General features: G+C 42.9%; 2 protein-coding genes across 2 annotated transcripts; one reads left to right on the forward strand and one right to left on the reverse strand.

Annotated features, from left to right (window-relative positions):
- The first annotated feature begins 38,175 nt into the window (after nt 1–38,175).
- AGA (aspartylglucosaminidase) lies at nt 38,176–81,362 on the forward strand. Its single transcript, XM_083170771.1, has 9 exons — nt 38,176–38,366; nt 43,184–43,337; nt 45,288–45,400; nt 48,317–48,429; nt 52,935–53,049; nt 53,400–53,475; nt 76,405–76,512; nt 77,651–77,784; nt 80,325–81,362. The coding sequence occupies exons 1-9, from the start codon at nt 38,237–38,239 to the stop codon at nt 80,423–80,425; spliced, it is 1,044 nt and encodes a 347-aa protein (XP_083026897.1). The 5' UTR covers nt 38,176–38,236; the 3' UTR covers nt 80,426–81,362.
- Nucleotides 81,363–88,714: 7,352 nt separating this feature from the next.
- Nucleotides 88,715–134,725, reverse strand: NEIL3 (nei like DNA glycosylase 3). The gene is given in 11 exon segments (XM_083170778.1): nt 88,715–88,969; nt 92,299–92,362; nt 92,364–92,471; nt 95,087–95,456; nt 97,065–97,228; nt 99,796–99,962; nt 100,047–100,121; nt 100,383–100,596; nt 105,872–106,006; nt 121,445–121,572; nt 134,476–134,725. Coding segments are annotated over 11 exon segments (1,689 nt in total). The 5' UTR covers nt 134,581–134,725; the 3' UTR covers nt 88,715–88,810.
- Nucleotides 134,726–144,179: the final 9,454 nt, after the last annotated feature.

Below are 144,179 nucleotides of genomic sequence, written 5' to 3' on the forward strand. Positions count from 1 at the left end.
TACCGCTCTGAGAACCGATCTCGATGAACTAGGAGACAGAACTGATCACCTAGAGACAAAAATGGACGAAGTGATCTCTTCCCACAACGAACAGGAAGAAGAGATACGCTCACTAAAACAAGAGGTCCAGTCACTTTTAGAATACCAAGAAGATCAGGACAACAGAGCGAGACGCAATAACCTCCGCATTAGAGGTATCCCTGAAGAAGTGGAGGCAACACAGCTTGATGACTACCTTAAAAAGCTATTCACGCATCTTTCCCCTTCCACTCCGGAGGACCACCTCCTACTCGACAGAGCGCACCGAGCCCTCCGTCCACGCTCTCAGGAGACCTCGCTGCCTAGAGACGTCATCCTTAGATGCCATTATTTCACAGCAAAAGAGGATATCCTCCGCGAGGCCAGAAAACTTCTATCAATCTCTTTCCAAGGACACTCCCTCCAAATATTCCAGGATGTCGCCCCTACCACTCTACTCAAAAGAAAGGACTTCAGACCTATCACATCTTTACTGAGAGAGAACAAAATTCGCTACAGATGGGGCCTCCCTTTCCGCATCTTGGTCTGGCACCAGAACCGCTTCCATGCGGCGAAAAACCTAGAAGAAGCTCATCGCCTCCTGGAGCTACTGGGCCTGAAAGCACCTCCCCCTCCTGATGACTCGATCGCTAGGTCCCAGGATACCTCCAACCCAGACCAACTACCAACACCAAGGCGTACCCTGAATCGTGACTGGTCTAAGGTACCCTCCGCTAGAAAGACGACCCCAGCCAAACCTCCACCCTGAGGACCCATTGAAGAACTGCCTCGACACTACTCCCCGATACCTAGGTGATATGTGGACTAGCTTATTTGCCCAATGTTTCTTTTTTGAACGTAGCTAACCCCACCTATGCTCACCAACGCTTAACTTTGTTCGGTTGAAGACATATTTTTCTTTATATATATATGTGTATTATCACTATTACATATATATATATATATATATATATATTTTTTTTTATTTTTTTTTTCTCTTTTTCTCATATATATACGCCCTGGACTCTTCCTCTCTTTGATTCTGGGGCGCCTATCCCCCCGTGTTCCCCTGTTCGGGAGGCGCGGGGAGGCCCGCCCATGCTCAAAGTTTTTTTTTTTTTTTTATTATTTAAAAGAGAGGAGGAGGTGGGCCTAGTTGTACCTATTGATCTTATGTAAGTTCGGATGTTTATATGTTCTTTTGTTTTTATGCTTATTGTTATCCTACAAAACTGGCAGGAAATAATACTTTCACTCCCTCTACACGTCTAGCACCTACACATAGATCTAGCTCCCCCCGTGGACGGGAACTATCTCCCTGACGCCATATGGCTACCCCAAACCCAGACCACGCTCCCTATCTTGGGTTTTATACCCAGGCCCGGTCATCGTCACGACGTGACGCTTCCCTACCCACCCCTGACCGGCAAACTCGACCAGACCCCACTCCCTCTGGTCTCCAACTCCCCTGTCCCTTCACTCTCCTTCTATCTCCCCGCTCCCTGCTCTTGCCCTTCCCTCTTCCCCAAGGTCGCTGTCTAATCTTTAAAAACCAAACAATCCTACTTCTGCCCTTTTTGCTTGAATTATGCTACCGCTCTCTCGGGGGGTCCCTCAGGGAGACCCATGAAGCGCTCCCTCACACTCTCCTCCATGGCCCTTAAGCTGTATTCCCAAAACGTAAAGGGACTGAACAGTCCTACGAAGCGCACTAAACTTTACCTTACACTTAAACAATCCAGAAGTGACATAGTCTTCCTCCAAGAGACCCACTTCAAGAACCCCTCCCACCCTGAACTAAAATCCAAGGCCTACCCTCTCTCATTCCACGCATGCGACTCTAAACAAAAAAAATGCGGTGTAGCCATACTTTTTGCCTCCCATCTAACATTTGACCTTTTAAACTCACACATGGATAAGAAAGGAAGATGGCTAATATTAGTAGGTAAACTCAATGGTGCGGAATGTACCTTAGTAAATGTATATGCCCCTAACCAACACCAAGCCTCTTTTTTCAAGAAAATCGACTCCCTTCTCTCCTCGTTTGCTAAAGGCTCAGTCATAGTAGCAGGAGACTTTGATGAAGTACTTGATAGAGTATTAGATCGCACCACCACCCTCTCATCTCCCGGCCCTAGATCTCCCTCTCCAGCAACCTTAGCTCTACAGTCCTTACTTAAACGCCATCTCCTATTTGACTCCTTCCATATACTAAACCCTACCACTAAGGACTACACATTCTTCTCCTCTGTACATAAAACCTACTCGCGTATTGACATGATCTTACTGAGCAGAGACCTGACCCCCAGAATCCAGGAGGCCCAAATTCACCCCATGATTTGGTCGGACCATTGCCCCATCTCCACAACAATTACCTCACTAACCTCCCGCTCGGCCCCATCTACCTGGAGGATGAATGACTCTGTCCTCCACAACACCGAGCTCTCCATCCAAATTAGGGACCAGTTACTTGAATATTTTAAACTTAATGACCTCCCAGATACATCCCCACTAACCCTATGGGAAGCCCATAAAGCAGTTTTAAGAGGTCACCTCATAAGTATGGCCTCCAGATACCGAAAATCAATAAGATCCCACCTCAATAGCCTAACGACCAGACTCCAAACTCTTGAACACCAACACAAACTCTCCCCTACTCAATCTAACTTTGATCTTCTCTCAGCAGCTAGAGCTGAGATATCGCTCCTTCTCTCGGAGCGTACAGCTAAAACACTCCAGAAGCTGAAACAAACGTTCTATGAGAAGGGAGATAAAGCAGATAAACTGCTCGCATCAAGACTTAGATCCCAACACTCGCGAAATAACATACTAGCAATAAAAACTAAAAACGGTAGCTTATCCCACTCGCCTCATACCATTAATCAAGAATTCCAAAACTTCTACCATAACCTATATAACCTGAAGAATGACTCAACAAGCCCAGCGCCCACCATTGAGGTGATATCTGAATTCCTCCAAAAAGCTAAGCTCCCTAAATTATCTGAGCAATCCTCAGCACAATTGAATCAGGACATCACAGACGAAGAAATACTGAGGACCCTGGGGGAACAAAAGCCATCTAAGGCACCCGGTCCGGATGGCTTTTCAGCTGCTTATTATAAGAAATACGCACATATTCTGACCCCCCATATTAAAAAAGCGTTTAATGCAGTCCTCCACGGATCTCACTTCCCTAAAACGATGCTGGAGGCCAGGATAATAGTAATCCACAAAGAGGGGAAAGACCCTGCTGACTGCGCCAGCTACAGACCCATCTCACTACTAAATATAGATATCAAGATATATGCTAGGATCCTGGCCTCTCGTCTCAGTGCCGTTCTCCCTGACCTGATCCACTACGATCAAGTGGGCTTCATCCCGGGCCGCCAGGCCCGGGACAACACAAGGAGGGCAATTGATCTCGTCCAGATCCTTAATAACAGACACACCCCTTCTCTTGTCCTCTCCCTAGACGCTGAGAAGGCGTTTGATCGCATCTCATGGCCCTTCCTATTCCAGACCCTCCGAGCTTTTGGATTGTCGGCGGAATACCTAACTGCGGTTTCTGCGCTATATACGGCCCCGTCCACCCGTATCCTCACTAACGGAACCCTCTCCGGCTCCTTCTCACTTACCAATGGAACCAGACAAGGATGCCCACTTTCACCCCTAGTTTTCGCCATGGTGATCGAATCTCTGGCAGCTAGGATCAGACTCTCCGAGATGGTTAAGGGGGTGGAGGTGGGCACCCATCAATATAAAATATCGCTATTCGCCGACGATGTACTACTATCCCTAACCCAGCCCAAGACTTCACTCCCAGCCCTCTACGAAATCATCGACGAATATGATACCCTTTCAGGATATAAAATAAACTTCATCAAATCCGAAGCCATGCTCTTACATACCCCCCTCTAATAAAAGCCTCCCTATTATCCTCCTACCGATTTAAATGGCAAACCGACAAAATTAAATATCTCGGCATATACATAACCTCTAAATATGAACTCTTATATAAAGAAAATTTCCCTCCCCTCCTGAACAAAATCAAACAGGAACTCAAAACTTGGAGATCATATATAATCTCATGGTTTGGGAGGATCTCAGCTACCAAGATGACTATCCTACCACAAATCCTCTATCTCTTCCAAACCCTTCCAATCAAAGTCCCCACCCAAACCCTTAAAAATATCCAAACTTCACTCACCAAATTCATATGGAACAATAAACCCCCAAGAATAGCTTTTAGCTCCCTCAAATTGCCCAGATCGAGAGGCGGCAGAGGCATCCCTGATGTTAAGTACTATTATTTGGTGTCACATCTAAGCCAAATTACCACTTCCTTTGCCCCAACGGGCTCAATAGCATGGATAGATTTAGAGTCACAATTTTTAGGCCTCCGATCCCTAGCCTCCCTCTGGAGTCTTAAGAAAACCCATAGACCCGCCCCTGTTGGCACTCTACCCTCGCTTAAATTCCACCTTTCACTGTGGGATAATGCCCTCTACAAACACAAACTATCCTCCTGCCCCTCTCCCCTTACCCCCATATGGGACAACCAGGCTTTCCCCCCTGGGACTTCCCCCTCTTCCTTTGCACAGTGGACTAAATCTAGAATTCGCTTAGTCTCTGACTTATCGACCCAAAATTCATGGCTATCCCTGACGGAAATAAAACACAAATTTCCCACGCTGGCGCCCCCTCTGTTTGAATTCTTTCAAATCCAACACATTCTTTCATCACTACCACAAACGGAGACGCTGCGAGACCTGACCCCCTTTGAGAGTCTGTGTGCAATGAATCCTCTCACCAAGGGCATGATATCTAAGATATATAACATACTAATCGACACATCTGCCCCTACACTCACACGCCACGAATCAGAATGGGAAAGAGACTTAGGTGCCCCACCAGACGAAAAGTGTTGGGAGGACGTCCGCGAGAGTATCGCAAAATGCTCAATAGCTACACGCATCAAGGAGACCACATATAAACTATATTATAGATGGTACCTCACCCCAGAAAAACTTTCCAAGATGTACCCCACAGTCACGCCGAACTGCTGGCGCAACTGCGGACAGAGGGGCTCGCTCCTCCATATCTGGTGGACATGTCTCCCTTCTGGGAAGAGGTTCATACTCTTATGAACTCTCTCTCAGGCCTCTCTCTCCCCCTGGACCCATGGTCCTTCTTACTAGCACGCCCATTCCAAGACATTGACCCTCCCCTAAATAAATTACTAGCTCATATTCTAGCTGCAGCAAAACTGGTCATTGCCAAGCAATGGAAATCCCCGGTTACCCCCCCACAGGCTCTACTAACTAACTATGTATGGTATATAGCCCACATGGAGAAGATAACCTATTTCCTTCATGAGTGTCCCCACAAGTTTGATGAGGTTTGGAACCCCTGGACAGCCAAGATGACCTCCCCCCCTACAACCTTCCCTACAGTCAGCAACTAGACCCCACATAAGTGACCTCTCTCCCGATCTCAAGAAACCTTGAGACCCCCCACCCCCCCTTCATCTGGGACTCATCTCTCTCCTCTTATTCCCTCTACCTTCTTTCATCCCCCATCCCCCCATCCCCCCCATCTCTCACTCGCTCACCCTCCTCCCCATCCCTCCCCCCTAAAAAAAAAATGTTAGTGAACCTACTGTTTGACCTATACGGCTTAAAAACAAAATCTGTGAAGGTACCCTTGTTTATGTTACATGTATGTTCAATCACTCATACTGTGTACTCTCACTGTGTTCAAAATAAAAAGTTTAAAAAAAAAAATGCTCCTTGCCCAGCGGGAGATAAATTCTCCTTGCCCAGAGGGAGGGAAATGCTCCTTACCCAGGGGGAGGTAAATGCTCATTGCCCAGGGGGAGGTAAATGCTCATTGCCCAGGGGAAGGTAAATGCTCATTGAGCATGGAGAGGTAAATGCTCATTGCCCAGGGGAAGGTAAATGTTTTATTATGGGGAGGAGCAGCGCTGCAGAGGTTCAGAGACTCTGACAGCATTAGAGACCCTGTGCCACTCCAAAAATGGCACAGGAGTACCTCTAGCATGTCTTCTCTGTGGCTGCGGTCATTTTGAAGCAGGGACGTGCAGTCAGGGGAGGCAGTCCCTATATATATATATATGTATATATATATATATATATATGGTATAACAGAGCCGAGTGGGTTAAGGTAGACAACTCCCCCTAGTGGGAGAGAAGGAGAGCCAGTTTTGTGCGGCCGTGTGGAGGTGGGGGCAAGTGTTGGGGACTGGTGGCAAGGCGATGGGAGCTCCATTGGAATGGGGCACACGAGCATCTCGTGCGTGTGTACCCCCTTCCGATGGCTGGCGGGAGTTGTTGATGGAATCACCAGCCCCTGCAAGCATGAGCCGCGCTCCATCTGTATATATAAATATATATATATAACCTTTTGACAACGGCCCCACAGGGTTGAAACGTCGACAAATATGATGTAATTCTTGGAGAATTAAACTTCATTTCTTCTTTATCAAATCAATGGTGAGTGCCCTCACAGGTTCATTACGGGAACGCTATACTATTAATGGAAATAAATGTCCCTAGTGGAGCACCCCCGGTACTTGTGTATTATCACGGCGCCCATCGCATACCACTAATTAAGGTATGCAATGGAATGCGATGGGACCCGATTTCAGACTTTCCCCGGGCTAAGTATACAATTTTAACATCGCATCGCATCACATGCCATTATAATGGCATGCGATGCGATGCGATGCGACGCGATCATGCCCGATTTGGGCTTATTCCCATGTTAAATGCCCACCCAGACCTGATTTTTAATTGTATCCCCATCCTGATGGGTAATGAGTATGTTAAAGGCCCCCCATTGTTAACGCCACCCCACTATCAACGCCAACCCGAAGCGTGGCGAGCGCAGCAAGCCCGCTAGGGTTGGCGGTACGCGTCCTCCGACCTTTTCATACCCCCACTATCCACGTCGGCATGGAGTTGATTTTATATAGTGTGGCGAGCGCAGCAAGCCACCGAGCCCGAAGCGCGGCGAGCGCAGCATACGAGCCCAAAGAGTGGCAAGCGCAGTGAGCCCCGCGAGGGGACGTGGATTACTTAACATGTATTCCGCGTCCGCTCGCCATGATGCTTCGGGCTCGTATTCTTCGCCCGCTCGCCACGCTTCGGGCTCGGTGGCTCGCCACACTATATAAAACCAACTCCACGCCGACGTGTATAGTGGGGGTATGAAAAGGTCAGAGGACGCGTACCGCTGTGCTCGCCACACTTCGGGTTGGTGTTGATAGTGGGGTGGCGTTAACAATGGGGGGCATTTAACATAGTCATTACCCATCAGGTTGGGTGTACAATCAAAAATCGGGTCTGGGTGCTTGTACAACTTAAAATCAGGTCCAATCGCGTTGCATCGCATGCGATATATATATATGCAATTTTTTGGTTGGATTATATATATATATATATATAATCCCAGCATGGGTGCTGCACTCCAAGAATACGTCTCTCAGTCGGGTAAACGAAGTTTAATGGGCAACGTTTCAATCTCTATGTGACATCGTCATCAGGCTTAAACCTGATGACGATGTCACATAGACATTGAAACGTTGCCCATTAAACTTTGTTTATCCGACTGAGAGACGTATTCTTGGAGTGCAGCACCCACGCTGGGATTGTGTACTATTTATATTGGTGCGGGCACCCAACCAGCAACATTTAAGGAGGTAGTGCCTGGCCACCCTGGGAATATATATATATATATATATATTTATACTATATACAAAACATTTTATGATATAATTTCCATGAAACCTAAAACCTATATAGAAAATACAATTATATGATCGTTTTTTGTTAAAACATTGGTTGTGCTCATTTACTTATTTCTAGAAGCTATTGATATATCAGTGAACAGCCATTTCACATAAAATACATTTGTGTTATCAATAGTCAACTATATTTCTATACTGAGATTAACAAATGCCATGTCTGAAAGCCTTTTGCAGTACTAATCTCTATTTGATTTACTGTAAAGGGTTACAGACTTCATACCAAACCATACTTTGTTTTACTGATCTTTGACAGTAGGGATCTTAATTGGTGATTTTAATCCCTTGAATATTGCTATTTCACCCAATGTGCCATCTTTTTGCTTTTACTTTGTTCTCTACAACCAGAGATAATCAAGGATTTCACCTACTGACTGTAATTTGCCAGCGAGGTTGGTGGAAATAGTGGGAAGCCAGAAATACACTGATAGAATAGTACATGCTAACTCCAGAAACAATGATTAATCTGAACAGGTCAATTATTTATTGCTTGGAAAAACATCAAAGAGACAGAAAACCATATGACATACTACCAGCTCCTAAATCAAAGTAAGATAAAGTCAGTTTTATTGAAGGGGTTGTATCAGTTATGAAATCACATTATTTCAAAATACTGGTTATGATTATCATAAAGTCATTCTAATTTCAAGGTACAAAACTCCAGTTTAAAAATTACATATAATGATATAGAATTTTCTAAAAATACAGGCAACAAAAATACAAGTGGATAAGTATATAAATATATATTTATATTATATTTTATTTTTAGAAATACTTTTCATTAAATATTTCCCAGGTTGGACTGGCTTATATTAGATGTCAAAGTCAACCAGAAATGGAGTAATAATAGTACATAAGAGTATTCTGCAGCTGAGCACTATATTCTGAATAGGAATTGTTGGGTCTTCGCGCTTCAAAAATAGGTGCAGCTAGTAACTTGTGATAGTCACCCACTACCACAAAAATAGAATACAAATAATGAAGTAATGGAACAAGCGCCTAATTGGGCTAACTAAAGCCACAATAATCATCCTTAAAGGTCAATCCTATTAACCCCGCGAGTGTGCGAGTTTCACGCTGAAAACAGCACCCAAATTAAGCCTATCTTGCACCCTTTGTGTTGCCGAATTTGCTGAAAATTGCTCGCACCCCTATGGAGGTGCGAGCAGTTTTCAGCAAATTCGGCCTGCTATAAAGTGTGCCCATTGTCATGATGATATGCACTCTGTGAATCATCCACACACATCGGGGTTAAGATCGACCCCTAAGTCTTTATAATGTTTTTACTCTCTCTTTATGTATTGACGTCAAGATTCACCCTGGTCCAGAGATGACCTCTCCTAGGAGTGGATCAATCCAGCGTCTGTGTGATGTGTTTCTAATCCAATGAATTTTCAGTACTTGTGTATTAGCACGGCGCCCAATTTTACTACGTACGCAAACGTAGTGAAATCGCATCGCATGCCGTTATGGTATGGCATGCGATGCAATGTGATTTTGACGCTTATAATGGCATTTAATGTACTATAGCATTAAATGACATATAGGGTGACATTCTATGGAATGCGATTTTCCTTTTTTTGCGTTAATTAGACAGCAAAATGGCGATATCGCATTTTTCCTTAAAATCGCAAATTTAATGGGATGCGCTAAGGGACTGAATTCGCATATTATGTGCGTTACGGTATGCGGACTAAAAGTGCGAGATTAATTCGCATTTTTATCGCATCCAGATGTTTACGTACAGAACAGTATACAACTCGCTTATTTAATGCAATGCGCATTTCCAAATCGCATTTTTTAGGTGTCTAATTAACGCACATATTTCAGACCAGGTTCTGTTTGGCGAAGTAGCCAGAACCCTGCACAGATCGCAATGTTCTGTGCAGGGTTCTGGTGTTAAAAATAAAAAAAACGGTTAAAATAAAAAAACGAGCGCGGGGTCCCCCGCCAGAGCATAACCAGCCCCGGACTCACTGAGCCGGTGCTGGTGACATAAAATCAGGGTCCCCTTGATTTCATGAAACCAGCACCAGGCTCAAGGTCCAGCGCTGGTTCCCAAAATACGGGGGACAAAATGACTAGGGGTCCCCCGTATTTTAAGAACTAGCACCGGACACAACCAGCCAGCAGGGTAATGCCACAGCCGGGGGAAACTTATTATATAAGCTCCCGCGGCCACAGCATTAACCCCCTGGCTGGTCAGCATGGGCAGGGGTCCTGGGGAAGTGGGGACCCCCCCAATGAAGGGGTCCCCCCCTCCAGGACTTACCAGCCCATGCTGATAGTCCGGGGCTGTCCCCGATGCCCCTGGGCGGTGGGCATCGGGCTGATGGATTGTGTAAAAAAAAGAATAAAAACTATTGTTTTTTACTGGCGAACTATGAGTCCCAGCAAGCCTACCCCGCATGCTGGGACTTGGAGAAGCACAAGTCCCAGCATGCGGGGCATTAAAGGGCCCGCTGGCACTTGTAGTTCAACAGTAGAAAAAATAGTTAACAAAAACACACTGACACACTGTAAAATAAAAGTTTAATACACACAGAACACACACACACTGATACTTACCTACCTTGAGCCGTAGGTCGGTCCCTGGATCCTGGGTCCGGGGCTCCAGGGCAGAAGAGTCCGGTTCCGGGGCCTTGGTCCTGGTTCCGGGGCTGGTCCTGGGGTTCCGGGGCTCCTGGGCTGAAGAATCCGGGGTCCAGGATCCGAGGTAGTCCCCAGGGGTACCTAAGGAAGCAAATCCTACTCACCTGGTCCCCGGCGACGACCTCGGCATCCTCTCCGGTGACAGCGCTGCTCCCATCTGGTACCCGGCTCGCAGGACTTTGACAGGCGCAGAGATGTTTCCTCCTCGGTGTCTCTGGACAGAATGATTTCTGGCCAATCAGGAGCCGAGAAAGTCGGCTCCTGATTGGCCAGAAATCATTCTGAATACAGACGCCGAGGAAGGAACATCTCTGCTCTAGATGCAAAGTGCGATTTCAAAAAGTGCGATTTGCGGCGATGCGGTGCGCTAAAAAAAGATGCGCATTTAGGTAAAACCATAGAATGTCACCCATAATATCATTTATTAAGGCCCCCCCAGTATCGACGTGATCCCGAAGCGTGGTGAGCGCAGCGAGCCCCGCGAGGGGCGGCGGTACACGTCCGACCGACCTTTTCATATACCTACTATCCATGTCGGTGCGGAGTTGAGGTTATATAGTGTGGCGAGCGCAGCGAGCCACCGAGCCCGAAGTGTGGTGAGCGCAGCGAGCCCCGCAAGGGGATGTGTATTATGTTATTTATTACGCGTCCGTTTGCCATGCTTCGGACTCGATGGCTCGCTGCACTCGCCACACTATGTAAAATCAACTCCACGCCGACGTGGATAGTGGGGTATGAAAAGGTCGGTCAGACACGTACCGCCGCCGATCACCACGCTTCGGGATCACGTCGAGACTGGGGGGGGGGGCAAAATAAATGGCATTATTCTATGTTCCATCTGAACCGATATCTCATCGCATCGCATGCCATACAATATGGCATGCAATGCAATGCAATGTGATTTCACTACTGTGAATAGCCCTCTACCCAAATGGAGTAGTGGGTGCCGTGATAATACACAAGTACCGAAATTTCTTTACGTTATCTCCTTATTCATGTACATTCAATGGTATATTTCTCATGAAAAATAAGATTAATAAACACTCATAGTGTATTACCAATGTATAATATTTTGTACATGGAATCAACCCAAATATGTGTAACCGCGTACCAGAAAGGGGGCATCTCTTAGGCCTGGCTTGGTCACGTTCTCTTTAGAGGAGAAACAGGCAAATACTCAGTCCTTATTTCTTGATTACCTCCGAAACAAAGGGGCGGGTGCAAATCTCATAGTGTAAAACCTTAAGTACTTTATTTAAAACAACAAGACAATACAAATAAAATAGAAAGAATTCTTAATACCGTACGGGGCCTTATATCATAAGGCATTTGCAATCGTAAATTGGCAGTGGATGTTTGCATTGCATTTTATTAACATTTTAAATATTGGGGCTATATATATATAGATATATCTATATATATATATAGAGATATATCTATATATATATATAGATATAGATAGATACAGATATATAGATATATATACATAAATACATACAGTGTATATATATACTGTATATATATATATATATATATATATATATATATATACACACACACACACACACACAATGTATTTTGTGTTTGTGTTGTAAGAACATACATTTTTTTATGCATTTTAAGTACTTAGTTAAATTGTGCAATGTTTCTTTGTATTTGTTATAAGTCTGTCCACTGCCTATTTGCTGAAGAAAAACAAAGGTAACTTTGCCCATGTTTTATGATTTTTAACTCAGTTGGGATGCTTCTCTAGTCAGTTTCAACTGCTGAGAAGTATTTGATGAAAATCTTAAAAGCAATTGAGTGGTCTAAACTATCAACTTTTATCCATTTTTATCAGCAACTATTTGCTCTTTGAAGATTTTTACCTGGGAGGCTTTAAATTGCCATTGCTATTCTATATTAAGATAAAATTTTAAGTTTTCAAGGACACAGTGTTTCAATGTTATTCTGTTAAAAAGTTACTGAGCAAGTTAGTTACAAAATACACCATAAATTCTCTGTGTCAATTACACTAATACACTACAAATAAAACACAGATCAATCTGTTATATTTAGTCTTCACCGGAGAAACATGCAGAACAACTTGTTGAGCTTTCTCAAAGACAAAATTCACCCCGTACAACATTAAACACATTTCTTTTAACAGCCAAAGCACATTTTGAAAAGATGTAGATAAATTAATCATGTAACAGTACTGTATATCCAGCATATAGATTAAAGGTTTGTGGTACGGAGCTTTTATGTTTTGGCTTTATACAGTATATTGATTTTTCGGTACTGCTTTACTAGCACGGCGCCTACGATAAGCATCGCATTAATCGCAAGCATCGCATGCATCTTATGTGTTTCTGCACCATAAGATGCATGCGATGCTTGCGATTAATGCGACTACAGTGATTTTTTCATCGTATCCATTTTTATCACATGCATCGCATCGGTCGTACTGTTTTAATGTCATAAGATGCATGCGATGCTTGCGATTGATGCAATGTATTTTTTTATCTTGGGCATTGTAAATCGCATGCATTGTATACTCTTAAACATACATACAATGTATGCGATGGACGCGGTTTACGCAATTTCATACATTTGGCTCTCACAGGCCCGTGCTTACAATGTTAAATGCACCCCCATGCCACCACCCCACTATAAACGTGAACCTGAAGCGTGGCGAGCGCAGCAAGCCCGCGAGGGGTGGCGGTACGCGTCCTACAACCTTTTCATACCCCCACTATCCACGTCGGCGTGGAGTTGAGAATAGAAAGTGTGACGAGCGCAGCGAGCCACCGAGCCCAAAGCGTGGCGAGCCCCGCGAGGGGACGCGGATACCTGTGAAGCACAAGAGGGGAAGCAGATACCTGTGAAGGTATCCGCGCTCGCCACGCTTCGGGCTCGGAGGCTCGCTGCGCTCGCCACACTTTATATTCTCAACTCCACGCCGACGTGGATAGTGGGGGTATGAAAAGGTCGTAGGAAGCGTACCGCTGCCGCTCGCTACGATTCGGGTTCACATTTATAGTGGGGGGTTGGCGTGGGGCTGCATTTAACATCGCAAGCACCTTTAGGGTGATTATACAATTTTTAATCGTATAGGGGGCATACATACACCATAGTATATGCACTTTAGTATTTTGCATCGCACCCATCGCATTCATTGTACATATAAAACTACATACAATCCATACAATTGACTCGACATACAATCATCGCACGCATCGCGTACATCGTACATCGCACATGAATAAAGTAAACGATGAGTGCGATGCATGCGATTTAAACGCATACATTGCAGTCATCACATCGCACGCATCGTAGCTTACTATACTACTGTTTTTCATACGATACATGCGATTTAAAAACCGAAATCGCTCGTATCGCACAGATTGTATGCCATATAAAAATGTACACGATTAATGCGATGGGCGCCGTGCTAGGAAAGCAGTACCGATTTTTCTTTCAATGTAAAATAATATTTAGGGGTAAATTTACTAAGATGTGTATTCTACTTCACATGGGATGTTGCTATGGGCAACCAATCAGAATCTACTTCTTATTTATTTAGCGCCCACTAGAAGATAGTAGACAGAGTCTGATTGGTTGCCTATAGCAACATCACATGTGAAGTAGAATACCCATCTTATTACATTTCCCACTTAATGTTCCATTATTTAATTTATTTTAGTATTATCCTTTATTTATTTATGTATTTATTATTTATTAACACCAACAGTGCTGTATCCGTGCACTTACAGTATGTGCCCTGCGCCTTTTACATGTTTTGTTATGACATCATGAAAAGTGAGATCTGTATGCAACCTATGGGTATGCTGAACAGTTCTTTGAGGGCTCTACAGTTCAAGGATCCATTACAGACCCCTTGCAATACATGTGTTAATTGGACTGTGATGGAACCACCCTTCACATATGTATTACTCGCACACCTCTAGTTTATTACTATAATAAACTACAACTACAGTTTAATACATATTATGATCTCACAGGGGGAGGGGGGGGGGGGGGGGGGTTGCCCAGAAACTCCTGGAACACTGGGCTTTGCTTATGATTGTACTATAAAAAAAATTATATATATAAAAAAACTTTCTGAGGGCCTTTTGGAAATCATAATAGACAGTAGATTCCAGAGTGGTTAAAGCAGGTTCATTGTTCTGAGTAAATTTACAGCACACCAATAGCAAAACAGTATAGATTTAAAGTATAAACATGTCCTTTTAGTATGTACGGTTATTGATAGGTATACTACCGTATGGCTACAATATGTAAATGTACTGTATAAAAAAAGAATTGTAATTTGACACAAAAAGCATTAATGATAAATGTAATACACTGTACAATACAACAAATAGCCTGTACCCTTTGGCTATAACAACTTGTTCTCAGTCCTAGGACTAAATTTAAAAAAAAGTTTTTTCAAGTCATAACATGTTGTTATAACTGAATGTTCTCTCTTTGCATGGATTATCTGTATGTAATCCTTGGCAACTGCTAAATGTGGCATGGCCAAATAATAATAGAGGTTGCACATCCCTTATCTGAAATGCTCAGGTCCACAAGCATTTTAAATAAGCGATTTTTGTGGATTTTGGAATATTTTTTTTTGTCATACTTACCTGGTTCCCTGATTGTGCCCCGATGGTCACCCAACATCAACGGTGTCCCCGAACATCCACGGAGGCCTTTACTCTCGTAATGCACCCCTGGGACAGGAGATGCCGCTGAAGAGGATCATGAAGGATGCCATGGATATCGGGGGAGGAGGTAAGTATGAAAAAATAGGGGTGGGGAAAAGAACAGAAAAATTCAGAAAAAACACAGTTTTTCTGAATATTTCGGGTTTTGAATACACGGATAAGGGAGACTCGACCTGTAATAAGAATAAGAATCATTTAAACCCCCTTTCCTAAAAGTGTTATCAATGCTGACAGCATATGCTGGCAGGGGCAAAAAAGCACCAATAATATAGTTTGCTAGCCTGGGCTGGTGGCACTATAGACAAAAAATCTACTGCATGAGGTCCGATCAGCATAGTGCCTTACCAGCTCATGGCCAGTCAATATGGGACTGTATTCTGTTGGGGAGCATATCAACAAAACACAACGTGCCATCTCTTCTCCCACATTAAAACAACCCCTTGTTGATGATATTAGGGTCCCTCCCACACTTAATTAGCACGTGGGGAGTAAAATAAATAAATTGTTTCATATTTGTATAGTTGTGAACTCTAGAAAGTTCTTCAATGCCCAATATTAATAGCTGAAAGGACCACCTGCTACTCATGCTATTATGCATCTAGGGGCCTTTGTCACCTGCATTTAACCTGTAAGAAAATATACTCACACAAAACAAGAGAAATACACAGTCAAAAATATATTGTTATGACATATGTAAGCCTTACTTGCGAACAACGGAAGACTCCATGGAGCCTGGGAAGAGTAGCCAAATACACTGGAATCTATGTCCTGTGGCCTACTCAGCTCACTTCCCATTGGAAACCGTACTTTAGAGAAGATTTAACAATAAGTGATACTCTTTTTATCACTCATTCCAAATGTTATATTGCTAGTTAGGAGCTGATTGGCTGGAGCACTAGATTCAGATAAACTGAAGGTAATTGTTAATTACGTTCCTGTTCCTTGTGGAAAAATATATCATAAATGCTCTGTAATCACCTAATTACAAGACTAGGGGATAGAAAAGAGTGTCTTGTGCTGGTGCACCTAAGAAGTAATTAACTCTTAATACGTAACATTTATTGAATTTCAATTTAAAATAGTTGCAAAATAAAACCACACCTACAAACAAATGACAACATAAATTAAAAGGGGGGGATGTTCCCCTCAATCAGTGTGACCCCCACGTCACCTAAACCCTCATTATTATACTGGTTATATCACGTACAGCGCACAATTTTGAATGAAGAAAAGAGAGTGGAATTTTCTCTATTGAAATGGGCTACCTGTTTTTTAATATTGTTTAATGGTCAGAGCAATAATAACAGGCATAAACGTAAGCCCAATGCCGTGTAATTCAGGGAAGCAGGGCTCAGCAGTGAGTCACGACATGCACCGTGCACGGGTAGCGGTCCCGCTACAGTGTAGCCGTCAGCCCCTGGAGCCGCCGATAACCCACTCTACAGAGCGCTGGTGAACTAGATGCAAGGTGTGCAGGCGTGCACTTGCCTCGTTCACTCTGCTGGCTCGTCCAAGGAAAACGCTGAATCAGGGGCCAGATTCGCGTCTCCTGCCCGTGGTCACGGAGTTAGCCGCTGACCAGTGTTTTGCGCAACAGTACAGATCAAAATATTACATAGGTATTTTGGGAAGGGAATGGGGGGTTTTAGAAACACTGAGTGTGTAGTCGGTCAGCGTACGCTTCGCAATGAACGCTTCCTCAGGACCTGACAAACATAGTTTTTACATTTTCTAATTTATATGAAATTATCTTTTAATGCAATTAAATAACATATGTTTAATTGTATTTAACCCCATGAATGCCTCTATACAGAATACTGTCTATTCTAGAATTTTTAGCATATTGGTTGATTCCTTTAAAAAAATTGATCGTTATATAATAATTTGTTAAATAAATAACACATTTGGAATTGATTTAAAGAATCAGTTGCCTGGTGCATATATGTACTATATGTATGGCCTGCATACATACAGTACATGCTGACTTGATAGCACTACTAAAATAGATCACAGATATAAATCTCAGAAAGCAGGTGCCATGTATCTTGCCATTAAGTGTCTGCATTTGTACTGCTTATTATAGTGTATTTTTGTTGTATTGTTGTAAATAAAAAATGTAAAACACTATTCATACAGTGACTTAGCATTTTTTCTATCTATAGGCCCATACACACTGGGTGACTTTGAGCTGGAAGCCACTCAAAACAGCAAGTTTGAGCAGCTTTCAGCTCAAAGCTGCCCAGTGTGTATGGCCCAGCGATGAGCATCATTGCCGGGAAAGCCGCTCATCTGCTGGTAATACCAGCAGATGAGCGGCTTTGAGGACGGCTTTGCATAGATCTTCGCTATGCAAAGCCGCCCGCCCCCTGCTGTCGGCGCCGGGCAGGGGAAAAGCTGCTCAGTGTGTATGCACTGAGCGGCTTTCCCCCCAGCGATGATAGCGATCATCGCTGTTCATACACGCTGGGCATAATTGCCCAGTGTGTATGGACCTTTACATTTTATAGTTATCTTTTATATGTATATGATCTATTGTTGTATAGTGTTAGCCTGTGTTGCCTATAAGCTACATTTATATAATTTTGTAACAGAAAGGGATCTGATGATTACTCGTATGCACTAAGCAAGCTTGATGTGAATTAAAAAGTAGGGCCAAATGTAATAGGGTATGAGAATCAGAAAGTGAGAGCTTTTTGGAGAGTTTTCTCATTTTTTTAAGCGGCAATAAATTACATGGAAAAATCAACCTGGTTTTCCAGTGTAAATGATTGCTGCTTTAAAAAAATTACATCACAAAATTACATTTGGCCCGTAAAGTGAAAACACTTTACCTTTTTTCTCTTTGCAGGTATTGGCTTTTACGGGCTCCTATTGTTACAATACCACAATAAATGATCTCTTATTACCGAGTCCTGTCCTTCCAAAAAAAACAGTTCTCTCACAGATGACAAAAAAATTAAATATGGATAATAAGTGTTTTTTTTTTATTCAAAAACATAGAAACAAAATGTATTGTGTTTTTCAACACAAAAATAGCAAACATTTGTTCAGCTATACGTTCCTGTAGGGATATGTCAATTTAATTTAAACAACTTTATTTTATTAATAATCATTATCAAATAGAACTGTTATTTATTATCTAGAGTTCTTATTAAATATTGGTTGTGCTGCTAGTTCAAAGTAGATACAGATATCAAGACAACTGCCAGGAGATCACATTCTCTTGAAATGCTGAAATGTGCCACTGGCATTATATGAAGAAGAGCTGTCAGCAAATGAATCACATAGTGAATTTTGTTGATGTGCTTTACCTTAACGCCATAGTTATGTAGCCAGGGGATTAGGATAGTGAATACTGCTTACATTAAGGCTTCATATTTATATGACTGAAATCAGTTTCTAGTGTAGTATATCAGTTGTGCTTCAATCTTTAAAGTAACCTTTTTTTCCGGACAGATTCCCTCAACTATTTTAGGCGCACTGACTTTATCCAATTACTAATATTTACTAAGTACAAAACATACGCTTTTCATTGTAAATATGCCATTTGTGCTTGCTATTGCCTATACAGCATATATGCAAAAAACATATCTTTTAGATTTCACGTAGGAAAATGGCACTGAGAGGTACAAACATTTCCATTTTGTTATGTGAGATTTGTTGCAGGCAAGTATGGATTGCTAATTAGAAAAATCGCAGTAGATTGCGAGCAGAAAGCCGCCCCCAGACAGAAAGGAAAAATATCCCCTTCAAAATAGTGAATGTATGGCAAATATCAATGTATTTGCAGATCCATTTGCAAAAAACGAACCATAGAACATTTTTTTTTCATCTGCGCCAGTCTAGGGCTTCCACTAATCTGCTGAAGAAACAGGCTGGAAGTGGTCATCGCTGATATCAGAGACCCACCTGAAAAATACCTGTGCATGCCTCTGTTTTCATAAAGACAACCAGAAAATGCCATGTTTCCGCCCCTAAATGCCATCTTCTTGTCAAATTGCATCTACTCTGCGACTTTTGTGTATGCATAAATGTTTTCGCTAATTGACCTCGCACATGCGCAGTTGTTCGATAATCACTTGATTTGCAAATTCTCTGATAGCCATCCATGTTGAATTAGCCCCTAGAAGCTGTTGACCTAAATTACTTTACCAAAAATCAAAATATGGAAATATTGACGGCTTTAATATCTACAGTAGAACCACAGAGTACTCCTCAACGTGCACAGAAAAACAAGAATCAATTGTATTGTATTGTTTTATTTTTGGGTGCTCTTTCCAAATGAACTCCAGTGTTTGAAGAATCTGTCACCATAGCCTCACAAAATGAAATGACTTATTGTAAGATACCCTATTCACATGCAAATCTGTATAAAATACGTGAATTTGATTCTTGCATGGATGATAAGATATCTGATTGAACAGAAATTGTAGATGGCTGAGAAGTGTGTGGATCATGGGGTCTACATTTACCCCAAATTATCGAAATGGGAAAATAAGTGGACACAAGCAAACGGTTGACACATGAAAAAGTCAAAAATTCAAAGTTAATCTTTTTTTTTGTCATTGTCGATAGTTGAGCACGTGAACCCCCAATTAATGTACCAGATCCCCTAGCATGGCTAACATCACTCATGATTTGGATTTAGGTGTGCCGCTACGCTAATGCTAAACTCAGCACAATTTACTGTTCCCAATCGTAGTCTACGTACTGTAGATGGTATTTAAAAACAACAAAAGATTTTTTACTAAATCTTAAAAATTCATGTCACCTTTCATGTGTTCATCATTGCCATATCGACCTTTTGCTTTTGTCTGTGTCGTCCTTTTACATATTGACCATATGGTGTTGACCTAATGACTGTCAAACTATCATCCGAATCCCGCTGACAGAACATGGCAGGGTGAACTGGACCTGGGATGTTGTAAATCAAAGGGAATCCACACGCAAACAAAAATACTGACAAAAAGGTGCAGAAATTTGTAAATATTTTATGTCTCCAGCACTGTACAGTAATATCCCTGTAGCCTATAATAAGTGAATGGGCATTTGTACAAGGAATGCAGTGACATTTTTATTTTTCAAAGTATATGGTATGAGACATAACATGCATGAGGATTGTGTCCTTAGCTTAGGTTTCGCTGGAACTATATTTTAAACTGAAACTTTGGGGGTAAATTTACTAAGATGGGAGTTGTATTGAAGATGGGATGTTGCCCATAGCAACCAATCAGAATCTATCTATTATCTTCTAGAAGGTGCTAAATAAAAAAGGAGTAGAATCTGATTCGATTCTACGGGCAACATCCCATCTTCAATAGAACCTCATCTAACTTACCCCATTGTGTCTCTAAATCTGGAAACTCACAATATACTGTACTATCTGAAGCTTTTTGTTCTGCATCCCATAGAACAATATAAATGGAGGATTGCTAATCTAATCAACAATGCTCCACTGATGTTCTCCGAAAAAGGCAGGCTGAAACAAATATTCCAGAAGGGCCACTTCAGCAGAATATGATTCGCCCATTCATCCCAATGGTGACGAAATAATGATTTAATAAAAATCCAGATGGAATTTACTGACATAGAACCAGGTAGCAGATGCCCATTTGCTCTACAGTCCAACAGCTGGGTCCACAACTGCACAGCTGGTCTTCCTATTTGAGTGATATTATTCAAGTTATAAACTATATAATGTAGTACAAATGAGTGCACAGAGGGTGATTAACTCTTCGTCCCACAGTTCTTTGCACGTAATGCACATATTATACACTGATGATTCATATTCTTAATACATTTTCCAGTCAATTGGACTTGGCTGCATGGGTTACTATATAGAGTGAAACCAACTGCATGTAAATCTGACATCTCTGTGGGCTAATGGTCCTTCTGGGTAATTATAGGTGTAGACTTGCTTTAAAACACAGAAATACAGTACGCTGGAGCTTCAGTTTTAAAACTTGATCATTTTTTAATTGGCGATTATGAATAGCAAGCTTTGAAAAGGTATTTAGCATGAACAATTCTAAAAATATGCTTGAAATTCTTTCTTCTTCCTTACCAACCATAACTATATACTTCCTAGAACAATGTTAAAAATGTGTATATGTGTGTGTGTCCATATAAACTGTGAATTCTAAATTTGATTAGAATTCACAGTTTAAATAAATACAAACACTGCATCATTCAAAGTAAAGTTTATTTTAAATAGTACATGAAACACTTACAACTAGGTAGCTCTTGTATCACCTGTACCCTGTGTTGCACGAACTAGCGGCCTGTGAGTATGCTCATGGAATTCTCGTCCTGCCCAGCAGTCCTTTAGCCTCCTGCAGCCAAATACTTCACCTACTGTATATCAGCCACCTTTTCAGGGGAGTTTAGGTCCGCCGCGTACTCAGATGCCCCCAGGTCTTCCGATAGACAAAGTGGCTATTGGTGGCTAGGCAGAAGAAATTGTACAAAGTAAGCAGTTCTCAGAGTCCTACGGTGTGGGAATGCAACCATGCACAAGATGTTATATGCAAAAATATCCCAGAACCTATTTGGGAGAAAGTGCAACAATGCATAGGATGAGCCCTTATCCATTGTCTATATTTACTTAGTATTACCTTTTATTTAGGGGAAAGCTGATGCCCTTTTAACCCCTTCCCGACATATGACGTACATTTACGTCATATGTCGGTTGCGGGGGAATCAAGCCAGCTCACGGAGTGAGCTGGCTTGAAAGAGAGCAGGTAATGGCTGTATATTACAGCCAGGTACCTGCTCTCACGGCCACGAGCGGCGAGTTCGCCGATCGTGGCCGTTTAACCCTTTAAGCACCGCGGGCAAAGCGCCCGCAGTGCTTAAATAGCTGATCGGAGGGGGGGCGCCCCCCTCCGGCGCCGATCGGGGCCCCCCGCGGCGAGATCGGAGGGTGCCGATCGGTTGCCATGGCAGCCAGGGGTCTAATGTAGACCCCTGTGCTGGCCGTGTCAGCATTCCTATTACATCCTGCCTGAGGCAGGATGTAATAGGAAGTGCTGAAAATCACTATGTTCAGCCATAGAGCTCTATGGCTGAACCTAGTACAGGCGATCGCGCCCCCTAGTGGTCAAGTACACTAGGGGGCCTTGTAGTAAAAGTAAAAAAAAAAAAAATAAGTTTAAAAATAAAAAAAAAAAAAAAAAATATTAAAAGTTCAAATCACCCCCCTTTCCCCATTTCACAAATAAAAATAAATAAAAAATAAAAAAAATAAACATATTTGGTATCGCCGCGTTCCTAAAAGTCCGATCTATTAAAATATAACATTAGTTATCCCGCACGGTTAAAGGCGTAAACGGAAAATAATTCCCAACGCCAAAACTACGTTTTTTGGTCGCATCGCCTACCCAAAAAAAAATAACTAAAAGAGATCAGAAAGTCGCCCATATTTTTTTTTTTAGTGGTAAAACATAACGAAAACTATATAAGTTTGGTATCACCGGAATCGTAACGACCCATAGAATAAAGATAACCCATCATTTTAAACGAACTATGAACTCCAAAAAAACCGTAACCAGCGCAAAATTGTGGAATTGCGTTTTTTTTCTTATTTACCCCACATTGAATTATTTCCTGATTCCCCAGAATATTATATGGTATAGTAAATGGTACCATTAAAAAGTACAACTTGTCCCGAAAAAAAAAGCCCTCATGTGTCTATATAGCCGGAAAATTAAAAAAGTTACGCTTATTTGAACGCGAGGAGGAAAAAAAAAAAAATTTTTGTGGGATTGTAATACATTGCATATAATTATTCTATCTATATATATACGGTATATAGATACTGGCTTGTGAAAAACTTTGTATTTATATGTTACGTACAAATGAAGCAGCTCTCATCCAGCGTTGCTCGATCGCAGATGTGCAATTTTGGCTAGACTAGGTGATCTGGTGCCTAGCACCACTATGGGAGTGTACAGAGATGCTCTCATTATTTTAAAAAGGGAGGTGCGCATCTCACACATGCATGTCCCATTCACAGCAACCACGGGGCATGCTGTGGTGCAGATGGAGCAATGATTAACATGGCATTAGCATTTGGGGTGTATAACCCATTTATCAATGTGTTTTGTTGTGGGCACTGGGGCAGTTGTGTAGTGTCAGTTGAGTGACGGACCCTTTACTAATCTATATGAACACAGCCAAACTCACTAACTGCAAACCTTTCTCCCTATTCACATATCAGACCAGTGTCTGTATCTTTCCCTCAGCCGGGATGGAAGTGCTCGGCACTCAGCACTCTCATTTGGCTGCCTGCTCTCCTAGCTCCCCACTCTTCCAGCTAAGTGGTCAGTGATATTGGCTCCATCTGGAGAAAGATGACAGCCCAGGGTGCCAACCACACCATCCCCCATGTACCTCACAGATATCACCACATCTCATGTCTGTACCGGTATTATTGGTACTATCATGCATAATAGTGGCTGCTGTGCACACAATGGAAAGTTTGGAAACTCCCCCCCCCCCCCCATACAATTCCTGTTTTTGCCACTGCCCCTTTCCCCCAACCAGCCAGGCCTGGCTGGGTTTCCTGAGAGAGTGGGGACTCCCCCCAGTGAAGTGGTCCCCCCTCCAGGACACCCAATGCCAGAGCTGAATCCCGGAGCTGAGTATGTTCGGCTTCCATGGCTCAGTGTTAAAAAAATAGAACATTGGGAAAGATGTATTACGCCTTAAAAAAAGAAAAGTTTTATTGTTCCTCAGTGAGAAAAACAAAATAGCAATCTAGCAAATATGATACCTTTTAATGGCTAACAAAAATAAATGTTGTTAAAATGCAAGCTTTCGAGACTTCTTAGGTCTCTTCCTCAGGCATGGTATAACAAGGTGTGTGAAGAACCACATATATATACACAGCAGAGTAGGAACAAGATGTGATAGATGGACATTCTTAAGATCAAAACAAAACAAAATAACAGAATGAGCTTGTAAATTGAGTCCTTAATTGGTTTGTAGATAAGTAGTGTGAAAGTTTTATTGTCTCTAAGTTGATGACAGACCAGAGTTAGAGCTCCGATGCCCTCACTCTCTCTGGGCCAGTGTCCTCAGATGTTGGTATCATATTTGCTAGATTGCTATTTTGTTTTTCTCACTGAGGAACAATAAAACTTTTCTTATCAACTGGCTAACACGGTACCAAACTTTTTTCTTTTGCCTTAAAAAAAGATAAACGCGAGAGTGATAAAGAGTGATAATCATCGAGCCAATCAGCTCAGAACGGTAATTCTCAAACACAGCATTTGTTGTCACAGTTGGGAGCTGATTGGCTAGACATTTATCACTCTATCACCCTTGCGTTTATCTCTTTTTACAGTACTGTATTCACGTACTTACTGTAGATACAATGCATTTTACCCCAAAATGTCGCACACGCCTTTACAAATTGTCACAAGTAACATAAGAAATGACAGTCTACCCTCCTGTCAGGGCTTACTATAATGCCTTCTCAATCCAATGCCATTCTACACATTCTAGTTTTCATCAGCAGAGCACTGGCAACTCAGTACGGCATGGTGTGAACGCTTTCACATCTTAGTGCAATTAACTGTGGCTTTGTTGCAAGTTTAATACCACCACAAGGACACCTGTTGGGTGGTATTTGAGACAGTTTATGAGGACACATTTTTAGTACTGTTGTTCCCTCTTTCTCATGATGAATTTAAGACACAAATAACACTCAAGAGAGGTACTTTATATAAAAATGAATGAAGAGGGTGGTTGTGTAGTGATAATAGGCAGTATTCGAGAAATGTTTTTTTTCACTCAACCCTTTAACCTGAAAAAGTAAGCACATTCCCACTTTTCGTAGATGACCCTTACCCTCTTGCATAAATCTGATATAATAAAACCACTGGGATCAGGAATTAGAAAAGGCTTGTCAACTAATGTACATGAGGATTTATGATTTCCTATCCCCAGATATTTTATTTATCAGCAAACATGATTCACAGTTTTCATTTTAATTTGTCCTGCATGCCAAATGGAGTGATTGATAACTAACAACTAAAGGACAGGTCCCCAGTATATTGGATATTTCATTTGCACAACAGAAATCCATGGGGAATAAATTCAAAGTAGCTATTTTTCTTCAGAATAATGTAATATTTTTATATAGCATGATACATATGGAAAATCATTTACATTAAGCAATTACAGGATAAAATAATATGTTAAATGTACATTAGCAGCAATTTTTTATATATGTAGTAATTACATGTTTTTTTGGTTATAGTGTGAGCGATATTTCGCTAGTAAATTCCGGTGCACTATAGCTGAGTTTACTTTCCACAATTAATCACAGTCCCATATGTATAATATATAATTCAATGTATTAAAAAAAATCAAAGTATCAATCACATCAAAAGGAGCCACTTATCGGTATTTCATGTAAGATAAAACTTCTCATACCTTTAACTGTCTGTAAATACCCAGTTTGTTGTATCACTGTCTCCTATTGTAAAGTGCAAGAAACTGTTATTAAATAAATAATATATAAATATAGTATATGTGTAAAATATACATCAAATATCACTTTTAAACATGCTCATGAATATAAAGAATATAAATAAAAGATGTTAAGTCAAAGATAGCTAATATACTGTAGCAGGGCCGGCCTTAGGCATAGGCAAACTAGGCAATTGCCTAGGGCATTTGGAATGCCTAGGGGCATCAGCAGCTTCTGCTGATTAAAATGATATGCAGCATGCCTATATTCTGTGTGTGAGTGAGGCTGTATCTGCATATGAAATAGTGTATTCATGGAAATAACTGTAACATAGCATTCCGTATGCAGGTACAGCCACAGTCGCACGCAAAATACAGGCATGCCGCATATCATTTTAATCATCGGAAGCTCCTTATGTGTGCTGGTCATAACAATGCAAATAAGACGAATTTTCAGCAAAAAAGGCACCCAACGTTAGCAGAACTGGCTAGGAGCTGCATGGCCTATTGAGGCAAGATGTATGAGGAAACATCTGTATCCAAGCAGAGGCAGAGGTCACAGTGTTAGCGGCTGTGCGAGTGCTGTCTGCAGGTGGGTTGGTTGTGCAATAGTGTTCGGCATATGTGTAAGGGGCATTATGTGTGTCATGTATAATTGCATTAATAATGTGCGACATATGTGTAACAGGCATTATGTGTGTCATGTGCATAAGGGCATTAATAATGTGCAACATATGTGTAATGGGCATTATGTGTGTCATGTGTATAAGGGCATTAATAATGTGCAACATATGTGTAAGGGGCATTATGTGTGTCATTATGTGTATGAAGGGCATTAATAAAGGTTGGCATAATGTATAAGGACATTAAAAATGTGTGTCATGTGTAAGGGGCATTACTGTGTGGTATTATCAGGGGTGCAGAGAGAAAGGGGTAGGGGTACAAATTACCCAGGCCAAGTCTGATGGGAGGGCCCAGTGGGGGCCCGGGCCCCCTCCCCTTAAGTGACAGCAGCATCTGCAGCTCTTCTCCTCTGCCCAGCACACACTGATTTGTGCTAGGTTGCAGTGTGGCTATGGAGGTGGTTAAAATACAATATTTTCTCAGGATTTTTTTCTAAGGGTATAATGTGAATAATGTGAGGAGTAATGTACATAAGGTAAAGTGGTAACTACTGTGTGATGTAACGTGAATAAGGGACACCATCGCATGATATAATGTGAATAAAGTTGCACTACTGTGTGGCATAATTTGAATTGGGGGTAAAATTGTGTGGCCATGCAGCTTCCCAGCAAGAACACACCCCTGTTTGGGCTGCGCACCGAATGTGTGCACTGTTTCTATTTAAAATATTGCGGGTAGGAGCACCAAAATGATGACTGCTATGATGAGGGTTGATGGTGCTGGGAAAGGGGAGCAGGGTCAGAGGCGGAATGAGTGGCAGTGCTAGGGGGCACCAGCCAAAATCTTGCCTAGGGCATCATTTAGGCTAGGGCCAGCTTTGTACTGTAGGATCCCAAGTTTACACCTGTGTGGTAAATACCAGTCTCCAATATACAACAGTCCCATGTATCAAAGTCTCACTGGAGTAACAGGTATCTAAGCAAACAAGTTTTGCCAAATTTTCATCCAGTATATACTGTACACACAAATGTAAAATTGTTTTGAAGCACTTGATAAATTTGGGTCTTATCCAACTGCTACTACCTGCAGTGGCACACGCAGGAGGGGTTTCTGAGTACCCAGAAACCCCCCCCGATCAGTGTTGGCCAGCAGACTCCACTTTTCCTATGAGAGTCCGGACTTTGAGCTTGCTAGAGCAGCGTACATGAGAGCTGCTGTCTGTCAGCCAGTGACAGCCACTGCTCATTGCAGTACCACTGGGTGCTGTCCTCTCCCTTTGTGCTCTGCTTTGAGGACAAAGTGAACGCTGAACTGACTAAAGCTGGCCATACATCAGACCAACTTTCCTCCAACCATCCAACTGTCTGTCCAACTATAACACCACCCCACACTCCTAACCAACTTTTTTTCATAAAAGATCAGCCAATTTCTGTCCAACTTATGATGTCACAGAAGTTGGCATACAGGTTCTGCCTACTTCTGTTTAATATATATATACAGCATGACACATTCACACACATATTATATATAGGCTAATCCTCCATACTAGTGCCTAAACCTAACCCCCCACCATCTAAACTTAACCCCTGCACACAAACCCCCCTCGCTGTGGTGTAGCCTAACCATAAACCCCCCTACAGTCTAATCATAATCCAACCATTTGTGCCTAAACCTAACCCCCCCTTTCCTGTGCGCACTTTCATTCTGCCCGCATATTAACGTTCGTCAGATGGGATTCCAGCACTGGCATCCTAATTGATTTAGAGATCCCGGTTCTGGTCTCCCGGTGGTATACTGAACACCAGCATCCTGACTCCGGAATTCTTACCGGTACTTATGTATTATCAGGGCACCCGCGAAATCGGCCAAAAATCGGCCGCAAATTGCATGCAAAAATCGGATTCGATGTTGCGGCATATTTTTGGCCGATTTTTCGCGTTTTCCCGCCGATTTGCATGCTGTTCCATCTTTGCACACCTTGCACACCCCCGATTTCCATAGTGCATCGCATCGCATGCAATATAGCGGCATGCGATGCATGCCATGCGATGCATGTGATGTGATTTGATTTTTAATTTACCCCCATTGTCAACGTCACCCCCACTATCAACGCAAACCTGAAGCAAGGCGAGCGCAGCGAGCCCGCGAGGGGTGGCGGCATGCGTCCTCCGACCTTTTCATACCCCCACTATCCACGTCAGCGCAGAGCTGAATTTTAGATAGTGTGGCGAGCGCAGCGAGCCACCGAGCCCGAAGTGGAATACATGTAAAGTAATCCGCGTCCGCTCGCCACGCTTTGGGCTCGCCACACTATCTAAAATCCACTCCACGCCGGTGTGGATAGTGGGGGTATGAAAAGGTCAGAGGACGCGTACCGCTGCGCTCGCCACGCTTCGGGTTGGCGTTGATAGTGGGGGTGTCGTTGACAATGGGGATGCATTTAATATTGTGAATCGCATCGCATGCCACTTGCTGGCATGCAATGCAATGCTATGCGATATTTAATTGTACAATCAGGGGCGTTTCCCTGAAAATCGCATTGCATTCCATGGCATAGTACCTGGGGGTGTGCAAGGATGGAATAGCATGCAAATTGGCAGGAAATGGCCAAAAATCGGATGCTAAATCGCATAGCAGATCGAATTGGCCGATAAATCGGATGCGATATCGTAAGGTGAAAGATGATGGAACCACTAACACTTTTCGCTCTGTATATGGCTTTCTTAAAGACTAAAATATGGGCCATTACCCTAGATATACCTGGTGCTCTAATCATTGTATCTCATTGGGCTTCACATTCACTGGTGCTAGATAAGAGCAGTTTATCTTAGCAACATCATACTGAACCAACTACTTCAAGGACAGCTGCTGCCCTGCAGAGGGAATGTGGGTAAGCGCAGGAGGTGCAAGTTGGTGCAGACCATACAGTATGGGTAGCATGTCGCTGGCACAGCTGAGTCATAGGGCGGTATTCAATGTGAATACCTGCGAGGTGCAGCGAATCCTTTTTTGGATTCGCTGCACATTCGCCACGTTCCGGAGCCAGCAGGGGCAGGGGCTCGCTGCCCCTGACAGGCGAATATGAGCTCCTGCGGCGAATGCCGCAGGGAGCCTGAGAAGGGTGCCAGGCAGAGAGATGGAAGTCTCTCTGCCTAGCCCAGACCTTTGTGGGGGGTTAGGTGGGCTCCCCGGGTGCCAGGCAGCACAGGCTGCCCCCCGGGGGTGCCAGCAGGGGGGCGTATATTCACTACACACGATCGTAATGATCGTGCAGTGAATATATGAATATGTAATGAGCGGCTCGGCTCCGGCGCCCCCTGCTGGCTGCTGTGTAAAAAAAAAAAAAAAATAATATTATTTTTTAAATTAAATATATATTCATGTGCTTACAGCACATGAATAAAAATAGCATGCCCCTCCTCAGAATAAAATTCCTGATTTTTTGACACCAAATGTAAAAAACAAAACACTTTATTTTAAAAGTTCACATTCCACTTCACCATAAAAAGATAGCGATTGCTACTCGGTGAATCATGGCGAAAAAAACCTTCAAATGTATTCGCCATGTGGTCATTGAATAGGGTGATTCACCGTTTTTGTCAGAAATTCGCCAAACAGCACAAATTCGCCATAAAAACCTGGCGAATCAGGCTCATTGAATACCGCCCATAGTGTCCTCCTCTATGTGGCCCCCTTCTCAGCTGTATACACAGCGTATGGGTAAAACCGGCCCTGTTTAAAGCCTGGGGTGGGCTTAGAAGAAGAGTTCTGCTGAATGCTGAATACCAGGGGGCTGCATGCCACCTGAGATAGACACAGCATTACCAATCACAGGGGACCTGCAGCCAACACATGTAATATACAGTAGTGTTCATTCTAGCATCCGCCATCTTTGAAAACACATGCAGTTCCTGTTGCCTGCCTGGGGTGTGGCTGTCTGCTGTGGTGTTTCTAGCCCAGGTCTGGTTTGGATATCAGTGCTGATATACAGACTACACTGTTCTAAAAGCACTACAGCAGACAGCGACACCCCAGGCAGGGAAGAGGAACTTCATGAATTTTCAAAGATGGCGAGTGCTACAATGAACACTATAATATACTTCTCTGCATGTTTGTTTATATGTGCTAACCGGCTTCCCACCTTTACTATGTAGTCAGTGCTACAGCACAACCGGTAAATAGTGTCTCACCGATCCAGTGCCCTCCATAGGTGATTTCTGGTAGTGATGGGACATCTAGTTCAGCTTGGTGACTAGTTCATTATGATCTACAGTAGTTCACTCAAAAGATTATTTCAGAAGATTAGAAGATAATTCACTCACTGACTCAGAGACTGAGAGGAGTGAATGGAACTAGAAGAACTAGTTTAGACTATTACACATATAGCAGGCATTTCTAATACTAGCTCATTTTAGGAGTTATTGGTTAGGTATTGTTACAATGATCAGATATGTTTAATAAATCAGATTATTTTATATTTTCGAAAAGCAATAATTTATAAAACAACCGACATGTTTAGCTCTGTAATATTAATCCCATTGTTGTTGCTATTTTTACTTCAATAATATGAAAAAAAAGACCCAAATTCAGAGTAATTTAATAAGTCACTTTTTTATGCTTTTAAAATACAGTAATTCGATGAAAAACATGTCCCTTTGCCCCAATCTTAAAGACCTTAGAGAGAGATAAAAGGAGATTTTTACCATTCGAATCCTTCTCTCTGAGTCTATCCTGGTGATGCAGCTCAACCTTGAGATGTGGGAGGAGCCAGGCACCTATGCTAAACTTTTCAAGGACCCCTCCACATCCCATCATGCTTCAGTTAAACTTTAGGAGCAGACTAAGATACAAAAACTCAGAACATCGCCTGAACATATTATATGCACAAAACAATTTTATAACATAACCAATTTAACATGAAAACAGCAGTACTTACTGAGCGTAGGGGGAGGGATCGCTGCATCACCAGGATAGACTGGAGAGAAAAGGATTTGAACGGTAAGTTCTTACAAAAATCTCCTTTTTTCTATCATCTATCCTGGTGATGCAGCTCAACCATGGGACGTTTAAGAGCCGCTCCTTTGGGAGGGTACGCTCAGGTTCGCAGCTCTCATCACTGCTCGCCCGAATGATGTGTCCTCCGATGCAAACTCATGGAACCTATGAAATTTGGTGAAGGTGTGGACAGATGACCAAGTGGCTGCCCTGCATACCTGTTCTGATGTAGCCCCATGGCACACTGCCCAGGAGGACGCCACTGACCTGGTGGTATGTGCATTTATCTTTGAAGGTAAAGGTCTTCCCACCTTAGTATAGGCAAATGCGATGACAGATCTCAACCACCTGGCAATGATCTGTTTAGAAGCAGGCCAACCCATCTTATGTATGTCATAAAGAACTAACAAGGAATTTGTCTTACGAAGATCCTTCATTCTGTCCACATATATGCACAAGGCACGCACCACGTCCAAATTTTTTAGTTTGTCCCTTTTCTTCCTTTCTTCTGAAGGAGTTAACACTGGAAGAACAATCTCTTGATTTAGGTAAAAAGAACATACTACCTTGGGTAGAAACTTAGGTACTGTTCTCAGCACAGCCCTATCCATGAAAAAATTAAAAATGGAACTTTACAGGATAAAGCCCCTAACTCGGAGACCCGCCTCGCTGAGGCAATGGCCAACAAAAAGGTTACCTTCCATGTGAGGAATTTTAGGTGCACAGACCTTAAAGGTTCGAACAGAGCTTTCTGTAATACTGACAAAACCAAGACCAAGTCCCACGGTGCCACCAGTTGTTTATAAGGAGGCTTCAGTCTAATTGCTCCTTGAGAAAGGTCTGCACTTCAGGAATTAAAGTCAATCTTTTCTGGAAATATATTGACATGGCCGAAATCTGCACCTTTAAAGATTGGAGGCCTAAACCTTAAGAAAATACATCCTGCAAAAATTGTAAGAATCTAGAAATTTTAAACCTGGATGTGTGAACCCTCTGACATTCACACGAGCGAATATAAATCTTCCAGACCCTGTAGTAATTCCTGGATGATACTGGTTTCCTTGCATTTATCATAGTAGAAATTACTGAATCCGAAAACCCTTTCCTCTTTAGAATGGAGGTTTCAAAAGCCATGCCGTCAAATGTAGACGAGCAAGGTCCTGATGATAAAAGGGGCCTTGTATGAGAAGATCTGGCTGTAACGGTAGACGCCAAGAATGTATCGACAACTCCCGAATGCTGGAGTACCAAGACCTCTTCGGCCACTGTGGGGCGATTAAGATCACTGAGATGCCCTGAGACCTCACCCTTTTCAATACCCGTGCAATCATCAAGAATGGTGGAAAAATGTAGGCCAGCTTGAATTTCCACTGACTCGTCATGGCATCTACCGCCCAAGTGAGAGGATCCCTGGTCCTCGAGCAGAAGATGGGTACCTGGCAATTGTGCCTGGAGGCCATTAAATCCACTTCCGGGAGACCCCATCGGGATACTATCTCCTGAAAAATCTGTGGATTCAATGACCATTCCCCCTCCAACAGCTTCTCCCAGCTCAGAAAGTCCGCTTCTACATTCTGAATTCCCGGGATGAATACTGCTGAAATGGATGGAACATTCTTTTCCGCCGAGTTGAGAATTCTTGAGATTTCCCTCATTGCCAATCTGCTTCGCATACCTCCCTGGTGATGCAGATAGGCAACCACTGTGGCACTGTCCGATTGTATACGAAGAGGAAAGCCTCTCAATCTCTGCTCCGCTTGCAGAATTGACTGCCAAACAGCCGGTAACTCTAATACATTGATTGGTAGTAGTGACTCTATCCTGGACCAAGTGCCTTGGAGTCTCAATTCCTGGACGACTGCTCCCCAGCCCTGGAGACTGGCATTGGTGGTGACCACCAGCTATTCCCACATCTGCAAAGAGCGCCCCCATTGAAGAGTCTCCAAGTCTGTCCACCAAATCAATGAAGTCCTCGTTTCCTGATCTACGACTACTGACTCCGTCTTCATGGTCTTGTGGTTCCCGGACCAACAGGCCAGGATATTCCACTGAAAGGGCCAAGAGTGGAAGTGGGCAAACTGCAGCATTTTGAATGTCACCACCATTTTGCCCAGCAGTTTCAGACACTTCCACACCGAAGGAGCAGACATCTGAAGTATCGACTGCGTTAGATGACGAATCTCCATCGCTTTCGATTCCGGTAGGAAAACCCTGTGTAGGTGGGTATCCATAACCACTCCCAAAAACTGAAGAGACTGGGTTGGGATCAATTTTGACTTCTGTATATTTAGGATCCAGCCATGATCCTGTAAAAAAATAATTGCCGTAGACAAATCCGTCTGTAGTCTCTCTGCTGATGTCGCCTTAGACCAACAGGTCGTCCAAGTAAGGAATGACTACAATGCCCTGCATTCTCAGAACTGCAGCCATCACTGCCATAATTTTTGTAAATACCCTTGGTGCTGTTGCCAGCCCAAAGGGAAGAGCTTGAAACTGAAGGTGTAAATCCTTTATCGCAAACCGAAGCAAAGACTGATGCACTCTGTGAATGGTAACATGTAAATACGCGTCTTGAATGTCCAAGGCCAGTATTCAATGCCTCTGATTTGCCATATTTTCTGGGGAATCAGGCAATTTGCCGGGTTTACAGGGAATTTTCTCACAGAAAAAAACAATTCGCCCTATTCAATGGACACAATTCTCTGCAAATGAGGAGCGAATGTCTGGTGATTCTCTGTTTGTGATTCTCCGTGAATCACCAGTGGTTTTCATTGGGGTTTTTAGTGGAATTCGCCGAGAGTGTATTCAATGCTGAAGTGGAGAACTGCTTTCTCCAGTGATTTTCCCCGGATTCTCCATTTTACATTCCTCATCTATTTCTGGAGAACTGGAATGTGATCTTTGAAAATAAAGCGTTTTTTATTTTTATTTTGGTGTCAAAAAAACAGAATTTTTTTCCTGTGAAGGGGCATGCTATTTTTATTCATGTGCTTGCAGCACATGAATATATAAAAATTTTTTTTTTTTTTTTAAACAATATATATTTTTTTTACACATTCACCAGCAGGGGGCCGAGCCGGGAGCCGCTCATTAATATTCATATATTCACTGCACACTGATCCCGATCATTACACATGCATGATCGGGACCAGTGTGTAGCGGCTCCCGAACACAGCCCCCTGCCAGCTCTGGGGGGGCTCTCCCTGTGTCCCCCACAGCCCTCCTTCACCCCCACAGTGTCCGGTGCAGGCAGGGAGGCTCCATCTCCCTGCCTGCAGCCGTCCCCCAGCGGCATTCGCCGGGGGGGTTAAAATTCGCCGCCAGGGGCAGCAAGCCCCTGAGGTATTGAATAGGGGGTGAGGGAGGGCTGGCAGCGAATGCTGCAGCCCTCCGGAACCCGGCGATTGTGCAGCGAATCCAAAACAGGATTCGCTGCACAAGGGGAAATAAAGGATTGAATACCTGTCACATATGCAAGGAATTCCCCTCGCTCTAGACCTAAAAGGACCGATCTCATGGACTCCATTTTGAAATGATCTACCCAAAGATGTAAATGTAAGGATCTTAGATTTAAAATTGGCCTGAAATAGCCATCTGGCTTTGGCACCAAAAAGAGGATAGAGTACCCTTCTTTTTTTCCTCTCGTGGTACCAGATCCACGACTCCTTTCTGTTGAAGAGACCTGGTTGCCTCCAAAAGGGCCTTCCTTCACATTACCTCCCTCCCGGGAGTAGGAAGAAATCTTGTTGGGGAAGAGCCTTTTAAACTGATTTTGCAACCCTGTGACACAATGCTGAGGACCCATGGATCTTGATTTAGAAGGGCCCAGGTGTCCCTGAAACATAGTAGGTGACCCCCCACGCCCAGAGAAGACTGGGGAGTCTCCACCCCCGTCATTGTTTGGGTTTTTCCTCACTCTTGGACTCCTGCTTCTTAGAGAAGGTGCCAAAACGAGACTTTGAGGATTTTCCTCTACTCGCCTGAAAACAGCCTCTGCCGCCCTGGCCCCTAGTGGAGGCTCCGAAAGGACGACCGAAAGGCCGCAAACCTAGAAGTAGGTTTTGAACCTTAAGTAGACAAAAAGGTACTCTTTCCTCCTGTAGCCTGCTTTATAATAGCTTCTAGTTCAGAGCCAAATAACAATTCCCCTTTAAAGGGTAGGGCCTCCAAGGATTTCTTAGATTCGCTATCGGCTTCCCAGGCTTTAAGCCAAAGCGCTCTCTTGGCATAAACCAAGACCGCTGAAACACTGGAAAGCATCTTAACTGCTTCCTCTCCTGCTTCGCAGGTGTACTCTGCTGCTGCCTTGAGCATCTCTGCACATGCGAGAGCCTCAGAATCTGCCTGTAAATTGGTTGCAAGGGTATTGGCCCACACTATCATGGCCTTTGACACCCAAGCTGAAGCGATGATGGGTCTGAGTGCGAAACTCACCGCTTCAAAAGTGGCCTTTAAACAGCCTTCCAGTTTCTTGTCCACTGGATCCTTGAAGGCCGCACCCCCTTGAACCGGAAGGATGGTGGCTTTTGAAAGCCTAGCCACCGAGGCTTCGACTATAGGAACCTTTTCCCATAATTTGACATGATCCTCAGGCATGGGGTAAAGATTAAGCAACCTCTTAGGGCATATAATCTTTTTATCTGGGGTTTTCAAAGCCCCACATAGCAACTCTTGCATTCCCTCATCTGAAGGAAAGGTGACTGCCTCTTTATGCTGGCGTTTAAAAACAGCTTGAGTCAGAGTTTTATCCTCCACCACCAGGTTTAGGGCCTGTGTTACTGCCAGGATTAAATCCTCCCTTCCTGGTGTCGATGTTTCGGCCCCTCCCCCAAGATCCTCTGGGACACATTCTCCCTCCTCCTCAGAATCCACATTTAGCATAGGGAGAGATGTTACTGAATGTCTAGAGGAGAAGTCAGGACTGGACAACTGTTCAATGAGGGTGTTAAATTTCTTCATGCCCTGTGCTGTGTCCTGCATGACTTGCAACAGGGCTGGTTCCCCTTGTGATAAAGGAATGAAACCAAGGGACTGTTGTGAGGAAGATGAGGGCCTAGGAGACCTTGCCAATTCCTCCTTCTGTCTGTCCAAAGCCTGTACTAAGGCTGTCACAGACCTACCTAACACAACAGCCCACTGAGGCTCTGGCTGATCCCCTCTCTGGGCCTGTGCTCCACTGGGTCCAGCATTACAAACAGGGCATATGTCCCCTTTAGCCATCTGTTCTGGTGTTAAATCTAAGCCACACACTCTGCAGCAAGATCTCAGGGCCACCGCTTTGTCCCCCACACCAGCAGACTGCATATCTGTCATGATTACTACACACAGTGCAAAATGACAGGCGATATTACTGAGTAAAAGTACAGTATGCTGTGTACTTAGCTGTCTGCCTTCTAGATCCTCCGATCAGCAGGGGTAGCGTGGCTCAGGAGAAGCTGTCACTCTGCCAGGAAAATCTTCAGCTCCGCATTCAGTGATTCCTAAAGGCGCCAAAGTGCAGGGTGAAGGAAGAGACCAAAAGTCCCTGCCACAGCAGGGTCTATAGCTTTTGGCGCCAACTGCCCGCTGTAGGCCGCTCCTATGTACTGCTTCTCCTCCTCCCAGTGCCTCCCCCTCTGCCGGGGATCACTTGGAACGGTCCTGTGACAGGCTGCGCCCTCCATTGGGAGTCCAGCCTGTAAACCCGTTTTCAAGATGGCGGCCGCCATCACTGGAACCCCGTCCCCTACGATCCCCCCCTGTGGGGAGCTGGTTCGGGGGTCCCCCGGGTCCAGGAGACTTCACCGCTGTGCAAGTCTGAAGCTCTGCGCAGGGAGACCAGACAGTGTCTCACTGAGCACAGGACGCTTACAGGACGCACTTCTGGCAGCTCCTGCTGTGCTTTCAGTGTGAGGATTCTCATAGACTTTTCATTAATAAAATTTATATGAAAGAGGATTCTCATAGAATCCTCACACTGTGCCTGCCTAACAGCTAGTGTAAAAAAATAATAAAATAAAAAACTCCAAACTTTCTCTACCTGGGCTGCCTCAGGCAGCCTGTTCAGCATAGTATCCACTCCAGTGGGCACCTAAACGAAACTGAAGCATGATGGGATGCGGAAAGGAGGAGCATGCCCCATGAAAAGTTTAGCATAGGTACCTGGCTCCTGCGGACCCTCCCACATCCCAAGGTTGGGCTGCATCACCAGGATAGATGATAGAGAAATTAGAGAGTTTGCAAAGTAACCAGTCAGCTTCTGTCATTTATCTTGCACAGTCTAAAGCTGTGTACACACTGGGCAATATGATCGCTGGCAATATATTGCTCAGTCTCCTCGTTTTCATCAGTGACCAGAGACAGTCGCTTATGAAAATGACACACTCCCAGTCGAAGAGGCAGGGGAAGTCGCTGGAGCTTGCTCCTCCGACCAGCTACCATTAAAAAACAGGAGCGCGCACCCGGTGATTTATCGCTGTTGCACACTCCAATTGCTAGCCTGAGCGACCATGTTGCCAGCGATTTTATGCCCGTGTGTATGCACCTTAAGATGTGTGATTGGTTGCTAGCGGCAACTGCTCTACTTCATGTATCATGAAGGTTCATATATATCCATCTCTGTCTTGTGGAGTAAACAGAGCTACAGTGTAACATGCAGCACTCAGCAATGAGTATGGCTAATTGGAAATGTAGCTTGTAACCTAATACACTTGGGGAAGGAACAATAAGCTGCTCTGACGATCGACACCTTGACTAAACACAGGGTGGGTGCTGGCAGGAACAGCACCCGCTCTGTGAGCAGATAGTTGCGATTATCCTGTATGCTGAGCTCAGCTAGCTGCTGTGTGTGAAACGAAACCGAAAGCAGCAGCCCTGGCCCTGCCTCCCCGGCTCAGTCAGTCCTGTACTCGCCGCGAGCACGCCAGTCCCAATATCCGGCAGGAGCAGAGCAGAGATGGTGCCGGGAGCTGGCCGGTCCCTGGTGCTGTACGTGCTGGCGGCCCAGCTGTGTGCGGTGTACTCGCAGACCCCGGCGCTGCCCTTGGTCATTAACACGTGGCCCTTCCGGAGCGCGACCCAGACAGGTGATGAGAATTTCCCACTGCGGACCCGGGGGCAGCGGGAGCGCGCAAAGCATCCGTACACACTGGGGCAATGTGCTGCTGGGGCGGGGAACAGCGATAATGAGGACACTAATGTTTGTAAATTGAAATAACTAAATACATTGATTATAGAAACTGCTCAGAAATGCTGTGCGTGGTATTGTAGCACAATGTGCTGCTTGCCATAACCATAGTGCATTCAGATAAAGGGGTTTAAGTTGTCTGGTACACTGGGTTAGCATAACTAACCTGCTTTAGAACAGCATTAAACTTGTTGAGCACATTAGAACGGGGTATGGGTGAAAACCGGACCAGGACAAAACCGCCGGACCGGGGGTGTCCTGTCCGGGGGGCTGCCTGTCACACCTGTCACCAGGTAGAGGAGGAGGGGTAGAATAAAGCCTCCCTGTATGCTCCGGGCATGTAGCATAAACCGGACGGTCCGGACCACCTGGGGAGGCTGTAATCTCCCCTCCCCATGTCCCTGGTGATAGCTATCACAGGGACCCCCGGATAAGACACCCCCGGACAGGACACTCCCCGGACCAGACCCTACAAGCTCCGGACTGCAGATTTTGATGTCCGGTCCGGAGTGTAGTCCGGGTCCGGTTTTTACATAGTCCCCATTAGTACGTGTACCCTCTCTGGCTCACTCCACCTGCCGCAGGTAACTACACCCACTAGTAGTGGTGTTCTGAAGACGGGCAAGGTGTTGGCACATGGGGGCACCCAGCGTTTCATGGGTGTTCCTGGGTGCATCCAGTAAAACACACGATGCTGAAGTTAGCTTTTTATTCGGCCAGCTTCTTATTCAAGCTCCAGCTTCTTATTCAGAACATTCAGTTTTACAAGGGTACATGTGGGTCATATGCAAGTGACCCCCCCCCCCCCCCCCCCCTCCCCCTCTGTTGATTTTAGATGTCAATTTTTTTGCCCAAGGCTCCTTAACCCTTGTAAAACTGAATGTCCTGAATAAGATGCTGGAGCTTGAATATGAAGCTAACTTCAGCCTCGTGGAAAACGCTTGTGGTGAAATTTAATAGGATGAGAGATTCAGAAAGTGAGAGATTTGGTAAGAAATCTCTAGTTTCTTTTAAAGCAGCAATCATGTACACTGCAAAATTGCAGCTTTAAAAGATACTGGAGATTTCTTACCAAATCTCTCACTTTCTGGATCTCTCATCCTATTAAATTTCACCCTTGATTTCTGGTGGCCACTTATGTATTGTACACATTGGGGCAGATGTATTAAGCCTGGTGAAGAGAAAAACTGGAGATAAAGTGGAAGGAGATAACGCACCAGCCAATCAGATCCCAACTGTCATATTTCAAACACAGCTGATTGGCTGGTGCGTTATCTCCTTCCATGTTATCTCCACTTTATCTCTTCTCCAGGCTTAATACATCTGCCCCATTGGCGGCTATTTATAAATGTTTATGTCGTTTAAAAAATATCTGTAACAAATGTTTCATTTCACTTTGTAAACTAAAACAGGAAAATAGCTGATTCTATATTCACTAGAAACTAGCCAATGACCAAATCTCCAAGGCTACACCTACAATAAGGTCAAAATCAATTGAAGAGTGAGGATTACCTGCAAACATGCCTGTAGGAAAGCACTACAAATGTGTCCAGCTACAGTCTTGCTATGTTTAGCAGCGAGCTGTAGCAAGACTGATTTCAGATGCATCCCGGCATGCCGCTGTTCGCATCGGAGTCTGATCCCATTGCATAGCACCCTGATCTGTATATTATGCTTGTACCTCTAATGGGGCCTACACACAGAGAGAAGAGCTGGTGAGCGATGCTAGATGCATCACTGAGCATAGCGATGTGCCGCTGAGCGATCTGTCAGGGCCAGTGCTCTCCGTGAGGGAACATTGGCCCTGACACCAGCGAATATAGATTTATACAGAGTGCTGGATATTAATCGCTGGGCCGTTCATCGCTATCAGTATGGCCCCTACACATGGGGCGGTATTCAATGTGAATACTGGCGACGTGCAGCAAATCCTGTTTAGGATTCGCTGCACATTCGCCACTGCTCGCCACGTTCCGGAGCCTCGCCGGCTCCGGTATTCAACGAGTCAGGGGCTCGCTGCCCATGACTGGCGAATTTGAGCTCCTGCGGCGGACGTGCAGCGAATCCTGTTTAGGATTCGCTGCACATTCGCCACTGCTCGCCACGTTCCGGAACCTCGCCGGCTCCGGTATTTAACGAGTCAGGGGCTCGCTGCCCCTGACTGGCGAATTTGAGCTCCCACAGGGAGCCTGAGGACGGTGGCAGGCAGGGAGATGGAAGTCTCCCTGCCTGCCCCAGAACGTTTGTGGGGGGGAGGTGGGCTCCCCGGGTGCCAGGCAGCACAGGCTGCCCCCCGGGGGTGCCAGCAGGGGACCGGGTATATTCACTACACCCGATCATGCATATGTAATGATCGGGTGCAGTGAATATATGAATATCTAATGAGCGGCTCGGCTCCGGCCCCCTGCTGGCTGGTCTGTTTAAAAAAAAATATATATATATATAGTACAGTGTGCGAGCCGGCACTCCCTTGACGATATCAAAGTGCCCCAGGTGCCATCCAACAAATACTGGATATGTGCAAAAAAACTGGCGTCACTCCGAGGGCTTGTAATCAGAAAAACTTCTTTTATATATATGCAAAAAAAGTCTACACCAACATGTCACAAAGTCGACGTTTCAATGTCGCTAAGACATTTTTTTTCAAGACAAGACATGAAGAGTATGCACCTCTTCATGTCTTGTCTTGAAAAAAAATGTCTTAAGGTGCCCATACACGTTACAATTATTGTATACAATATTGTATACAATATCGCAACTCATCCGATCTCGGTTTTGCGATAAGATTAGATGAGATGAGATCTAGTACAAAAAGTATGTGCAGCACATACTTTTTGTACTAGATCTCATCTAATCTGATGTCATCGCAAAACCGAGATGCGATGAGTTGCGATATTGTATACAATATTGTATACAATAATTGTAACGTGTATGGGCACCTTTAGCGACATTGAAACGTCGACTTTGTGACATGTTGGTGTAGACGTTTTTTTGCATATATAAAATAAGTTTTTCTGATTACAAGCCCTCGGAGTGACGCCAGTTTTTTTGCACATATATATATATAGGTAGGAACGGTGCGGCACTCCCAGCATAATAAAGAAACTCTGACACACCAATAGTGGTCAACGTTTCAATTTTTATAGAAAAATTTTCATCAGGAAATTTTTTCTATAAAAATTGAAACGTTGACCACTATTGGTGTGTAAGAGTTTCTTTATTATGCTGGGAGTGCCGCACCGTTCCTACCTACATACCTACCCATTGTGAAGGCACCGGCTCAACATTACTGCATCTTATTGGGAGTGCCGATTCCTGGACGTTTATATATATATATATATATATATATATATATATATATATATATATATATATATTTTTTTTTTATTAAATATATATTCATGTGCTAAAAATAGCATGCCCCTCCTCAGAATAAAATTCCAGATTTTTTTACACCAATTGTAAAAAACAAAACACTTTATTTTAAAAGTTTACCTTCCACTTCACCATAAAAATAGTGATTGCTACTCGGTGAATCATGGCGAAAAAAACCTTGAAATGTATTCGCCATCTGGTCATTAAATAGGGTGATTCACCGTTTTAGTCAGAAATTCGCCTTACAGCACAAAATCGCCATAAAAACCTGGCGAATCAGCCTCATTGAATACCGCCCATGGAGCGATGTAGGGTCATTTCCTGAGTAGCGATCTAGTTAATTTAAGAATATCGATCAGAAAATTAGGGCTGCAAACAAAAACAAGTGAGGTTTCAAAGTGTCTGCAACTGATAATAACCAATCCTTATGTACGTGTAATTTCTTATTTTTTTTTTTTATTAATTTGCTAAAATTTCCCAAAAACATTTTTCACATGGTCATTATGGGGTATTGTGTATAGATTTTGAGGAGAAAAAAATAATTTATTACATTTTGGAGTAAGGCTGTAATATAACAAAATGTGGAACAAGTAAAGCACTGTGAATACTTTCCAGATGAATTGTAATTGAGTGGTGGCGACAAGCAGCTTTGCAGAAAATGCTGAAATCAGTGGCTGCATCATAGGATGGAGATTCATTGGCTCCAGTTACAGTACATGATTTCACCAGACATCCCAAGTAACCTGAGGATTATTTATATGTTCATTGTTCATCTGATGCTGCATCTTTGGGCAGTCAAGCAGATATACGAGTGTCACATATCACATTAATCAGGACAGTTTCCTGGTGTGTATTAGTCACATTGCGACTAAAGGTGCCCACACACTAGAAAGATCTGTGATCATAAGATGTGCGCATAAATTAGCCTTGAAATCATTTATCTGTCCTGGACAAAAGATTTCAGGCAAGCGCACATCTTTATCAAAGATTTTTCTTAAGATCCCGTGTGCGTTCCTATGGATCTTTTACTAAATATTCTGATCTTTCATGCAGCACGTAAGATCAGAAGATTCAGCTAAAGATCCACGGAAGCGCGCATCGGACCGATATCGGCCGATTTTCGACAGAGTATCGGTAAACATCGGACGATATATCGGCTGATTTATTGGAAATCAGCCAATCGGCCAAAAAATCGTTCTAGTGTGTGGGCACCTTAAGATGCATTTTTAGCAAAATGAAAACAGCATAGCTCTAAAAGTCTCATGGGACCTGGCATGCCGAGAGGGGCTTTTTGGTGCAACTGCAGCAAGTTTACTAACCCCTACATGATTTCATACTCAGCTTGGCAACGCCTAGCCTCTGGTGGATCTGCTTTGGATGCGGTGGAGAAGGGCTGTGCCCAGTGTGAAATTGATCAGTGTGATGGTACTGTGGGATATGGGGGGAGCCCTGATGAAACCGGAGAAACAACCTTGGATGCCATGATTATGAATGGGTAAGTTCTTCTGCTATTTATGTCGGAGATTTCCAAATGCGGTCCTCAAGGCACCCCAACGGGTGCCAGTTTTTAGCCATATCCATGATTTATCACGGATTGTTAAATTAGGTGCTAATTAAAGGGGTTTCTTTAGACCTTGTCACAAAGCTGATTTTTTTCTTAAATAGAAAAAAAATGCTGCGCTGTGATGGGGCTGATGTAATGTGCAGATAGTTTTGTGTGGGTTATTTTGTTTCTGTGCAGGGTAAATACTGGCTGCTTTATTTTTGCACTGAAATTTAGATTTCTGTTTCAACACACCCCACCCATATCTAACTACCTCTGCCCCAGTTGCAGTGCAACATGGTTTTGTCCATTTGTTTTACAATCATCTCTGCAAGTACTGATATACTTAAAATCAGGACCATTGGGGTGCCTTGAGGACCTCTGATTTAGGCAGTTGTAGGCCCAATTATCTTTTTATTATTATTCCTTTTTTGTTTTTATAAGTTTATCTTTATTTCAGAAAAAAAACAGATTATGCTCATAATCAGTGGTTCCTAAAATCAGTCATCAAAGCACCTTGACAGTCTAGGTCAGTGGTTCCCAACCTCGGTCCTCAAGTGCCCCCAACAGTGCACATTTTCCAGGTCTCCACACAAAATTGCAAGTAAAATAATTAGCCCCAGCTGTGGATCTTTAGAATGTGTATGAATAATGAGTGCATCTGCTGGGTGATCTGGAAAACATGCACTGGGGGTACTTGAGGACCAGGGTTGGGAACCACTGGTCTAGGTTTTAAGGATATCTGTGCTTAAGCTCAGGTGACTTGCTTACTACCACAGTCATTTTGATTATACCATTTGTGCAGAAGAATGAATATCCTTGAAATGTGAACTGTTCGTTTGCCTTGTGGACTGTGTTTAAAAAAACTCTTTAGGTGCACATTTTTATTTTATTTCTATGTTGCTACTAAACCGTAAGCAGCAAGTAACCTACATATAATGCAGATAGCCTATGCTATAAAGTACCCCAAGAATAATTGGATGAGTGCCGGCATGCCTTTTGTCCACTGAATTCAAAAGCACTGGCACCTACATATAATGTTCTTTTTAAAACATTTGGGGTTATTCAGACCAGATTGCAAAGCACATTTTTTAGCAAATGGACAAAACCATGCTGCACTGCAGGTGGGGTAAATGTAACCTGTAGAGAGTAAGATTTGGATGGGGTGAGTTCAATCTGAAATCTAAATTGCAGTGTTAGAGTAAAAGAGCCAGTATTTACCCTGCACAGAAACCAAATAATTCACCCAAATCTAAAGGGGCATACACACAGAGTGATTTCAGCACCGTTTCTTAGTGATCTGACTAGACACAGGGATAGCTTCATGTGTATGGCCCCCGGCAACTGCGATGTGCAGTCTCGCACATTGCTATCACCTGACTAGATTTAGGCAGCTTGCAGTCAAAATCTATTCATCACCCGTGTTCTCACTATTGAGAATACTGTCAGTGACGGATCGCTCAGCACTGATCGCTGGTGCAGCTCTGTGTGCGCTGAGCGATCGGTGCTTAACTAGATTGCTCAGCAAAAGCTCCCGTCGCCCCCTTTATTGACTCTGCACTTCTTATATTTCCCTCACCTACAGTGCAACGTGTTTTCTTATTTAAAATGGGTTTTTGAAAGAACTTTCTCAAATAGGGGAAGGGAGGAAGACTTCCAATGTTGGACTCTGGCTGATATCCGGATATGACGGCGGATGTAGAGTACTCGGTGGATTTTGGTACAATACTAGGATACCAGTGCAAAATATACTTCTAGAATGTACAACTTTAAATGATGCTTAAATGCCTATAAATGTCAAGTCTCTTTAGATGAGGCCAATAAACTATATAAAAATATTATAAACCTTCTCGTGAATAATGTAAATGCACTTAATCTTGAATATGTTTATGTATATTTCAGGAACACAATGGAAGTCGGTGCTGTCGCTAACCTTAGAAGAGTAAAAAATGCCATTGGCGTGGCAAGAGCGGTCATGGAGCACACAAAGCACACCTTTCTAGTTGGAGAATCAGGTACGTCACTATTATTTTCAATTCTTTTTTTTATCTAGGTATTATCTTGATGTATTGTCATGTGAAGCTGTCAGTTTATGCTGTCGAGCAGTTTGCACTGGGCACAGTTATGGGGGTTATTCAAACCTGATCTCAGCCCTGCGATTTTTCAATACTGACTATTATCAATAGCCTTTATGGATCGTAGCGCACATGCATTTGTGATAGCAAGCCATTCGAGGTAACCAGGCATTTTCTGGGAGTGTCAGGAAAAATGCAGGCATACCTAAGCGTTTTCAAGGAGGGTAATGGTGAGTGAGTTGTAAATATGCTAGCTAATCGCCGATTGGCGTGATTTTCGCAAGCCATTCGTAGCTTTGCACAGGGCGGGTTTTCACTCTGCTGGGGCAGCGGCTATCTGATTGCAGGGCAACAATCCGGTCTAAATAACCGTCTATATACTAAAGAGAATGTTGTGTGCAGTAGAGTGGATTCAGGTTTGGGGACATTGGGTAGTCGTACAAATACATAATTTTGCCCGGGTGGCTACCTTCACCATATTTGAAAAAAAAAAAAGAAAAATGACGATAGAATAAACTCTATCATATGGCGATAATGAAGACCTAACGATTACACCAGGCATGTACAAACTATAGCCCTCCAGCTGTTGTGAAACTACAACTCCCATCATGCCTTGCCACAGTTTTGCTATTAGGGAGTGCTAAAACTATGGCAAGGCATGCTGGGATGTGCTGGATGGCCACAGTTTCAGAATTGAACCCATGACTTCAGTGCTGTGAGGCAGTAATGCTAACCATTACACTGTTCGTGATGCCAATGAGAATAGAATGAATGAGAGTATTTTATTGTTCTTGTTGGCTACTTTCTCTTAAATGTAAAAAGATCTTAAAAGATAATATAAAAAGGTAAGGTTATGGACCATGCACGACAATTCTGTGATTTTACAGTTAAAGATGTAGGGGTAAATTTACTAAGATGGGAGTTCTGTAAAAGATGGGATGTTGACAGTGCTAAATAAATGAGTAGAATCTGATTGGTCGCTATGGGCAACATCCCTTCTTCAATAGAACTCCCATCTTAGTAAATTTACCCCATAATGTGCAGGAAAATGTAATAGAAAACGTAAAGTTATCATTACTAGCAGGCACTTAAAGTTCTATTATGTGATCAGTGTGGAAAAAATGTAGATGAGCATATTGCTTTACCATTTTTACCTAATGCTAAAGTCTAGCTCCAAGCTTCACTTGGAACAAATGCTACTACTAGTATAAATTAGTGCTGTTTGCATTTAGTTTGGTTGTACCTTGAATACATACAACATAGGCAGGCCTTTTTTACAAACTGCACTGATCTGTGCAAGTAGGATATCCACACTTCATCATTGTATGATTTCCTGGATTTGGGGGAGTAGATTGGGTACACTGTGGGTAAGTTGAACTTTGTATTGTCTATTTCAGGCCTGGCCAACCTGTGGCTCTCCAGCTGTTGTGAAACCACAAGTCCCAGCATGTACTGCCACAGTTTTGCTATTATGGAATGCTAGAACTGTGGCAAAGCATGCTGGGATGTGTAGTTTCAAAACATCTGGAGAGCCACAGGTTGGCCAGGCCTGGTCTATTTGCACCTATTCATGTCCACGCGCCCTTTCCTGTTTGCTACCAAACATATTTACAGGCAGCCGAAATGGCTCCATAACTTTTGAATGCTTCACTGACATTTAGCAAAAGGAGGTAGTGGAGGAGACCATCATTTGGAGCATCTTCTACCCCTTTCACACTGCACTTTTAAAACGGTATATTGCCGTTTTTTTTCCATTTTAAAACATTTAAGGCTCCAGTGTGAACGTGCCAGAGTTGATTTTCCGGTTAAAGTTAACCGGTATTTCAACACGTTTAAAAAGCAGAGTCCTACACGTTTCAGAGACGTTTTTTAGGCAGTGTAAATGGCTCTATTTCTATGGCTTGAAACGTGTCCCTTGGGGGTTAAACGGGTTGAATGTGTGAATGGTATTAAATGCTTTTTAAAACGGTTTTCACCTGCAATGTGAAAGGTCTTAAGGTTCAGACCCGTTTTAAAGTCCCATTTAAGAATACAGGGTCAATACCCGTTTCTGCAATGTGAAAGCAGTATTCCTCAATTTCAGACTGGGGCTTGTTACAGACCTGCTCGGGAGGCTGCGAGTGTTCGGAGGCCAACGAGCAGGTAAATGCTGCCCCACCAAGCGCACTCCCCCTACCAGCACACAGTGCTGCAAAGGCTGGGGGGGGGGGGACGCCTGCATTTATAAAGTAAAATGTAAAGTAGATAAACGTTTTTTGTAACATATTTTGTAGCTACAAGCCATTTTATTATATTAAATTTATGATTTATCATGTGGGTTGATATTTCATAGGAACATGGGCATCTGCAATTGGATAGCTTGTGAATTATTATTTTACATGGGGAAAATAAGCAGAGAGCAGAGTCATAGAGCTCAGAGTAGAACATTTGATCCTGTTGCACAACATATCAATTTTTCTTTCCTAACTTTACTGCCACTTTAACGTTTTCTTGGACACATGCAAATTTATTATGGAAATAATGCAAGGAAAGCAACTTCAATTATACCAGAACCTATTGAGACTGTTCTTGTAAGTTCAGTGATATTTGCAACAGTAATACTAGGAAATGTAGAGCAGCAATTTCACTCCACAGAATGGAATCTGCCCGATTGTTATGAAATTGAAAAAGGTTTGAATTGCGTTCAGAAGACACATTTTTATAGCTCAATAAAGTTCTGTCTTGCAGTTTTAAATGTTTCAATTTAACTTTACGAAGTGTAATCTGTAAAGGGCTTGTTTGAGGCAGCAGGGAAAAAAAAGCAGGATCATAACAATTTAATTCAGATTGTAACTTATAAAATGTATCCATTTTTAGCATCCTTATTTGCTGAGAGTATGGGTTTTGCATGTGAAGACTTAACCAGCAACCGATCATTCGCCATTTATACAAAATGGCTCTATCAGAACTGTCAACCAAACTTTCGGAAGGTATGTATCAGTCATACAATACGTTATATTTGTTTACATGAAATAACTGTGTTCTGACTATAACATATTAGATGAGAGAACAAGCTTTACTTATTTTGTATACACAATGCTAACATCTCTTCATGAAATGCTTTGGGTTTTAATAGCAGGTTTTTTTTAGATTTTGTTACAGTATGACAAGAACTGAGTAAATTTGGTATCTGAATAAATTGTTATTGTAACAGTCTGTACACACTGGGCGATTTTGCCCAGTGTGTGTGGACAACAGTGATGGGGAAATTTGCTGGGCCGAAAATTGCTCAGAGCATACACACTGATCGATTTTTTTTTTTTTTTATTATTATTTTTTTTTATTTTTTTTTTTCCACACTTCTGAGCTATTTTCCCAGTGGTGGATGACTTTTTGTAGCAGGACGCTATGGAAAGACATCCACCCTGTCGCTGATCTGATGGTAATACCAGCAGATGACCGGCGACCGCCAGTGATGATGTGGGAGTGTACATCAGTGCACGCTACTCATTGCTGGCCCGTACACACTGGGCGGCTTTTGAGCTGAAAGAAGCACAAACGACAAAACTGAGCTGCTTTCAGCTCAAAATCTCCCAGTGTGTATGGGCCTTTCAAGTCAGAATTTAATAGTGTAGACCATAGGCAACAAAATCAACTGATAACTTAAATTAAACATCCCAAGCGTTAGACTCGTTTGCATAGAATAAAATTCACCTTCATTTTATAGGATGAACAATATAGAAAAACCAAACATTTTATATACCTATAGTTCTATACAGGAATAGTATACAAAGAAAAAAACACTTGACTTTGAGTCTATATTATGCCATATGTGTTTACACCGCTAAACAGATGTGCCATAAATTCTGGTTGGAAGACCACTCAGTATAAGGACTTGAGCACTTTCAACTGGTTTAGAAACACCCGATAGGTCTAAGCTTTTTCTGATCCAGGTTCTTGGCAAAATTGAACAGGGCTATGAGAGGTACTGTATGGGTCTCCACAATCTTCCAACATAAGATTAATAGGAGCATAATAGGACCACTCTTATAGTGGGTAAGAGAGGAGTCCTCCAACAACAACACAAACTATTTTAAGTCTTACACGTCCTGCTTGATTTCATTCTCATTCTCACCTTAACGTTGTCTATCACATAATAATCACAAATTATCAGGACTAGTTACAGATTTACAGCATTATCCCCACACTATATTTCTCGGGCAGTCCGCCCAGCAAAATTTCCCTGCTGCCTGGCACTGATAAAGCCAAGAATTGTGCAGCACTGACAGAAACATCAGAGCAGTGCAGCAGTAACATAGTAACATAGTAATTAAGGCTGGAAAAAGACGTTAGTCCATCGAGTTTAACCTACCTAACTTGTAACTACTGACTTGAGTAAGTCACATCTATAGGATTCCCTTACTGGCAAAAAATTTATCCAGTTTTGATTTAAATTCATTAACAGTAGTTACTGTAACCACCCCCTCCGGCAATGAGTTCCAGAATTATACTGCTCTAATGGTGAAGAATCCTCTTCTTAATTCAGTACGGAATTTCTTTTCCTCGAGCCTCAGTACATGCCCGGATGTCCTATGAAATCATATGATTCCCAATCCTGTATTTGAACAAGCTAGTCATATCACCTCTCAACCTCCGTTTCTCCAGTGAAAACATACTCAGCTTGGTTAACCTATCTTTGTAGTCTGGTGATTCAAGACCTTTTACTAGCTTAGTCACCCTTCTATGTACCTGTTCCAATTCATTTACCGTATTTTTCGCACCATAAGACGCACTTTTTTCCCCAAAAAAGTGGGGGGGGAAAGGGTGCGTCTTATGGAGCGAATATCGGAAACAAATTTTTCCAAAAAACTGCAGCTGCCGGTCCGGGCAGTGGGGATCATGCAGCTGCTGAGGGGTTTATTTGATGAATGGAATTTCGTTTTGCGGGGTCCCTGCGACAGATGGCAATTAATATATGACACAGCAGCCAGCTGCCAGCTCTAGGCAGACAGCGCACAGGAAGTGTAACCTCCCAGCTGGCCAATGGGAGCCCGCTGAGTGTATCAGGATGCCTGCAGCAGGAGGGAGCACCAAAGTGGAGCGGTTCCCTGAGCTCCAGATGTCCCGGGACATCATCAGCCGCACTGAGACAAGAGGCAGTCAGCGTCGCCAGAGCCTGCAGCGGGAGGGAGCGCCAAAGTGGAGCGGTTCCCTGAGCTCCAGACGTCCCGGGGGTAAGAGGCTGCACAGTTGGCCCCCTTCCTCCATCCAGTGGCGGGCTTCCCATCGGCCACACACCGACGGGCAGCAGCACATCAGCGCTGTGAGCTCTCTCTGCTCCTCACTGCACAATGTGGCTGCAGCCATAGTGACCCCAGACTTTCATGGCTCACTTAAAAAAAAAAATATTTAGCTGCTGCACATAGAGCACCATGTCCAACAGAGCACAGGATGAGCCACTGGAGGATAAGAGCACTCTGTTTGTCTGATGCATGTCTCCCCTATGCTGTATCCTATGTATAGTGATGTATCAGCCAGCACAGGGTATGGCTGCCTTCCCACAGCTACTGCTGTGTATGCAGACATACAGTAGGCTCCCATAGCATTGTACTCAGTGCACTGTTGGCTGAGATGATTACCGTATATTTCATTTACTATCACATGTCACCAGTATAGCTTTGCTATTCCCAGCGGCTTGTTTACATGTGCACACGTGTGTGTGTGTGTTCCATAGCAGTGAGCAGTCCTGGATTATGCCTGACATCAGCAGCTGGTGACGTGTCTGTAATGGAAGTAATGGAACCATTGGATAAGCAATAAAGGTTATTTGTGTACGTTGTGCTTGTCCTCTATTGTATTCAGCTGTCAGTCACTGTTTTGCTTTTCTGTTTCTGTACTCTGTAATTGGGCACTGTGGATGCCTTATGGCACCATATAAATATGGTATGATAAGAATAGTAGCGGGAATTATACTATTAGGTTCAAAATATTTTTTTTCCCCGTTTTCCTCCCCTAAAACTAGGTGCGTCTTATGGTCAGGTGCGTCTTATAGAGCGAAAAATACGGTATGTCCTTTTTAAGGTGCGGTGCCCAGTACTGAACACAATACTCCAAGTGTGGTCTCACCAATGCCTTGTAAATAGGCACTATCACATTGGCATCCCTTGAATCCATACCCCTTTCAAATGCATGCCAGTGTCCGGTTTGCTTTTGCTGCTGCACTTGAGCAGTGTTCACTATTACCCAAAATTTCTATATCTATGATGACCCCCAAGTCCTTCTCTGCAGCAGAATTCCCTGTAATAACTCCATTTAGCCTGTAAGTAGCTTGTTCATTTTTGTTCCCATAATTAATTATTTTACATTTTTCAACGTTAAACTGCATTTTCCACCTTTCCCCCCCACATTTCCAGTTTATTTAAGTCACTTTGTAGTGTTTCCCCATCCTCTCCTTAGTTGATTTCCTTACTCAACAGTGTTACAGTACAGCTCACTGTACTGAACTGTCCCTGCCAGAAGGAGGACACCGACCATCCCTGCCAAAAGGAGGATGTTAGCCATCACCTCCACCTCAACTTCGGCCCACTCTATTCCAAGCCTTCTCCTTTACTTTGCCCAGCAAACAGTGAGATGCCAGATGATAGAAATTGAAGGGTGTACAATAGACTGCGGCTTATCTGCGCTCGTAGGGCTCAGTCTGAACTCCCAACCATCCCAATTCCCTTCCCTTACAGCAACACACCTCTCTCCCTCTGCATAATACCATCTGGGGAGAACACTGAATTTCTCTAAATTCTCCACTGCAAAAGTCATATGGATGGATAATAAAATGTCAGTCAGTGGTTGTGCTTTGTGGTATACAGATGTGTCGTCATACTCTATTGCTACAATCGTGTCACACCCATTTTTGGCGCATCAGATCCTGTGCGCCTCACCTTGTGCTCCTTGTGTTATCTGTATTTTGTTTTTCATCTATCTTAATCACAATGTGGTGCGAATAAACCACTTCATGAGACTGCTATGTTTCAGTTAATCGGAGTCCCTTGTATGTCTGTGTGTAAATGAGTATGAATCTGTATATGATGCAGTAGCCATTTTTCTTTATCACATTGGTTTATTTATCATATATTCAGAATCAGTCACATTTTTAAACCAACCAGAGCAATTTTGTGAAGCTGTTTTGTCCGTTCTGATTGCGACCAAGACGCATATTTGAGTGAGAAAGTTGCTGCACTGCTTGGCATGGCTTGCTTGCACCAGACTATCGTACTTCGGCTAGAAGTACGGTATGAGGACATATCTTTACTAATAACTTATTTTGATATAGTAATAACCAACCAAATGTTTTCATGTGCAACATCTCAGGTCAGTGCTTTGCTTTCTGAAAACACAGCTAAAGTTTGTATACATCTCTTACTTTAGGTAGTGTGGCAGTATGTATGTATGTGCAATAAATAGGCAAAATCGTTACTACATTGCTATATATGATTTACAGAATGTCACTCCAGATCCTGCAAAGTCCTGTGGTCCTTATAAACCTGTTCGAGGACAAGATGGAAAACAATCCCCTCCACAGAAAAATGTAGATTTGCACAGCCACGATACTATCGGTAAACACGTCTTTTGATACAAAAGTTCAAGGTCCTACTATCTGCTTTAACGGTATACGGTCGTTGGCTCGACAAACCAAAGGTCTACTTGTATTGGGTCGACCACTGAAGGTAGTCATGGCTTAGGTTGACACCTCAAGTAGCTTGACACAAGCATTAGGTTGACAGTGGCTAGGTCGACAGTCAAAAGGTCAACATAGGTTTTTCACTTTTTGTGACCTTTGTGTCCATGTTGACATTCCGGGCATAAAAAGTGAAAAAATCTGGTTGGTCGACCCAATGACCCATACCCACTTTAACGGTCACTAGAATGAACAATACATAATTACGTTTTCTCCCCCCTCTGTTAGGAATGATTGCGATCGATAGACTAGGGAATGTTGCTACTGGGACCTCAACAAATGGAGCTTCTCATAAAATCCCCGGGTAAGTGAATCACCCTTCACAAACATGTGTAGCTTCATTCATGACATGCCCTCTGTTTGAAAGTTGTCTATTTAGTAAATATAACAGTTTAACATTATACAGGTTGAGTATCCCTTATACAAATATCCGGTATCCAAATTATTCCGAAAACCATGTTCTCCAAAATGTACTTTCTCTTGTTTCCTTTTTGCTGAAAACCTTCTGGGTAGATCTGCAGTAAATATGTGCAGGGACATGATTGCTTGACATTCAAATTCAGTGCCTGAGATAGGACACAAACTTTGTTTCATTTTTTTAAAACCTTATTTAATGCACAAATAAAATATATCTGTGTATTTCATGTGTTGGATGTGCTTCTACATCATAAATGCAAGGTACCTCTTTCAAATCTAAAAATATTCCAAAAGCTGGAATAATGCGTTATCAAAAATGCTCGGGACCAGAAGAAGTTTGGATAAGGGATACTCAACCTGTACTTTCAAAGGCAATACAAAGAGTACAGGTACAGGTATTATTTACTAGATGTCAAGAATGTATTTTTGACTTCACCTAATTACTAAAACAGCTGATTACTATAATAATATAATATAAATAATGTAGGAACACTTAAATCTGCAGGTATCAGTGATTTTTATGAGGGTTTTTGGGAGTCAATATGGTCCGACAATGCCTTGAAAAAAAATCTTGTTCGGACCATTGTATCAATAAAATTATGCTGATACAGCTAAGCAATGTCCAGCTCTCTGGTAATTCTTGCTGGCAGCAAAATACACTTACTGATTTGCCAGCCATTCCTATAGCGCATGAGGCTAGGCTTCCAGTGGCAGAATTTACTGAACAAAAGTGAATTTAAATGAAATTAATCGTCACTATCCTTGTTAAATGGGCATCTTTCTCTTTCAATGGTCCTGGTGACACAGCTCAACATTGGGATGTAGGAGGGTCCGTAGGAGCCAGGCACCTATCCTAAAGCTTTTGGAGGGTAGGCTCCTCCCTTCTTCATCCCAGACTCTTCAGTTCGTGTTAGGTGCCCACTGGAGTGGGTGCTATTCTAAAGGGCTGCTGGAGCAGCCGAAGGATTAGAGTTAGTTAGGAGTTTTTTTTATTTTATTAACTTTTACACTAGCTAGGTAGGCACAGTGTGAGGATTCTCACACTGAATCCTCACACTGACAGCGCGCAGCAGGAGCTGACAGAAGCGCATCCTGTCAGCTCACTGTGCACAGGGGAGACACTGACTGGTCTCCCTGTGCAGCGCTTACAGCTTCTATTAAGAAGCTGCCTTGGCTCCAGAGCGCTCTGAAACCGGCTTCACGCTCGGTGGGGATCATGGGGGACAGGCGCTCCGTGATGGCGGCGGCCATTTTCTGCGGAGCTTACACACTGAGCTCCTATATGAGAGGACAGCAGTGTGTTACAGGCATGTTCCAAGTGGTCCCAGGCAGAGGGGGAGACACTGGAACTTGGAGATCCTGCAGTGGGAGTGGCTGTCTGGGGGTGGTTGGCGCCAAAAGCCACGGACCCCGCAGCAGCAGGGACTTGGTCTCTTCCCTCACTCTGTTTTGGCGCCATTCGGAACGCTTGCAGCGGACCTGAGCTGGCTGACAGATCCTGGCAGAGTGATTGGATTTCCTGGGCATCATTTTCCCCACTTTGAAAGCTTCAGACAGATAAGTGACGGTAGTACATTGGCTCTGTATAAAACGCCTGTACATTGTGCGCTGTGACTGTGTTGCTTTTACATCATGTCTGAGCAACAGTCTGTGGCTTTGGGGGAGGGAGCCCTTAATGCATTGAGGGCTTGCAGTGTTTGTACACTGAAATTTGTCCCTGAGCAGATGGCCAAGGGGGGCTTGTGTATTACTTGCGCTGCTGTGAGACCCATGGGCAGTGAACCCCAGAGGGTAGAGCAATCGGAGTCTGCATGGGCCAGTGCCCTGGGCAGGTCAGTTAATGCCTTAGTGCAATTGCTGGACAGGCAGAGTGATGTAGGATAAAAGTAGTATAGACACAGTGCGCCTCAGGCGGAGTCAGCAAATACGTAAGTGGTGATAAAGGGGTATCCCCAAATTACCCCAACAGAGTACACGTGGAAAGAAAAGGTTTAACACCTAAACGTTGTCTGCGCCTCCACCTTTACATGTATAAATAAAAGAGAGTTATACAACCCTTTTCTTCACAGCTGCGCTGTGGAAGGTACCTCCAGTACAACAATCACAATGGTGTTCTCATCAGATGGATACCATATTCATATGAAAATAAAACAAAGAGTGGATCATAGCGTAACACAATTTAATACAATACAATAAAATCCAGTATGATGCTTCAAGCTCCCTCCTGGGATAGCACAACTTAAAGCTCAATTACCAGAATAAAATGAGAACCTTAATGAAAAGAGTTCTCAAACAAGCATAAAATAACAGCCTTGGAATCAAAATACATCCTGAGGTAGGTGAAAAGTCTGCAATTACCCAAAAGTGTGGAGAACTAGATGGAATCAGTTCTCAACAAAGCTTTTCAGGAAAAGAACAGCTTGGTGTTCAAGTTACCAGTCCTGGACCGCTGCAGCAGGTTCCTGGCTGATGTCTTCCTCCCCAGAAGGTATGGAGCTCCTCTTGTGGCTGTAGTATCGCTGCCAACGCGTTTCAACCACTACTGTGGTCTTTTTCAAGGCTGAAGTAAAAATCGCTAATGTCCACTGGTTTAAAAAGGCTGATAATCACATTCTGAACTAAAACAGCTGATCCTATTGCCGTCTATAACGGCCTGTCATTGGTGCTCCAGCGGTCACGTGACCCGACGTGTGGGAGTGTTTCTCCTATCACTGGCGTCATAGCGCCCTTCTCCAAAATGGCGGAAACCGCACCTGTATATAGCAGGTGATTATGATGATGTATATCCCTGGCTTGGCGCCCTTGACAAAGATGGCGGAATCCATACTTCCGCATATAGCGCTATAGATCGCAGTAACAACTCCCCTTCATCGCGATCACGTGATCGCTCGATGCTTAAGAAAAGACAACAATACAAATCTGACAGTTGTGTCCATAGAATCTATTGGAAAAGAGAAAAAACAGGTTTTATTTAAAGATAAACTTTTCTGCAATAACCACACTATCCCCATACCTTAGTGCAGGAAAGAAATGAGACATATGTAAGGAAAATGGTTTCACAGATAGTGCAGGATTACAAGAACCATTTAATCTCGAAGTCAGAGTTTAACCCCTTCGGGATCAGGGTATCAAACTCATAGATCATCTCCATCTCCTTCTTAGCCAGAAGGGTGGAGATGTTTTTCTGTCTCATATTAGTTTTGACCATCTTTAATCCTACAAATTTTTTAATTGCAAGTGTGAAACAATTATGTACTATTCTGAAGTGATTAGATAAGGAGTGCGTTTCCAGGCCTTTCCGTATATTCCTGAGATGCTCTCCCAGACGGACTTTTAATGGCCTGGATGTACGACCTATATAATTGAGGCCACAAGAGCACTCAATCATATAGATGATGTTACTGGTATGGCATGTAATAAATTCTCGTACAGTATGTTCCTTATCATTAATCACAATTTTCTCTACTTTTTTAGTACCATCACTTTTCCACATCGATGGAAACCCTTAGTTCTAATGTTGCCATCTCTCTGTGGTGGAAGAAAGGCACTCTTAACCAATGCATCCCTCAAATTGGGTGCTTTTCTGTATATAAAAGATGGTTTGGGTGGAAGGGTCTCACCTAACACTGGATCTTTTTTCAGGATATTCCAGTGTCTGTGAATAGATTTTTCTATCTTTTTATGTTGTATATTATATCCCGTTATAAAAGCCCACTCAAATTTATTATTTTTTTGTGGTGGGATTGCTTCTTTTTGTTAAGAGGCTTTCTCTATCAGTTGTTTCTACTTGTGTGATGGCTTTCCTTATAATATCTTTCTTATATCCGCATTTCTCAAATTTGTCCACCATCTTATTGGCCTGTAACTGATAGTTCTCATTTTCAGTACAATTGCGTTTCACCCGTTTTAGTTGACCGCTAGGTATTGAGTCCAACCAATTATGGTGATGGCAACTATCATAGTGGATATACGTCCCTGAATCAGTTGGTTTAGAGTATGATCTAGTGCATAATTTGCCATTCTCTACAAATATTGTTAAATCTAAGAAATCAACACTTATCGTACTAATATTGTATGTGAGTTCGATATTCCAATCGTTCACATTAAGTGCTGAACAGAATAGATCCAATGATTCCCTATTACCCTGCCAGATAAACAATATATCGTCTATATATCGTTTCCAAGACACCAGGTTCGCCCCATGCCGATCTTGTGGCCATATGTGCTGTAGCTCCCAGCTGCCCATAAACAAATTGGCATAGCTAGGGGCGAACCTGGTGCCCATAGCTGTCCCCGTCTGTTGAATATAATAGCCGTCACCAAATAAAAAATAATTATTTGATAAAATAAAACGGACACTGTCTTTTATGAATTCCTGCGCTCTACCATCGATATCACTCCTGATAAGGAATTCGGATACCGATTCTATCCCTCTGTTGTGATCTATTATAGTGTAGAGGGACTTCACATCTGCAGTCACGAGGAACATCCCATCCTCCCACTGGACCGTGGGTAGGAATTTTAGGACGTCCCCCGTGTCCTGCAGATGTGAGTTATTGGTAAGGACCAAAGGCTGGAGGAAGTAATCAATTAGCTCAGATAAATTCGCAGTTACCGAGTTCACTCCCGATACTATCGGGCGTCCGGGGGGATTGTAAGGATCCTTGTGAACCTTTGGTAACATATAGATCACCGGTATGGTGACATCATCATGTAACAAGAATTTCTCTTCCTTCTCTCCTAAAGTGCCATCTTCTACATAGCGTTTAATAAGCTGTTTCAAATTCTCCATTATCTTCACTGTAGGGTCAACTTTTATTTTTTTATATGTTATACTATCCTCTAGATGGTTTTTAACTAGTGTTTCATACCAGGATCTGTCCATAATCACCACGCCCCCGCCTTTGTCGGCGGGTTTGATGATGATTTCAGAATTATTTTTGAGATCCTTTAGGGCTAAACGTTCTTTATAGCTAAGGTTATATTTTACCCCGGTGTTATTGAGGTCTTTCAAGTCATCCTGTACCATCGCACAGAATGTCTCGATATAACCACTTTTCATATGTGCTGGAAAGAACACTGATTTGGGTTTAAAAGGAGTCAGAGGAGGTAATTCTGTCTTGCCCAAATTACTCACTGTCTCTTTAGTCATATAAAATTTTTTGATGCATAATTTTCTGACAAATTTATGGATGTCCACAAAGGTAGAAAATTTATTGACAGGGATAGTAGGGGCATATTTTAAGCCCCTTTCGAGGACTTTTTCTTCATTTTTACTTAGCACATGGGTGCTTATATTGAAGATTTTAATCCCTCCATTATCTTTCGTTAAGGAGTTATTTGTTTTGTCTGCCACCGCTACATTAGGTTGGTTTTTCTTTCTGTTTATTCTTTTTGTGGGGTCCTTTTTTCTAATCTTTTTAGATTTTTGTCCACCCCTTTTCCCCCTATGTTTTCTTTTTAACCCCCCCGGTAATTGTATCTCTGCTCTTTGTTTAGTGGATGGGTTCTCACCCTGTCTAAAAAATGCGCCCTAGGGGTTTCTTCTTCTAACGGGCGGTACCTATTTGTAGTTGGTGGATACCAGTTTCTCCTTTGTGAATTGTCATTATTATGTCTAGAACTACGGGGCCTCTGGTCAAACTCACGGTCTTTCCGGTAGTCTCTATTATTATACTGTTGTCTCCTATAAGGGGGTCTATAGGGTTCTCGTTCAGGTCTCTCGAATTCCCTATGTTTAAATTGAATATGTGGGGAATTATTTTCTCTATTCCTGGGTTTCCGTTTTTTGATCTTTTTCACCAGAACCTCAGGTGTATTAATGGACAAGTCCGAGCATACGGAGCCGACCATTGATGTATCTAGTGGGCTCGCGTCGTTCACCTCATTCTCTTTTTCTTTCTTGTCCCTAATAAATTTCTTTATTTTTTTATCCACTAGAATTTTTTCCTTACTTTTAATATTACATTCTATTCTTTTTTCCATTTCCTTATAATCTGCCATGTCTGAAAAGGGGTCTATCAGGTCCTTATATTTTTTTATTTCAACATTAAGGTCCTCTAAGTCCCTACGTTTCTCTTCGACAATCAGTTTGATTAAAGAAACAGAACAGTCTGTAATAATTCTATCCCATTCTACTTTAAATTCTTCGGTAGAAGAATCAAAGGATGCCTTTTTATTTATTTTTAGGCCTCTAGGTACAATCTGGTGGAACAAATATTTTTCAAGTGTTGCCACTTCCCACCATATCCGGTTTTCTTTAAGCAATGTGTTTTCTAATTTTTTCATTATGTTTTCTAGACTTACATCTAATAGGTCTATATGTTCACCCTCATTCTTGAAGATATTATCTAGAATGGAGCGTCTACGATCTTTATAGGTAAACATGTCGTCACACCGTTATCTTAAACGGAGTAGGGAAAAGACAATAGATATAGGATAAAAGTAGTATAGACACAGTGCGCCTCAGGCGGAGTCAGCAAATACGTAAATGGTGATAAAGGGGTATCCCCAAATTACCCCAACAGAGTACACGTGGAAAGAAAAGGTTTAACACCTAAACGTTGTCTGCGCCTCCACCTTTACATGTATAAATAAAAGAGAGTTATACAACCCTTTTCTTCACGGCTGCGCTGTGGAAGGTACCTCCAGTACAACAATCACAATGGTGTTCTCATCAGATGGATACCATATTCATATGAAAATAAAACAGAGAGTGGATCATAGCGTAACACAATTTAATACAATACAATAAAATCCAGTATGATGCTTCAAGCTCCCTCCTGGGATAGCACAACTTAAAGCTCAATTACCAGAATAAAATGAGAACCTTAATGAAAAGAGTTCTCAAACAAGCATAAAATAACAGCCTTGGAATCAAAATACATCCTGAGGTAGGTGAAAAGTCTGCAATTACCCAAAAGTGTGGAGAACTAGATGGAATCAGTTCTCAACAAAGCTTTTCAGGAAAAGAACAGCTTGGTGTTCAAGTTACCAGTCCTGGACCGCTGCAGCAGGTTCCTGGCTGATGTCTTCCTCCCCAGAAGGTATGGAGCTCCTCTTGTGGCTGTAGTATCGCTGCCAACGCGTTTCAACCACTACTGTGGTCTTTTTCAAGGCTGAAGTAAAAATCGCTAATGTCCACTGGTTTAAAAAGGCTGATAATCACATTCTGAACTAAAACAGCTGATCCTATTGCCGTCTATAACGGCCTGTCATTGGTGCTCCAGCGGTCACATGACCCGACGTGTGGGAGTGTTTCTCCTATCACTGGCGTCATAGCGCCCTTCTCCAAAATGGCGGAAACCGCACCTGTATATAGCAGGTGATTATGATGATGTATATCCCTGGCTTGGCGCCCTTGACAAAGATGGCGGAATCCATACTTCCGGTGGGGCCGGGGATGGTCGCATGCAGGAGAGCTCCGGTGTCCATCCACGGAGCTCCCATCCCCGGCCCATGGAGAAGGTGCGGGTGACGGCGGGGGGACGGGGGAGACGGAGAGAGCACTGACCGCTGAGTCGATGTGCTCCCCCGGCGCTGGTCGCGGCGTTGCCCGGCGGGAGAGCATGGAGGGGGGAGACGGATGGCGCCCACAGTCACGGCGCCCAGATAACTACACTATGCCGCCGGCATGAGGCCCTGCTGCCGGTCCCTCGTGCCAGCGGGACGCCCAGCTGCCGCAGCAGAGACGGAAACCAAAAATGTGACACACATTACATCCAGCCGCCGCAGCAGAGAAGGAGTCCCGGCCCCAGTGGAGGATCCGGGCCTACAGAAGAGGACCCTGGCCTGCAGTGGATGATCCCGGCACTGCGGCAGAGACTCCAGGCAGACCCTGGCTGCGACCCCTAGGATGCACTGGGAAGCCCGTCCAGCCTCATGGATCTCTGGATGAACTGGCTGCCTGGGAGAAGGTATGGCTCCAGAGAGAGGGCCTAGCCTAGGCCACAGGCCTCACTGTCTGTCCCAGGCCCCAGGCTCCTGGCCTCACTGACTCTCCCCCCCCCCTCCAGCCCCCCCAGCCTCAGCCCCCCCAGCCTCATGGACTCTCTCTCTCTCCCCCTCCCCCGGCAGCTGCCTGCACTGACTCTCCCTTCAGGAGGATGGCCTGGCGAGGCCTTCAAGATGGCGCCGCAAATGGCTGCCTAGGATCTGTGCTCAGCAAATATGTATCCCGTGTCTCATGTGTGATAACTGTACTGTCCCTGCTACAACTGTACTGTCTCTGCTTCTATTATTACCTGCCGGCTGCTGCAGTGACCAGTGGCGCCGCTGATGGCTGCCTAGGCACTGTGCAGCTCGGCAGGTATGTGTCCCCTGTGTGATAACTGTACTGTCTCTGCTTCTGTTATTACCTGCCCGGCTGCTGCGGTGACCAGTGGCGCCGCTGATGGCTGCCTAGGCACTGTGCAGCTCGGCAGGTATGTGTTCCCTTGTGATAACTGTGCTGTCTCTGCTTCTATTGTTACCTACCCGGCTGCTGCGGTGACCAGTGGCGCCGCTGATGGCTGCCTAGGCGCTGTGCAGCTCGGCTGGTATGTGTTCCCTGTGCGACAACTGTGCTGTCCCTGCTTGTATTGTTACCTACCTGGCTGCTGCAATGACCAGTGGCGCCGCTGATGGCTGCCTAGTCGCTGTTCAGCTCGGCGGGCATGTGAATCCCCGCAAGTAATGTCAATATGCTCTCAATGTAACGTGTATAATTGTCTCAATGGAATGTATGTAATGTCTCCCCACCCCATTTCATCCCTGCTTGATGCTGCACTGTAATCCACAAAAAATTCCTAGTGTGCGCAAGCACACATGGCCAATAAAGTTGATTCTATTCTATTCTATTCTATAGCGCTATAGATCGCAGTAACAACTCCCCTTCATCGCGATCACGTGATCGCTCGATGCTTAAGAAAAGACAACAATACAAATCTGACAGTTGTGTCCATAGAATCTATTGGAAAAGAGAAAAAACAGGTTTTATTTAAAGATAAACTTTTCTGCAATAACCACACTATCCCCATACCTTAGTGCAGGAAAGAAATGAGACATATGTAAGGAAAATGGTTTCACAGATAGTGCAGGATTACAAGAACCATTTAATCTCGAAGTCAGAGTTTAACCCCTTCGGGATCAGGGTATCAAACTCATAGATCATCTCCTTCTTAGCCAGAAGGGTGGAGATGTTTTTCTGTCTCATATTAGTTTTGACCATCTTTAATCCTACAAATTTTTTAATTGCAAGTGTGGAACAATTATGTACTATTCTGAAGTGATTAGATAAGGAGTGCGTTTCCAGGCCTTTCCGTATATTCCTGAGATGCTCTCCCAGACGGACTTTTAATGGCCTGGATGTACGACCTATATAATTGAGGCCACAAGAGCACTCAATCATATAGATGATGTTACTGGTATGGCATGTAATAAATTCTCGTACAGTATGTTCCTTATCATTAATCACAATTTTCTCTACTTTTTTAGTACCATCACTTTTCACCCCCCCGGCATCCTAAACAAGTTCCACATCGATGGAAACCCTTAGTTCTAATGTTGCCATCTCTCTGTGGTGGAAGAAAGGCACTCTTAACCAATGCATCCCTCAAATTGGGTGCTTTTCTGTATATAAAAGATGGTTTGGGTGGAAGGGTCTCACCTAACACTGGATCTTTTTTCAGGATATTCCAGTGTCTGTGAATAGATTTTTCTATCTTTTTATGTTGTATATTATATCCCGTTATAAAAGCCCACTCAAATTTATTATTTTTTGTGCTGGGATTGCTTCTTTTTGTTAAGAGGCTTTCTCTATCAGTTGTTTCTACTTGTGTGATGGCTTTCCTTATAATATCTTTCTTATAGCCGCATTTCTCAAATTTGTCCACCATCTTATTGGCCTGTAACTGATAGTTCTCATTTTCAGTACAATTGCGTTTCACCCGTTTTAGTTGACCGCTAGGTATTGAGTCCAACCAATTATGGTGATGGCAACTATCATAGTGGATATACGTCCCTGAATCAGTTGGTTTAGAGTATGATCTAGTGCATAATTTGCCATTCTCTACAAATATTGTTAAATCTAAGAAATCAACACTTATCGTACTAATATTGTATGTGAGTTCGATATTCCAATCGTTCACATTAAGTGCTGAACAGAATAGATCCAATGATTCCCTATTACCCTGCCAGATAAACAATATATCGTCTATATATCGTTTCCAAGACACCAGGTTCGCCCCATGCCGATCTTGTGGCCATATGTGCTGTAGCTCCCAGCTGCCCATAAACAAATTGGCATAGCTAGGGGCGAACCTGGTGCCCATAGCTGTCCCCGTCTGTTGAATATAATAGCCGTCACCAAATAAAAAATAATTATTTGATAAAATAAAACGGACACTGTCTTTTATGAATTCCTGCGCTCTACCATCGATATCACTCCTGATAAGGAATTCGGATACCGATTCTATCCCTCTGTTGTGATCTATTATAGTGTAGAGGGACTTCACATCTGCAGTCACGAGGAACATCCCATCCTCCCACTGGACCGTGGGTAGGAATTTTAGGACGTCCCCCGTGTCCTGCAGATGTGAGTTATTGGTAAGGACCAAAGGCTGGAGGAAGTAATCAATTAGCTCAGATAAATTCGCAGTTACCGAGTTCACTCCCGATACTATCGGGCGTCCGGGGGGATTGTAAGGATCCTTGTGAACCTTTGGTAACATATAGATCACCGGTATGGTGACATCATCATGTAACAAGAATTTCTCTTCCTTCTCTCCTAAAGTGCCATCTTCTACATAGCGTTTAATAAGCTGTTTCAAATTCTCCATTATCTTCACTGTAGGGTCAACTTTTAATTTTATATATGTTATACTATCCTCTAGATGGTTTTTAACTAGTGTTTCATACCAGGATCTGTCCATAATCACCACGCCCCCGCCTTTGTCGGCGGGTTTGATGATGATTTCAGAATTATTTTTGAGATCCTTTAGGGCTAAACGTTCTTTATAGCTAAGGTTATATTTTACCCCGGTGTTATTGAGGTCTTTCAAGTCATCCTGTACCATCGCACAGAATGTCTCGATATAACCACTTTTCATATGTGCTGGAAAGAACACTGATTTGGGTTTAAAAGGAGTCAGAGGAGGTAATTCTGTCTCGCCCAAATTACTCACTGTCTCTTTAGTCATATAAAAATTTTTGATGCATAATTTTCTGACAAATTTATGGATGTCCACAAAGGTAGAAAATTTATTGACAGGGATAGTAGGGGCATATTTTAAGCCCCTTTCGAGGACTTTTTCTTCATTTTTACTTAGCACATGGGTGCTTATATTGAAGATTTTAATCCCTCCATTATCTTTCGTTAAGGAGTTATTTGTTTTGTCTGCCACCGCTACATTAGGTTGGTTTTTCTTTCTGTTTTTTCTTTTTGTGGGGTCCTTTTTTCTAATCTTTTTAGATTTTTGTCCACCCCTTTTCCCCCTATGGTGAACAAGCCTACACGGCGAAACGCGCGTACAGCAGGGTGGAAGGACGGCCACAGAGAGGACCCAGGTGCTATCTAAGCACCAACAGTACTCACTTCAGAAGGCTAAGTAAAATGCCGTGGTTTGGGACATGATGTCCAAATATTTGCATGTATAAACGTTGGTGTCTGACCAGGTATAAAAACCTTGGTCAAACCTAAAACCTATGCATATTGCCTATACATTATAGAAGTGTGAGTATTGGGGTTTGTAGTGTGCATATTTAATGAAAAGTCAATACAGGACTCTTAAAGGGATACAGACTGTCTAAAAAACTCATAGATTGCATAAAGTCTGAATTGGATGGTGTATACTAAGTGACAGAAGCTCTCCATACGACTGATTGAATTTTCTGTCTAAATGACTATTAAGAAATTTAGTGAGAGGCACTAAAAGGTATACAGACCATAAAATTATAGAGTGAGTGAGTCCAAATTGGATAATGTGTATCGAGTGCCTGTATCTATATGTATGAGCAATTTAATGGAAGTGTCTGAGTAATCATCAAGAGATATAATGATCAAAAAATCGATATTATTGTGATCGTATAAATCTGAAGGTATCTTCTTTCTTTTTTCTTTTTTCTTTTTTCTTTTCTTTTTTATTGTGAGAGAGCACTATTAGCAGGCTCTTACTTTGCAGCCGTCTGTGCTTTTCTAGGTTTGGAAAACCACTGCAATTGTGCAAAAAGCACAGGTACTGTGTGGGATGTATAAAACAGAGTACAACTGCTTATAATCAGGTTATAATACCTATAGAACTGATCGTACCTGCTATATCCATTAGTGCTGTTATCACTATCTTGCTACTCTTGCTAAGGGACTCTCAATGCGGCCAGCCAGAGAGTGATCCCCTGCGCTGGTATTCCATCAGGGGTGATCCAAGAGCTGAACCCCAACAGCAGATCCCAGTTTTCTTTCTTCTGCTGCCCCCTACCACTGGCCCCTTAACCTGGGACCCTAGGGGTGCACTTCTAATTCTCTTACTACTTGACATCTCAGACTGACATCTCAGACCAATATTGATATCTTGTATTAGAGCACTTATATTTCTATGTATGAGCAATTTATAAACCGGTGTCCGAGTAACCATTAAGGGATATAACTTACCACTATCCCACTACTCTTACTAAGGGACTCTCATTGCGGTCAGCCAGAGAGTGATCCCCTGCGCTGGTATTCCATCAGGGGTGATCCGAGAGCTGAATCCCAACAGCAGATCCCAGTTTTCTTTCTTCTATTGCCCCCTTACAGTGGCCCCTTAACCTGGGACCCAAGGGGTGCACTTCTAACTTTCTCATTATTTATATCTCAGACTGACATATATTATTGACATCTCAGACTAATTTGCACACTGCATGACTACACGCATGGGCGCTAATTTTATGGGTCTCTTGTCATAGTGGCCGTCACCACCGAACAAGAACATCATCGCCATTTTAATATCACTTAATATGTTATATGTTTTCACTTTCACAAAAATTTTTTGCTAAATGGGACAATATCCCAGTAAGCAATTAGAGTATTGCACAGTCACAGAGCATTAAAAAAACACAAAAAAATCAGCCTAATAGATCAACTGTCCAGGGAATTCTAAGGAACCCCATGAATGGACAATTTGACTAAGATAAGCTGAAACATTCACCAATTTTAATAAATGTGTGCTGACCCGTAAACATCTTGGTCTTGTGGACACCACACACCCAACACATCTCACATATAAAAAATAAAGTATTATTTTCCCTTTTCTTTTTCTCTCCCCAACTGTTTAATTTTCCCTCGAAACAGCCAAATTCCTTCTCCCCATAATTCTCATCTTTTGAGGTTTTGTATTATCTTTTATATGTCATGAAAGCAAAAGTTAAATAACATAAGTTAGTGCCCCCAAAAAAAGAGTTATCTTTTTTCTCTCCCAAATGTATGGTTATCCATAACTCTGGGGAGCACCACCAACTAGTATATGTTTCCATACATATTTCTTTAATTGCATAAAAGTTGGTTCGAATTATGGTAGTGATCTAGGTCAGTGCAAGCCAAAACCCTTTGTCTCTAGCAACTTTAGGAGAGAAGGAAGAGAAATTCTTGTTACATGATGATGTCACCATACCGGTGATCTATATGTTACCAAAGGTTCACAAGGATCCTTACAATCCCCCCGGACGCCCGATAGTATCGGGAGTGAACTCGGTAACTGCGAATTTATCTGAGCTAATTGATTACTTCCTCCAGCCTTTGGTCCTTACCAATAACTCACATCTGCAGGACACGGGGGACGTCCTAAAATTCCTACCCACGGTCCAGTGGGAGGATGGGATGTTCCTCGTGACTGCAGATGTGAAGTCCCTCTACACTATAATAGATCACAACAGTGGGATAGAATCGGTATCCGAATTCCTTATCAGGAGTGATATCGATGGTAGAGCGCAGGAATTCATAAAAGACAGTGTCCGTTTTATTTTATCAAATAATTATTTTTTATTTGGTGACGGCTATTATATTCAACAGACGGGGACAGCTATGGGCACCAGGTTCGCCCCTAGCTATGCCAATTTGTTTATGGGCAGCTGGGAGCTACAGCACATATGGCCACAAGATCGGCATGGGGCGAACCTGGTGTCTTGGAAACGATATATAGACGATATATTGTTTATCTGGCAGGGTAATAGGGAATCATTGGATCTATTCTGTTCAGCACTTAATGTGAACGATTGGAATATCGAACTCACATACAATATTAGTACGATAAGTGTTGATTTCTTAGATTTAACAATATTTGTAGAGAATGGCAAATTATGCACTAGATCATACTCTAAACCAACTGATTCAGGGACGTATATCCACTATGATAGTTGCCATCACCATAATTGGTTGGACTCAATACCTAGCGGTCAACTAAAACGGGTGAAACGCAATTGTACGGAAAATGAGAACTATCAGTTACAGGCCAATAAGATGGTGGACAAATTTGAGAAATGCGGATATAAGAAATATATTATAAGGAAAGCCATCACACAAGTAGAAACAACTGATAGAGAAAGCCTCTTAACAAAAAGAAGCAATCCCACCACAAAAAAATAATAAATTTGAGTGGGCTTTTATAACGGGATATAATATACAACATAAAAAGATAGAAAAATCTATTCACAGACACTGGAATATCCTGAAAAAAGATCCAGTGTTAGGTGAGACCCTTCCACCCAAACCATCTTTTATATACAGAAAAGCACCCAATTTGAGGGATGCATTGGTTAAGAGTGCCTTTCTTCCACCACAGAGAGATGGCAACATTAGAACTAAGGGTTTCCATCGATGTGGAACTTGTTTAGGATGCCGGGGGGTGAAAAGTGATGGTACTAAAAAAGTAGAGAAAATTGTGATTAATGATAAGGAACATACTGTACGAGAATTTATTACATGCCATACCAGTAACATCATCTATATGATTGAGTGCTCTTGTGGCCTCAATTATATAGGTCGTACATCCAGGCCATTAAAAGTCCGTCTGGGAGAGCATCTCAGGAATATACGGAAAGGCCTGGAAACGCACTCCTTATCTAATCACTTCAGAATAGTACATAATTGTTCCACACTTGCAATTAAAAAATTTGTAGGATTAAAGATGGTCAAAACTAATATGAGACAGAAAAACATCTCCACCCTTCTGGCTAAGAAGGAGATGGAGATGATCTATGAGTTTGATACCCTGATCCCGAAGGGGTTAAACTCTGACTTCGAGATTAAATGGTTCTTGTAATCCTGCACTATCTGTGAAACCATTTTCCTTACATATGTCTCATTTCTTTCCTGCACTAAGGTATGGGGATAGTGTGGTTATTGCAGAAAAGTATATCTTTAAATAAAACCTGTTTTTTCTCTTTTCCAATAGATTCTATGGACACAACTGTCAGATTTGTATTGTTGTCTTTTCTTAAGCATCGAGCGATCACGTGATCGCGATGAAGGGGAGTTGTTACTGCGATCTATAGCGCTATATGCGGAAGTATGGATTCCGCCATCTTTGTCAAGGGCGCCAAGCCAGGGATATACATCATCATAATCACCTGCTATATACAGGTGCGGTTTCCGCCATTTTGGAGAAGGGCGCTATGACGCCAGTGATAGGAGAAACACTCCCACACGTCGGGTCACGTGACCGCTGGAGCACCAATGACAGGCCGTTATAGACGGCAATAGGATTAGCTGTTTTAGTTCAGAATGTGATTATCAGCCTTTTTAAACCAGTGGACATTAGCGATTTTTACTTCAGCCTTGAAAAAGACCACAGTAGTGGTTGAAACGCGTTGGCAGCGATACTACAGCCACAAGAGGAGCTCCATACCTTCTGGGGAGGAAGACATCAGCCAGGAACCTGCTGCAGCGGTCCAGGACTGGTAACTTGAACACCAAGCTGTTCTTTTCCTGAAAAGCTTTGTTGAGAACTGATTCCATCTAGTTCTCCACACTTTTGGGTAATTGCAGACTTTTCACCTACCTCAGGATGTATTTTGATTCCAAGGCTGTTATTTTATGCTTGTTTGAGAACTCTTTTCATTAAGGTTCTCATTTTATTCTGGTAATTGAGCTTTAAGTTGTGCTATCCCAGGAGGGAGCTTGAAGCATCATACTGGATTTTATTGTATTGTATTAAATTGTGTTACGCTATGATCCACTCTCTGTTTTATTTTCATATGAATATGGTATCCATCTGATGAGAACACCATTGTGATTGTTGTACTGGAGGTACCTTCCACAGCGCAGCTGTGAAGAAAAGGGTTGTATAACTCTCTTTTATTTATACATGTAAAGGTGGAGGCGCAGACAACGTTTAGGTGTTAAACCTTTTCTTTCCAGGCAGAGTGATGTGTTGGTAGCTTCCCCTAGACCTGTCATCATCTCAGCAGTCCTCTGGCTCCTTGCCTCTGACCCAAGCAGATCCTGGTTTCTTACAGGTCATGCAGGATACTGCTAAGGGGATCAGCAGGTTTAATGATTTGTTAGACAAATTTGATGGTGATACTGTGGGGACCCCTAAAAGGTCTTATTCAGTGCCATTGCTTGTTGCTGAAGAGGAGGGAGAGAACACAGACATCCCCTGGGATCAGGGTAATGACTCTGAGGATTCCTCGGCCTCAGGGGTGGAGGATTTGATTACTGCTGTTAAACAGGCTTTGAATTTGTCTGTGGAGGATAAAACTCCTGCAAAAGGTGTATTTAAACGGCAGCGTAAGGAAACTGTTACCTTCCCTGCGGATGAAGGTTTACAGGATTTATTGGAAGGGGCTTGGAAAATGCCCGATAAAAGGCTGCAGATGCCTAAGAGATTTTTAAGTTTATACCCCATGCCTGAGGCTCATGCAGACCTCTGGGAAAAAGTTCCGGTGGTAGACACTTCTGTGGCACGGTTTTCTAAAGCCACGTGCTACCTGTCCAGGGGGGGCAGCCTTTAAGGACCCCATAGACAAGAAGCTGGAAGGTAACCTCAAGGCAATATTTGAAGGGGTGGGCTACACTTTACACCCTCTTATAGCATCAGCCTGGGTCTCTAAGGCCATGATTGTGTGGGCCAATGACCTGTGTACAATTTTGCATGCTGATCCAGGTGTGTTACTGCTTGCTGAGAAGCTTAAAGCAGCTGCGGAGTATGTGCTTGAGTCTGAGGAGGAAGCTCTCAAAATGGCTTCCAGAGTTTCCACAGTGTCCGTCAATGCCAGGAGAGTGCTTTGGCTTAAAGCCTGGGAGGCGGTTAATGAATCTAAAAAGGCCTTAGAGGCTTTAGCTTTTCAAGGAAAGCTGTTGTTTGGTTCAGAGCTGGAAGAGATTACTATGCAGGCCACAGGAGGCAAAAGTACTTTCCTGCCGGCTCCTGCAGCTAAACAGGCCTCAAGGTTTTCTACTTTTAGGCCGTCCTTTCGGCCCTCCCCTAGAGGGGGTGCATCCTTTCGAGGACAGTCCTTTAGGGGAAAGTTTCAGTCCTCCAGGATCAAGGCCCCAAAGTCAAAGTTCGGTTCCTTTCATAAGAAACCGAGCACCAAAGCCCTCAGCATGACTACCTGGGAAATATCCCAACGGTGGTCAAGGTGGGGGGGGGGGGGCGTCTGAGATGGTTCAGGGACACTTGGGCATTGTTGAGCCGGGATCCTTGGGTGTTGGACATGATATATCCCAGGGTTACAGGATTCCCTTCAAAGGTCTTCCTCCGAGAAGATTCATTCCTACACCACTGCCAAAGGAGTCTCTGCTCCGTGCTGCTCTTCTGGGGGCGGCTCAATCTCTCTTAGAGAAAGGTGTGGTGATCCCGGTCCCTCGAGCGGAGTGGAAAAAAGGTTTTTATTCCACTCAGTTTTTGGTGCCCAAGCCAGACGGGTCTTTCAGACCCATCTTAAATCTAAAGTTTTTGAATCTCCATCTGTGGGTAGACCATTTCAAGATGGAATCTTTACGGTCTGTGCTGCTAAGCCTGGACCAGGGAGAATTTTTTGCGTCCATGGATGTCCAGGACGCATATCTTCACGTTCCTATCCACCCGGAACATCAGGCTCTCTTGAAGTTTGCGATAGGAGACCTGCATTTGCAATTCCAGGCGTTGCCCTTTGGTCTGGCCACAGCGCCAAGGGTATTCACCAAAATTATGTCTGTAATGACGGCTGCTCTCCGCCTGAAGGGAATCACGGTGATTCCGTATTTGGACGACCTGCTGTTCAAAGCAGTCGGCGGAGAGGTTGCAGAGTCACTTGGCAGAAGCCATCAGTTTTTTGCAGACTCACGGTTGGCTTTTAAACTTACAAAAGTCAAAGAAAAAGGAATGGCTTGCACTGACTATAATATAGGATCACATTTTTAACCAACTATTTCCAAAATGAAAATATAGATATTGTATATAAACTTGTTGGTGGTGCTCCCTAGAGTTATGGGTAACCATAAATTAGAAAAAAGAAAAAAAAGATAACTCTCTTTTTAGGGGCACTGACTTTAGCTGTAATATTAATTTACAATTTATAACATATTAGTGGAAGAAGGCAATACAAAATGCGACAAAAATCTCACCTAGAGACTGATGGATACGGAAAGATGATGATGAAGAGTTGAATTAGGAGGGGGAAAGAGTGGAGAGGAGGTGAAGGAGATAAACAGGAATAGGCAGGATAAACACAATTCAAGTGGATATTTGTTGTTTGGAGAGTGAGTTAGTAATCGATGTGAAATAAAGATGGTAATTCATATATTAAGCATGTGTCTCAAAAGTTTTTTTGTCTTAATAGTAGTCCCTTTAAGAACTAAGTGTACCCTCTAGTATACACTGAGGGATGTGGATTACACTTCAATTGTATACAACCCAATAATTAGTAAAGGTTACTGTCTCTTTAAGAGTAGTATTATTCTTGCATACATGCTTTGATTCTCATACTCTCACCTCGCCACTTGAGAGTAATAGTGAAAACAAATAAATCATGAAAATTGCAGCTGAACACAAACAGTGTGCACAGCTACACATAGAAAAGATATTGTTGCACCGATTTTTTTCGATTTTTTAATGCTTAAGTGATTAAATTATGAAGTGTATCAGCTTATATAGTGTGATGAACACCACTTGTGATCCTCCACAAAATCACTTGGGTCATCAGTAGAATGAGCTGAATTTAATGAGTGATATATACAGTGAAAAAACTCATAAAAAATAATAATAATTATAAAATCTGGCGAAAATATTTATGTTCAGGTGGTGTCGACCACTAACAGGAGACCCAAATATTTATCAATGAAATTGGCTAGTAAGCTTCAATAATATCATGCACTCATATAATTTCTACACATGAGCACATAGTGATAAGAAAATCAGTTTGTACCCCTTGGTGTCCCAACTGCCTCTCACTCGTCCGTGTGCCTCAAGGGCAGTGAACGGAGTCCAGTGAGGTACAGAATAAGGGGCTGCCAATGTGGGAGCAAAATGGAAAAAAGACAACTGGGATCTGCTGTTGCGCTCCAGCTCCTGGATCACCCCTGTTGGTAATCCAGTGCAGGAGGTCACTCTTGGCTAAAGCGCAATGAGAGTGCCTTAAATAAAGAGGAAAGGGATAGCAGCATATGAGAATACGTATCAATCCTGTACTTTTATGATATATTGTACTTAGTATTCATCTATGCTCTGTAAACGGATAGTAGCTATTGAATTATTTGACAAGGAAAAAACCCCTTTATATTGCTGGGGAAATCCACAAACACAATTGTTTGGACAAATCTGACAAAAGAATATCAAGAGTGCTACTTATCCTCCAAATCCTCGCTCAAATGTGTAAGGTGCATCAGCGGGTCCCTTCAGTGGTCTCCATACCACCTAACTGGACGTACGTTTCGCCACAGTATGCAGGCTTGTTCACCAGTGTGAACTGTTTATCTCCTTCACCTCCTCTCCACTCTTTCCCCCTCCTAATTCAACTCTTCATCATCATCTTTCCGTATCCATCAGTCTCTAGGTGAGATTTTTGTCGCATTTTGTATTGCCTTCTTCCACTTATATGTTATAAATTGTAAATTAATATTACAGCTAAAGTCAGTGCCCCTAAAAAGAGAGTTATCTTTTTTCTTTTTTCTAATTTAAACTTACAAAAGTCTCAGCTTGTGCCGTCACAGAGAATCCAGTTCCTGGGGGTTGTCCTGGATACCCATCTACATCGGGTATTTCTGCCAGAGACAAAGGCCAGGGACATAGCCACCTTGGCTCTGGAGATCCTGGGGCCTCAGAGTCCATCGGTTTGGAGGTGTCTCAAACTGCTGGGGAAAATGGTGGCGACTTTCGAGATGCTACAGTTTGCCAGGTTCCACTCTCGAGTGTTTCAGTGGGACATCCTGACGTCTTGGTCAGGAAATACTCAGTCCATGAAGTCAGAGCACATTGTGTTGTCTCCGGAGACACGGTCTTCCCTGCAATGGTGGATGGAGGTGGATTCCCTTTAGTGGGGTCGGTCCCTGCAGTCCTGGGACTGGCTGGTAGTCACTACCGACGCCAGTCTCAGGGGCTGGGGGGCAGTGGTTCTGGACCTGCGCCTTCAGGGCTAATGGACCTTGGAGGAGTCTGCTTTGCCGATCAATATCCTGGAACTGCGAGCTGTGTGGAAGGTAATATCTCTGGCAGGAGAAAGATTGCAGGGTCTTCCGTTGAGGATTCAGACCGACAACGCCACGGCTGTGGCGTACTTGAATCATCAGGGAGGCACACGCAGCAAGCTGGCCATGTGGGAGGTTTCCCGGATCTTCTTGTGGGCGGAACAGAATGTTCCAGCATTGTCAGCGATATTCATCCCATCGGTGGAGAATATCGAGGCCGATTTCCTGAGCAGGGAGGAACTGCTAGAAGGGCCTGAACCCACAGGTATTTCATCAGATTACACTGAAGTGTGGAACTCCGGATGTGGACCTGATGGCATCAAGGTTCAATCATCAGGTGCCCAGGTTCTATGCCAGGACGAGAGATCCACGGGCCTAAACAGTGGATGCAATGATTATTCCCTGGGAGGGGAATCTGCTTTACGCCTTCCCGCCGTTTCCAATGCTGGTGAGAGTATTGAAAAGAGTCCAGTCCCAAGGAATTCCAGTGATTCTAGTGGCCCCAGATTGGCCATGGAGGTCCTGGTACTCGAGGCTTCAGAGATTGTCTGTGGACTCGTGGCGTCTTCCTCTGAGGTCAGATCTGTTAAGCCAAGGGCCGTTCTTACACATGGAGTCAGCTCGGCTAAATTTGGCTATTGAAACCACCATCTTGAAGAACAAGGGTTTCTCGGAGGCTGTGGTTAACTCCATGGTGAAAGCTAGGAAGTCAGTGTCTTCAGCTAACTATTATAGGGTCTGGAAGACCTATATTAGGTGGTGTGAATGGCAGAAGTCGCATACATCGCGATTTCGACTGTCAAAATTGCTGGAGTTTTTTTTTGCAGGATGGTTTCTCGTCTGGGTTAAGCCTTCAGTCACTCAAAGTACAGATATCGGCCTTGTCGGTTTATTTCCAGAAAAGGATAGCATTGTTACCGGAGGTGCAAACTGTCCTGCAAGGGGTTCCTCGATTGAAACCTCCCTACAAGCAACCAGTGGCTCCATGGGATTTATCGCTGGTTCTGGAGTTTCTTCAAAAGGCGCCTTTTGAGCCATTGAGGTCCTTACATGGAAACTTGTATTTTTGTTGGCAGTTGCGTCAGCAAAGAGAGTATCGGAGTTGGGAGCATTGTCATGCAAGTCTCCTTTCCTGATATTTCATGATGACAGGGCTGTTCTTCGAACAGTACCCCAATTTTTGCCAAAAGTAGTCTCTGCTTTTCATCTGAATCAGGAGATAGTTGTGCCTGTGTTCCAACCCCCAGAGGGTTCAAGGAAAAGGGACAAATTGAGAAATTTGGACAATGTGCGCGCCTTGCGCATTTATGTGGACAGGATGAAGGGTGTCAGGAAGACTGACACTTTGCTGGTCTTGTATGATGTGCACAAGATTGGTTGGCCTGCTTCTAAGCAGACCATTGCTAGGTGGTTGCGGTCCGTCATTGCCTTTGCATATACTAAGGTTGGTAGGCCTGTGCCAGCCAGGATTAATGCGCATACCACCAGGTCGGTCGCCACCTCTTGGGCGGTTCGACATGGGGCCACGGCTGAGCAAGTTTGCAGGGCCGCCACTTGGTCATCTGTTCACACTTTTGCCAAATTTTATAGGTTCCATGAGTTTGCGTCGGAGGACGCATCATTCGGGCGAGCAGTGATGAGAGCTGCAGACCTGAGCGTACCCACCCAAAGGACCGGCTCTGGAATGTCCCAATGTTGAGCTGTGTCACCAGGACCATTGAAAGAGAAAAAGGGATTTTTGTAAGAACTTGCTGTTCGAATCCCTTTCTCTGATATGGTCCTGGTGACACAGCGATCCCTCCCTTACGCTCAGTATGTATGCCAGTGTTCATGATGTTTCATGTTATAAATGGTTGAAAAGTTATTTTTGAAATTGTGCATATAATATGTGCAGGCGTTTGTACTGAGTTAATGTATTCCAGTGGCTTTGTAAGATTGAACTGAAGAGTCTGGGATGAAGAAGGGAGGAGCCTACCCTCCAAAAGCTTGAGGATAGGTGCCTGGCTCCTACGGACCCTCCTACATCCCAATGTTGAGCTGTGTTACCAGGACCATATCAGAGAAAGGGATTAAAACCTTTCTTTAATATAAAGCATATCATTTCTCATCTAAAGCAAAGCGATAGGCATTCATTATTTCAAGAAGAAATGTATGGGTAACTATTTAATGCTTAATAACAATTATAATATTTCATTTTAGACGTGTGGGAGACTCGCCAATAATTGGATCTGGATCCTATGCAGACAGCTCAGTGGGAGGAGCAGCAGCCACCGGTGACGGTGATACCATGATGCGATTCTTGCCTAGGTAAATTCAAAATGTTAGGATTCCAGCAGGTTGATTTTAAAGTCGTTAAGATTACAATTCTTTCCAAGAGAATGCTCTGAGGACTAGTCTACATTTGCCTAGGGACCAATATGATAATTTTTTTTACCATTAAACCATACATTTGGTACTAGTAAACTAAAAATAGCACCTGTATTAATTAAATATAGGCATGCCTTCATTGACTGTGGCTTTAGTCACGGCCAAACAGAATCAAAGTGTGCATCTTATTTGCATTTCTATATATTAATAGCAGAAGGACAATGGGGCATATTCATTGCTGATTACTGCCTATTGCTCACCATTATAGCCTGCCCCTCATATTCATTTGACACTGCACTGACCCCCTGCAATTGCTGCATTAGTGGCGAACCTCCCCGTATGGGGGAATTGAGGATTCCCCAGGAACATGGAATAGAGTGAGCGGCTGGCGAGGGGGTTAAACGGCGAGGATGGCTTGTATACGGGATCCTCGCTGAAAACAAGCTATCCTCGTCATAAAAACCCCTTTCCGACTGCATTCAATACACCCCAATGAGTGACATATTTGTATGATGCCGTTGTTTGAGCAGGGTAATCAGCTACCAAATTAAAGGTCTTAATCCATGGATTTAAAGAAAAATGTTGTAATTTGTTGCTTCATTTCGGAGTTATGTGGCAAATGTCTACCTGCCATTTACAATGCATCACCATTGTGCTATCAAAAATGTGACCATTGGTAAACCCTTCCTGTGCACCTGTTGGATGTTCTGGAAACTCGTTTTTCGCTGGTATTAGCAATTTTCCCGGGGTTGGATGGCTTTCCATAGCAGGACACCATGGAAAGCCGTCCACCACGTTACTCATCTGCTGGCAATACCAGCAGATGAACGACCGGGTCAGCCATGATGAGGAAGTGCGCATCAGCGCTCACTGCTGCCCCGTATACACAGGGCGGCATTCGAGCTTAAAGCAGCTCAGACGACTAAACTGAGCTTTCAGCTCAGTCGCCCAGTGCGTATGGGTCTTGAGGAAGATGATGCAATGTAAGCCACACTTGGGTATAGTAGCAACTTGCTGCTTTGCAGTTACAAACTCAGGTGCTGCCTTGGGAGTGAGACTAATAATTGTACTGTTGTAGTTACCAGGCTGTGGAGAACATGAGGATGGGAGCCGACCCCAGCACTGCATGTCAGAAAGCTATTGCTAGGATCCAGAAACACGTTCCAGTCTTTTTTGGGGCTATCATCTGTGCAAACAAGACCGGATCCTATGGTAACTTTACATATACGCATGAGAAAAATAACCCTAAATTCTCAGAGAAACTTACTTTACATAAAATCACACCGATATAAAACATGTGCTAGGGGACAGATCGTTTTAGCACATTTATTTATTCTACACAAAATACTGACCCGTATGAATGACAGTACAATAAAACAAACATACACATAAGTGTTTTTTTAAATCTCATTCTGTGAGTGTTCTGTAAAGCTTATGAGTGGGAGTATAATGCTGTACATTGATATGTATTCTAATGCTCGGAGAAATATATTGTGTAGGCGGAGATGTACTAAGCCATGGAGAGAGTTTAGAGTGTCAGCCAATTAGCCCCTAACTGCCATGTTACAGGGTGTGTTTGAAAAAATGACAGGTCTGTGCATATTGGATGGTAGTTCTTGCTCTCAATTTAATCACTCTTCAAATCTTGAGTACATCAGCCCCAGAGTCTCTCTCCACTATAGCACATCTCCAAGGCTTAGTACATGTGCCCCTTTATGCCAGTGCTGGCAGGCCAGGCTTGCAGGAAAAATTGAGAGTGCTGGAAGTTATATGAAAATGTCATATATTGATGTAGGCCAGACAACCATGTAAAGTGGCAGACATGGCAAATTCCCAAGCACTACTCCTAACATTCACTGAGTAGAAAGGCCTTTTCTTATTATCTAAAATAACATAGTAATTCAAGTATGATTAGTGAACTCACTGAGGAATTGTATACCTTGTGTATGTTTTAGCCAAGATACTGTGTTAAATGACCTGGTCACTTCAAACCATTTCTATACAGCTTTAACATATTATACAAGACATATGACTTTAAAACATGCTGCTTTTTTTTTCTATAGTGAAGTGAATTACCACACAAAGTGGTGGAGACTGCTAGGCCTGCATTGCAGAATGCAAGTGTGTTCTGTGTGTGGTGAGGGAAATATAATACAGGTTGAGTATCCCTTATCCGAAATGCTCGGTACCAGAAGTTTTTTGGATAACTGATTATTCCGTATTTCAGAATATTTTTATATTTCAGTGATGTATTTTGAAGTATCTTGCGTTTATGTTGTAGAAACACATCAACCACATGAAATGCACACAAATATATTTTATTTGTTCATAAAGCAAGGTTTCAAAACATGAAACAAAGTTTCAGTCTCAGGCACTGAATTTGAATGCCACGCAATCATTTTCTTGAACATATATAGTGCCAGTTACATATCATGTCCTCAGTAGTGCTGTTACAGATGTCTTCAGTAGTGCCAGTTAAATATCATGTCCTCAGTAGTGCTGTTACAGATGTCTCCAGTAGTGCTATTTGGCAAGATTTTTTTTTCCCCCCACCTTCTGGAACGTGTGGTATTCGGAATAATTTGAATAACGGATATTTGGACAAGGGATACTGAACCTGTATGTATTTAGGGCATGCTTTCATCCCAAGATCTATCAATTCATTAAGAAAACTATCATCAGTACAATTTTATTCCTAAATTGCTATTATGACTCATTTACAATAATATTTTCTCTGTCTACTTTATTCTATAATTCGTCAGGCATTTAATTTCACTATCCTGTGACACTGTCATGATCACTCAAAGAAGAAGGTTTATATACACAGGGGATTTGGCTGTTAAAAAGTGTTGTGCTTTTATATTTCGGTCTAAAATACACTGGGAAGTGGTGGGTTTTACAAGTTGCTTCTTAGTAAATAAACCCCCTAGACTTCCATGCAACGGAAAGTTTCTTAGAACATGGTGGGCATGAGGGTAAACATGCCATAACCTGAGACCACTACCACATTCTCCGTTTAGCAGTTTACTTCTACTTTAGTAATTAATTGCAATGATATTTGCTACTCCACAAAGAAAAAAAAACATCAAATAAAAAATTTAAATATCATATTTAGGGTCAATTCCTTTTTTTTTTTAATTGCATGACCAGAACATAGAACAGACAAGACGGAGATTTAAGTTGGTTACAAGTCCCATTCTGCAGCAGTTATATTTAACAAGGTCCCTTAGCAAATCTTCAGAAATCCCTATTACAAATTGCTCACTGTAATGATGCATAATGATGGAACATGGCGTTTAAACCTAGCTTTGTTTTGCATAAATATATAGAAAGATCTCAGACTTCAAAGCAATCAGGGATCCTTCATTGTGCCGGATATCTCATTAGTCTGGTTTAGTTTAGCAGTGAGTACAATTTACCAATCAATAAGACTTATTATCTTACACTGCTTACTTCATACTTTGATCTTTTCTTCCCATAGATTTGTGTATGTGAGATCAGACCTGGAGAAGCTCGTTACTCTTTAATCATTAAGATGCTGCAGGGGTTTTTTAAGTTACATGACTAGTTTCTGAGTTGCCTTTTAATGGTATTAAATGTGCTACATGGTGTAAGGTCATTGTAAAGCTCAACAGGGCATTTGTTTTAGAACTGAAAAATATTTTAGTAACTACATTTCTCCACCTGCTTAATAAGGATATGATGTTCCTTCAACTATACATATTAACACGTTGTATTCTATATCTTTGTAGGTGCTGCCTGCAGTAAGGTTCCAGGTTTCTCTCAGTTTCACTACACCGTTTTCAAGCCTGGACTTTCTCAGCCACTGGAGGAAATCATAGATTGCCAGTAGTATAAAATGTGATTAGAACATTTAACGGGCACATCCACCTTCTGATCTAAATATTGTAAAAGGCTTTAGGGTCACACCTTATTTCTCCCCCCAGACCTCGCATTCATCGTAAATTAATATTTTTTAGGGGGTTATTTAATCTGGGGTCACGGCCGTCGAGCTTGCTTGACAGCCGTGACCCTGTCCCGTTCTAGGTCAGTTTGACCGAGAATTTGCAGGTGGGATTCAATGTCCTGCCTGCAGCGGGAAGGGGGCATGGCCTCGAGCTGCGGCCTGGAAGAGGCGAGCTGCAGCTGAAAGCTCGTCACTTCTCGGCAGAATGAGCCCGACAGCTTTTGAAGTCGGGCTCATTCTGCTGAGCTCCCCTGTACAATGCTGTCGAGGAAGACAGCATTGAATAGGGCCCGGCCCCCATCTTTCCCCTGTTTTGAGATGGTCGGCAGTGATTAAATACCCACCTAAGTTTAATGCGTATATGGTTACATTTCAAACCATGTATGGTGAGGTTTCAAATACTTCATTACAATTGGATATTGATATTAAGCTATTATTATTGGAGGGAAAAAAAACTAGTTCCTTTCCATCATTCAGTATTTTAGAGTTCACTGCCTAAATTATTTGGTGGAAACAAGGTGACCTGATATATGAAACAACTCAAATGTTAAACGTTATTTCTAGGTACCAATGCCTTTTCATATTGGATGAATGTACTGTAGAAGCTTTAGTAAATTTACCCCCAAGAATGAAAATAGGTGATGTTGCCCATCAAAGAAAATGATAGAATGTGATTGGTTGCTATTAGCAACATCACCTCTTTTCATTTTTAGAAGCTGTAGTAAATGTACTTTATTTTTTTTTATAATCTGTTTATTAAAGATTAAACCAATGGAGAAATGCATTTACAATAAAAGCATCGTATAAGCAATAAGGAACCAGATTGGGTGAGTAATGAGACATATTATCCAATACGAAGACATTCAAATAGTAAACATTGCACATTATGGGGTGGATTTATGACCTGGCAATCAGGGGAATATGCGCTATACCCCTGCGTTAAAGCAGGGGATAGTGCTTCCCCTGATCTATGACACCTGCTGAGCGGGTGTCTAATGTGAGGTGCCTGCCTAATTTATGAACGGTCAGCATCGCTGACTGTTCCGCCCCCTGCAGCTATCGACAGCTGCAGGCGATGATGCCCTATGCCCACAGCAGGGACAGCGCTGTCCCTGCTGCTGGCTCTGAGGATCTTGCGTGAGTAGTGAGATCCCGCGCATGCGTAGGGAGCCGGCTGGGGGGAAGGAGACTGTGCATCAGTGTTAATTGATGCGCTGTCTCCAGGAGGGGGGAGTTAGCTCTCCCCCGCTTCGGAGGACAAGATGTTAATACATCTTGTCGGTCTCCCCTCCTGCTTCGCTTCGCCTCGCTAATGAGGCGAAGCAGAAGTGTTATAGTGGCGCATTTAGCGCCGCTATAATAAATCTACCCCTATGTTACATGGGGATAGAAGAGAATAAACAAGGGATACAGTGGGAGTAACACATAGGGAAGATACAGGAAGAAAAAGGACGGCATGGGGGGGAAGCAATAAGTCCCAAACAAGTGTCAAGGTTGGTGTGAGTACATAGTATACTTACAATGAGTATCACTTCTTCGACGCAAGTAGAGTTCTGTGCAAAGCCCATTCAGTGTTATCAAAGATACAAAAAATTTGGCGTAGAATAGGCTGGCCTAATGTATCTATGTACCTGCCCCAAGTATTGTACAATTTAATTATGCCTGTCTATATTAGTAGTAGCCGACTTTCTATCAAAGTACTGTATCTTCTTCCTATGTACCTCTGACCGGAGAAGAGCATCAGTATGATTTTCTTTGCAACAGTGATGAATATAGTCCTAAAGGGTAGCAAGCACCGGCAATGTGGACCTAGGTCCCAATTGCAAAAGTTGACACATGGACAAGCTAATGCATCAGGGAAGGTTCCTAATTGAAACATGGAATTGACATTTCTAATTAGTTTGTTCCAAAAGTATTGTATCTTACGGCATTCCCAAAAGCAATGGTAACATGAGCACCTGGAAACATGACATTTGGGACATTTTCCTGTGACTGACAGCACAAAGTGAGAGAGGCAGGCTGGTGAGATGTAGGCACATTGGATAGTTTTATTATGAACTTCTTGTAGGAGGAACTGAGGATCCTCATAGTGGGAATTCAAATATTCAGTCGAGTGTAAGGAGGGGATGGAGAAGGTCAGATATCAAAAGTGGTGTGTTAGGTGCCAGCTGGATTGCAGGGAGAATGGGTAATGGCGAACTTGTAACTACATAAAAAAAAATTCCTCACAAAGTTGGGAGAATGATTTAAAGTGGCCTCCATGGTTGAAAACTTTGTAAGAGTTGGATAAACCCTTGTTTCACCATGTACAGAAAGCCACGTTAGACAGGGAAAGAGGAAAATGATGGTTTCCCCAAAGATGAATTATTTGGGTAATGACAAGTTTCCTATTCAATTTGCAGTTAATTATCTGCCAAGCTCGGAAAATGGCATGAAAAAGTATATTATTCAAGATGTGTGAGGGAATATCAGATGATTTGAAGTGTAGGAGGGCACTATGAGAGAAAGGGTGGAATAGGGCGGTGTCAAAAGTTGTGTCAGTGAAGGATGTAGTAATATTGATCCAATCTGATGCACGTTGGTGACATTGTACAAAGCAAAATCTGGAACACCACCTCCATAACACCTGGGAGCAGATAGTTTGGAAAAAGCACTTCTGGGTCTCTTTCCACACCACAAGAAAGTAGTCATTATTTTGCAGGGTTTAGATAGGTCATATTTTGTTAGGTAGTATGATAACATTTCGATTAAATAGAATAACTTGGGGAATATTATACTTTGGAAGACCAAAACTTTCCAGCTTGTAAGGAGTGTCAAAATCTTAGTCAGGAGGGGTGAATAGTTAATAGACTAGGTAAAGGACAGCTGTTTTGGGGTGAAGATCACTAAATATTTGATGTGGGAATCTGCAACAGTGAAAGGCAAGGGGGAAATATAATCTATAGCTTGGGTGTCTGTTGTGGGGAAGTGTAGGAGTTCAGACAGAGATTAATGCGATAGCCAGAGTGAGTCAAAAAATTTCTGAAATAGAGCGAAAAGGGTTAGAAATAAACAGGAGCATATTGTCTGCAGAGGTAAAGTTTAAATTCAAGGGGGGCTACAGAGATTCCATAGTAAAGCGAGGATGAGCATAAGGCTATAGATAGAGGTTCTAGCATTATGGCAAACCATAATGGGGATAGGGGTCAGCCCTGTCTGGTTAAATTTGTCTATTGTGGACCTAGCAGGCAGTTTGTGTACGCGGGGAGACCCGGGGAGGCTGTATGCAGCCATGACAAGATTTGTGCTGGCTGGACACAGCTCAGTTGCCTCACTCCATGAACCTGGAACCGGAAGTCAATGTACTCCTTTTAAATGCAATTGGTTTGCTGAAAGTTGTTAAAGCTGTATAACCATTCCATTAAATATTTTTGAAGCTTAAGTGGCAAACAAATTCTAAATCGGAAGTCCATGCACCTATCATTCCATGGGAGATTTGGCAATATCGATCTTGCTTGGTGAGCTGATGCATGATAATCTGATACACTGGAGGGAACTACCGTGTATCCTAGTTGCATGAAGGTCCCTCTCTACTCACTGAAAGAAAACTTCAGGATTTATCATACATGATGCTCTTACTACATCGCTGGTGACTGACATTACTGACCAAGCCCTGGGAGATGTTTCCAATTTCCTGCTTTCATGCTTCCCAATCAATACCTTGCTTGTACAGGGTGAGTGGATTAAAGCTGGAGTTGGGGGTAGCGTGGGGTCACCAGCACCATTGCTGTGTGAACTCTATGGCATGATAAAGCAAGTTGTAAATTAGGCATCACAGCCAGGTTTGATTCCTGCCATTGTCACCGCCTTTGCAATTTGTATCCTCTCCTTCACACAATGATCTCAATCATCTCTGTTATCTTAACTAAAAATAGGTGTATTTGTGCTCGCTAAACATTTCCTGAAATGGCTGGTGAACAGAGTTGCTATTACAAGTTGTACACATATGATCAACAAGTACTAGACTATATGGAGAACACCATTGTGTGTGGAGAACTAAAAACATTGTTGCATAACATTTCTCTCCATGTATAAAGTAATAAACTTAATATTTTCTGCTGCACATCGGATGATTGCAGACGGACTTCTTTTTCAAGGTACTCATGCTGGAATAGGAATCCTGCTTTTTTATGAACGTAAGCTAGTCTGTAAAAACACTAGCAGACAGTTAATTGGTACTTTCATTCAGATTTAGTAAAAGCCATATAGCACTTAGCAGTGCGTAAAGTCCTGTTTTTTATATACATACTTGTTTCTGGACAGCTTATTCTCAGCAATACTTAGCAATGTATCTACAATAATACAATAAGCCTGACATGAGTGACACCTCATTTTTGGGGTAATGGTTTATCAATGTCTTTATAGCAAAATATGTAATTTTAAAACATATAGTACACGTGTGAAGAAACCCAGATAGCCTCAATTCTCTCAAGCATAAAGTACATTAGTTATTTAATGGAGGAAAAGCAAAGGGATTATTCATGCAATGCTAAGATGATTGAAGCATAAATCAAAACTTAATTATATTGAGGTTTTTGTAACCAGAATTTGAAGCCAATTTGCAATTTTGGTGGGCTAGTGCTACAACATCTATTTATCCCCAGGAACATTGGAGGAAAAATTAACATAATTATATATTGACCATACAATAAAGACAACTTTAAATACTTAATTGTGTAACCACATTTTCTAGGATGTAATAAACAGGTCTTGCTCCAATTCAACTTTGCATACCTAAGAAGTGCTGCAGTGATTTGTTATATTGTAGAGGGTACACATACATACCTGGAGATTCCCAGATGCGCCTTTGTGTTGTCCTGCTGAAGCATCATGTTCTTTGCACCTTCATAATATATAATTCCTAAATTAAAGGCAAACTCACCTGGAGACAGTCCAGAATCATTCAAATGTCACTGCATGCCCTCAGAACAGTTATACACAAAACATTTTGCACACATCAATTTATTAGCCCACTAATTAATTTATTATAATCCTCTTGATGTTAGAAAAAGAAATTCCCATACTGAAAAGTAACCGTAATTTTATTAAACAAAACACTTCTGCTGATATAATCAGTATGTCAGCTGCCCATCCGCTTCTTGCGCAGCACACCCGCAGATCTGAGACACCACAGAGGTGTCTTAGATCTGCCAGCACTTGCAAATTCATTTGATGGTCAGCGAATATGGAATAATTTTGTCCCCGCACGCAGGGCTGCGAATGGATGTTTATGCAAAACATCCATTCACATGCCTGCTGGGGATCGAGGTGTGGGCGGCCGGCAGGCATTTGGTGGACTTACAAGGCTGCGAATTTCGCAGCCTAGCGGGTCAACCAGAATAAGGGCCATTGTGTACCCAGCTTTAGGAGTTGGAGAGGACTAGAAGAGTGTTAATTAGGTTAATGGAAAACAGACTTGAGAAGGGGGTATACTTTTCACTTTCTCATAAGAATCTATACCTACACATGCTCTTTATGTAATCTTTAAATCTAGATCATATAATTTAACATTTAAAAAGGATGTATTCCTGCATGTAGCTTTTATTGTATATGGCAGCACAATGGTTAGCATTTACCAGGGCACTGGTTGCAGATGATAAATTCCCCCCAGTGTTTGTGTGGGTTTCCTTTGGGTGCTCCAATATCCTCCCACAGTCCAAAAGCATGATGGTAAGTTTTTAGCTTCTGACAAAATGGTTTTATAAAAAGATGCATGTGTTCATGTGTTGGGAAATTTATAATGTAAGGGACTGATCAGATTCAGAACATAACTTATACACATTGCCATACAGAGAATAAAGAACAAATAAATCAAATTTAATATGTAACATTTAATGTGTGTGTGGGATACTGGAGCAACTGTGGGGTAGATTTATTAAGCTTGGTGAAGTGATAAAGTGTCTGGTTTTTATCACCGGCCAATCAACTCCTACCTGTCATTTTTCAAACCAAGCCTGTAACTTCACAGTTAGGTGATTGGCCGGTGATAAAAAAGACACTTTATCACTTCACAGAGCTTAATAAATCTGCCCCTGAGTACTTTATCAGTGGTTTACAATGCACACATGAAATCAGCCTCAATAATGGAGCAGTTCTTGGTGTTGTTGGAATCAGAGGAATATTTTTCGGAATTGGAACAACCACCATCTAAATCATGTAGAGAAGTCTTCCTATAACAAGGGCATGTTATTTGTACCATTTTGTAAAATAGAAATTTGAAGGCTGTGACCAATACTAAATGTAGTGTGTGCCCAAATGAAAAGGAGAGTTTTGCTGTAATGTCATTGTATCTAATCGCAGTGGGTTAAGATGTTTGCCAAGATGGTGTGGTGCTTTTCCCATATGTGCATGTGTAGCAACCAGCTTCGCCTCAGTTGGTGGTGTCATTGCTATGAGCTGGGATGCAAATGCAAAGTACTTGCCACTGCCCAGGCAGGTGCATTTTATCACCAACCCTGCCATGATTTTGGCTGTGGAGGATATTCATCTGAATCGCGGGCCACACGTGAAATTGCTGCAGCACTGCAATGGCAATGAAATCCGTTCCTTGGCCTGCATACCGCAACAGATGGGTCAATTAGACACCCATTCTTGCCAACTTCTGTTTCTCTTGACAGTTGCTTGGGCACCGACTGTGCACAAACTTTGCCATAACCAAGCTTGTTGTGGATTATGTAATGCAGTTCCCTTATCAGCAATCAGTGCAGCAGCAATTTCACTTTTGGTGATCTGACGAATGAAATCCTCCACAGCCAAAATTGTGTGGAGAACTTTTCCAGGAGTGAAGAAACAGAGGTGAAGCTGTTCACTACACATGCACAACTGGGAAAAATACCAGGCCAACTATCGGCAAACTAATTTACCCACTGTGATTTGATACGCCGCTACAGCTCACCTTATATAAATCTGAATAGATACTATATGCAGATGCCGTGGAACAGTGTGTGTTTTAGAGTGGACCGCTGAGCCATCATGCATGTACCATGGTCATAGCCACTATTGTTCATATTATCCCAGCATTGCCATCTCCAAATGGACTGTTTCACCCTCACACGCAGGACACCACTTTAACCCTGGTCTCACTTCTGCATCACCGTTTGGCAAACTTTTCTGTACTGGTTTTATTTTATGGCTGATTATATTTGTACGATTTAATTGTCTTGAGCTGTAGAATTTATTTTCTAGAGATAATGATCATCAGATGTGAGTCTCTATAAAAAAAACAATTGTAGGGTCCAGCTTCAGGGGACAGTGCAGGAAAGAATAATAAAAAAAAAAAAAAAAATGCGGAAAGTCATTAAGAAAACTGAAGAAGTGACATTGATAACTGAAAGCAATGCTCATTTTTTCTTATTGTTACGACTAAATTAAACATTAAGGCGCATGCACATTATGTGATATTTTAAAATGATATTTGCTCATTTAGCCCTTCTGAGCCATATAACTTAAAATCTCACCCAGTGTGTACGCTATGAATAATGCATGCTCCTGCTTATAGATAGCGACCTCGTCAACCCCTCCCCCATCTGTACGCACCTTTAGACTTTTATACCTCTACATAGGAATGCCAGTTTATACCACTTGCACCTGCCCCTGGTACTACTGGTATGTGATCACTAGGTCGACATACATTGGGCCATGGCTTTAGGTCAGCAGGCTCAGGAGGTCGACATGAGTTTTTCACCTTCTTTATTTTTTTTTGAGCCGACATGCAGTATTTCAGGATCCGATACGTAATGCCGGCGGTCGGAATCCCGACACTGGAATCCCGACCGCCGAAATCCCGACATGGGGGGACGTGGATCGCCCCCCCCTTGCGGGCTCGCTGTGCTCGCCACGCAGCGGGCCCGATGCCTCGCTACGCTCGGCACGCTATTTTATTCTCCCTCTATGGGTGTTGTGGACACCCATGGAGGGAGAAAGTTTCGGGATTTCGGCGGTCGAGATTTCAGTGTCGGGATTCTGAACGCCGGGATCCCGACCGCCGGCAAATTGACCGCATCCCGTATTTCATGCTCTACGAGGGCATTGAGGGAGAATATAAGTGTACCAAGTGAAGCTATTCTATTACTAGAAAAAACTGCTTATAGTTTTTTCTAGTAATTTATTGTCACCTTAAAAAAATAATAGAAAATGTAAGAAGGGTAAAATGTTTATTGTATAAATCAATAATAAAATAATATATAATGAAAAATTAGACATTTGTAGTACAACAATTCTATATGAATGATATTAAGATGTTGGCTTAGCCCACTCAAAGAAGCCACATTGTTTATCTTTTCCGAATGGGCAGACATAAAAATCTTTTCCATTGTTAGGACCGAGTTTCAGAACGGTCCTCCTAATACACCGCCTTCCATGGTTGCAGAATGGAAAATGTAGATCTGCCCACTGTAAAGAGATGGAACATTAAAGCCTCTGTTATAATTGGTGTTTAGAAAGATCTACATAAACTAGTGATAACCCTTTGAGTGCCAAGTTCTTTAAACAATATAGGTGTAAAAATTGCAAACATTTTTATTCATCATAATGACCTGCAATGTTTTTTATGTTGGAAATATTAAAAAAAAAAATTCTTACACAACATTTATTAGAAGTTATATAACAAATGTGAGCGACACTGGCATTTTGTTGCGGAGATTTTCAACATCTCACAGATGTTGGCACTAAAGGGTTAACTCAGTGGTTCCCAAACTGTGCGCCTAGGCTCCCTGGGGTGCCTCGGGACACTTGCAAGGGTGCCTCGGGTTAGTCGTCCAGGACCAATTCAAATTATTTATGATCAATTATTTCTGGACAAAACCAGTGCTGGTGGCTGCCAATCATAAAATGTGTACAATCAGAACCAAATCTTGCCCTTTACCACATAACTGAACCTAAGAATCACATATAAACACAATCTACTTAATTTGATATATATTTTTTGAGGCCTAGAGGTGCCGTGGAAAAATTCTGGTACTCTAGGGTGCCGTGATTAGAAAAAGATTGGGAACCCCTGGGTTAACTAGTATTCTCTCTGCTCTTATGATATTTTTATATACAGATAATCTGAAAACCATTGACCTTATGTGGAACTATTAAAGATGGTTTAGGTAATATATTCTAACTGATGTTTAAGTCTGTGTGGATCCACACCTCTCTACTGGCGTGGAACTATTAGTAACATTGCGAAATAAATTAAATATCTAGTCTTTCTTTTATACACATACTGTAACTTTCATTTAGATTACATGTAGTATCATACCTCCCAAATTTTGACCTGAGGAAATAGGGACACTCGCGCGGCAAAGCGCCCGAAAATGAGGCTGGGTGTATGCAAATGAGGTCGCGGCTTATGCTAATTAGCCGCAACCTCATTTTCATACGAGAATAGACGCTGTGCGCATGCGCACAGCGTCTATTCTGCTAGATTGGGGGGTCTCCCAACTGCCACCCCCCGCAGCGGGACAATGCCTGCCGCGGGTGGGACAGCGGGACAGGACCCGAAAATCGGGACTGTCCCTCTAAAATCGTGACAGTTGGGAGGTATGGTAGTATGACTGCAACGCATCCCTTTAATTAAGTTAAGACACATATTTGTATGAAAACATTAGCAGGCTAGAACTAGACGTCAGGAGAACATAACATTACAAACTATCCGAAAACTTACAATGATGTTCGAATACATACTCCTATGTGTGCTTTAAAACCTTTATGTAAACAGTATTTCAATATGCTAGCAGCCAGTCACATCAAGCCACACTATTGGTTCTGCTTAAAGAGGGGAATATTAGCCAGGGTCTTGAAGGGGTGCCACAGGTTGGTGGTACAGGTCCAATTAAATTAAGGTCAGTGACCAGTACTTGTGAATGTCAACCATAAAACATGGACAATCAGAAGCACAACTGTGCAATGCTACATAACTGACCCTAAAAGCAATTTTTATTTAATATTTTTGCCCAAAATATATCAATCAAACTTTTTATCCTAGGGGTGCAGTAAAAAAAATTCTAATGCTCTAGGAGTCCATGATTTAAGAAAGCTTGGGACCACATGGGCTAAGCTATTACTTAGCAGTTTACAGTATAATTTCAAAAATGTTTGCACAACCTATAAATATGGGGTTTTATTATTGAGAGTATTATTATTGTGTATTTGTTATGGTCAGAGAGAAAAAACACCCACATATTTAAGCACCCAGACTTATTACTTATTCTACTGATCTTAAAGTAAGTTTTATTTATAGAGTGCACTTTCTCCAACAGGAATGGCCACGGAGTTTATTCTGGTCCATTCACAAGGACAGTACGTTTGCAGGGGAACCGATGTTTTGCATATGCGCAGCTGTATTTCTGCGCATGTGCATACACCAGGTGTGTGTGTGTGGCCATGGTGAACAAACTTTTTTTTTTTTTTGCTGGGTGCACGCCTTAAAAGCTGTGGTGAGTGAGGCGGCGGATAGTCGCGCTCATGGGCGTTCCCATAGGAATCGCCCGGTGACGTGGGTGAGCAGCTGAGATCACTGGATGTCGGCTGCTCGCCCACTTCCTTCTGAATGCCCAAGCACATCTAAGGTTACCTCAGAGTAACCTTAGATGTACATGGGCCTTTCACATCATTTGATGATCATTCGATGTCTTGCCCAACAGCATTGAAAGGGCAGATCGACAGAAATTTGAGATTCAGCTGTTATCGGCAAAACAAGCATTTAAAGTCGGGCCCGTTTTGCCGATAACAACCGGATCTCAGCAATCCACGGCTGTTTATGTGGACAGGCCCCCTTTTTTCCCGATCGGCAGGCGGGACATTGAATCCCGCCAGGCGATCTGCTGTCGAGCAAAACGCAAGCGGGCCAGGGTCTTGGCTGTCGGAACGGATCAACAGTCGTGACCCGAGATTGAATACACCCCAAAGAGTGAAGAACTAAAGTGTTGATCATCTAATTCATGGATAAGGAAGATATTGTATATATTTTCAAGCATGATAGGTTTCTACTATTGGCCCGCTAAGATGGGGAATATTCTTCAAGATTGTCCTACTGACTTTCGAATCCCTACATGACTAAGGCCCAAATTACCTGAAGTAGTACTGCCCCGCTAAATTACTGCGATCTGTAGATCATGGACCTTTAGTTGTGCCTAGAATCTCCCTAAAGGTATCTGTGGGTCAAGCTTTTAGTAATGCGTCTCTGACTGGGAAACTCACTTCTCTGCACTGAGAGGCCCCCACTCTAGAATCCTTTATAAAAACAGATTCAAGACTACCTTTTACTGAAGCATTTCCTTAATACCACTCTATCAGAAGCAGCATCATCTACTACCTTGGGATGGTATCCGGACTTTGGGTCGACACCAAGGAGGTCGACAACCATTAGGTCGACATAAATTTAGGTCAACATGCAGGAAGGTGGACACAAGCATTAGGTCGACATGGGGGTTTTCATTTTTTTTTGGAGCGGAGATGTGCCGACAGGTGGTATTTCATGCCCTACCATCCACTTGGGCGTGGTGGGAGAATAAAATAGTGGGAAGAGCAAAGCGAGCCATTCGAGGGGACACGGTGCTACGTTTTAGTGTCCATGTTGACTGTCGACATTGGGGACAAAAAAAATGTGAAAACCACCATGTCGATCTAACCCATGTTCACCAAAAGTCCCATTCCATCTGTATTTCAGTGCAATGTTTTACAGAGGCTGACTGTACCAATTAATGCTATGCAAAGTTCTTTTTATGTGCACTTACTTCAAAAAACTCACAAGAAGTTTCCTTGGGCAGAGAACAGCTATAAAATATTCTCCCCTTGTTCTCCATCTTTCCTCACAACACGAAGAGCAGAGGGGCGATTATGCTTACTGCAGAGGGGGCTGCTTGGATTCAGTTCGGAGTTGGTCCCTGTGCCTTCAACTTGAGTTGAACTGTAAATGGAAATCAAATAAGTAACAGTAAACCTGTGCAATTCCATAGACTACTTCTGAGTTATATGTTCAGTCACCTGCCTAGAATAGAACTACAGATAGTGCGCATTGCGCATTGTGATGTTAAGGCCAACTCCAAATTCTAAATCCATTTTCTTGGTACTGACAATTTTGAAAGAACCATTGCATGCTTTTTTTTTTGCGAGAGGGACTGATGGAGGGGGGAGAGAAGATGTATAGCTGGGAATCAGTGTGTAGCTATCCCAAAGGTATTTGCCAGTGCACAAAAATAGATGGACTCCACTGCACATTAACAAGTGGTATTTGTGCGGACAGGCACATTCTCAATAAGCTTATTTCCGTAAGTACCTTTTACTTACTTTATAGACACTTCATAATTTACCATTTTGTTATTTGGTACATTGGATATTTCAGTTAAGGCAAATGAACAAGCTATAGATTCCCTGTGATGTCTAAAAATCAATACATCACAGATGAAAAATCAAAGCTTTTTTTTCTCTTTTTGCCCTTCACCTAAGCCACAATGTTCTCAATAAACTCAGAAAAATGACATCTACTATTCCTGTGAATTTGAAAAGTTAATAGAGGAAGTTAGATCTAGATAGATGGTTAAGTGAAATGTGTATAAATATACTGCTATATATTAATCCATTGTACGTGTCACCATGACATTTTGCACATTTTATTGGTAGAACTCATGGATTTTTATCATGCCAGCTATATGCATATGTATCGAGTGCAAAATGCCACACTGCAGAATGGTAAACCCAAACAGAATGATTGTATTGCTGGAATGCACAACTCTGCTAAGCAGTGTGTGCCGCCATTAAACTGCTTTTGCCATATTTCACTAATATTTTTTTATTGGCAAGAAGCAACACAAAAAAAACAGAATATTTTATTTTAAAATATAAATTTAATTTGTAACCAGTTATGGAGTTTGAGGATGCTGACATGAAAGTAGAGTTTTGTTGTGCTTGCAAAAACAATGTTCTAATTTACCTAGTATGTGAAACGGGATAAATAAGGAGGACTTGCGGTGTGTATGCTGGTGGTCAGAATACCAATGCCGGCTTCCCAAAGGAGGGAATCCCAACAGGGTTTGGGCAAGTATACAGAACCCTTCCCTCAACCCTCCCTCCCTGTTAGTGCCTAACCAAAACCCCTGTATCCTGCTGCTTTAACTTAATCTTCCCGTCTCGGCACATCCGTAATACATTTATTTATTTTTAATAATATTGGTCACACTCACACACCTATATGGTTTAAATAAATATCAGAGGTTCAAATCCTAAAAGAAGTACCTAAAGAAGTTATTTGCACTGAAGGAAAAACCTACACATCACTTTCTATGATTCTGTCACAGGGAAAACGCAGTGGTATTATTGCAAGCCAATTAAACAGTCAATGTTCTAATTCTACTGCGGAAGATGTGGTGCGGAGGAAATCGCATTAACAAGGATCAGAGTAGGTGAAGGAAGATACAAGTGACTTTTTTCTTCCAGTTAATACAGGCTTTCCCAACCACGGTCCTCAAGGCACACCAACAGTGCAGGTTTTGTAGATATCCAGGCTTGAGCACAGGTGATTTAATTAGTATCTGAGAGATTCTGATTAAACCATCTGTGCTGAAGCCTGGATATCACTAAAACGTGCACTGTTGGTGTGCCTTGAGGACCGTGGTTGGGAATGCCTGCGTTAATATAATCTCAGCTGGAAGAACAGACTAGGGGCCTTATTCTGGTCACTCTGAGGCAAATTCCTTCTCAAATGGACAAAATCATGTGCACTGTATGTGGTGCAGATAGAATTAGATTTGGGCAGGGTTTTTCTTCAAAGTGAGATCTATATTGCAGTGTAGAAATAAAGCAGTCAGAATTTTCCCTGCACAGAAACAAAATAACCCACCCAAATCTAATCGAATTCTCTATACACAGGTTACATCTGTAATTTTGTCCATTTGAGAAGGAATTTGCCTCTGAGAGTGAACCAGAATAAGGGTGTGGGTGTGTGTGTGTGTGCGGGGAGGGAAGTGACTTGGATTAAAACATAATCCCTATATCCCATCTTTCTTCTTTGGGCTTTTAATATGTATTCAATACACCATCACACTACTAGAAGAACATTTAAGTAATAGAAACTGCTCGGTCTGTATCAATGAAAGACCGGATTAAAGCATTGCCTATTACTTATATATCTAAGAAGCTTACAGTCCACCCCAATACACCTCTGTGAGTCTACAGAAATTACAACATGTCATCAACATGTTTTCTTACATGCATAAGAGTAACAGGTGTACACTGACCATAGGCAAACCACTGTTAGACATTCTGGATTAAAATGTTCCAATTTAATAATGCAACGATAAGCATAGCCATAAACACACTTAAAAGGTCTGACAAACTATTTCAAGTGGAATAGCCATGTCATCTATCAAAAAAAAAAAAAAAATACATTTGCATATTATCACACAATGGTTAATTCATGCAGTGCATTGTTTTGATATATGACATCACACAACAAAGAAACTGCATCCACTGTGTATTGAAGACCAGTATACTATAGAAAATAGTATATACAAAAAAGAAAATCACCTGACGGAAGAGCTAACACTTCTATTCGATACTGTATGTTCAGTCTTCCGTTTCTTCTGCTGGTGAATAAACGAGCAAGTGCCAGCATTTGTATTGCCGTTCACAGCTTGTAAAGGTGTCCACTGTTCGTTATCACTGCTCCTTCTCTTGTTGGTGGCATTGTGCATGCTGCTGTAATGGTTATTGATGGAGATATCTGCAGGTGGTTCTGTACTGATGCTGCTTTTTGGACTGAAGTCACTTAGTACCAAAGTTGTATTGCCAAAACATGTTTTCCTGTTTATCTTCACTTCAGAGACGGGTTTTACAAAACTGTTACACGGATACTTGACAAGGTCAGTCTCATAGCCAACACTTTCATTTGTTAAAGCTTGAATGACAAAAATGGGAACAAACATAAAAGAATTATCCAAAAGCAACTAAATTTGGATTACAAACATATTCTAGACCAGGCATGTCAAACTCGCGGCCGCATGCGGCCCCAGCCGCCTACTTTTGTGGCCCACAGTTTCCTTTGAAAAATTCTGCTGGGAACGGGCTTCAATGGTTACTGGTGGGGCTTGATGTTTTTTCAGAAGCCCGGTCCCAGCAGTCCTTTGCGGAGGTGCATGGCTGACGTCACCGTGCACTGGCGTACAGCGCTTACTCAGCGTCAGGCGCCAAATGAGTCGGTGGAGGCGGGCAGTCGGCGGCCATAGGGAGGGAAGTATATCTGGCGGCAGAGGGGCGGACAGCGCTGGTGTCTCTTGCGGATGAAGGCGCTGGTGTCTTGCTGCAGTGCAGAAGGTGGAGGGGCGGACAGCGCTTCAAAAATAGTAAGACTTACTACAGGTGGGGTGGGGGGGGTGAAGAGGAGGAACTGTGGGGGCAATGTGTGTTTTCTGGCACTGTGGGGGCATATGTGTTTTCTGGCACTGTGGGGGCATATGTGTTTTCTGGCACTGTGGGGGCATATGTGTTTTCTGGCACTGTGGGGGCATATGTGTTTTCTAGCACTGTGGGGCATATGTGTTTTCTGGCACTGTGGGGCATATGTGTTTTCTGGCACTGTGGGGCATATGTGTTTTCTGGCACTGTGGGGGCATATGTGTTTTCTGGCACTGTGGGGGCATATGTGTGTTTTCTGGCACTGTGGGGGCATATGTGTGTTTTCTGGCACTGTGGGGGCATATGTGTGTTTTCTGGCACTGTGGGGGCATATGTGTGTTTTCTGGCACTGTGGGGGCATATGTGTGTTTTCTGGCACTGTGGGGGCATATGTGTGTTTTCTGGCACCCCGTGTCAGAATGTGAATTTTGGCTTATTCTCTTTGTCAGAATGTGAATTTGAATGATAAATATACACTGATATATAATATAGAGGAGGCGACTGTACAGTGCTGACAATGGGTATACAGGACAATTGTATATAGAACTTTTTTTTCTTCTTGCAGCCCACAAGATTTAGACCTCGGTTATTCGGCCCAGTTGGGATTTTGAGTTTGACATGCCTGTTCTAGACCCTTGATGGCTAACCTTGACACTCCTGCTGTTGTTGAACTACACATCCCAGCATGCTCTGCATCAGGTTTAGCATTGACAAATAGAAAAACTGAAGCACAACATGCTGGGATGTGTAGTTCAACAACATCTGGAGTGTCAATGTTAGCCATCAAGGTTCTAGACTGTAAACTAGGTTTATCTTGCTTTCCCAAATACAGGTTCTAAAACATTTAAACATATGCATGCTTAAGTATAGGGAACTAAAGTAGCGTTTAAATTTAGATTCAACCACCTGTGCTCAAGCATGGATGTCAGGAAGACTTGAGCTCTGGATGGTTTCAGCTTGTTTCCAAACATTGGCCCTCAAGGCACACTTGCAAGACAAGCTTTAGCACAGATGGATTAATCAAAATAATGGAGGAACAAATTACTGTAAATCACCTGTGTTCAAGTCTGGCTATAATTAAACCTGGGCTGTTAGTGTACATTACATATACCTTCTGGTCTGGGGGTAAGACAAGCATCACATTTCTTGTCTGATGGGTTATTGATGAGAGTGCAGACTGCACATGCCCAGTGTTCTTCATCACGCTTGCTCACATGGTCTTGAGACTCATGTTTACATGTCCATCCAATCAGACTATTCCGTTGGGGGAGTTTACTTGAAAAGACAAAAACAAAAGTGCAATGTCACGATTTAAAGGAGTACAAAGCTATTTTATGTTGCAGGAAACCACCCGCCCAAAACATAAAGAATGAACATTTTCATCCCCTGCACCTACAATTACTACAGCCACTACAATTTTTTTTACAAACATACTACACTAGATATGCAAATGTAGTGTGCTGACATCAGGTCTAGTTAGTGCGGTTGGACGTGGACAGTTAAGCCACATCCTTTGCTAACATTTGCATCTAATTATGCATACAGCAGTAGAAACACATTATCTGGCATGCGTCATCATTTGATGGACTAATCGGGGTTTCATGGAGTCTGGGAGAAATTTCCGGTCTACTATAAATTTTATTGGAGAAGGAACAATAGTCGAATGTAGTTATGGTTTGCCTGGGCCATTTCAATTCAGTGAAGGATAATCTTAATAATATGGCATGTAATTACATTATAAAAAAAAATTGCGTTTCCAACTTTCTGGATTCAGGTTAAGAAAGGCCTTAGGCTATTTCAGCCTAATGCTGGGTACACACCAGGACGACTAGGGCCCGATCCCCACAATCTAGATCCAATTCCGATCAATTGGATGTAGATTGTGTGCTGATTGGGCCCTTTTCTGACCTGGTGTGGACCGATACCGATCCGATGCGCGGTCCAGCGGGTCGGTCGTTATTGAGATCCTACCTGCTGCAGGTAGGATCTCAATGACGACCATACAGCCGGGTGCGGGTCGCCATCGGATCGGACCCGCTCACGGTGCACATCGTGAGCGGGTCGTGCCCCCCGCGTCATCGTGAGCGGGTCGGACGAGACACTGACGACCCGCTCACGATGTGCATCGTGAGCGGGTCGTCCTGGTGTGTACCCCGCATAAGTTACCTTTTAGGCAATTTGAGGATGGTGTGGAAAAATTTGATTGTCCTGAACAGAACCCTGACCTATTTCAACTCAAAGTTACTTGATAAAGTGGTAAATGCCGACTGCAAGCCAGGCCTCTGTCCTTAACATACGTTACTGACCTCACCAATGCTTTTGTGTCTGAATGGTTGTGAATCCAAAATCAAAAGCTTCCAAGAAGAGAGAAAGCTGATGCAGTAGTAACTTGTGGAACACCACATACTGTACAGTAAATACCCATTGTTGTGGAATGAGAAATGGTCAGGGGGTCCATGTTCCAGTGACCGTAGTAGTGGCAAGTTAAGTCATTGAAATGTAACCAATTTCATCTGGTCCTTGCCGGACCAGTTCCTTGATGGAACTGAAGAAATGAACCCACCATATGATATTGTACAAAGCTGATGAAGACTGAATAATGTGATAGTGTGCAATGGGTGAAAAGCTCAGAATGAAACTCAAAAGGAATACTGAAGTATACACACTATGTAAAATGTAATTTTCCTTGCAATCTGTGGGCATGATCCAGATGCAGTCGCAACTTTGGTGGTGTCGGAACTGAGCAATTATTGTTAGACTGCGCATGCATTGTGGCTGCAGTGTGCGTGCGCCAAAGACCTTTGCAATGCTGCTTACAATGAGGAATCAGTCACAAAGTGATTGGCAGGAAGAGGCCATTTGGGGGAGGTAACAGTGCGTGTCTACAAAAGGCAGGCATGTTGTGACTATGGACCTTATTCAGATCAGATCGCAGTACAAATTCGTTCTCAAAATGGGCAAAACCATTTGCACTGCAGGTGGGGCAGATGTAACATGTGCAGAGAGAGTTAGATTTGTGTGAGTTTTTTTGTTTCTTTGCTAGGTAAATACTGGCTGCATTATTGTTACACTGCAATTTAGATTATAGTTTTAAAACACCCCATCCCAAATTTAATTCTCTCTCTCTCTGCACGTTACATCTGCCCCACCTGCAGTGCACATGGTTTTGCCCATTTTGAGAACAAATTTGTACTGTGATCAGATCTGAATAAGGGCCTATTTTCAGTGGGTGTCTCGACATACAACTGTGATCTTGTACACATAAAGGGGGAAATGTATTCGGGTGAGAGATGCAGAAAGTGAGAGATTTGGTAAGAAATCTCCAGGTTTTTTTAAAGCGGCAATCATTTACACGGCAAAATCAGTTTGATTTTGCCGTGTAAATGATAGCCGCTTTAGAAACACCTGAATACTTCTTACCAAATCTCTTACTCGATTACATTTCCCCCAAAACATTGCACTGGCAACACAGCTTCCCCAGCCATTCTACACAGTCATGGAGACACTTAAGGCCTTGATGTTCCTCGCATCTGTGTTATAGATGCAACGGTGTAGGCAGTTGCCGAGCATGTAGCAATGGCTCTCCGTTCACTTGTGAGCAGCTGCTACATTTGCGTTGACTTGTAATTCCATCACTGAAAAGGGTGGCTGCTGCATCTGCATTGCAACCATATCCGATTCACGCACTGTGTGAAGATTTCAGTAATTTCCAGTATTAATTCACAAATGTATTTAATGTTATTTTGAATTCAAATTATAAAAAAAACAACAACACAAACATTTCAACATTTGATTGCAACGTTAAACAGGTAGACACGGGGCTGTAAATATCCTTTTTATACCTTGTGTCAACCTGCTGAGGTTTATCATTTTGGCACTTTGAGCAAAAATAGGTCATTCTGTTGTTTTCTCCCAGACGACACACTGTGATCTTTGTACCACATTGACCGCAGTTGGGTTTTTTGTACACTTTGTAATGTTTGTAGAGGGCTGAGCCAGTCTTCCGACTCTGTAAAAACAAGACAATATCATTTATATTATTATTTTAGTTGGTTAAAATTGTTTCTAGGAGCTTATTCTTTAGATTATTTACCTTATAGAAGAGAAGTGTAAAGTCACGCGTCATTTTTACAAGATGGCTCACGTGTCTGTCTGTCAGCTGACCAGCCTGTAAGACCACAAGCAGCCGTTTAAAAATAAGACTTTGATCTTTAAAATGAATGAGCCGATTAAAAAATAATTGCAACGTAATAAAATCACAGATAAAAAGGTTAATCTTCATTAAAAAAAAAGATAAAAAGAAAAACAAAGTCCAGACATTTAATTTGCACAGTATTACATACATGTTAGCAAGGTTAATGGTAAATAATGAAACTTCTGAATTTATCTCTATTGACTGAATGAACCTGTAAAAATCAGAATACTTTACCTGAATAGCAGGATGCAGACCACTGTCAAAAAGAGCTTCGTTCTTAATAATGTTGCCGACTCCAGGTAGCACTGCTTGATCAAGGAGCACGTCACAGAGCATGCGGCACCCCTGCATCTTCACCTCAGACTCCGCTCTAGAAAAACTGAAGTTTGGGGAGCAGACATCCAAAGCCTGAAATGATTGGACTTTTTCCTGACAATCGGATGCATTCCTTGGAATAGTAGAAAAACATTTCCAAGCAATCTGTATTAGTCAGTCACATACTACAAGGGTTCAGCTTAAACTCGGAATAGCTGCTAATTTGGTTCAATTACACCAGAATTGTGAAAAAACAATGAGCTTTCTATATAGGATTTCTATGAAATGTATTCAAAAATTCATAGGAAACCTTTTGATCGCATAAGTAAAAGGGAGTGGATTAAAAATGTAAGAAAGTAATCACATTGGAAATTCAGGCCCCCTTTACAGAACATCAAATACACCTACTCTATATTATATATGAAGTGAATGCGGCACTCTTGGAATAAGAATTAGAATAGCCAAAATTGGGTTCCTACTCGATGTGTCAGAGAAAAAAAAAGCCAGTGTGGCGGTGATATTTTTGATACCAAGTCCTGAGAGTGCTGCCATTCTATTCCCCTATGGTTTGGTATTTGTTTACTCCAGAGGGCATTGGGCAAGTAAGACTCTATGATGTGAAGTGCCAGCTTATGTTGTGGAGTGCCACCCTCATGGTGTTAATGGCACCAGGGTCATTCCATATCAAATCAACTTAAAAAAAATACACAAACAATTTTACTGACCCGCTCAGATGAAATTTGATGTACCAGTAGGATGGGGAGGGGGAACGACTAATCTACACCAAAATTTCAACATCATGCCATGGGATGAAATTAAATTTGGTACATGTTTAAATGAAATATAGGAGAACTCATAAAAAACAAAAAATTTATATCCCTTATTTAAAAAATTGAGGTCAAAGTTTATTAAACTTTATTTAATACTACATTAATTCAAGTGAAAAGATCTAGTCATAAGCTTCAAAATGACACTAATTTCATCTCTTTGTCTTAATTAGACTTCAAGTTACAGGCAAACGACCCCCACGGCAGTAAATTTACTTATTTTGTTCATTTTTAAATGGCTCCACCTCCAAAAATATCCAACCTATGATGTTGAAATTTGGAAATTAGTGTCTCGTTAGACCTTACAAGCACAGCAAATTTCATTTAAATTGGTGATGGTCATGAAAATGGCTGTGTTGATTTGATGTAGAATGACCCAGGACTGGCTTCTGAGTTACTGCATTTTGCTGGCAGTGGGTGCAGAAATCATTTCTGCTTAGGGTGAGTGCCAGACTTCTCTGCATTACACACACACTTTTCTTCATTCTTCTGTAGGTTGCTATGTTGGCTTATACTTGAAAACTGTAATATAATGGTTTTGATTTGCATGTTTTCAGACTCCACATGCTCTACGGAAATAAAAGAAGGCACTCATAAACATTTCAGAAGTATGTATATCCCCTTGCAATTAAGGTGGCGAAACTGGTTGTTCACATGTTCAGTGAGGTCATGGCAACAGAACTGCAGGCGCTACTGCATGGGATGGAAGCTTAGATACCCCTGTTTAATTGCATATATTATTTGCTGATGCAGGTCTGCAATTCAGCTCAGCATTAAGTCTTATATGTGAAAAAGCTGAAAGAAACATGGATAATTGTCAGCAATAAGAGACGGACGCTGTAGTATCTTAGTATTACCAGCCCAGAAGCAGTGCTTCCAGAAAACAATATTTAGGATGAACAACTATAATATGCAAATGCGCAAAATTAAAGAAGGCAAATAATCTGAAAACTTTGTCCTAAATATAAGTTTTAACGTTCCCTTTCAAAGTTGAAGTTTGTACAGTTTGAGTATCCCTTATCCAAAATGCTCGGGACCACAAGCATTTTGGATAAAGGATTATTCTTTATTTCAAAATATTTTAATATTGGAATGAGGTATATGTTGTGTAAAAATAGCAATCCCATGAAAAAAAACACACAATTTATTGTGAAGAAAACAAGGTTCCAAAACATGAAACAAAGTTTGTGTACAATCTCAGGCACTGAATTTGAATGCTAAGCAATCATTCTCTTGTACATATATTGTGCCAGTTACATATCATGTCCCCAGTAGTGCTTTTAGCAAAAAAAGCATGTATGTTCTGGAAACTATGGTTTTGGGGTAATAATTTATAGGATATTTGGATAAGGGATACTCAATCTGTAATTGGAAATTAAAGTGTCACAAATCCCCTGATTTTCTAGAACAAAATATATATATATATATATATATATATATATATATATATATATATATATATATATATATATATATATATATATATATATATATATATATATATATATATATATATATACACACATATATATATATATATATATACACACATATATATATATATATACACACATATATACATACATACACATATATATATACACATATATACACATACATATATATACCTACATACACCTTAGGTGGCACTCCTGGATAGTGTGCTGTACTGGGCAATGGGATAGAGCCCCGAACAATGGCTGGTGCCTCCTATATAGATATGGGGACGGGGGGCGGCGGCACTCTGCGAATAAATAGACAGCAAGGCAGGGTTTTGAAAACCGACGTTTCAAGGTCCTTAGACCTTTTTATCAAGGTGCTGGTGAGAATTCTCACCAGCACCTTGATATAAAGGTCTAAGGACCTTGAAACGTCGGTTTTCAAAACCCTGCCTTGCTGTCTATTTATTCGCAGAGTGCCGCCGCCCCCATAATATATATATATATATATATATATATATATATATATATATATATATATATATATATATATATATATATATATATATATATATATATATATATATATATATATATATATATATATATATATATATATATATATACACATACATACATACAGGTGCAGGTGTTCCTATTAGAAAGAACCAGGCGGCACTCCACGGGCTTGTGAAAAAGGAGCAGTGATGTTTATTTGCTCATCAACGTTTCAAAACCCGTCCGGGCTTTTTCCTCAGGATAAACAAACATAAAAAAGTGCATATAGTGACTTACTTTTATGGTGTCTTCAGGAGTGCAAGACAAATCACAGCGGCTGGAAACGCCGCGCTGTCGGAGGTTGGTCGCCCGGCTGTGACGTCACCGGGTCCGGGCGCACTTCGCCGGGGATTCTGGGAACTGTAGTATGTGGCTGCATTCATGTTTGTTTCTTTGCAGCGTCATAGGTAACTATGGTAACCCGCTTCGTCTCACGCCGGGGGACCTTGCTCCGGCAGCTCATCTATAATTAAAGTGCAGAAAAATGTATAACTTTAAGGGAGCAGCAAAAAACAATCTGTAAGGCTACTCCATAGTGCAGAAAACATATATAAGATAACGGCTGTAAATATAAAGTGCATAAACACATAATGGTATAAAAAGCAGCTACCGCATCCGAATACTATTTTCAATGAATATTGTAACTGTTAATTTATCAACATCACGCTAGGGAGCCAGGGATATTTTAAACTGGGCAGTTCATGTTATAGAATTTCACATGCAGTCAATTTTCATATAAAGCAATTCAGGGATAGTTTTTCATTTAAACCGCATGGTGACACAGTGTTCAATTGAAAGATCCATCTGGTTTCTCTTTGGATCAACATTTTAATTCTATCACCCCCTCGGATAGGAACAGGGATGTGATCTATAATTTTATATTGAAGATCCTCCATTCTGTGGTGTGCTTCTTTAAAATGTCGAGCCACAGGTTGATCCATGGGCTTTCCTTCAATTGCAGCTTTTATTGCAGACCTGTGAGCGGCCATGCGCTCTTTGAACATCCTGGAAGTTTGTCCTACATAATGTAATTTGCATGGACACCAAATCATGTATATTACAAATTTTGTGGTACAGGTGACCACGTGTTTGATGAAAAAAGTTTTATCTGTATGGGGGTGTTGGAATGTGTCCCCTCTTTGTAGGAAATCGCAGGTGGTGCAAGATATGCACCTGTAGCAGCCATTTTTCTTTTTTTGGGTTGCTGACTTCTGCTGACATATTCCTGTAATATCATTTTTCACCAGGATGTCCCTCAGGTTTCGACCTCGTTTGTAGCAGACCATGGGGTCCAGGGTTTTCAGCCCTGGTAGTTCAGGGTCGCAGCGGATGATGGGCCACAGAGCTTTTGTGGCTCTGGGTAATACTGCTGTGGCTAATGTGAACTCTGTTACTAGCGGTATACGATTATGTGTTTATGCACTTTATATTTACAGCCGTTATCTTATATATGTTTTCTGCACTATGGAGTAGCCTTACAGATTGTTTTTTGCTGCTCCCTTAAAGTTATACATTTTTCTGCACTTTAATTATAGATGAGCTGCCGGAGCAAGGTCCCCCGGCGTGAGACGAAGCGGGTTACCATAGTTACCTATGACGCTGCAAAGAAACAAACATGAATGCAGCCACATACTACAGTTCCCAGAATCCCCGGCGAAGTGCGCCCGGACCCGGTGACGTCACAGCCGGGCGACCAACCTCCGACAGCGCGGCGTTTCCAGCCGCTGTGATTTGTCTTGCACTCCTGAAGACACCATAAAAGTAAGTCACTATATGCACTTTTTTATGTTTGTTTATCCTGAGGAAAAAGCCCGGACGGGTTTTGAAACGTTGATGAGCAAATAAACATCACTGCTCCTTTTTCACAAGCCCGTGGAGTGCCGCCTGGTTCTTTCTAATAGGAACACCTGCACCTGTATTCTCCTGAGGGAAGGCACCCCGGCATTATTTGAACACCCCAACAAGTGGGGGCTGCAGAACGGAGTGCCAGACACACATGCTATATATACATACATATATATATATATATATATATATATATATATATATATATACACACATATATATACACATACACAAACACACACACACACAGACATATACATACAAGAATAGTTTTACAACAATTTTCCTTCAGCTGAAAATAAACCTTTGATATAATTTGGTGACAAAATGAGAGTAATGGTATAACCTGGTCTTAATACGACCTTTTCTTTCATAGACATGTACCAATGATAGAGAGAAGAAATACAATGAAGCTAATTAAATCCAATTGTTACTGCCAACAGTATGTCTGAGTACATCAATTATAAAAACACATAACATGAGAATCAATACAAAACTAGGAGGCTGTTGCTAATAAATATAATTGGATGCGGTTATTGTACTTTCTACATTGATATAAAATAGTTAATGAATAAGAATAAATCGGATATCGGTGTTATTCATAGTAGAATTCAGAATAAAAACAAAAAATAAATAAAAGTTATATCCACCACGAAAGGAAAAACGTTAAAGCCAACTATTAAGTTTTGTCTAAGCCACTTACCCACAGAGACACCGCTAACAAAGCCAAAAGCATTACCTGACATCAACTGTGGAGTCATAGAAGCAAATCAAGTCCTTGGTAAGCTGCACTTCTAGAACTGCTGGAGATCCACTGCGGTCTTTCCGCTCTGCTGGATTAATGCGCATTGATCCATTCATTCCAAAATGTACTCTACAAGGTGACAATGGGACATGGTCTAAGTGTGATTACACATGAAAGCTAAAAGAACAAACAAAAATAACATAAAATCATTATGAAACCCGAGTAGCAAGTCAAATTCTAGCTCACTAAACGTGAAGAAAAAAAATATGATATTTTGCCTAAACAAAAAATCTCACATCCAGTTTTCATTCTATGGTCTTTGATAATACTGCTATGTTATATTTAGATATTACCACAGGTTGTGTTAGGCAAAATTGTTCAAGGAGTTTTCCTACATCTGTAAATGGCAGAGGTTAAGTTAAAAGGCACTTTTAAGAAACTCCTATTAAACGCTAGTTCACCTATTCTTGTAAGCCCGTAATAAGAACAAGAATGTATTGATGTTTGTGTTTGTTCAAACCTCTGAATTATTTACTATTAAATTATCTAGTTTTTGTTATCGTTAAATATTTATCCAAGGTCATTTCGGAGACGCTTGGCTGCATCTTCCTTTAGAAGAACTGTTTGTATTGCAAAATGAAGATGGAACTGAAGGCTGTTCTGTTGCAAGGGCAATATATTACCGCAAATATTAGGTGATCAATGAGCGCTATAACTTATTTGCCACAAGCAACCACCTTTCGAAACTTACACACTACAGACTCTCAAGAACATCATTCAATGAGAAAGGGACACCATGTGTAGAAGTAAAACAGCTGCTAGGTTAAAAAACAAAAACACATCTGAACAAAAGCTTCAGGTCCTGTACACACAGATAGATAGATAGACAGACACATACATACATACATACATACATACATACATACATACATACATACATACACATATATATATATATATATATATATATATATATACATACACATATACATACATACATACAGATGGCTGCTGCCTCACATACACGCCCCTTACTCCCCCTTACAGCATTATATTCACATATATAATATAATATATATATATATATATATATATATATATATATATATATATATATATATATATATATATATATATATATCACTGAGGGTAGCTTTATTTAAGTATTTATTGCTGTATTAAATATGGGCATGCTGGTAATATAAAATGTAATCAAACTCCAATACGACAAGTCTATTGTTGCAATGTGAGACAGCCCATGTAACTTGCCATGCATTTTCTCTTTTATCCATATAAGTGTGAAAGTGTCTGTTTGTCCTTTATGCATGGACAGAGTTTTATTTACCTAGCTCCACCAAATTTCTGTGTATGTGCTAGGTGCGTGCACCCACTGCGAATAGAGCGATCGCTGGGTCCATGCACCCAGGATAGCTGGCGGGGGGTGGCAGGCAGCCCGATTATTATATGGGAGTGCCCAGCCTTTCATGGGCATTCCCATGAGAACGCTGGACGCCCCTTTCCCACCCGCATCACGGCCTCATTACCATGAGAAACATTTCCTCCCGAGGGTGCACGTATATGTAAGGTTGCTCAGAGCATGCGAATGGATGTTTATGTTAAACATCCATTCGCAACCTGGGAACAAACGCTGCGAAGGGGGGGGCCTGCATTCACCTGGCGGGGTTTGGTGAACTCCCAAGGCTGCAAATTTTCAGCTTTGCAAATCAACCAGAATAACCCCCAATGTCATACATAATATACTAAGCTTACCATACTATCCCTTTAAATCAGGCACTCATGGTTCTGTGGCTGACTTGGGGCCAGATTCAGTAAAGCAAATAAAAAAGTAATTGTTGATATGCAAGGGTAGCAAGTACATTTATAGATTTTCTGCGCAGGGTAAATACTGGCTGCTTCTGCATGTAGCCCATATATGTTAGACCACTTTATTTTTACACTGTAATTTAGATTTTAGTTTGAACATGCCCCAACCAAATGTAAAGGTCTCTGCACATGTTACTTCTGCCCCACCTGCAGTGCAGCCAGTGGCGTCACTAGGCAGGTGCGGGGGCTGCGGCCCGCACCGGGTGTCACCAGTTAGTGGGGTGACACCCAGTGCTGCAGGTTAGGCGGTACGGGGTGTGCCGGTACCCCGTACCGCCATATCAAAGTCCCCCGAATCGTATTGCACATGCGTGCATACGTAAGCGGTGGGGGGCGTGGCCTGTACAGGTCTGCCGCCCCCAGCCGCAGCAGATTCCCTATGGAGGGGCGGGTAGCGCATCGCACGTCTTTCCTTCCTCTCCCTCCCTCAGCAGCATCAGTACGCGGTGGGAGGCGGCAGCAGCAGCGCATGGTGGGAGGACTCAGACGACTTGAGCAGGCCAGCCAGCACGGTGAGTTGTGCAGTGCTGCCGCTGGCACTGTGGGTGGCATGTCTGGCATGTCTGGCACTGTGGGGGCATATGGCAGGCACTGGGGGGGCATATGTATTGCACTGTGTGTGCATATCTGGCACTGGGGGCATGTGTGGCACTGTGGGGCATATGTGTTTCTGGCATTGTGGGGGCATATCTGGAACTGTGGGGGCTTAGGTGTCTCTGGCACTGCGGGGGCATATGTGTATCTGGCACTGCGGGGGCATATTTTTAATGGACATCACATTGTGCGGTGTAATGGGCATCATTGTATGGGGCGTAATGGGCATTACGGTGTGGGGAGCATTGGGTAATTGCCATCACAGTGTGGGGTGTAATGGGTATCAAGGTGTGCGGCATAATGTGTAATTAGCATCACAGAGTGCGGTGTATCGTGTAATTAGCATTGCGGTGTGGGGCGTAATGTGTAACTGGCATCACGTGTGCGGCATTATGTGTAATTGGCATTACGTCATGTGTAATGGGTATAGTTCGCTAAAATGTGCAATCTGCAAGTACACAATACATTCATGGTACAGACCACATCCCCAATTTTTCGGCGCGCACAAGCATCCACTCTCCGTCTTCCAGAAAGTTGGCGGGGGGGGGGACACCATGAGTTCTTACACCGGGTGACACCAACCCTAGTGACGCCACTGAGTGCAGCATGTCTTTGCTCAGTTGCTTGCAAATCTGAATGCAAGCCTGCATTTCACCTAGTTTTAATCAGTCATATAACCTGTGTATTTCATGAGTGCCCTGGATTAAAAGGTAAGCAATGGTGGTGTTAGAAAATCACCCAACAATGCTATGATTAGGGATGAAGCTAGGGTGGCCAATCCCGGGATTTGGCCCTAAAAAGTCAGGGATTAGACTGCGCATGCGCAGTCTAATGCCGGGCAGCGTCTGAGCACTCACTCAGATGCTGCCCGGCTGTTCCTGACCCTGGCGTGTGGCCTGCGCAGCGCGACGGTCATGCTGTGCAGGCCACACCGCCCACTCTGCTGTCACCCCTTCTCCTGGCTGCCCGCATACCCCTTCTCCTGGCCGCCCGCCCCCCAACCTGCGCCTGCCTGCTTCTTCTCTGGCTGCTGAGGAGGAGGTGCACACGCCCAGAGGCACCGTGCACCTCCGAACCCACTCTACTCCCAGCCGGCCGTCAATGTAAGAAAATGTCCGGGTCGGCCGGTGTTGGGTATGGGTTACACGCCTGCGAACTAGGGATGCCAATCCAGGGATCCCGGGATTGAGCATTTTTCAATCCCAGATCCCGGGATTGAAAAAATGCCCAGGATTGGCATCCCTAGATGTAGCCATAACTACGACCACATAAGGTGCCCATACACGGTGCGACAGGGCAGTGCAATGAGATGCATGCTCCTGTGCGATCTGTGCACATCGCATCGCAATTCACATAAAGTCTGGGCCGCCTGTGCTTTTAGTACTAGATTACTTTGTATCTAGTACAAAAAGCACTCTGCTGAAGCACATTGTATGCTTTTTGTACTAGATGCTATGCAATCCAGTACTAAAATCACAGAGTTCATCGCACCATGTATGTACACCTTAAGAATCCCGGATAGAATACCCCCTGACAGTCATAATCCAGGGCCATATTCGCTCAGCTCAACTGTAACTTGACAGCCGCAATTCAATGTTCCGTCTGTCCAGTGTCAGAAAGTTGGCATGTTAGTGTAAACGGCCGTGGATTGTCGAAAAACCTCCATGAATTAGACGATCCGTGGCCGTTTCTGACAAAACAGATCAGACTTTAAAAAACTTGGATCTGCTTCCGGCTGCATGGGAGAAGCTGCCTGACACCGCAGCTCCGGGTAGATCCCGTCCACCGAGCACGAAGGGGACACTCTCCTGCCCCCGAACACCGTTGCCTCTCTGCCCGACGTCCCCCAGGACACACTGAACCTCCCGGAGACCCGCTACCTCCTCTCCCAGAAAGACCCTACGGTGCAGGACGAGCTCCAACAGCACGGATACAGGGGAGCGCAGAGCCCACATACCTCCCGTGCTATCCGCTACACTGCCAGGACTGACCCAGCTGCATCCCACGGGAGCCGCATTTCTCTGGAGCGGCGTCGCCCGCGCCATCTTGGACCAGCACCCACGGAGAGGACGGAGGTCCCACAAAGGTACTGTGAAAGCTGGGGTTGCCTCTTCCACAACCTTGAGGCAACCACACAACACAAGGGGACACTGAATAATCTCCCTGATACAGGCAAAGCTGCAACTCTACTCCCACCCTGGGGATAAGAGATAACGTGCCACGGCAGCACACACCCTCTCCTTTTGAAGCTCACCTACTCCCAGCTAAAGAGAGAAGGATCTCCTTCTCCCCCCTCTCCCTTACTCCCCCCAGAGATACCTCTGATCTAGAATCAGAATAACTCCCTCCACCGCAACTTAAGTGACAAGATTCTCCCCTCCATACCCACTGGGGCCCATTCAGCCACACCCGCTATAGATGGATCAGTCCCTCCCTGCGGGGAAGCAGAACAGGCATACCCCGACCAGAAACGAAAAACGCAGGGCTGAACACACCATGACACCAGAAGGAGAGGAACATATCTCCCCTCTCTCCCCTGCTTCTAAGAAGACAGCAACAACGGCAGGTGACTCTGATCTACCGCAAAATCGCAGAGACCTTGACTCCCCAGTCACCTACAGAGACATTGTAGATGCCATAAAATCCACTATGGCCCCCCTCCTATCCAATGCAGTCCAAGAAATATCCCAGCAACTACAGCAACTTACCACCAGAGTATCCACAAATGAAAACAGGCTGGGAGTTGTCTCACATGATATGCACATAATGCAAAAAGATATCATCAGACTACAAAAAGATAATTTCCAGCTGTGGAATAAAGTTGACGAGATGGAGAACCGATCACGGAGGAACAATATCAGAGTAGTTGGCCTCCCGGAAGAAGTCAAAGGTCCCGCTTTAGAGGACTTCATCACCAAAAAACTACCTGAGCTATTAGGCATCTCAGCTGAATGTAAGGACCTAGTAGTGTAGAGGGTCCATCGATTAGGCTACATACCCAAGCACAATGACCCCAGACCAAGGCCTGTCTTGTTTCACTGTTTAAATTATTTACATAAAGTCACCTTCTGGAGGGCCTCCCGCAAAGTCCAGGCCCTAATGTGGGAAGGCAAGAGACTACGTTTATTCCAAGACTTCTCTGTGGAACTGTCCAAACAGAGGAAGGCATTCTCACCCATCTGCACCCATTTGGTGGAACTGAAAGTTAAGTTCGCACTAATGTACCCTGCCCGTCTGAGGATCTTCGTAGAAGACACTCCTTACGACTTCTCTGACCCTGAAGACGCCAAGGGATTCCTCAGAGACAAACTTTCCACATCGACCGTAGATATTACTGATAAATGATATGAGTGGGACATGAGGAATTTCTGATTTTTCTGCTTCTACTTAAGAAGAGCTCCAACAGTAGATATACTTTTGACAGTTACTGCTTTAATGTCTTAAGTCAGCCCCCACCTAATCCTACCCTCATCACTCTACCCTACACCCCCTTCTCATCACCTCTTCCCCCTCCCTCCTCCCCCCTCCCCCCTACCCATCGACCAAAATTAGTCCATTGGTTATTACATTTCTTAGTGTGTGGAGCCTGTCTCCTTCTACCCTATTAGGACGTGGGGCAGAGAGAAAAAAAAAAAAAGGGAATATGCCCAGAGTAATCTCCCCCATGCTTCGTAATTGCATTGATATCGTGAACCTTGTTATCGGGTTCACTAACTTGTTAACTAAAATTTACTGTTTTCAGCGGAATGTCCATGTTCTGGATTGCTCCCTAAGTGCGTGGATCGCACTACTCTGTGTTTTATGTTTCTTTTCCCCCGTCTCGTGCATATTTGTCTTCCCCTCCATGTCTCCCCCCAATGTTTCTACAGGATCCCAGAGGTTACAAGACAGAGAGAGAGTTCCACGTCAGGCTGAAGTCTCTCACCCCTGCTCACCCAGACACCCATGACTAAAATCAAAATCGGCTCCCTTAATGTGGGAGGTCTCCACTCACCGGCCAAACGCCGTAAGGTATTAGTATACTTGCAAAAGCAGGCACTAGACATTGCAGGTCTCCAAGAAACACATTTAATGCCACCAGAAATCTTGAAACTTCAAATGTTGAGGTGGAGGGTTTTAGCCTCAGCCCCATATAATTCTAAATCAAGAGGCATTGTGATACTGGTCTCTAGATCCCTACCGATTGAGGTCACGTCGGTACAGGCTGACACCGAAGGCAGATTTCTTATAGTAGAAGCCAAAATTAATGGCAAGCCGCACGTCATAAGATTAATATATGCACCTAACACATACTCAAAAATCTTTTTCAAAAAAATTATTAGGCTGCTCACTCCTCACATAGCTTCCCTCCTAATTTTGTGTGGAGATTTCAACCTCACCGCCCACCCAACCCTAGATCGCTCTAATATACACAGCAAAATTAGAAACTCCCCTAGAATAAATATACCTTTTCTAGCAAAAAGTCTGCAGCTCACAGATGTATTGAGAGAACTTCACCCAACCCATAGGGAATATTCTTGTTTGTCGGCAGCACATCACACCTTTTCAGGTATAGACTATATACTTGTCTCTACTAACCTGGTACCCCAAATCACTGTAGTAAAATACACCCCATGCTTTATTACATGTCTCCTTACAAACCTCCAAAGAATTCTCCCCCCATAGAACCTGGAAGTTCCCCGCCCACCTCACTAAATCCCTCCCTTTCCAGGAACAGATAACAAAAACTTGGGAGGAATTTCATTCTACACACAGAGACTGCCTAGAAACCAATCCCACCCTTTATTGGATGACAGCTAAATCGGTCCTGAGGGGCTCAATCATGAGATATGAAAAGGAACAGAAAAAAATGTTTGACCCAATCATACAAAACAGCCCAGAAGGCACTAGAAGACTTATATTCCACATATCTTAAAACCCAGACACATACACACAAATCCAAACCATGACAGATAAGAGCCAGTTTATTGCCAATTACAAATGTGAGGTTATCAGACTCACTGTAAATCTGTAATTACTATATTTTATTAGGTGTAGTAATTAATGTACTATTTTAGTCCGTCGGTACCCTCTTATTCCCCATAGATGTTTCTATCCCCCAAATCTGTGTGTATTTCCAGATCAGATCGCTCTTGCCCTAATATGGTCTGCCAGGAAATACCCAGGAAATAATTCACCAAAAGGTTATGTCCCATTACCATACTTTTGTTCCTGCTATCACAGGAGGGTGTTAGCTGAGGGACAATCTTCACAGGGGGTGATCCAATTCCCCTGCTACCAACAGGAAGGTTGTCCACAGGGGGTGATCAGCCCATAATGTAATCAGCCGAGTATTGTTCCTGCTGTTTACATGAGGGGGATAGCTGAAGGACAATCACCACAGGGGGTGATCAAATTCCCCTGCTATCCACAGGAAGGTTGTCCACAGGGGGTGACCACCACACAACGTAATCTTGTGTTGTATTGTATCTTGCTCTGCATATCCCTGGCCACTTCCAGACTTACTGGAACCGACCCAGCAGGGGGGCAGCAGCAGATGGTCAGCTGGATATTACCTGGGGGGATGTGTCTGACTCTTGAATCCACCAATCAAGATCCACTGCAAGCCCACTTTTGGTTTGTGAACCGTGGGAATTTGAGAAGTTTTTAAAATGACTTGCAGACTAGCCAGGAGGAGATTTTGATGGACTGTCCTGGACTAAGAGGTTATGCTCTGTCTAGGTATCGTGTGGACTTTTCTGCTATTACAGCTGTGTGGATAAGTGATAGTTTGCCCTGTGGAACTGATCTGGGACTGTGACTATACAAGGACTGTCTGTTTGGGCCTGCTACCTGAATATCTTTCTACTCTGCAATTTACCTTTGCCACTGTTTATTGTCTATTTGTGCGTGCTGTGGAAAATAAACCGTTCTTCTGGTTTCATCTGCTCGGTGTCTGAGTGATTGAAGAACTCGTACCCTCACATTTGGCGGCAGCGACAGTGGGATCATTCAGACACCAACCATCGAGCACAGAAAGCACAGAGGACAGAGGATCAGACCATATGTAAGGAAACGGAAAATGCAATAAGGTGATGTTCAGCAAGTGAGCAGGTGTCATTCCTGTGGAAAGGGAAAATGTTTCCAAGGAAAGAAAATCGATGCCTCAAGACCCCTGGAGCGGAGGAGCTCAGGGACGGAGGTTCTTCAGTGTATCGGCAGGCTGGGAAGCCGGATCTGTTATTTATTGTCAGGAAAATGCAGTATATCTGGGAGTACTGGGAAGAAGCTCAGCAGATGGTCAGCGGGTGGAGAGTATCCAGCATACAGGACAAGTTGTGTTACCTGGGGGATGCATTTCTGCACTGTAAAGGTCAGGCCACCTCGTGGAATCTGCTGGGAGAGCCAGAGTTTGTAGAATTTACAGAGGAAGTGATTGCTACAGTTACCCAGATGCTACAAAGAGGACAATATTCTGAGGCTGAAGGACAAGTCCAGAATAAATTGATGCCCCAGATAGAACCAGAGGAAAGGTCTAGAAGGGGGCTACTGCAATCTGGGCAGACAACCGAGGGGTCTGCCACAGAATTAATTGTTACTGCAAGAGAAGGGTCGTTGTCAGGGGGGCCCCTAACTGCCCTTGAAGAAATGAGTATGGAGGAGCTGATAGCAGAATGTCAGCTGCGGGGTATACCAGTTCAATCCTGCACTCGCGGGGAAATCCTTCAGCAGATCCTTCACGATCAGGGAGATCCTACAAATGCATTTGCTGATTATCGGGCATGGATCCTCCATTTTGGTGCACAGTTGAGTGTGTGGGAACAATTGCAGTGTCTGGAGGAGTGCTTCGTGGTGGCAGAGGAAGAGGCGATTGATCGCGGGCTCCTGGATACCCCAGCATGGCAAGATCAGTGTCGCAGGGGGCGTGATGAAAGGCACCGTTTGCAACTGCTTCTCCCCCATCCTAGGGAGGAAGCTGCTCAGTGTTCTCTGCAGGGGGAGGTTATCCCCAACGTGAAGGAAGTGAGGCCTCTGAGCCAGGCACCCCGGGAGGAGCTGCACTACTGCTTACCTTTTGCTGAGGTGGGAGATGCAGAATTATTAACCTGCTGCCAGGGGATCTATGAGGACTGCGCCCAGGAGGAGATCACCGTGGTTAGAGGAGTATCCAACAACATCCAGGCCACAAGCATACCAGTCACAGATGACGTAGTGTTTCGGGCTGCCCAGCATACTCAGCTGGGGAAGGAGGCTATCGCGGAGAAGGAGCTGTGCCCAGAAGTAGCTGCAGGTGAGCATCTGGCTTTTAAGGGGACAGAGCTGACACAGCCTGTCCTGCAGCCACCAGCGGAATTGTTTGTGATGGAGGGTCCCTCCTCAGCCCTGGACATTGAGACCAAATGCTGGACTGAAATTTGCCATGCCCCTAGTTTGGGTTTGGGGGAGGAAGGACATGACGGGGTGGTGGAAGTGCCAGGGCCAGAGCCCCTATATTGGCCTGCTGTTTGGCCCCTGTTCCTTGGGCAAAAGGGGGAGGTGGAAAGTGGTCCCTGCCCCATTGTGCCCGAGGCAAAAGTATTAGTAGGTTACAATGTTGCAGAGGGGGGGTACCCAGCATCTGAAGAGGAGGAATTGCTAACTCACTTAACATGCATAACTTATATTGTGATATTGCCCTTGCTGATTCTGCAAACCAGCCGCCTCTTCCAAGATGGGTTTGGTATGATGTCACTCTGTGGGACTCAGGTGGTGCGCCTCTAGCCCAGATTCTCTGCTCTGAATCACACTACAGGTTGTTATTGGTTCCAGAACAGCTTGGTACCGGGACTACAATAGTAGGGGAAGGAATGTGAGGTTATCAGACTCACTGTAAATCTGTAATTACTATATTTTATTAGGTGTAGTAATTAATGTACTATTTTAGTCCGTCGGTACCCTCTTATTCCCCATAGATGTTTCTATCCCCAAAATCTGTGTGTATTTCCAGATCAGATCGCTCTTGCCCTAATATGGTCTGCCAGGAAATACCCAGGAAATAATTCACCAAAAGGTTATGTCCCATTACCATACTTTTGTTCCTGCTATCACAGGAGGGTGTTAGCTGAGGGACAATCTTCACAGGGGGTGATCCAATTCCCCTGCTACCAACAGGAAGGTTGTCCACAGGGGGTGATCAGCCCATAATGTCATCAGCCGAGTATTGTTCCTGCTGTTTACATGAGGGGGATAGCTGAAGGACAATCACCACAGGGGGTGATCAAATTCCCCTGCTATCCACAGGAAGGTTGTCCACAGGGGGTGACCACCACACAACGTAATCTTGTGTTGTATTGTATCTTGCTCTGCATATCCCTGGCCACTTCCAGACTTACTGGAACCGACCCAGCAGGGGGGCAGCAGCAGATGGTCAGCTGGATATTACCTGGGGGGATGTGTCTGACTCTTGAATCCACCAATCAAGATCCACTGCAAGCCCACTTTTGGTTTGTGAACCGTGGGAATTTGAGAAGTTTTTAAAATGACTTGCAGACTAGCCAGGAGGAGATTTTGATGGACTGTCCTGGACTAAGAGGTTATGCTCTGTCTAGGTATCGTGTGGACTTTTCTGCTATTACAGCTGTGTGGATAAGTGATAGTTTGCCCTGTGGAACTGATCTGGGACTGTGACTATACAAGGACTGTCTGTTTGGGCCTGCTACCTGAATATCTTTCTACTCTGCAATTTACCTTTGCCACTGTTTATTGTCTATTTGTGCGTGCTGTGGAAAATAAACCGTTCTTCTGGTTTCATCTGCTCGGTGTCTGAGTGATTGAAGAACTCGTACCCTCACAACAAATACCATAAACTAGGTAATAAAACAGGAAAACTCCTTTCCACTATTTTAAATTCCACACGTCCCCCTATGATAGTAAATCATCTAAAAAACTCAAATGGAGAACTCACTACCTCCAATGCGCAGATTACACAAGTTATGGCTGACTTCTATAAGGACATATACTCCAATCATTCACCCCCTTCTAACGCCCCTAACACAGTTCACAGTAATACCTCCCATCCACAAGGTCCAGACTTGTGGGAAGATTTACATTACCCACAACTGCCAGATGAACTAGCACAAAGCCTAACAAATCCCATCACAGAAACTGAAGTACTCGGGTCAATAAAAGCCTTGAAAACAGTCAAAGCGCCAGGCCCAGATGGGTTCTCGGGCGACTTTTACAAAATGCATCCGGATAAAGTAGCTCCCATCCTCACATCAGTTTTTAACTCTATATTAGTCAATAGACAAATTCCTCAATATTTCAACTCTACGATCATTAAACTAATTCCCAAACCAGGAAGAGACCTAACCCTCCCGGGATCTTATCGTCCGATCTCGTTACTAAACTGTGACTACAAGTTGTTGACTAAAATACTGGCAGACAGGCTAAACCCCATCCTTCCTCATATAATCCACCAGGATCAGACCGGCTTCATTTCTGGGCGCCACTCCGTTAGAAATGTGAGGAAAGTATTAGCAGTTACACAACAATCCTTATCCCAAAACTCAGATAACATCCCCAAACTAATACTGACTGTAGATGCTGAAAAAGCATTTGATATGGTGAAATGGCCTCACCTCTACCACACCATCAAAATTTGGTATCCCACACCATTTTATCACCTTTCTTCAAACCCTATATGCCAACCCCACATCCCAAATAGCGTGTAACGGCTTTTTATCCCCTCCATTTGAAATTCAGAGAGGCACGAGGCAGGGTTGCCCCCTGTCTCCGCTTCTCTTTGCAATAGCTATGGAACCCCTCACCATAGCCTTAAGATCCTCCAGTGAGTACAAAGGTATAAATGTCCGACACGAGGAACTAAAATTAGCACTATTCGCTGATGATCTACTATTATTCATCTCGGACCCACTATCATCTGCCCAGCTGTAATGACCTTAATAAATTCCTTCGGACCTATATCAGGATACAAAATAAATGTAGATAAAACCGAAATCCTGCCCCACACACCCTTTACCCCGGAATTAACCACTCACCCCATCATTGCACAATTTAAAACTCAACCCGACAGTATCAAATACCTAGGTATAACTATAACCAAAAACCCAAACTCCATGTATAAAAGCAAATTTCACACCATTAATTAATAAAATTACCTCACAACTAGAGATATGGACGAAACTTCCGATCTCACTACTGGGCAGAGCAGCAACCCTTAAAAGCATTATTTTCCCTAAAATATTTTACAAACTACAAATGATTCCATGCATTATCCCAAACTCTGACTTACGTCTTCTTGAAAAACTAATGTCTAAATTTTTGTGGGCTGGAAAAAAACCCAGAATGTCCCTTAACAAGCTAATGCGTGCTAAACCACAAGGAGGTCTCAAAATCCCTAACTTTCTATTCTACTCCTGTTCGATCCATTTTCGATACATCGCAGACTGGATGTATAACAACACTACATATACAGACCCCAGTTTAGAGGAAAACATCTTTCACCCATTCTCCCCCAGCGCTTTACTACACTCTCCGATATCAAAAATACCCCAACATATCCAAAATCACATTATTTTCAGAGGCACGTATAATGCATGGTCCCTGATCAACCGTAAACTCCAAAGAGACCCTCATGTCTCTCCTTTTATCCCAATATGGGGGAACCCCAATTTCCCACCCTCCCTGACCAACTCTCAGTACAAAGAGTGGCAGCGTAAAGGTCTAGACCTTGCTACCAAACTTTTTGATCCAGGGGGAACCCTTCTCACATTCCAGACACTACTGGATAAATATGACTTGCGAAAAACCCAATTTTATATGTATTTACAAACACGCCATTACTTGAATTCAATATCCACTGATATCCTAACACCTAGACACCCTGATCCTTTAGAACAGACTTTCATGAAATTACACCACACCAGATTTAAAACATCTTTCATATATGACGTGCTGCTTGCCAAACTACCAGAAAGCTCACTGGAATCACTGTGCCTTTCATGGGGTAAAGACATACCTGAAGTGACCTCACCAGTATTACTGTTCAAGACATATCCGAAAGCCCTGCAAATTTTGCAGTCATCTTACCTACAAAAGGTACACTTCAAAACTATCCACCGCCTTTATATAGCCCCCGCTCAAAGCAAATACATGGCCTCTGAAGCCACGGGTGAATGCTGTAAATGCAGAATGAGCAATGCAAAATTTCTGCACTGCATTTGGGCCTGTACGAAAATACTGAGGTTTTGGCGAAAAACTCTCCACTATATAAACTCGCTCTTGAACATTCAACTACAACCCGACAAACTCGCTTGCCTCTGTCTTCATTTTCAAAACTGGAATATAACTCCGCCAGCTTCAAAATATATACCTCTTATTATCGTAATCCTGACAGTAGCAAAAAAAATCATCCTTACACATTGGATATCCCCCACTACCCCAACATTAAGTGAACTTAAGAGCAAACTGTTCCAGATTCTTTTATTTGACAAACGCTCACTGATGCTCGACTTGTATGAAAACACAGATGCTTTCCTTAATAAATGGAGACCGTTTATAGAATCCCTAGAATTAACCCAAAGAACACAGGTGTTGACATGCATAGACAATTACATTCTCCACACTAAGGGCCTTATTTTGGTTCATTCTTTCTGACAAAATCCTTCTTAGATGGACAAAACCATGTGCACTGCAGGTGGGGCAGATGTAACATGTGCAGAGAGAATTAGATTTGGGTGGGGTTTTACTTCAAAGTGAGATCTATATTGCAGTGTAAAAATAAAGCAGTCAGTATTTTCCCTGCACAGAAACAAAATTACTCACCCAAATCTAATTCTCTCTGCACATGTTACATCCGCCCCCCCTGCAGTGCACATGGTTTTGTCCATCTAAGAAGGATTTTGTCAGAAAGAATGAACCAAAATAAGGCCCAAAGAGACACCAGCCTGTGGAGCTCAACCTCAACTTCCCCCGATTATGAAGCCGCATAACCCCTCCTAACCCCTCCCACCACCATTTCTTTGTCGCGTGTCTGAATTGACCTATTGTTATTACCTTATTTCTCTATTTCCTACACACTATCTGTCTTATTTCCAAAATGTTATGTGGTAAATTTTTATATCAGATGAACGAAATTTCTTGTCCGGAAGTTAATAATAATGGTGAAAGGGGGTATTTCACCTTGAATTTCATTGGATTTTCATTAGAAATATTTTGCCAGAATTCTGTAGTTTAAAGATATTGTAATCTGGTATGTACAATTCAATGCACATTGGATCCGAACCCTGATTGTCTTATGACAGATTGTACCACACTGTGTTACATCTACATATACATTTATATGAATGCTTTATTTGTCTTCAATTTATGAGAAATTAATAAAAAACTTTTTAAAACCAAAAAAAAACTTGGATCTGAGGCACTTCAATGCTATCTTTAATGGCAGCATTGAATAGGTGAGTGCAGATATTTTCCCTGTTGGGAAATATTGGCACATATTGAATACCCCCCTTTTAGTTCCATACACACTATGCGATTTTCATTAATGATAATCCCAATAATTATATTGGTAACTATATGATTAATATAAATTAGAAGCTATAAGCTTGGAGTGAGGGGATAAATTTAAGTCTTTGACAACAATTAAAAACAAGAAAGCCAAAAAACATATCTAATTAAAGCACAAGCTTCAATACAATATTTATTCTCCCTGGAAAATTCATAGCGGTCCTATTATTTATTTTGTTACATTTTTGAAAATAAAGGATTGACATCATATTGAAATAAGTTTCCTGATCACACGGGATGTCCCCAGTTCACAAGCCAATCAAATGTTGTGTTCTTGAGTGATGTAGTATTATGTCCAGGTTTGGATACAGTCAAGAAAACGTGATATGTGACCATGTTTGACATTGGCCCATGTGCGTAACCACAGAGGACAGAAGAAGGGAAAGGTCCCCAATGCTCAGTAGTAGTAACATGTGGCTACTGTAAAGCGAATGCTGGGAGATTGTGAGGGAAACAAATCTTTATATGAATGAAAGTACATACACATTTCAAAGGGATCATTTTAAGCATGACTCAAAAATAGTACTTTAACTGTCTTACCGTAATGCTCTCAACCCAAAATACACAAACAGTTCCTTTCCCAAGGTCTCCACCCCAGTGTAGGTACTTGAAGTCAAAGACTGTAGAATGCAGTTACTTGGTGCAGTAGGAACATTGGTAGATGGTTTCTATAAATATAATGTGGGGTGGTAAAGGGAAAAAAAAAAACATTCTATTAAAAAATGGAAGCACTATTTTTTTCTTAAAAGTTCAATAGGTATTAACCCTTTGCGTGCCAAGTGAAAATGTCAAAATAGGTGTGAAAATTGCCAAGCAAACATTTTTATTCGTTTCCGGGAAAGGGGAGTTGGGAAGATACTGGTGCACAAGCACTGGACAGCAAATTAACAAAGCAATGAGAAAATCCACAATACTGCAATGGGATGCCTGGGTATATATAGCTTATGGAGGTGCTCCCCCGAGAGTCTGCTTTTTAGAAAAATATGTTTAAAAATATGTTTATACACACAAAGACACTGACAAAACAAAAAACATATTGGAGGTAGAAATAATTATTTGGTGAATACATTTCTACCCAATGCTACCTTTCAGAAATGTATCAATAGTTTGTTTGGTGTACACAAATATTCAATATGCACACTTCAGTTTCTGACAAGGTAGACTGGCACACATTGGTTGATAGTCATTAGGTATCCTAGTTTGTTTGGTCTACCTTGTCAGAAACTGAAGTGTGCATATTGAATATTTGTGCACACCAAAACAACTATTGATACATTTCTGAAAGGTAGCACTGGGTAGAAATGTATTCACCAAATAATTATTTCTACCTCCAATATGCTTTTTGCTTTGTCAGTGTCTTTGTGTGTATATTTTATTCTGCTAAAAAACATTTTGAAAAACATTACAAGTTCAGTTTTAAACCTATTTTTCTAAAATGCAGTGCCCACAAAAAATGAGTACTTTTTTTCTTTTCTCTACCAGTAAACATTTTTATTCATCATAATGAAAATATATAGAAAATATAATTATTATAATTTTTTTTTTTTACGCAACATTTTTTATTTGAATTTATACAACAAACGTGAGGGACTATGGCATCTCTCACAAAGATGTTGGCAGTCAAAGGGTTAAAAACATTACAATGTGGGGTGCAAATATATATTTAGGAATTTAAAAAAATTCTACAGATGTGTCCGTGTTCATCTTAAAAGCTATTTGTGGCAAACGCAAGTTTTTTTGCAAATAGTGTGCCTGCGACTGTTCACAGGCACGAGCTTACACACCCACTTGCATAGGAATACATGGAGGGTATGTATGCCAGGACTATTCACAGCACTCTGAGGATAGTCGCTGTGGTAATGCACACACACACACACACACACACACGGCAGGAGGAAAACTGCAAGATGAACAAGGAGCACACCTGCATATATTGTTTCTGAAAAATACAATTGACATTTTAATAAATTCAATGCAGCAACAGTGAACTTATGCAATATGGGATACGGTCATATTGTCTACAGCATTTAGGTTACAAGCATTACGTCTACACCACTAGGTCGACAAGACTGAAGGTCGACATGACTGAAGGTCGACAGGGTCATTAGGTCGACATGGGGTCATTTGACTGTTTTATGAGTCGACATGTGCCGACAGGCGGTATTTCATGCCCTACCATCCACTAGGGCGCGGTGCTATGTTGACTGTGTCGACGCTTGAAAAAATGAAAAAAAACATTGGTACTTGTGTAGTTTCACAGCGCCAGTATGGCGCCGTGCGTCTGAGTCCCCTTGCGGGGCTCGCTACGCTCGCCCACGCTGCGGGGCTCGGTGGCTCGCTACGCTCGCCACGCTATTTATAATCAACTCCATGCCAACATGGATAGTGGGGGTATGAACTATCCATGTTGGCATGGAGTTAAGTGACTTTTTTTTAACATAGTTTGTGGCGAGCGTAGAACCCGGAAGTAGCATGGCGCCATGCTGGCGCCGTGAAACTACACAAGTACCAAAACATTTTTTGAAAGAAAAAAAACATGTCGACTTTTTCACTGTCGACCTAATGACCCTGTCGACCTTATACCTGTCGACCTAATGACCCTGTCGACCTTCAGTCAGGTCGACCTAAATGCAAGTCGACCTAATGGTGTAGACCTAAATGCAGTCTGATGAATGATCCCATTCCGTAGTTTACGTGGGTGACGACAGCCTGTTGCATTGGCAGAGAGGTGATATTTTCTGGTGCAAACAAAAGCGTGTTCAGAAGGAGAGCCGTTGCAGCCGATTGAAGTCAAATGCAGCCACTACGACCTCAATTATGGCTGGCCTGGCTTCCCAGCTATGCTGTGCAGCTGGTAATGTGCACAACACCACAGGGTGGGACCCTGCATGCTGCTGAATTAGACACAGTGAGCATAAATGTAATACCCTGGTACTGCAATAGTTTTATCATGCATAGCTAGGGCTATATCCTGTGCACTGATTGGGAGAAGTTTGGAGATCAGGCAGTGATCACATGCAAGCCTCCTGCAGAGGGGGAAGACAGGAAGTTTAAGTTAGAAAGCAGCAGATTCAGCACAAGTCTGGAGTGAAGGAGAAGGTGCATGGATGGTTGCTGGGACCATGGAATGGCTAGCTGTCATTTCCATGGTCCCTAGGGATGGCCATCGGAGTGGCACCGACCCGGGCCACTCTCTCTGCTCCTGCTGTCTGCCCTGCAGTGCACACACGGCCACACAACTCATGCAGCACAGTGAGCTGCTGCCATACACGTCCCACGTACACGCCGCCGGGTGGCCAATCATAACTGCGCTGCAGCTGAATGACAGACCAAGTGACCACTCAGACCTGCCGCATCATCATCATTCATCACTGGCGGCTGGCCCTGCCAAAGAAGGATAGCCGCGACGCAAACTGCACAGTCTGTGACACTGTGAGACTGGCTGACTGAGACAATGAGTGGTAGTAGCCGGGCAGCAGGAAAAAAAAAATAATCGCCATCAGATGCCGTCCATCAATGGCATAAAACTATTTGACCCTCACCTATCGATGCCCAAAACATCGAGCACTAGGTCCAGGCCATTGATGTTTTGGGAACATCGATAGTCGATGGCCATTCCTAATGGTCCCCAGCTTTGGAAATAGCAGTCATGAGTTGCACCCCTTCTATGGAGAAAGCAGCAGCACATGTGGGTGCTTTTCTGCAGAGATATATAAGGAGAATGCAGCCCCTCACAGCACATGTGGGGAGTGCTGCCAGTCCCAGCAAGGCACCTGAGAGAGAGAGAGATCGCAGTGTGAGAGCAGCAGTACTCAGAGTCCAGTGAGAGGGTGATGCCCACCTGTAGAGGTGCCCTAGAAGAGTGCCAGGTGTGAGTCTCAGGAGAGGATGTATCTGGGTGAGTGGTCGAAACCACGCGGCATGCTGAGTAGCCCCCTATTGACAAGAGTCCTTGTTATGTATGAGAGAGACCGTAACCTGTGATGTGTAGCACTACTGGTCCCAGGATGCCCTGGTATGAACTGCTGTTCGCCATACTGTATTTATGCCACTGCAATTAAGTGATGTGCTGGAGGAGGTGCCTTGATGTAACCGATATGATTAATGTGCTGGAGGAGATGGCGTGATAAGTGACCGATGTAACCATTATGCTTTGTGCTGGAGGAGAGTGTTCAGAAGTGATCCCTGCTAGATGTTAAATAAACTGTTTATTGCTGTTTTATGAGATGGCCTAGCGCCCAATTCTTTCTGCGCTGCACTGACACATGTAGTCCACTCCCACAAAGGGATGAGGCTGGAGAGAGACAGGTGTGGCAAATGAGCCATGGGCTGACCAGTCTGTATCTATTGGGGAGGGATAGGGGGCTCCAGAAACAGGAGTGTACCGGGCCCCAAGATTTCTGTTGCCAGCCCTGGATACAAGTATATAGCAAATTCCTGTCTATTAGCAGTTGGTGAATACATGTATATAGCTAGGTCATGCTTAAACAATTATTTTCACCTTGAAAAAGGGCCAAATGTAATAGGGTGAGAGTTTCAGAAAGTGAGAGATTTGGGGAGAGTTTTCCCATGTTTTTGAAAGCAGCAATCAATTACACTGCAAAACCAGGTTGATTTTGCCATGTAATTGATTGCTGCTTTAAAAAAACATTGATGAGCTGCCGGGATTATAAAGAAACCTTTATGCATCTAGAACCCATTATTCGCAAGTAAAATGGACTGTGAGCATCAGGCTATTTCTGTTATACAACCTCCACACTGATATAAATATACCCCGAGTGAGTTTTTGCACTGCAATATCCATGCAAGCACCCTCCTGCTTATCCACATGAACAGATGAATAAGGGATTTCTCCTGGGCTTTCTAATCCACATCACCATGGCTATACCTTATATCGGGAGTGGTCATTTTGACTTTATGTATCAGTTGAACATCTGTGTCATCAACTCTGCTCTGATACTGTCCATTTAATTTTATATGTTTTCCTTTGATGTATTCCTCATCACGTGGGATTCCGCCAACTCTTGAGAGTTCTCCATGAAAATTCCAGATAACACAAAAGTCTAAAAGTACTTAATCCAACGTGAGAACTGTTGGCGCAAACTTTTCCTGTATTTCTGTTTTGTGCTTAAACAATACTGGCTACACAAACACAAGTGTACAGGTACCCACACAGATATAACTCTAATCTGAATGCAATACTTCACACAACCACATCACAATTCTGGGCTAGTTTACCACAGTAGTAAATAATAGATGTCCAGTAATCAAGTAGAACCAAATAAATATTACAAATATAAAGGGAAAATGGAAGATACAGATTGGAAAAGTACAGTATATCTTTAGTTAGGTCAATTTTAATATGACAGATTGTCTCAAGCTGCAACCACAGTTCTTCATTGGAATAACTGTTATATTTGGATATAGCTAATGTAAATCAATGTGCACCAAGTTCCATTCTAAAATCTGTTTTTCCTGTTACAAAAAAAGTAAGTAAAAAATAAGAACTTACTCCAACGTCCAATAACCCTGCATGTCACATATAGATGTGCCCACATCCATCTTTGCTGTAGTCTCGCCATTCAGCCCCTCTTGTCTCGCATGTCTAGAGTTTTTTGCATCTTGATCGCAACACATGGTGACTAGCACATACAAGGAGGCTGCTGATTCATTTCATGTATGACACTTGTATATCTATCTGTCTGCAATTGAGTCTCAAGGTCCCCCCATACACAGGTCCAATTTGGCCTGTTCTCATCTGATTCCGACGGATTGAGCTGACTGATCAAAGGAAAACTGTCCAAATCGGATGTGTTTAGACAACCAATCCCTGGCCCCGTGCACATCGGATTGGATCTAGAGATCATGTGTGCTGCACATATGATCTCTGAATTCGGCCCCCTCCCGGCAGCAGGGAACAGGGTCACATGCGATACATCACATGGGATCCTGCCGTCTGGGAAGGTCCCGGGTGGCTCAAAGGAGACCTGACGGACATACACTGCAGCGAGACATGGTAGCAGTATATGGCCACCTTTAGGGGTTAAATTTAGCAATGCTTCTAAAAATCTAAATAGGAGATGTTGGCCATAGCAACCAGATGTTTTCTATCATTGTCTAGGATGCAATAGAGAAATGATAGAGAATCTGATTGGTTGTTATGGGCAACATCAACGATTTTTCTTTTTTAGAAGCCTTAGTACATTTACCCCTTTGAATATGTAGATGAAGCACTAAAATCTAGCAGTTGCAGCTTGTGCGTTCTAGTAGTGTTGCATTAGGATGCATTTTCAGCGAATGAAAATGCCCAACATTAGCAGAGCTGCAAAGGACCTGGTGATTGCCTGGCGTATTAAGGATAGATTTATTATGATACCCCTGTATATGTATACACCATTCCATAATTTTTGATCTTGTGCACACATTAATAATAATAATGTTACACAGAACAAAGATATTACTGCATCCATATAACATCCCGTTAAATTTACTAAACAGCAGAAAGATTTATATCTATCTCTCCTGGCCAATTTTCAGGTTATAAATTATCTCTCCCCTGTTCTCTCATCCATCACGCGCTATTCAAGTAATATGGTGATTGGACAGCAGAAACAGGGTGAGCACTAAGATATTCAATTTCCCTCTCTATACAAAAGAGATTCTGCACTCTTAAGTGTGCTGGCACAGGAAACCAATATTGGAATTTCTATATTGTAGCTAATCAAAAATTGTTACATACTTGCCCATAGAGAAGAGTATTGTTTGTTTTTTTTGTTTGTTTTTTATAAAAGGAACGTTACAAATGTTGCGTGCAGCACTAATATGAACATTGGTGCAATTTAGCCATTTATTTATTTTTGACATATTACCCAAATAGAATTCTCTCTGCTGCAATCAGGGGTGCAGTCATTTGCTTTTTAGATTAATGTTGGTTTGTCTGTGTGTTTTGTATGTAATGTAATTTGTGCTTATCATGTCTTGGATAGCATATACTGTCCTTTGATCACAATTCTTCTGAGTTAAAAACGAATTAAAAGTTAAGGGTACTTGTTTCCTAGCACGGCCACAAAGATCTTGATCGTGGGCATCGTGAGGAAAAATCGGGGGCATCGCGGCCATCGCATGCACTAAAAAATCGGGTGCGATGCCCGCGATTTCCCCATAGGGAACAATGTTAAATACCTCAATTTACCCGCGATGCCCCCGATTTCCCATAGGAATCAATGTTAAATGGCTCAATTTACCCAAATCATCATAGGGAACAATGGGAATCGGGCCAGAAAACCCAAAAAACACCGCTGAACACTGAAATGTCCCCCCAAAAGTAGTTGACGCCACCCCACGATCAACGCAAACCCGAAGCGTGGCGAGCGCAGGCGGTACGCGTCCTCCGACCTTTTCATACCCCCACTATCCACGTCGGCGTGGAGTTGAGAATAGAATAGTGTGGCGAGCGCAGCGAGCCACCGAGCCTGAAGCGTGGCGAGCGCAGCGAGCCCCACGAGGGGACGCGGATACCTGTGAAGCCCGCGAAGGGACGCGTTTACCTGTGAAGGTATCCGCGTCCCCTCGCCACGCTTCGGGCTCGGTGGCTCGCCACACTATTCTATTCTCAACTCCACGCCGACGTGGATAGTGGGGGTATGAAAAGGTCGTAGGACACGTACCGCCGCCCCTCGCGGGCTCGCTGCGTTTGCCACGCTTCGGGTTCGCGTTGATCGTGGGGTGGCGTCAACTACTTTTGGGGGGACATTTCACTGTTAAGGGGTGTTTTTGGGGTTTTCTGGCCCATTTACCATTGTTCCCTATGATGATTTGGGTAAATTGAGCCATTTAACATTGATTCCTATGGGAAATCGGGGGCATCGCGGCTAAATTGAGGCATTTAACATTGTTCCCTATGGGGAAATCGGGGGCATTGCATCTGGACCATTTAAGCTTTTTTTAGCCGCATACGACGCGACATTGACTTTTTTCAATGCATTTCAAAGGGAAAATCGGGGGCATCGCGTCGGTCGCAGACCACTAAAAATGACACCCGATGCCCGCGATTGTGGCCGTGCTAGGAAACAAGTACCAAGTTAAGTTTTAAATTTAATAACCTAATCACCAAAAACAATCACCTAGATAACAAATACACCTATAACATCTACCAAGCGTGCCCCCCAAAAAAGTCTTCTTTTCTTTCTTCTACATGTGTTATTCAGTCTATTTCTGACTTGGGGGAGCACCTCCAACCTCTCAAAAATAGCACTGACATTTGTCGGGCTATACAAATAAGGATTTGGAACTGTACAAATAAATCCACCTTGCATTTTGATCAGTTATAGGTCTTTGACAAAGAGGAGAATCCTGTGCGGGTACTAACCAAAAATTCACCTACATTTACTAAAGTGCAAGATGAGGTGCTAGATAAAAGGACTGGTTGCTATGGGCAACATCCCACTTCTAAAAACTAGAACTTACCCCTCTAGTGTCACCTTTTTCTCCATCCTGTGCTGAGCATGCAACACTTCAGAATGATTCCTGCACCGCACAGAAATACACATAAATAGCCAAGTATGGCTTCCTCACCAAGGTACAGATGCAAGTGAATCTTTGCAGCTCATTAAACGCACTTGCTCATTTATGTTGTTTCCCAAGATCCTTTAAGTCTTCTAGGAATTGAAAGTAACCGGTGTATATATCTGAAAAGGTCAATGATCTAAACATATGGGAACAGCTAGACTAGCTTGATTTAGAGTTTGCCCAGGCAGCAGTCACAGCCACTTTATTCACCCAAATAGGTCACCTTGTTAACATTCCAAATACTAGTAACAGATTTACAAGATACAGTGCACTAAGGAAGCATATTTTTATTTTTTTGCATAAGATAACAAGGTCTCTAAGTTCTCCCCATGGTCTTGGCACCGGTGTATAAAAGGAGCCCTAATAGGAAAGATTGATTATGAAGTCTAGACCGGTTCTGTTATCATACTTTCTGGTTTATACAGTCATTTTTCAAAAAAATGTACGCTACTCAACTAAATTGATAACCTCCATGGCATCCCTTTTGAGAGCCATTTCACAGTTAAATTACCCTTTTCAGCTACCACCATTATATCTGAGGCTGCACCGCCGGAATATTTGTTTTAATAATTTAATGTAATGAAATCAGTTACAAATCACCTCTTGCAGTCATAACCATGCAAAATGTCCCCTAAATATCCAGGAGGGATACAGGATACAGTGATGTATAAGCCGAGCTTCTCAAATTCTTTGAGGCTGTGTGCAATTTAAAAGTCTAAATAGCAGACAGAGGCATAACAGATGGCGAAAAGCTATGGACCTCAGATAAGAAAAGGATATTATGTAAAAGAAGCTCCAGGTCTCACTAATGGACTATAGCAATCGTCTGCAGTCTTTCATTCCGAGCCCAGGTAATTACAAAACCACTATTGGCATATGCTTTGGTATACAGCATGGTCAATTACTTCCCCCTCAGCACTGAGAACAAACTAGTAATTAAAGTTGAAGCCAACATCACTTTAAATACTCTTTCAAATGTAAGGACTGCAGAGCATTGTAGCAGAGTGCATGGCAATTTCTAAAGATGAAAGTGGCCTAATAACAATAATTAGAGATATAAAATATGTGAGCTTAAAGTATATACACTATTGTGAAGTTTACTAGGCTGCAGTCAATCACAGTCCCTCTAGCTCAGGAAAATCCAAACTATGGCCCTCCAGCTGTTGCGAAACTACACATCCCAGCATGCCTTGCAATCTTTCAGCTTTCCCTAATAGCAAAACTGTGGCAAGGCATGATGGGACTTGTAGTTTCACAACAGTTGGAGGGCCATAGTTTGGACATGACTGCTTCTAGCCAATGGGGCTCCTACATCTACAATGTATTTTTCCCAATGTTAGTAATTATTTTTAACTCGATGGCAGTGTTCCCACACTGGCCACCTTAGAAGCGATGGTTCTTCCCATGTACAGCACAAACATGGGTCTACCTCACACAGGTTACATAAAGATGTCCGGCGGTCAGGATGTCAGCAGATAGAATACAGACGCCTGCATTCTGGAGGAGGTAATCCCATTAGAACACATTTTCTCAAACCCGATCCTCATAATCCCACACAGTGCACGTTTTCCATGTCTGCTCACAAGTGAAATATCTCCACCTACCAGATCTTTTGAAATGTGTCAGTGAGTATTAAGTGCACCTGCCGGGTGACCTGGAAAACGTGAACTGTGTGACCTAGTTTGAGAACCACTGCACTATTGAATATCTGAAATTCAATGTGTGTTGAATCTGACTTAGAATGTTAGGGAGTGGGCTGACTTGGAGGTTACCTGGACTTGGTGGGTAACCGATAACCTTGGCCAAAATTATATATATTGAAAAAAAAAAAGTTTATATATTTAAATTGCTAAACTTATTAGAATTCTAATAAGTAATGTTTGAATAGCGCACCACACCTGCAATCTCCCTCAATCTGAGGATTGCTCAAATAATGGATGTTCCAATACTGGGGTCCATCCTATTAGCCGTGGATAATTCGCAAGTGCAATTCATCATGGCACCGGACGCACTTTACAGCCCACGGAATTCGCCAAAAAACACTCGCTGCTCCAGATAGTTGAGACACATTATAAGCGAATTCTGGCCTGCGAAGGATGCAAAAATCAGGTGCCCTTGGAACAGCACCTGAATCACACCTCACACCCTTCGCAAGTCTTAGGATCGCCCCACTGTGTCTTATAACACGGCAAAGGATGAAATGAGCATGCAAGCGGAGTCTTAACAGTGCTGTCCTAAAAACACTGCTTTGTGTTTTCAGATAAAGCCTGTCTCGCACAGAATATAGCCATACGCACTTGCTTCTGCAGGATGGCTGACAGTGCCGGAGGATGCCATGCTGTATTCAGCAGCATGGTACAGCTAGATATATCTCCTGAGTAGGGATGGACATTGCACTGCACTGTTTCTTAACCATCGATCATTTTGTTTCGATGGTAGTACTTTTACCATTCGATGGTGGCATTCAGATTTTTACTGCCATTAAATCGTAAACATTCGATGGTGATTTGATGGTCCTGCCCCCCCCCCCCCAGCTAGCCATGCTGCAGCGCTTCTGTGCAAGCATAGCCGTGCTGAAGATATGTGCGCATGCGCTAAAAAGGAAAAAAAAATTGTGAATATTATTTTGATGCAATGGTCAGTTATCATTGCATCAAAAGATTAGACGGCAGAAGTCCAGCTATCGTTAGAAGTAGGGATGGACATTGCAAGCCCACCATCAGAGTGACCCTGCAGCAGGGACGACCAGAAGGCATCATTAACAAAAGGGGGGCCTACATATAGGGCATATACATTAGACGACATGGTCGATATATTGTTTGGATCAGCATTGGAACGACATATTGTCTAGTGTGTACATGGTTTTTTCCTCCCTCCAGTGCCTGAGAATGTTGACATGTTGCCTGTGATTATTTTGTCAATACCGACATCATAACAGTTGACACTGTGTTGTCAGCATCGTTATGGCCACTGGCCTTAATTCACTTGTATGCCAAGCCGATGATTAGTGCACAAGCCCTAAAGCAGCCCATACACGTCCCGATGCGGCCGTGCGTTATGGGCTGCAATAGCAGGGATCACATTGCATTGCATGTGCATGCAATGCGATGCAATTTGATGAAACCTAAGTACAAAAAGTATGTGCAAGCACATACTTTTTGTACGGTGCGATGAGGTGCGCACCTCCAAAGCACACATCGGCTCAGCACGCTTAGCAGCATGTATGGGCAGCTTAAGGAGATGCTTCACATGTGCAAAATGGGTCTTGCATCCTCACCCGCATCATCCCAAGACCCAGTCCCCTTATAGCCCATACATTAGTCTGAGGTATCACATGCAGTTTTGCATGCAATACCTTGGAAACTCCCTGTTGAATAGATCACAAATGATACATTGTATGTGTATGATGTATCACATTTAATCCCATTCACAGTGCCAGGATTCAATGTATCCTGGTGCATCAGTGACAATCTGCAGATCCAATCCGACATGCACGGGTCCGTGCATCAGATTATAATGTAAGTCCAGTATATGAAATACAATTTGACATTTGTCACACAATTTATCAGCCAGATGTGTCGAAATCTTGTAGAATAATTGTACTAATGTATGGGGGCCTTAAGTCTTTGTCTGCTTCTGGCATTGAAGGTTTATGGACCTCAGAGATTACTCACATAACGGATTGTAGCGGATCACACGATGAGTTATCTATGTACATCAGACGCCTCCTGCTGCATTAGGGTATGTGGTCACTGGGTAGAGAATATCTGGGTTGACAGGGACTAGGTCGACACCTTGAAATGGTCAACATTGACAAGATGTCCTTATGGTCAACTTTTCACTTTTTTTTTTTTTTTAAAGGTGGTTTCCATACCTTACTATGCAAGTGGGCATACAGTGGGAACATAATAGTGTGCGCAGCAAGGCGCCATGCCCTTGCATGGCGAGCGCAGCGTGCCATGCAAGGGGACACATTACACTTATACGGTGTCCATGTCTAACTAGACACCAAAACGTGAAAAACTCAGGTCAACCATGTCTATTTTGACCATAAGCTTGTGCCAACTTTTTGTCAATATCAACATTGGGTATGTCAACCATTTCAAGGTGTCAACCATTAGTGGTCGACCAAGCCATTGTATACCATTTATACGGAATCGGGACATCTGTCAGAATGAACTTAGGTCTACAGTCATTAGGTCGACCCCACTAGGTCGACTGGCAGGAAGGTCGACCTGACAAGCTCGACATGACTTAAGGTCGAATTTGCATAAAGGTCAACATGAGGAAGGTCGACTGGTCATAAGGTCGACATGGGTTTTTCACTGTTTTTTTATCCGAATGTCGACACAGTCAACATGGACACAGTTGGCAATGTGAATCGGACCCTCGCAGCGCTCGCTTCACTCGCGATGCTTCGGGCACGGTGCCTCGCTGCGCTCGGCACACTATTTTATTCTCCCACCACGCCCTAGTGGATGGTAGGGCATGAAATACCGCCTGTCGGCACATGTCGGCTCAAAAAACAGTGAAAAACCCATGTCGACCTTATGACCAGTCAACCTTCCTCATGTCGACCTTTATGCAAATTCGACCTTAAGTCATGTCGACCTTGGCCCATGTCGACCTTAAGTCAGGTCGACCTTCCTGCCAGTCGACCTAGTGGGGTCGACCTAAGTTCATTCTAATAGATGACCGCATCCCATTTATACCTTAACCCTGCATTAGCACATAGCTGTAGGGTATTGCACAGCTGTGCCTGTATGTAATTGTGACAACTCTGAAACCAGCCCATTGTTTTCACATTCATCCCATCTAGGGTGACATCTAGCGTCCGCACTTCCAGTATGTATGTACAGTATGTATGCTGCTGGGTTGCACAGGACTGTGCGATGCGGCTGTGCTTGTACCTGTACACACTGTAACTGCAGCTGTCTGTATGTAATGTGTGCAGCGTTCAGACAATATAATACAACAGAGGGCGCCCGGCATAGTTACAGTACCTTGCTGCTAACCGCACTGCCCCGCAGCTCCACCACACGCTGACCCCGGGCAACCCGGGCCCGGATCTTCTCCCCGTTCAGCGTGCACCCCGGACCCTCCACCATAGTGACGGCGGCGGCGTCCCGGGCCCAATACTACTGCTGTACTGCCGCTGCTCCCAGTGCGGTAATACTACGCTTACATAACAGTGGGGATTGGAATTCAAAATGTGGCGCCAGGTAGTAGGACCCGACTCCCGCGCCGCACCCCAAGCACGCAGCCTGCTGATTGGCCGGCAGCGGGAGGGGAGTGCAGTGAAATACGTGCCCCCAGCTGTCATATGACGCGTCTGCCTGTGTCTCCGTCTCCCCGGCTCCGAGCCCCACACAGCTGCACACTGGTAGCCGGATCAGTGGGTGTGTGTGACCTGTGTTTAGCTGTATACATGCAGCAGGAGCAGCTCAATGTGGCAGTGTCTGCAATGCATTCTGCGGAGGGTGCCATGGGAGTCATAGGGTTAAATGTACTTAAACTTCTAAGAATGAAAACGTTTCATTTCTCTCTTGTATCCTAGAACGTAAAAGACTGAGGGGTGGATTTATCATTGTGAGGCTAATGTTCGTTAAGGGCGCAGGTATTTTTCTCCACTTTTGCGCAGTGAAGCGTACCTGTTTAATGCCCTTATTTACGAATATGTGTGCGCACGTTATAGGAGTGCGTTATCACTGACCTGTGGTGATACGCCTCCTCCCATAACGAAGGGGGAACCTCCGGCCGGCGGTGTCTTCTGCGCATGCGCCGGATACCTTGGTCTCGCGTTGTGTATCCGGCACATGCGCAGTTTTCCGCTTGCTGATCTCCGGCGTCTGCAAATTCAAACTGCGCATGCGCCGGGTAATGTTCGCCGGGGATGCTGTGTACCCGGCGCATGCGCAGTTTGAATTTGCAGACGCCGGAGACAAGCAAACGGCGAATAAGACAGCAGGAGAGCCCCGCAGCGCCAGATAATTCTGGCGATATGCATTTACGTAAAACAGAGGAGCGCGCGGCCATCCATCTAATTAATAAATAAGGTATTAGCCCGGAGCTCTGCAGCAGCTAACGCTCATACGTTAACCCTCCTGCCCCGCACCGCCGCCGTTAAAGTACCCGCACAGCGGGTATGATAACTGAGGGGAAGCGCTATCCCCTGCTTTAGCGCACGGGGATAGCGCATATACCCCATAGCGCACCATCATAAATCTGCCCCATAATGCATATTTCCCACCATGACCCTCTCCAGGAGGGACACTTTGCTCTGCTCCTGCACGTCCCTCTTAATTTTGATTGCCATCACCTGTGGAGAAACAACTTTCTTATTAGTTTAACCTGTTCAAAAACAGGTGATGGCAATCATACATTAAGAGGAAAGTCCAGCAGCAGAGTAATTTGTCCTTCCTGGCATGGGTCATGTTGGGAGGTATGTAATGTAGTTGTTATGGGCAACATCACATATTTGCATTTTTAGAAGCTTTAGTAAATTTACCCCTTATGCTGGCCACACATCAGACCAACTTTCCGCCAACCATCCAACTAGTTGGTTGGATGGAATAAAAACCTGGTACTGGATAGCAGTGGCGGATCTAGACTTCTCTTCTAGGGGGTGCGGTTTACTGTTTAAACTTGACCCTCCCCCTCCAGTCCTGACTCCTCCCATTGTAAGACTGCAAATAACACCCCCCCCCCCCCCCAAATAATAATAATAACAAAAAAAACAATAATAAATGTTAAAGAAAAAAACTTGCATGGGGGGTCTGCATTGCACACATATTATCTATATGGCACACACCCACCGTGCTGCAGACACAGCCCACCCCACACTGTCTGTGAGCAACCACCTAATTTACAGCCCACCAGCCAATAGGACAGCAGGGAGAGAAAGCCCAGCTATATCAGCTACTGGGTAAGAGAGGCGGCGTCATCACCTCCCCATCATCACTACAATCATAACTTAGTAGGTGCGGGTGCAGATGCGGCCGGCGGCAGTGAGGAGTATACCCCTCGCCCAGGGCCGTCTTAACAACAGTGTGGGCCCCTGGGCAAAGCAATGTGGCCCTTACCCATTCTCCCCTCCTAGGGGTGGGGGGTGCTATCAGCAGCAGCTTTGATGTCCCACGGGTGGCAGGGGGTGCTCTATCTTCCACTCAACATGTAGAACCTGGAGCTGTAACTTCTGCTAATTACTCCTTTACTGCACAGGTGGTGGGAGGGTGAACACTAACGTGTGGAAGGGGGCACTGAGCTGAATGAAGGGTCCCTTGTAAATGACTTCCAGAGAGGTAGGGGGTGTTTTATACGCAGGGGAAGGTTGGATAATGGAGTGGGCTTAATATTCGTCATTTTCCGGTGGAAGGGCAGCTTGTTTGACTGCAGATATCGCCATTATCTGGAAATAGATTTCTTAGCCTTCAATATTATAAATACCTAGAGTAGACCTTTCAAAAGGTGCTGGGAACTTGGGGATCAGAGATCAGGAGCCAGAGCAATCCATTGACAAAAATATAAAACTGTACACCAGATGTTTGGAGCTGGAGCAGGGACCGGCTGCTGGAAGGCTGATATATCTGGTTATGGGCAAGATAGAGACAAGCCGCTAGTCTCTACAGAAAGGGGAGAATCTCAGCTTTTGGACTATACTCTCAGAAAAACTGGTGCGTCCTTGGTAAAGGAAAAGTGTCCTGTGCCTTCTTGTAAAGTGCAGAAGTGTCTCTTGTTGCACTGGTGAAGGTGAAAGTGTCCGTGAAGCTTCACGGACACTTTCACCTTCACCAGTGCAACAAGAGACACTTCTGCACTTTACAAGAAGGCACAGGACACTTTTCCTTTACCAAGGACGCACCAGCACTTTACCATTGTGGATCTTGATCCAGGCAAGCCATCTGCGGTGGTGCCGCAGACCTTCTAATAGAAGTATAGCCCACCGCACCTCCTGCTTCTGGTGAGATCAAGACCCCCATGCTTAAATTGTCTTTCTGCATGATATGTATGGTATCTAGGTGAAGTCCTCACCAATTCATATTGTTTATTTTTCCCATTGTCTTTTTATTCCCCATTATCTTGTTATCAATAAATTCTTGTTTAAATACAAGTTGTCTCGAACATCTTAATGAAAGGGGTTGCGCCGAGCTCCAGCAACACATCCATTTTCTTCCAATTGTAATTGTGAAGGTGGTGTACCTTCCATTGTTGCAGGAGCTGGCCGCACCATTTTTTCATTGAACTGCGCTTACTGGTATCACAAAAACTATTCCCAAAATACTTTTGTAGTTTCACAGCGGCAGTTACGTAGTCAGCGTAGTGTCCCTGTCAGAATCAGCGTAGTGTTCCCGCGGCCAGCGTAGTCAGCTTGTGTTTGCGACTGTGTGTAAGTTCGCACCTAACCGGAGCTTACGCAGTTAGCATAGTCAGTCAGCGTTACACAGTTAACATAGTCAGTCAGCGTTGTGTCAGTGCTTTACATTGTGTGGGAACCATTGACAATTTTTCACCTGCCTGACATGACATGTGTGAATGTGTTCCTGAAACACCCCCACTATCCACATCAGCCTGAAGTGTGGCGAGCGTAGCGGACCCCAAAAGGGGACGCGGTAAGCATCCTCCCGGCCTGTTCATACCCCCACTTTCCACGTCTGCGTGGAGTTGATTTTATAAAGTGTGGCGAGCACATCAAGCCACCGAGCCTGAAGCGTGGCGAGGGGCCGCGTAAAACGAGCCCGAAGCGTGGCGAACGCAGCAATCCCTGCGAGGGGACGCGGATTACTCGCTGCGCTCGCCACGCTTCTGGCTCATTTTACATGTCCCCTCATGGGGCTCGCTACGCTCACCACGCTACGGGCTGACGTGGATAGAGGGACTTTAAAATGGAGGCATTTGCCAGTATGTAATATGGAGCACTGGCAAATGCGTCTTTTACTGTGCATGAGACGCACTTGCACCTGCAACCCATTTGTGCATAAGACGCACGTGCTACAGTACCCCTAACCATGACCTCCTCCGTGAAGCGGACACTGGCAGGGTTGCCGTAACGTGCCACATGAATTACTGAGAAGCACAAACGTATGAGACGCTTGTGCGTCTCAGGCAGATGGAGCGCCTCTCCACCGGCGTCCGCCAGCGCAGGGAATCTGGCGGTTACCGGCGCTGTGTGAGAGGCACTCACTAGGCTTGCCAGGGATGCCGGGGACAGAGCTGCAGCTCGCTGGGACACTAAGCTAACTACGCTAGGCTGCTGTTGGGCTAGGCTGACAGCGTAGCCTGCCGACGTGAAACTAGACAAGTACCCAATATTGTATACAATAATGGTACCGTGTATGGGCACCTTTAGAATTGTAGACAGTGAAAAAAAAAATTAGGTAATAACAGACAGACTAATGGTGTGTACACACTGGTACAATCTGCATGACATTTTGACAATATAGTCAAAATCTCATCGGGATCACATGGGTTTTTGTGCATGCCATGTGATGCGATCTGATGCGCACTTTGTGTACACACCATTAGAGGTAAGAGGGCCCTGCTGCAAGCTTACAATCTATAATGTATGGGCACTTTTAGGTGGAGACACTGGGGGTTATTTAGATTTGTTCGGTCCCATTTCTGCGCATGTGCAAACGCAGTGTGCATGTGGCCACAGTCAACAGAGTGTTTTTAGTAAATTCTTAGTAAATTTTTCCCATAGAATCTTATGATACGAGCACAAGGCACTTTCATTAGGTAGCCAGACAAAATCTGTCAGTTCAAGAAGGATGATTTTGTTCAGTAACAGCCATTTGATAAAATTCAGCATTGTGTAGCAATTCAATATTAACAAGGTTATCCATAAAAAAATCCCAAAGTTATTATAGTACACACTAGATATATTAGATGCAATATGTTTACTGCTGCGCTGGGTGTTACAAGGCCCCAAAATAAGAGGTAAATTAAAAATCAGAAAACAAAAAAGAAAAAAAAAACGCCCAAAAATATTAAAATAGTAAAAGCTAATGTCTAGGGGCATATACTCTATAATAGCATCCGAGTTTGCCAGAGGTGAGGTACAGTCTAGGGGCATATACTCTATAATAGCATCCGAGTTTGCCAGAGGTGAGGTACAATGTGAAGTAATAAAGTAATATAAGTATAATTATTCAGTAAGAACACTTCGACAAGAAGTCTGGTTTAGATGCCAAGTAGCAAAGTTTCACTGGAATATGGGCCTCATTCAGCTGTGTACGCAAGCACCCACTGCTTCATGTACATCTCCAATTGTTAGAGATCATTGCATGCCCAGGATCAGTACTGCATATGTACCCGTCTCCGCTTAGCTGCAGCATGAATGACATTATGCTGCATTTAAGGGGGGGGGGGCAAGGTAGGGGTAGTGAAGAGGATCCTTTGCAGCATCGATGAGAACAGTGTCCATCTCTGAATGGGTGTGGATCATTAGGTCAACGGCAATTAGGTCAAAAGTCAATAAGTCAACCACTATCAGTCAACAGGCAATATGTCGACACGTGAAAAAGGTCGACATGGTTTATGCCGACATTACCAAAAGATCAACACAAGCTAAAGACTATTAGAATCTAACACTTTGCTCACTTGGATCTTGAAGTATGTATGCCGACCTTTTCCTGTGCCACCATTTTCATGTTGACATTTTGCATGTGTCAACCTTTTGTAAATGTCGACCTAAACAATGTTGACCATTATCATGTATATTGAAAATATAGGAGTGTATATTGCATGTTCCGGCACGGGACAGGTGCACACGGCTCCCATCCATACGGTAGCCCAACATTGTGCATTTTCCTGTGCACCCCTACGGAGGTGTAGGTTAAAATGCACAATGTAAGCTTGATGTAGGGTGGCATTGCCAGTGTTCAAATGCTGTCCCAATGGCATATTACCGGCATCACACCTGAACCATAGGTAATTGCGATGATGTATGTAAATTTGGCATTTATTACAAATAATACAACACAATAGCATTATACAGTTATACAGTTAACAGTTTAAATATATGAACATTATTTTCTCTGAATGTCTAAGTCAGGAATTGTATGAACGCTTTGGAACCTAGCAGTTGTTGCTGTGAACATCTCAGTTTTTAAAAAATCCAGTAATTTCCATTTCCCATACTGTATCATATGAAACTACACATAAGCAAAGCCCCACTCATACTACCTTCCTGGTGACCCTGTAGTACACAGTAATGTAATGTATGAGGGGGTACTCAAAAGAAACCGAAATCGTGTTGTGGAGAGTCGAGCGCTTGTAGTATGTACTTCCACCAATACTGTAGGTGAATGTTTGCGGAACTCTGTTGAGTCAGTATAACCTCTGACTTTTGCGAGGGAAGGTAGCGTTTGACTCCAGTGATTTTTTTCCAACAAGTTATTCAATCTTTTGCCTATTTGTGTGATAGCTGATATTCATGAAAATGTGCTGCTGTGAAGTTTTGTTTCCTATTCAGAGAAAATGCGGCAGAAATGGTTGTTATGCTACAAACCGCTTACAAGAAAGCTGCCATGAGTAAAATACAAGTTTACGAATGGTTCTCCGGTACTTGTTTAGTTTCACGGCGGTAGCATGGGCGCGCGCTACTTCCGGGTTCGACGCTCATCAAACTTTCTAAAATAAACTGCATGCCAACGTGAATAGTTCATACCCCCACTATCCACGTTGGCATGGAGTTGATTTTAGATAGCGTGGCGAGCATAGCGAGTCACCGAGCCCATAGCCCGTAGCGTGGGCGAGCAAAGCGAGCCCCGCAAGGGGTTTCAGACGCATGGCCATGCTGCCTCCATGAAACTAAACAAGTACCGGTTCTCCCATTTCAAATGAGGGGAAATCTCAATTGACGATCAACCTCTTTCCGGATACCCTTCAACCGCCCAAACTGAGGAAAAGGTAATGAAAGTTAGTTAAGCCATTCTGGAAGATCACCGTTAGGCCATTGTACCAGAGAGTCAAACAGTCAACCAAAATTTTTATTAGAACGTTTTGAAAAGGTTGCGTCATGATTTGGGGAGAATGCCCCAAATTTGTGGCAGACAGGTGACTGGTTCTTCCATCATGACAAAGCACCTGCCCACACAGTGCTCACCATTTTTTTTTACCTAAAATGACATGACACCTTTACCTCACCCACCGCAATTACCTGATCTCGTCCTTTGCAATTTTTTTTATTTCCTCGGATTAAAAAAAAAAATTTAAGGAAAATCATTTTTTGATATTAAAGAGGTGAAACAATAAAAAAGGGCTTAATTGAAATTGTTACACTCATTGGAGAAAAAACAATATTGATCTAAGATTGGCCCGCACAGAAATGAAAACATTTATGAATTAAAAACCCTTGAGCCAAGCGGTCTAAATGTTGATTTTCAGTGAAAATGCTTTTTATAATACATTTTTGTATCAGTTCCATTATTAGCCTTTTTTCTTATACTGATTTTTTAGATTCCTGCAGTAGTCTTTTTTTTCTGTCACTAGCAGACTATTATTTATGTTTTCTTTGTTGCATATCATATCCATGATTGAGGATATCATATTACAATAATCCTAGGCAATGTGAAAACAAGTATTCGCTAAGTTCAATACCAATCAGCGATGTGTTCCACAGAGAGCTCCATGATGCGTTCCTAAAGCTTTCCAAGCTTTTCCACAATTTCACTCTCCTATTTCTGCTATAAATATCAGCGCCACTATGTAGAGCCATTTTAGATATAATTTATTTTAGTAATGGATTTATGTATGTGCTTTTATGTTTAATAATCCGGTTTGATCCAGGCCTGTTTTTACCTACTGTATATCTATTTAATGCGATTGATGTGTGGGTATATAAACCCCCACTTTTGTCACCTCCTCCACACCTTGAAAAAGGGCCAAATTGGGCCTGAAACAGTTGGTACAGAGGAGGAATATACAACTTCACTGGGCCCTAGGCTCCTACTTCCTTTCTGGAGCCCCCATTTTTTCTTTCAACCTGGGTGAGCTAAGGTGGCTTTTTAGTTCCAGTGTTAGAAGGATACAATTTGTTTTTATTTTTGTACATCATTTTGCTTGTGGGCTTGTATCTGGCTTCAAGATATTTAATTTTCCTGTGCAGTCCCTGCATCCTGTGATAAAGAAACCCTTGAGTGAATATACAGTAGGGCATATTACAAAAGTGAGCAATCACTGCATGGGAATGGGTGACTAGGATCTATCAAAGAAACCTTTATGTGCACATAGGGCTTGGCAGACAGGTCAGTTCAAAGGAATCATTAATCCATTCAGATTTCACCTTGTGGTTTTCTACTGATCTGTTCTCCCTTGTTTTACATTATTTCTTTATCTGATAATCTACCTGTGGAGATCATCCATTGGAGGAGAGAGGAATAACATCACATTCATCAATAGAGACAGTGCACCAGTGTCCACCATTCTTGTTATGCAAGTTCGAATTTGGGGGTGGTATGCCTTGGTGCTACGAGGGGCAACAGCCTCTCGGCACGGTTCAATACTTTAATTCTCCCTTTCTTTATCAACAAAATAAGGGCAAAAGTACTAAAAGGCATTACAGGTTGAGTATCCCGTATCCGAATATCCGTTATCCGAATTATTCCCAAAACCATACAAGAAAGTGAACCAAAAAAATTTTTTTTTGCAAAAAACTTACTGGGGACGTCTGTAACAGCACTACTGAGGGAATGATATGTAACTGGCACTATATATGTGCAAGACAATGATTGCTTGGCATTTAAATTCAGTGCCTGAGATTGTACAAAAACTTTGTTTCATGTTTTGAAACCTTGTTTTATGCACAAATACAATATATTTGTTTTTATTTCATGTGTTTGATGTATATGTACAACATAAATGCAAGATACCTCAAGATACATCATTGAAATAATAAAATATTCCGAAATACGGAATAATCCGTTATCCAAAATTCTCCTGGTCCCGAGCATTTTGGATAAGGGATACTCAACCTGTAACAACAATAAGTTAAAAAAATGTTATGAGCAATGGGAAAGAAACATTTGGACAAATGTATTGATTCAAGTAGAAAGTACTTTGGTGACTGAAGTTTCAAAATGTACAAATAAATACACTATTCTTTATAAATTAATTCCTTTTTCTTTTGGGTACTCCCTCGTATGTGTTTCCCGAGACTACAATTGGCAAGAATCATGGATATTCTTCTCATTAAGTTAACTTTTTTTTTTTTTTACCCTTACGCGCCCCAAGAGTGGCTTTTATCTGTCATGATCCTCCATCTAAAAGTCTTCACTTGTCATTGGTAAATAAATAACTTTTCCCCCACAAATGACAACCCTAACAAAAAGTTAGATATATAAGGCAAGTACCCCCCTGTGCATTTTTCATAGCACTAGCTTCCATTTAAAGTTGGAAACAGAAGCACAAAATGCAGTAGAGTGCTGAGCATTTGTCTTAGTGCTGTGCCGGGGTGAGTAGTAAGCAGGACATAAACTTCTTTGTCCTTGCAGTAAAAATAATTGCACAGATTGTACTGTCAAATAAATGAGTAAACACAGTGGGACAGTGCTTCTCAGTGAGAGTTACTGCAGATCTTAAAGGCAATCACAGCATGGTGAAAATGCCAGAATACATCACCATTCCTCCATTCCGTTACAATAATAATATTGATAAGGACAGACATAACTTATTTGTCCATATTTCCATCCCAGTCTCCTACGCATCT

Source organism: Crinia signifera, chromosome 1 (genome assembly GCF_055691185.1).
Source record: "Crinia signifera chromosome 1, ASM5569118v1, whole genome shotgun sequence".
NCBI classification, from domain to species: Eukaryota; Metazoa; Chordata; class Amphibia; order Anura; family Myobatrachidae; genus Crinia; species Crinia signifera.

Coding starts and splice junctions, on each gene's coding strand:
- AGA (XM_083170771.1), top strand. CDS start 38,237: ATGGTGCCGGGAGCTGGCCGGTCCCTGGTGCTGTACGTGCTGGCGGCC. Junction 38,367..43,183: donor CCGGAGCGCGACCCAGACAG/GTGATGAGAATT, acceptor TTTCATACTCAG/CTTGGCAACGCCTAGCCTCT. Junction 53,050..53,399: donor GCACAGCCACGATACTATCG/GTAAACACGTCT, acceptor CCCCTCTGTTAG/GAATGATTGCGATCGATAGA.